At 39.7% G+C, this 141,914-nt stretch overlaps 3 protein-coding genes across 9 annotated transcripts; 2 read left to right on the top strand and 1 right to left on the bottom strand.

The window, feature by feature from the left end:
- Positions 1–25,462: 25,462 nt before the first annotated feature.
- GREP1 (glycine rich extracellular protein 1) lies at positions 25,463–104,341 on the top strand. Of its 6 annotated transcripts, none has more exons than XM_058183896.1 (18): positions 25,463–25,550; positions 58,540–58,596; positions 59,082–59,135; positions 60,433–60,477; positions 62,085–62,141; positions 65,405–65,434; positions 68,719–68,763; positions 71,250–71,282; positions 76,138–76,203; positions 77,644–77,691; positions 79,131–79,205; positions 79,715–79,795; positions 84,036–84,107; positions 84,895–84,948; positions 86,024–86,086; positions 86,908–86,991; positions 89,667–89,720; positions 102,398–104,341. In XM_058183896.1, exons 1-18 carry the CDS (start codon positions 25,478–25,480, stop codon positions 102,421–102,423), a joined length of 1,017 nt encoding a protein of 338 aa, XP_058039879.1. In that variant the 5' UTR covers positions 25,463–25,477; the 3' UTR covers positions 102,424–104,341. The 6 variants fall into 6 exon arrangements, with proteins under 6 accessions (XP_058039879.1, XP_058039884.1, XP_058039883.1 ...); XM_058183898.1 differs by lacking the exon at positions 25,463–25,550 and adding an exon at positions 54,128–54,225; XM_058183899.1 differs by lacking the exon at positions 25,463–25,550 and adding an exon at positions 54,213–54,268.
- Positions 104,342–107,263: 2,922 nt separating this feature from the next.
- Positions 107,264–117,753, top strand: PKMYT1 (protein kinase, membrane associated tyrosine/threonine 1). The gene is made up of 8 exons (XM_058183894.1): positions 107,264–107,439; positions 113,223–113,593; positions 114,125–114,615; positions 114,799–114,905; positions 115,080–115,252; positions 115,692–115,924; positions 116,978–117,076; positions 117,518–117,753. Exons 2-8 carry the CDS (start codon positions 113,225–113,227, stop codon positions 117,750–117,752), a joined length of 1,707 nt encoding a protein of 568 aa, XP_058039877.1. The 5' UTR covers positions 107,264–107,439; positions 113,223–113,224; the 3' UTR covers position 117,753.
- A 2,776-nt stretch (positions 117,754–120,529) lies between these two features.
- PAQR4 (progestin and adipoQ receptor family member 4) lies at positions 120,530–141,600 on the bottom strand. 2 transcript variants are annotated; one of them, XM_058183903.1, is made up of 3 exons: positions 140,900–141,567; positions 124,748–124,966; positions 120,530–123,818 (listed from the first exon to the last, which is right to left on the bottom strand). In XM_058183903.1, the coding sequence occupies exons 1-3, from the start codon at positions 141,063–141,065 to the stop codon at positions 123,385–123,387; spliced, it is 819 nt and encodes a 272-aa protein (XP_058039886.1). In that variant the 5' UTR covers positions 141,066–141,567; the 3' UTR covers positions 120,530–123,384. The 2 variants fall into 2 exon arrangements, with proteins under 2 accessions (XP_058039886.1, XP_058039887.1); XM_058183904.1 differs by lacking the exon at positions 124,748–124,966 and having other exon boundaries at positions 140,900–141,600.
- Between the last annotated feature and the right edge of the window lie 314 nt (positions 141,601–141,914).

Raw genomic sequence — 141,914 nt, 5'->3', positions numbered from 1 at the left:
ACCTACAGATATGCTTATCCATGTTGTGATTAGGGTTACTTTAGCACCCAAACCCAGTTAAAGACTTGTGATTCTGGATGAGTTCTTTAATTTGAGTGTGAAACCAGAATTGCAATTGATCTAAACTTGGTCTGCACAGTATTTCTCAACGTTACCCATTTTAGGATGGATGGACTTCACTTCCCAGAATTCCCCAGTTCAGAATTCTGAGAATTGTGAAGTTCAAGTGTTTGTGTATGTGCACGTGTGTATGCATGTGTGTGTGAGAGGGAAGATGGAAGAAGTATTTATTTTAACTGCTGTTTCCTGCCTCAGGATGCAAAGCTAAGACACTAGAGTGGTTTCAAAATGATGTCACTCCATCCCTGCCATCCCCTTGCTTCTGCCTCCCAGAAATATGCAGAAAGAAGAAAAGGGGACACCAATATGATAAATGGAGATTAAATTATACATACACTTTCCTATTACTGCTAGGTTTTTCAGCATTGCAGCCATTAGTTGTTGGATTCTCCTGCCTAAATTGACTAGAACAGAAACTAGCTTAAAAGTCCATTTCCAGATGTCGACCCCTTTCTGGTAGTGTATCCCTACTCAGGGATTCCTCTGGTTTTTTACCTCTTCTACTTGTGCTGGGAAAGCAAGTGTTAATTGCTTTCCTTTTTGTGGATAGGTCTTTTAGGATATGTAGACTTTAATCCACATCTCCCTCTGTTGACTTCATCTCATACATGAAACTTTTCTATCCAGTGAATCTATTGGTTAAAAAAAGCAGACAAGACTACCATTTTTCTATTCTTCTTGTCCCTTGGGCTTTAAGCAACTGGCAATGTTCTTGGGCTTCGGCTACAAGAAATTGGCAATATTTTTTCAAATGAAAATCCTAGTAACAACTTTTTTGAACAGCCAATTTTATTGAAAGGCACTAAATTTCAGGAGCTGCAACTCATTTTATCAGATGCACTGAGCACTAGACTGAAGTAAGGTTTAAATTTAAATTAATGTCTGGAATTCACTACCTGACTCTGTGGTCTCTTCCCAAAATCCCCAAAACTTTAACCAAAAACTATCTACTATAGACCTCACTCCATTCCTAAGAGTCTTCGGAGAAGGGCGGGATATAAATGTAAAATAAAAAAATAAAAAAGAGGTGTGTAAGGGGCATGCATGAGAGCACAAACGTGCCTACCGTTCCTGTCCTAATGTTCCCTTTGATTGTATCCAATTCGTATAGTTTTTCTTTTTTTATACTTATGCTTATATATATGCTTATATATCGTATAGTTATTTCATGCTTACGCTGACATATACTCAGTGATGGGATTCAGCCAGTTCGCACCACTTCGGTAGAACCGGTTGTTAACTTTGTGAGCAGTTTGGCAAACTGGTTGTTGGAAGAAATTATTAGGGCAGAGAACCGGTTGTTAAATGACTTGAATTCCACCACTGCATATACTATTATGATAAATAAATAAATAAAATAAAATAAAATTGAGATAAGACATGGTGGAGGGGGGAGTGAGGGGACAAGAGGTTAGATGCAGGTTATTTGTAAGACAGAGCACACATATTTATTATTTTATTTATTATTTTTATTTATTTAATTTTTATACCACCCTTCTCTCGAAAGACTCAGGGTGGTTTACAGCCAAAACATAAACATGAACAAAAATTAAAAACATGTTAAAAAACTGATTATAAAATGGCCTAATAAAGTTAAAACTAAGATAAAACCATCATAAAACCCACATTTAAAAATTTCGTCAGGCTAGCCCTGCACAGTGAAATAAAAAGGTCTTGAGCTTGCGTTTAAAAGACCAGAGGTCAGGGAGTTGACGCAGCCCAGGAGGCAACTCATTCCAAAGGGCAGGAGCCCCCACAGAGAAGGCCCTCCCCCTGGGGGCCGCCAGTCGACATTGTTTGACTGACGGCACCCTGAGGAGGCCCTCCCTATGGGAGTGTACAGGCCGATGGGAGGCTATAGGTGGCAGTAGGCAGTCCCATAAGTAACCCGGTCCTGTGCCATGGAGCGCTTTAAAGATGATAACTAACACCTTGAATTGCACCCGAAAGACCACCGGCAACCAGTGCAGACTGCGCAGGAGAGGTGTTATTTGGGAGCATCGTGGTGCCCCTTCTATTACCCGCGCAGCCGCATTCTGGACCAGTTGGAGCCTCCTGATGCTCTTCAAGGGGAGCCCCATGTAGAGAGCATTGCAGTAGTCCAGGCGGGAAGTGACAAGGGCATGAGTGACCGTGTGTAGGGAATCCCGGTCAAGGAAGGGACGCAACTGGCGAATCAGGCGCACGTGATAAAAAGCTCCCTTGGCGACAGCCGTCATATGCTCTTCATATGCTTACGCCAAGTGCCTGATCTTCGGACCTTTCGCCGTGAACTAAAAACATATTTATTTATTCAAGCGGGACTGGCATAATAGTTTTCCTATTTTTAAATTGGGTTTTTACGGTTTTTGGGTTTTTAAATTTTTTAAATTTTAATATCGGCCTTCGTTTGTAATCTGTTCTATTTTAAATTTCGGTTTTAATTGTATATATATTGAGTTTTATCTTGGCTGTACACCGCCCTGAGTCCTTCGGGAGAAGGGCGGTATAAAAATCTAATAAAACTAAACTAAAACTAAAGACAGCCGATCATCCAGGAGAACGCCTAAGTTGTGAATCCTCCCCCTGGGGGCCAATGATTCGCCCCCAACAGTCAGCGATGGAGTAAGCTGGCTGTACCGGGATGCCGGCATCCACAGCCACCCTGTCTTGGACGGATTGAGCTGAGGCTTGTTCTTCCCCATCCATATCTTATGAACTAACACTTATTATGTGTTAAAAACTTTGGGTTTGTTGAAATCTTCTGAGATTGTCTAAAACTTTTGAGTCAGCAGTCTTTTGCTGACTGGTGCTGTTGGTCTCTCATTCCCCCCCCCCCCAAGATTGTCATTGTAAGGTCTGTCACAGAGGTTGAAAAGCTGTGATATTACTTTGTCCTTGTTTTGGCTCCTGATGTCAAACTTGTGTCCATTTATTCTTTTGCAAAAGTGTGTCCCATTTATTGTACATATAATCTGGAGGATTAGAATGGGCAAGAGATGGTAGATATATCACATTAAAAGAAAAGCAGGGGTGAAATCTACTTACCTTTCTTACTGGCTCGGGAGTGCACATGCCACGCCCACATGCTCACTTTGCTCGTGCGTGCATCACATGCCAGGAAGTAAAACCAGGAAGTAATGACACTCGGGTGGGTGGGCAGAGGTTCTCTCCACCATCGCTACTGGATCGCCGAACTACCAGCAACGATTGCTATCAGATCGTCCGATCCAGTAGCATTTCACCCCTGATGTGAAGGCACTTCTCAGCTTATGTATGTGTTGGCGCCTGCACAGGGCTGCTGACAGAACAAAGTAGACATCTGGGTATGTGGCAAATTCCAGTTTCCATGTTAGCGTCACTATTCTGTTGTTTGTCATTCTTTGTGAGAATCTGCTTTGGACTGGACAATGCCAACTGGTGCCTGAAAAAGTGCAGTGTCATTGTCTAATATTGATCGTAGTTTATTAATAATGCATTTGAGTATTTTCAGCGGTGAGCTGGAAGAACCTGCAGTAGGTTTGGCAGAACTCTTGTCCATTTCACCTTGTTAAAATTCACCATTTCATCAATGAACCTGGCAAGGGAGAGAGGAAAGGAAAGGAATGCTAGTGAACATTAAAAAAAAAAACAACCAAGCAGATAAAACTTTTCGTATGTAGCAAAAAAAGTTGACAGAGGTTGCCTCCCCAATGGGTTTTGGGGGTGGGGGGGAAAACAGGATGACACCAAGCACTCCTGTCCTTGCAGGGGCAACTGGTCACTCAGATCAACTCTAATCCTAAATCTCATTGAACACAAAGGGCTTATTTCTGAGTTAAGCATGTACCAGACTGTGTGGTATGTAAACTGTCACGTCCCCGGATATGGCTCTTATAAGGCAAGCCTAAGACAATCAAATAAAGTAATTGGGTAGCCTAACGGGAGTTTTCTATCTCCAGTTCAAAATGAGGCATATTGCCCAAGACTGATAAGATGCTGAGCACACATAACTTTGAAAAGAGTTGATAAGGTGGCAACCGCAGTTGATAAAACAGGAGATTATTGTTTGCCAGGCATAGCTGTAAAAGGAGTTGCCTTCTAATCCCCGGATGGCCTTTTCTTTTTCCTTGTGGAACAAGTGAAAAAAAAAAAAATGGGGCTCCCTACGGTTAACCCATAGTACTCATACTATTCAAAGTGGCATCTGGATTTTTGCACTGGAAAATTCAAGAGCCATCAAAGTAACGGAGGAAATCTCAAGGGAAGAGTTCAATATTTTATTAATTTTATTTATTTATTTTCGTCAAGCATGTAGTTTATGACAGATACAAGTGTAAACATAATTATAAACACATGTAAAGGGTATGAATAAAAGAAAACATTAGGACAGGGACAGTAGGCATACTGGTGCGCTTATGCACGCCCCTTACAGACCTCAGGAATGGGGTGAGGTCTACAGTAGACAGTCTAAGGTAAACGTTTTGGGGATTTGGGAAAGAAATCACAATGTCAGGTGGTGGTGCATTCCAGGCGTTGACAATTCTATTACTGAAGTGGTATTTTCTGCAGTCTAGTTTGGATCGGTTTACCATGATTTTATATCTATTGTATTGTTTTGGTTGTAGCTGAAGTATTCGTTGGCTGGTAGGACATTGTAGCAGATGATTTTATGTACTATGCTTAGATCAGACCAAAAACGACGAAGTTCTAAGTTGTCTAAGCCCACAATTTCAAGCATGAAAGCAATAAATATTTTTGTAACATTTTAAAACCTAAAATCCCTAATTACTATTACCCTCTTTATTATTCGTATCTGTATTCTCTTTGTTCATTAAATTTGAGATAATATACTTGGCTCAATTATTCCAATTATCATTCATTATCACCTTGTGAGATAGATTAGACTAGAGAAAGTGACAACCTGAAGTCTCTTCTGTACTTCATAGCAAAGAAGATGGGATTCCAATTTTGACTTGCCTTCCAAAGCTGACCATAAGTATATATAGCCTTCACAATTTGCTAATTCCCAAAATTCCTTTATCCCAACAATAGCCATACTGCCTGGGAGATTACAGCATAAAGTTATCCAACATTACATCTGGGTAGCACCAGGTTACAGAAGTATTCTAAGCATAAATTACTACTAAAATATACATAAATTACTTGCTCTGTCATTATTCACCCCAGCAAGCTATTCTGCCTTTCTACTGCAAAGTTTTAGAGCACTAACAAAATATCAATTACTTGATTGTCTGGTACTCTATCTTTCACTAGTAAATCCTCTTTTCATCTTGTCTTATCATTTGAAGATGCCCAATTGAAATGCCACTTATAATGGCACTAAAATTGTAATCCTGTGGAAGATCTGGATCAAGGCTTTCTCACCTGCTACCTGTAGTAGGAGAAAAACTGTCATTCCTGAAGATGGAATAGCTTTTTTCCAATGAAGTAGCAGTCTTCCATTGGGCTGGAGTCAAGGGATAAAAATATCTGTGTTTTCTCTACTGAAGTTTAAACATCAATGATTTCTCATCACTATTCACATGCTTATTTTCTCAGTTTAAAAAAAATGCCTTCATCTTAAGCCTTTTGAGAGCTATTAAATACATTCTGCAAATGCACAGGCAATACAGTGCTGTACAGTGCATTGGATTTTATCTCCAAAAGATGTTTTGGAGTGTGTAAGAAAAAAAATCCAGATTTTGGAGATAACACCAAAAGTGCTCTAGGGCTGAGTAGCAATTGCTGGTCAAGGGGAAACAGCAGGAGATTATTGGTGTTTTAATATTCTTCAGGAAGTATCCAGCTGAGCATGGTGTGATCTAGCAAACTAGATGGCTTGCCAGTTTAACCTATGAGAGCTGTTTTATATATATTAGAATAGAGGACATGCCCTCTGATCTGCTAGTTATGCAGGATTCAACCCTAGCTATAGTGTGAAGCAAATGTCACTTTTTATATAGTTTAACTGGGATTGGCATTTTCCAGTAACAAGCCCCTTTTCATGGATCATGGAGCCCCCTCTTGCTGAAAATTAACAGTGCAACTTCTACCATTTTTAGGTAAAAAGTGCAAAAATACCACGTAAACTAAACAGGTTTCATACAATTAAAATGAACAAAGTCCTCAAAAAATAAAAAGCCCACAAAATTTTGCCTATTTTTATTTTATGCATGTTCTTTTTTGCAATCCACACAATTAAAAACTTAAGCTAGCTAATGAAGACGCTGGAAAATATGATGTCTCTTTCAACAAATCTGCTTGTTTTCTCCTCAGCCACTGCTTAAAAATATTTTCAAGGCTATTATTTGCTTCATTTTTCAGACTACTGCATTCTCAACAAATTTTGTCTTTACAGTCATTATATAGTATTTTCCACATGTAGAGACGTTTAAGAATGTGCATGTATTGTAACACTTCACCTTCACACAAACGGCAACACAGACTATATAGTTTATATAACACGTGCAGCTACTATGGAGTAAAATTGTGTATTTTTTGTGGCTTAAATGCTGCAGCAATCTAGCTATTGTGTTTGCATGTTGTGTGAGAGAGAGCATCTTGTTAAGCCATAATAATTCTATTTCATCAAACAAAGCTCATTATACAAACATAGCAATTGTGTTTCTGATTTAAATTCATTAGCATGCTTTTTCATACATTGATATCTTGTGACCGTGTTATCTTCTGCAGCTATTTTGTCTACTGCAGCCATTTTGTGACCATGCCCATAACATGCTCTCAAAATTCCAGATGTTCTCATTATCCCTTTATACAACAGCTGTGCTGTAGTGAGATAAAGTACTGTAGTTTATAAATGCACTGATTTGAGCTAGTATTTGGGCCACTATTTCTTAGTCGAAGCAACCTCACAAAATCGTTTTTATGGGGAACAACTGGAGAATATACTATGTTCATTACCTTGAGGGCCTAGAAATAATGCAGAATATAATATAATATAACAACAGAGTTGGAAGGGACCTTGGAGGCCTTGTAGTCCAACCCACTGCCCAGGCAGGAAAATATAAGTCAAATAATGTTAGATATTGACAGTTTGCATAGTTTTCCCTCTGGTCCGTTGTTTGAGAACGAAAAGTTCTCAAACCTGATTGGCTGAGCCCACTGACGGGTCCCTATTTTGACGACGTGCTGATAACGTCCAGCACGGAGCAACAACTCTTTTCCCACTTAGAGGAGGTGCTCACAAAATTCTGTGACGCAAGGCTCCATGTCAAGGGCCGCAAATGCCAAACTGGAGTCAGGGAAGTAGAATTCTTGGGGTATAAAATCACTGGACAGGGTATTCACCCAACCAAGAGCAAGATCCGAGCTATACAAGAGGTGCCCAGTCCCCAAAATCAGACTGAACTAAAGGCATTCCTGGTGCTGTTGAACTTCTACAGTGTGTTTCTAAAGAACGAGGCTATGGTAGTCGAGCCGCTTCAGAAGCTGCTGTCAAAGCGTACTCCATGGGTCTGGGGGAACAGAGAGGCTGCCCCTTTCCAGGCTGTTAAGCGGTTGCTCTCTGCCAACAGCTTCCTGATCCAGTTTAATGACACCCTGCCTATCATGGTGGTCTGCGATGCTTTCCCCTTCGGGGTCACAGCAGTCCTCAGCCATCGCCTCCCGAACGGTACCAAAGCCCCAGTAACCTATTTCTCCAGGATGCTATCTAGCGCAGAGAGGAACTATAGCCAGCTGAACAGAGAAGTGCTGGCTGCAGTTGCTGGGGTGAAATGGTTCCATGAGTACTTATTTGGGAGGAATTTGAGTACTTATTTGGGAGGGTTGCTGGCTGGGAACTGTCCTATGCCGGTGGCCATGCCACCAAGATTCACACGGTGGGCCCTTTTTCTCTTGGCCTACAGCTACAAACTTTCTCACCAACCAGGACAAACTACGGGACATGCTGACGCCCTCAGCTACTGTCCCTTACCAGAACTATTGGACGATCCTATCCTGGGTGACCCGATCCTACTTATTGACTCATGACATCTGCTGAGGTTGCTAAACTCTCGGCAAAATTCCCCTTGTTCCACACTATTTTGAACTGGGTGTGGAAGGGATGGCCAAAAAGCCCTGTAGGTGCAGAATTTGCACTGTATTTTGCGAAACTAAATGAACTATCTGCTCAGGGAGGGTGTTTGCTATGGGGCGATCGGGTTATTAAACCATCCATCTTACGAGAAGGGGTCTTAAGGGCATTACATGAGGGCCATCCAGGGATTGTCCGGATGAAAGCCCTTACTTGAAGTTTTGTATGGTGGCCCAAGATGGACCAGGAGGTACAGGAGTGGGTAGCTACCTGCCAACCATGTCAGGAGTTACGGCCTGCACCCCCAAAAGCACTAGCCCTAGAGCGGGAATGCCCCCAATCCCCCTGGTCTTGAATCCACATAGATTTTGCAGGGCCCTTTCATGGCCAAACATTCCTAGTCGTGGTTGTTGCTTACTCAAAATGGCTAGAAATTATTCTGATGGACATAACCACTGCCGAAGCAGTGATCAAGGTACTCAGAAAGCTATTCGCCACCCATGGCCTCCCGGAAGTCTTAGTATCAGACAACGGGCTGCAATTCATTGCCACATCACTCAAGGGGTTTTTAGCTTACCAGGGCATTAAGTATGCCCTCCTGGCGCCCTTTCATCTGGCCAGTAATGGTATGGCTAAAAGGATGGTGAGGTCTGCCAAAGAGGCATTAGGGTGACTAGAATCAGGTGATTGGCAAAGCAGGGTGGGCAAATTCCTCCTCTACAAACATATAACCCCCAGCGCCATGACACGAAGGAGCCTGGCCAAACTCCTCATGGGCTGCTGGCTTCGATCAGTCTTAGACCAACTTCACCCAAACTATGCCCCTGAATCAAAGAAGGAACCAACAGGCCACACCAGGTCCTTTAGCATCGGGGACCCAGTGTTCACAAAAAAACTTATGGCTACTAGCCCTGCTAAGCTAAAAACCCCTTGAGTGATGTGGCGGTGAATTGCAGCCCGTTGTCTGACACTAAGACTTCTGGGAGGCCATGGGTGGCGAATAACTTTCTGAGTACCTTGATCACTGCTTCAGCAGTGGTTATGCCCATCAGAATAATTTCTATTGAGCAAATAACAGGGCCAAAATCATATGTGATCGGATTAGATGATGGGCATCTGTGAAGGCTGCACATAGATCAGATACACAGCCACCTCTCCCCTACTGCTAATAAATCAGATAATACTGAACTAAAATCGGGAACCGGAAATCAAGCAAAGTGAACTGGTTCCGGTCGACCACCAGGCCCTGCCCGAAAACTTCCAGGAGTTTCCACGGGCAGACCAAGAGACAGCAGCAGGCACTACCTCTCAGGCCACTGCCGCCACATCTACTGAGCTGCGCAAGTCCACAAGGACCTGCAGATGCCCCACCTACTTACGCGAGAAGGGAGGGGTGTTAGATATTGACAGTTTACATAGTTTTCCCTCTGGTCCGCTGTTTGAGCGGGAAAGGTTCTCAAACCTAATTGGCTGAGCCCTCTGACAGCTTCCTATCAAAGGGCAGGCTGTCAGAGAGGCTAGCTGCTGAATTGTACATAGTTGCTGAATAAAGAGCTGTTGTCTGAAGCCTGTCTCCAGTCTCCTCATTCTCAAATAATACAATACAAATAATACAATAATTTCCAGAAAAAACCTTTAAGACTGGTTATATAAAACATGAATTGAATGCAATTTCAGTGCAAGCAGTCCTTGATTTACAAACACAATTGAGGCCAAAATTTATGTTGCTAAGCAAGACAGTTAAATGAGTTTTGCCCCATTTTATGACCTTTCTTTTCACAGTTGTTAAGTGAATCACTGGAATAGTTAAGTTAGTATAACACAGTTGTAAAGTAAATCTGGCTTCCCCATTGTCTCTGCTTGTCAGGAGGTTGCAAAAGGTGATCACATGAGCCCAGGACACTGCAACTGCCATAAATATAAGTTAAGCGAAAAGCGTTTGAATTTTGATCACATGACCATAGGGATGCTACAATGGTGATAAAGCATTTTTTCAGTGCCATCGTAACTTCGGTCACTAAACAAACTGCTATAAGTTGAGGACTACCTGTATTTTCATCTCACTCTTACTTTTGTAAATTTGCTGGACTATGTTTGAAATTATAACATATAACATTATATTATTATTATTATTATTATTATTAACATTATAACATGTAACACCTCTCCTGCGCAGACTGCACTGGCTGCCTGTGGCCTTCCGGGTGCGCTTCAAGGTTTTGGTAACGATCTTCAAAGCGCTCCATGGCATAGGGCCGGGCTACCTATGGGACCGCCTGCTGCTACCGAATACCTCTCACCGACCCGTGCGCTCTCACAGAGAGGGACTCCTCAGGGTGCCGTCAGCCAGACAATGCCGTCTGGCGACACCCAGGGGAAGGGCCTTCTCTGTGGGGGCACCCACCCTCTGGAACGAACTCCCCCCAGGACTTCGTCAACTTCCGGACCTCCGAACCTTCCGCCGCGAGCTTAAAACATATTTATTCATCTGCGCAGGACTGGACTAGGTTTTAAATTTATATGGGTTTTAACTGGGTTTTATTGTGTATATTGTTATTTTTAACTATTGGGCTATGTTGAATAAGTTTTTTAATCTGATGTTTTATTTTGTATCCTATATGTATTTTTATTTTGCCTGTGAACCGCCCTGAGTCCTTAGGGAGATTGGGCGGTATATAAATATGAATAAATAAATAAATAAATAAATAAATAAATAAATAAATAAATAAATAAATAAATAAATAAATAAATAAATAAATAAATAAATAAATAAATAATCAGAAGAGCAATAAGAATAAAGATCTTCATTAATATTCCCCAAAGTGCTCATGGAAGAGCATAAAGGTTTTCCATCTCTTCACTTGTTCTCACAACAATCCTGTAAGGTAGGTGATCTGGAAAAAACGTGTAGCAGCTCCAATTCATTTCACTTTGGAGCTTAACTGAGAAAATCCAAATTTGGGATTGCTCCTTCTGAGTCCAACACTCCAGCCCAGCTGCTCTGCATAGCATTTTTAAAACCTTGCCAAACCAAGATAGTAGTCCTGAGTGCTCGCCAGGTTGACCAGGGTGACCTGGGTCAGTTCCCACAGGGAAGTTACTTGAAACCACCCCTGGCTGAAAGGGGCGAAAGAAGGAGGCCGCTGAGAGGCAAGGGGTGAAGCTTGCTTTCTAGGTCATTGCTGCGTGCAACTAGTGCCCATGTTCCCGTTTTGCAGAAGATAGGATCGCGTTGCTAAGGGAGACGAACTGGCCCCGAGAACAAAGGCAGGCAGTGAAAGGAGACCAGAGCCAGCTCACCTGGGAGAGATCAAGTGTCTAACCCTCTTGTTTCCCCGCCGCCCAGACTTCGGGGCGCCATCTAGCGGCCAGCAAAGAAAGCGCGCTCCTTCCCAAATTGCCTCTCGCTTCTGCCCCCACCCACCCATTCTCACCCCCCCCACCTACTCGGGAGCGCTGGGTGGCCGGTTTGCCCGGAGCAAAATGATGGTCGTGAGAATTGAGCGCGTGCTTTAAGTGGGAAACACTTTTCACTTTTTAGAACAAAGGCCGCTTGAACTCTTTTGTCCACTTCAAGTGTGAGCTGCCAGACGCAAATGAGCAGGTGTTTCCTCCGCCGCTTCGGTTCTTTTCGCTTTACTTTCCGCTCATCTATTTGTCGCTTCCAGTGGCCTTCTTTGCGGAGATCCGTCCTGCATTCAGACGGGCAAACTCCGGTTTCTGCTTGCCTGCAAAGGCGGGTTGGGAATGACGTATGTTGGCCAACAGGCAACCCGAAGGAACGAGTCTTGCCATTACTTCATGCTGCTCGGAGCTCGCTTTCCTCCGCTACGTTTTCTATTCCGCCCCCCCCCCCCGTTTTTTATTTCGTAATTAGCTGTTTTCCACCCATGTAAGATCCATTAAAGGTAAATTCTTCTAATTTAAAAAAAAAAAAAAGCTCTTACAATACACTAGCTTCTATTGAGATGGTACAACAAAGCTCTACCATTATGGTGCTTTGCAAACTTGGAGCTTTTGCATTTTGACAGCATCTGCTGCGCTCATTCACAAAATGGCTGCCAGGGGACACTTGCTTATTCTAAAAAGTGACTGGCAGTGGTCAGTCACAAAATACATATTAACCAGAAAGTGAATGCAAGATAGACCAGAAATCGATACTTTGTACAAACGGAAGGTTTGCATTCACAACCTAGCACTTTGCTATTTATTCCTTTTTGATTTAGAATCTCTTTCAAAACCATCCAGAGCTTGATAAGCACCAAGAGAAGATACCTGAGAGTGATCTGCTGTTATTGCTTACCTCTGCCCTGTTTATAATTTATGCCAAAGCTAATGACTTTGATTTAAGATGCTGCACATGTGTGTTTTACCCAGGGGATAATGCCAAAACTGGAACAGTCCAGTTAGCGACAAATGAGGAAGATTTAAGAGTTGAAATCCATCGTTGATTAACCCAGTGACACTCAGCAGCCATCAGAACGGAATGGCCTAAACATAAAGCATCAAAGTAAGCCAAGCTAAACAAATTCATTTGTCACGCACGACTAGATAATGGATTATGCAAAAATCACAACACTTAGGAAATAACTCACATTCCAAGGCCAATTCAGGGCAAAAAGTATCACTCTCCAAGGAAGATGTCAGTTACAGCAGAATATTCTAGGATCTGGGCACCTGGACTGGGTTTGAGGTCAGAGGTGAATACTTAGTAGACCTCAGGACACACATTTTTCAAATAAGTATTGCCTATTCGTAACAATCTCCTGTATAAAGTATGCACAGGTTAAATGTGCAGCATGGAGTCCTTAACTCTTTTGAAATGAGGCTCCCCAAATTAATGCTTCTCTGTTTCTTTCTGGATGCTTGAACACAAAAGGGAAACAGGAACAGAAATACTATCAATATTTCCTCTAATTATTTATAAACGAGGATCCAGTTCATCTATAATTACAGGTAGCCCTTGACCCATAACTATAGCTGAGTCTAGAATTACAATCATAAATTGTTGCAGTAATATGCTTAGGGCAGCACCATGTGACCAGACCCAATTTTTTCAGCATTTTTGGTGGCAGTCGTTAAGCAAATCCATTTTATCTAATGGGTATTTTTTGCCAGAAACTCTGGAAAGCAATAAAAAAATGTAAAAAAAAAATCAGTCATATGACAGTGGGACACTGCAACTGGTTAAAAAGATAAGTGGCTTGCCAAGTGCTTGAAATGTCATTAGGATTAGAACCGTGAAAATTGTTGGCCAGTTTACAGATGCTTTACAATCAGTACCATAAAACATTTTAGAATTAAACCAATATAGCTTAGATCTGTTTTGAACTAAAACAGAAAAAGCCGATTAGGTCTTATGGTGAACATTTTATCACATTCTTAAAACTCATAGAAGCCTTACATTTCAGAGGTGAAATGTAAAATTTGTTACTACCGATTCTGTGGGCATAGCTTGGTGATGGTGGTGGTGAGGTAATATGACTGGATGGGCGTGGCCAACTTTTTTTTTAAAAAGCATTTTTTCAGCTGAAGAAAAAATGCTTTTAAAAGTAAAAAAACCCAAAACCTCTGATGATCGCATGGCTCAGCTGGGACGGGGGGAGGGCAGGGATTTTTGCTACTGGTTTTCCGAACCACCACCCACCATCGCTATCGGATCAGGTGATCCGGTCCGAACCAGAAGCATTTCACCCCTGAAGCCTTCCCTTTGCTGGCTGGAGAATTCTGGGAGTTGAAGTCCATGTATCTTACAAATTGCCAATGTTAAGAAACACTAATTTAGACTCTTTAGGTAATCTCAAAACTGTTGTAGAGAATACAGGCACTCTAAATATGCTTAGAAAACCACAAGGCTCTAAGCACTGAAAAGAGATGGGAAAGGTAGAGCACAGAATGGGACTCCAACTCACCACTGCCATTTTGCCATGGCCAATCTGCTGCAAAATAGCTCGCCAGAGCCAACTTGTTACAAGACAATTCACCGCGAGACAATTCCACATGGGGTAACTCTATGTGATAAATGTTATCCACCATTGTTTCATTAACAAAAATGTAATAATTTATCACGCTGAGTTATTCTGCATGGAATTGTCTGTGACAGGTTGTCCCATGGCAAGTTGGCCACAGCAAATTATCCTAGACCGAGCAGAGTAATGGTGGATTCCTACTGCCATTTTTCTCACCCACCAACTTTACCTTCACGCTACAAACAAATTTGCTTGGTATTCAGAAAGCCCCAGAAGGGAGCAATCATGAAGATTTTTGCATAAACAGGAAGGCTGTCAAAGGACCTCCCACATTGATACAAAAGAAGGCAAACCTTCAAGACGTGATGATGGGGCAGTAACTTGGGCTGAGAGCCAGCACAGTTGAGCTGAAGTGGTTGAGAGCTAGACAGATTTTGCAAATGGAAATTTTAGGCACAGCGGCTGATCTGTAAACTCTCAGCTTAGCTAAATAAATAGGGCTATCAATGCTGTCTCTATAGTCTTTTTTAGCTGGAAAGGTAAATTGCATTTTTCCCCGGACCGAAATGTTTGACAACTGGTAAACTAGATTATGTTTGGAATCTTGCTGATATCTGGCAGCAGAGTTTGATAGAAATAAACTTGTTTCAAGTTTCCTTCTCCACTGTTTCTACTCTAGTTCTATTTCTATTTCCCTTCAAATATTTAAGACTGCTAATCAGATTGTTGCTAACATAACTGAAAACAAACAATGGGTTCCAGATTTAGCAATATTTATAACAGGCCCATTGAAATCAATACATTTTAATTTACTCAGGAGTACTTTAATCCTATTGATTACAGTAGGCTTATTCAAACAAAATGTTAAATTTGGAAGCAACCCAAGTGAAAAAGTCACAACAAAAAATCATTTGTGTGCCATAGATTTTTTAAAATTAAACAGGTGAAAAGGTGTCACCAGAAAACCACCTTGAAAAAGGGACATATTTCTCATTTTAATGATTTTTATTGAAACTTTTAAAAAAGAAAATGTAAACTAATCCAAAGTGAGAAAAAAAGAAAGCAAAAAGTACAAAAAAAGAAAAAAAGTTGAAGAAAATGGAAAAAGATACAAAAAAATGACTTTTGATATTCTTCACAACATAAATACAATACAATTATATTTAACAATAATCTAAATTATTGTTAATTTAATCTATCCTTTGTTGTTTAACAAAGATATAAAACACAAGTTCTTTTTTTTTTTTATTTCTACACAAAAGGTCCATAAGAGATTTCTAATCATCAATACAAATACTCCTCAATTTATAACCTCATTTGGGATCAGAATTTCTGATTCTAAGCAAGACAGTTGTTAAGTGAATCATGCCTGATTTCACAACCTTTTTTGCAATAGTTATTAAGTGAATCATGTGGTCAATTAAGTGAATCCGGCTTCTCCCATTGACTTTGCTTGTTGGAAGCTGTTTGGCTAGGTTGCAAATGGCAATCACATCACTCTGCGATGCTGAAACTATTGTAAATATGCTAGTTGCCAACAGCCTGAATTTTAATCACGGGATCATGTGGCAGCTGCAATGCTCATAGTGCAAGGACTGGTCATGATTTAATTTTTTCAGTGTCGTAACTTTGAACTGTCACTAAACGAATGGTTGTAATCAAGGACTACCCGTAGACTGTCTTTAGTCAAAGAATTTATCCATCTTGACACAATAATGACATATTTCTGAATGGAAATCAGCGAGCTTAACACACCAGTTCAGAACACATGATATTCGTTTGTATAAGGAAAGGAACTGACGAGCCCATAAAAGATCAAGATCAATGCCAATAAAAATGGAAAGCCAGTACGTGTTTGGCCAACTGGTTGAACCCAATACCTGTGAGGAGGAAGGTAGTGGCTGTTCCTTGTTCCAGCTGTGATGTAACTAGACAGAGATATAATATTTAGTTTGGGATCCAACCACCTAAAACTTTGTCTTGCCTTTCCCTTCTTTGTGTCTTGGCAAAACTTACGGATCTGAGAACAAGGCACGTCTTGGATTAAATCAGACCCATAAACAAAGAGAAGGAAGAAATAGGGCAAGGAAGGGTTGAGGTGGATGGTTCTGGCAGTTGATCGGCCATTAACGACAATTGTAGGAAACATGTAAAAAAACCTGTTCAGAAGCATTGGCCAAGATGAGCTCATCTGCCCTCCCCATTGGGCCAAGAGTCTAATCCACTGGACAAAAATTTATTCTATGCCTTCCAGTATTTCACAGACAGAAATAGAAAGGTGTTTCTAACGTTTTATTTCTCCCAAAGAGAATCCTTGACGTGCAGGGTGCTTTTGTTTTCCTCCATATTTTGCTATTTAGACAGTTTGTTCTGGGGAGTAAATTAGTTTTAGGTTTAATTTAATTCTGGAATAAGAATTTAAGAGATCTCTTGCTGTGTTTGGGAATGCTACCAATAAGTGTCTATTGGGGGGAGGGGGGAGGATGTTCATAAAAATCAATATGGCAACTGCCACCCTTCAGTCCTGTCCTTTTTTTAAAGTGCGGCTTTGATGGCATTTTAAGATTTTTGACATCCAGTTTACCTCCCAGTTACTGTAACGGAAGTTCCACTGTTAAAACCAGGGGTACAATGAATGAGGCTGGGAGAGGCATATGGACTTTGGCTGGTAGCATAAGTTGTGTGATTCCAGTGATTTGGGTCAACATTTTTGGTTTTCTCTCTCTACTTTTTTAATTTTCGAATTAGTTTTGGAGAGGGATTCAGGGGTAATTTTCCATCTGTACAGCACTCCCAAAATGATTCTTAGTCTGCCCATTTTTGGAAGGGCTTTGCCCATGCTATGGAAAGTCTGCCTTAAACAAATGAAATGGGCCTATCTTGGCTTAAACCCTCCCTCAGTACTAAGAATTTCTTCAGCAGTCTTCCATTTGCTTTTAAAAGCAGGAAAAAGTTTTGTGTTAAAGATAAACTAGTAAAAAATGCCTCTATCTTACAATGAGTTATAAACCGTTCAACAAACATAACACAGCTCAATGGCCCATTCAGTCTTGCAAAAATAAACTGCACACATTTCACATTGGCAAGAATATTAACTACAGTTAGATGTAAAATGTAGACATATGCCCATTATATACAAAACATTAAAATGCACAGTGGTCAGTTAATGAAAGGTCAGTTAACTTTGATCGGCTGCCCACTTTCATCTAGCTGAAATACATTATTTTCCTTATAAAACTGAAGATGGCAAGTACTATGGGTAGGCTAGGGGTGGGTTTCAAAACCCGTTGCTACTGGTTCGCTCATGGGCATGCATGCGTGCAACACTTCTGTGCATGCGCAGAAGCGTACGAGCGGGTGGACGGAGCCTCCCCTGCTATTGGTTTGCCCAATCCGTGGCTGGGATAGGCCTCAATTTAGGCCTGATTGCTTAGCAACTGTTCAAAGTTACGATGGACACTGAAAAGGGACTTACCACCTAGTTTCAAAGTTCTGACATCCCCTCATAGTCATGTGATCAAATTTCAGGCACTCTCCAATCAGCCCACATTGATGGCCATTTGCAGTGTCCCATGATCATGGGATGTGATGTTGTTACCAAAACAGAGCATTTACTTCCAGTTTCCAGCAAAACCTTCCCAAGAACAATAAATTTGCTTAATGACCATGGTGTTCGCTTAACAGCTGCTATGTTCACTTTACAGCCACTGTGTTCACTTAATCGACACCATAAAAAAGATTGTAAAATTGAGTCCAGTCACATGGTGACTCACTTTATGAACATCACAACTTATAATAAAAATTGTGGAGCTCAATTATCATCGTAACTCAATCATATACAGTATATAGCTTAGTATGTAGCTTAGTATCAAAACAATACTACTAATGCAAGAAGTTTAAGCTCAGTGTCTGCTGGTAAATAGTATTAGGTGATGGAAAAAATCTCCACCATAGACCTGGGCAAGAGAGTGCCAATCATAATTGATTATTTTTTATGCTGTAGCTATAAGAAATCAGAGGGCTCATTAACATGATGTGTCCATAGGATGATTCTGTATCTTTTGGGGACAGTGTATTAATATAAGTTAGTACATTTATAGAAAAAGCTTTAATTGTTACAGATGTTAATCTAATGTTGAATTATATACCAGAGGTTGGGAATTTGATTGTCTATCAGGAATTGCAGTTATATTGGTCGTGGACAGGGGTCTGCAACCTTAAACACTCAGCCATTTGGACCCTTTTCTCACAGAAAGGAAAACACCAGGAGCTACAAAACCTGAGTGGCCATGGCCAACTCAACATCACTCCCACCCAGTTACATGACATGGGAAACGGGTTTCTCTCTTTTTTTCTCTCTTTTTGTCTCTTCTCGTCTCTTCTCTCTCTCTCTTTTTCTCTCTCTCTCTCTCTTTTTCTTTCTCTGTGTCTCCTCTCTTTCTCTGTGTCTCATCTCTCTCTCTCTCTCTCTCCCTTTCTCTCTATTTGTCTCCTCTCTCTTTCTCTTTCTCTCTGTGTGTCTCTTCTCTCTCACACTTTCTCTCTGTGTCTCTTCTCTCTCTCTGTGTGTGTGTGTGTGTGTCTTTTCTCTCTCATTCTCTCTGTCTCTTCTCTCTCTCCCTTTCTTTCTCTTTCTCTCTGTGTGTCTCTTTTCTCTCTCTCTCTCTCTTTCTCTGTGTGTCTTTTTTCTGTCTTTCTCTCTCTTTCTCTCCCTGTGTCTCGTCTCTCCCACCTCACCCCACCCTCTCTCTCCCTCTCTTTCAGCCGCAACATCTCCAAAGATGATCAGGTGCAGGGCAACCAAGGTGCGCGCTGGCAACTGCGGAGCCTCCCCATCCATCCAAGGTGTGAACCCTGCGCTTGGCGGCCACAGGCCTCCTGCCACAGGAGGAGGCCAGGAGAAATCTTGAATCTGTGCATCCCGGTCGCTCTGCTGCTGCTGTCACTGCTGCTTCAGAGCCCACTGATGATGGCAGACTAGCAGCATGCCAACAATCAGCTGGGAGGCGGGGCATCACAGCAAGTGACATCCAGAAGCTGAGATCGAGTCAACAGAAGGAGTGCTCGCAAGACAAGCAAGTACAGGGGTGCTTCACTCCCGCTCTGGAATATAGAGCGAGTCTCCATCCCCCTCCATCGCCCTTACCTTCTCAGGCCAGGCGATGAGTGACTGGGAGGTGAGGTAGCGAGGCTAGCCAGTGGTGGGATCACCTGACAGGGAGCCGGAGTAAAGGGGTGAAACAGCCGCATGCAGCTCTAGAGCCACAGGTTGCCAACACCCAGTCATGGAGGAAGGGGGTTCCAAAAAGGATTATATTAAAAAATTAGAAAAGTTACATATTCCAGATGACAAGGAATGGTTGTTGAACATGTATAAGCCACAATATCTGTTTTGAAAAAGCAACCTTTTACCAATCAAAGGATATGTGTTGTTAAGGTAGAGATTCTCTGATATCTTACAATAATAACTTGTATTGATCATACTATACTATGGTAGTAAAATTCAGTGGTAAACCAGGGACTCTGTTGATAATCATAAAATACTAGGATGACCTATGACCTGTTAGATTGCCCTTTGAGACAAAAGACATGCTGTCTGATGTGATCATAATGAACATTAAATTTTAGGCTAGTTGAAAATGACCAATTGTTATTTTTATTTATTATCTTTATTAGGGTGGCCACCCTCTTGTGCCACTGATGGGAAAACATCTGGAGGCAGCCCTCATGAAAAGATGATCCACTACCTAGGACTAATATCTAAATACAAAACTATGCTTATTATTTCAATTGTCCAAAGATAGTTTACCCCTCTGCCAATATTTAAAATATGTAATCAGCAACTTGATTGCTTAATTAACTACACCACTACCCAAATGAACAGGAATGAAATGAGTGCTGGTTTACTAAATGCTAAAACACGGGTGTCAAACTCGCCATGTCACATTGTCATCAAATGATGTTTTGCAATGTTTTTCCCATTCACGGACCTCAGGTGGGCATGGCCTGCATATGATGCATCCGGGCCGTGGGCCACCAGTTTGACCTGTGCTAAAAAATAAATATTCCCTTGTCTCTCCCTGTCTCTGTCTCTGTCTTTCTCTGTGTGTCTCTGTCTGTCTCTCTGTCTCTCTAATATATGGGGGGTAGAGAGAGAGAGGGAGTCAGAGATACAGACTAGATATAGACAGAGAGAGAGAGAGATAATCTGTCTGGCAAGTTATTGATTTGCTGAGTTTGTATGGTGTTCATCTCAGTGGTGAAATCCAATTTTTTTTACTACCGTTTTGTGGGCGTGGTTTGGTGGGCATGATGTGGTGTGGCTTGGTGGCCATGGCAGGGGAAGGATACTACAAAATACCCATTCCCACCCCACGCCAGGGGAAGGATACTGCAAAATACCCATTCCCTCCCCACTCCTGGCGGAAGGATATTGCAAAATCTCCATTCTCACCCCACTCTGGGGCCAGACAAAGGTGGTATTTGCTAGTTCTCTGAACTACTCAAAATTTCTGCTACTGGTTCTTCAGAACCTGTCAGAACCTGCTGGATTTCATCCCTGGTTCATCCCCAAGGTAATATTATAAAATTATAATATAAAAGAACCCCACCCCCAATAAAAATAAACTCATTGGAAGAAAAATAAGAATCTCAGTTTGAGGAAAATAATTGGTTATCTTAGCCAAAATTAGAGATTGTTCCAGGTGTGTTCTAACATTTCAACTTATTTAAAAAGGCTTTGTTAGCTCAAAGGGGAAAAAACACATTTTGTACCTGACGGCTGGCAGATGCAATGATAGTCCCTGTCTTCTCTCTAGTGGTAGAATCTAGTATTGCCTTTTCAGGAATATTGGCTACCCAACTATAAATGGTTTGAGAGATTCAGAAAGAGGCCTTTCTTTAAAAACAATTGTGGGACACGTTCCTGTGAATTAGGGTAGTAGAACTAAAAGAAGGACCTTAATATTTTTCCACTTGTTCGTTTGCTTGACTTAAGCCTCCACTTTCCACATGCCATGAAGGCTATGACATTGCTTCTATAATATAAAATTATCGGTTGTCCTTTCCCCATTTCCCATTTGAAAACAGGAAACTCATCTCATACAAATATTCTTTGCACGAACTCTCCTCTGTCTTATCTGAAGCAAAAAAACACAGTCCACTATCTGCTCTTCCCAACATTGATGCAATATTTTTCCTCTTACTTTCCCTTCCATAAATGATACACTGTTTTACATCACAGTGCTCTGTCTCTTGTCAGATCCATTTCAGTGGGGTTTATCACAATGACTTAAATATAAGATTGTAAATCTTAATTAACCAAAGAAATTAGTGAACTGGTAAAAGTCCAGAGTCATTAAGTAATGTTTCCTCAATCAAGCAATGTCCTAGCCTATCCACACATGGCAGCTGATAGTATTTATTTTCTAGATTATAATTCTGCAATTCCTTCTAAGAAACTCAAAGTATATATGGAGAGACATCTCTTGACATAGGCTGGAAAAATACTGACTGCTCCAAGTGGGCAAATGAGGTTGATATGGAACTTGAATCTGGATCTCACTCAGTTTTCTTAATATCAATATATCTCTTATGAAACCTCTCATGAAACAAATCTAAAATTCTTTAAGACCCTTAGTAATTAATTACAGCATGGAATATTCAAACTCTTTATTCCATTATTCTTATAAATAACACATTGAATCCAAATTAGAAATAATCTAGTTGTTGTTGTTGTTTTAAATTTTATCTATAACACAACATAACAAACACAGAACACATAATGTACATTCCCTTTTTACAACTGTTTCGTAGTGGTGATCTCCTAATGTTTACATTTTCTCCCAATTCCCTTTATATTCTTTATATCCTTCTTGTCCCATTATCCCTTATTACTCTATAATCCCTATCACTTATAAATATTAAATTTATACATTTTTATACACTATCTTACATACATCTTGCGCTTATTGTTTCTCCCTTTTCATCACTATTCATTTTTTCTAATATTAATAGCTTTACTTTTCTAGATTTTTATATATTTATTATTTACATTTTATATTGTACATTCCTAATACATTCTATACCTTCTAGTTTCTCCCCTTTAGTTTCCTCCTTTATTTCTAGATTCAAGCCATTCATACCATTTATTCCAGATTGTATAATAATCTGTCTCTTCTTTCTCTTTAATGTACATCTTTCCCGCTGCCTTGAAAGAGGCGGTGGTGAGACCTCTTCTCAAGAAGCCTTCCCTGGACCCAGCTGTTTTAGGAAATTACCGTCCAGTCTCCAACCTTCGTTTTACGGTGAAGGTTGTAGAGAGTGCGGTGGCATGTCAATTACCCCAGTACCTGGATGAAACTGTCTATCTAGACCCGTTCCAGTCCGGCTTCCGGCCCGGATACAGTACTGAGACAGCTTTGGTCGTGTTGGTGGATGATTTCTGGAGGGCCAGGGATAAGGGTTACTCCTCTGCCCTGGTCCTATTAGACCTCTCAGCGGCTTTCGATACCATCGACCATGGTATCCTGCTGTACCGGTTGGAGGGTTTGGGAGTGGGAGGCACCGTTTATCGGTGGTTCTCCTCCTACCTCTCTGACCGGATGCAGACGGTGTTGACGGGGGGGCAGAGATCGACTCCGAGGTGCCTCATGTGTGGGGTGCCGCAGGGATCGATTCTCTTGCCCCTCCTGTTCAACATCTATATGAAGCCACTGGGCAAGATCATCAGTGGTTTTGGGGTGAGATACCAACTGTACACTGATGATACGCAGCTGTACTTTTCCACCCCAGGCCACCCCAACGAAGCTATCGAAGTGTTGTCCCGGTGTTTGGAAGCCGTATGGGTCTGGATGAGGAGGAACAGACTCAAGCTTAATCCCTCCAAGACGGAGTGGCTGTGGATGCTGGCACCCCGGTACAGTCAGCTGCAGATGCGGCTGTCTGTTGGGGGCGAGTCATTGGCCCCAATGGAAAGAGTACGCAACTTGGGCGTGCTCCTGGATGGGCGGTTGTCCTTTGAAGACCATTTGACGACTGTCTCCAGGAGAGCTTTTTATCAGGTTCGCCAGTTGCGTCCGCCAGTTGCGTCCCTTCCTGGACCGGGATGCCCTATGCATGGTCACTCATGCTCTCGTTACCTCTCGCTTGGACTACTGCAATGCTCTCTACATGGGGCTCCCCTTGAAGAGCACCCGGAGACTCCAGTTAGTCCAGAATGCGGCTGCACGGGTTATTAAGGGAGCAGTTCGGAGCTCCCATGTAACACCTATCCTGCGCAGACTGCACTGGCTACCTGTTGTCTTCCGGGTGCGCTTCAAGGTATTGGTTACTACCTTTAAAGCGCTCCATGGCTTAGGACCGGGATACTTACGGGACCGTCTACTGCCGTCCTCTATCTCCCAATGACCGGTGCGTTCTCACAGAGAGGGACTCCTTAGAATGCCATCAGCCAAACAATGTCGACTGGCAGCCCCCAGGGGAAGGGCCTTCTCTGTGGGGGCTCCTACCCTGTGGAACGAACTTCCCCCGGGACTTCGACAACTATCTGACCTTAGGACCTTTCGCCGCAAACTTAAAACCTATTTATTCCGCCTTTCTGGATTGGCTTGATTTTAAAAAAAATTTAATTTGATTTTATGGGTTTTAAATTTTGTCAGTTTTATAGGGTGTTATTGTATTTTAAATTTGGCCATTTGAATAAGTTTTTTAAGGGTTGTTTTTAGTATTGTATGTATTGTTCCTTTTGTATTTTATTCTGGCTGTATTTTATTCATTATTATTATTATTATTATTATTATTATTATTATTATTATTATTATTATTATTATTTTCTTGTGTTAACTTGTCCATTTCGGCACATTCTAAAACTTTCCCTATCACTTCTTCATCTGTTGGTATCGCTTCCTGTTTCCATTTTTGTGCATAAGTTATTCTTGCAGCTGTTATAATATGTAAAATCAAATATTTTATTTCTTTGATATATGGTCTTGTAAAGATTCCTAATAAAAATGTTTCCGGTTTGCTTTCAACTGGTTGTTATTTTTTCTAGCTATTTTTTAATATTTGCCCAGAATTTTTTTGCCGCCGGACACATCCACCATAAATGGTAATATGTTTCCTGAGAATAATCTAGTTGTTTATTAAGGAATACTGTACACTTAGTGCATTTCAATTGAATCTGAATGTTTTAGTCGTGGCTAAAGGCACCTGGGGCCAAATTGTGAAATCAGGACCTCTTAATTTAATTTTAGGCCATTCAAATCCCTTTGTAACTCAAACAGCTTAACATTTGATTTGCAGTAACCTGTTCAAAAATATTAACATCCCTACTTAACTGTGATTTATTAAAAAAGGATTTTCAGGATTTATAATAACAATTTACTAGAAGTCTGCAGTGCTTTGGTTTTGATCTCCAAAAGAAGCTTCATAGTGGACTTATCTGCATTACCTTAAGCAGCCACATTTTTTGATTTTGGGAAATGCCCAGCTAATTTACGGTGTTACAACAGGTGCTATTTTCATGCACCCCCATGGTTTGAAACATATTTTGGAGACTGTATTCAAAATGCTGTTCTGTTTATGTGAGAGTTACAAAATTCTTCAGCTATGCCAATGCAGAACTTAGTGCTGCATTAAACTTTCAGTGGTTTATATATATTTGAGGAATGAGTGCTTACCACTGTACCTTGCATTTGTACTCCTTCCCCTTCCCCCTTCCTCTTTCCCCTTTACTTCTCATGTGAAATTCCTTTGCTTTGCCTTTCCTAGAAGGAAAACAAAAGAGGAAGGCAAGACATCAAAGAGGAAGGCAAAAAAAACAAAAGTGTTCACACCCTTTCGTGTCACATCAACCCTTTCCTGCCCATGCATATTCTTTTCTTCCTGGCTTGCTCTTCTTGAGCTCAAGGGAAAACAGCTGTGGGGTGGCAAACGGGGTGTAACCATTGTGCAAAGGGAAAACACCGTTCCAGGCAGAAGGCAGCAATTATATCAGCCACTCCCAAGTTCACAAGATCATATATTACTCAACCTAAATATTAACACATCGCATCAGCCAGCGCTCTAGAGTTTAGCCTGGATAGAAGACGACTTCTATAGACAGACAAGCAAGGTTTTGGGCCAAAAAACAGAGCCTCCGTTGGGCCCCCAGGAGGAGGGGAATAGAGATGAAGAATAAGCTGGCTACATTCCTACAACATGTTAAATACAAATTATCCAACCCAGAGGTGAAATGCTCCTGGATTGGACCGGATCACACGATCCGGTAGCAATCGTGGCTGGTAGTTCGGCGATCTGGGTAGCGATGGCAGAGCAAAGCTCCACCCACCCGCCCGGGTGTCATTACTTCCTGGTTTTAACCAGGAAATAATGTGTTTTTTACCTTCTGCACATGCGCAGAAGGTTTTGCACATGTGCAGAAGGTCTGCGCATACATTTGATATGCATCTGGACTGGTAAGGAAGGTAAGTAGATTTCACCCCTGATCCAACCTATTATAATCTATTCTAATATGTTGTGTGAACTCACTTATACTTGCAAGTAATTTGAGACTTGTTTTGCCTCTGCTTATGTTCATACAATGCACTAAATCCATATTGTACACATTATAAAAATCTGATAAATATGAAATGAAATATGTTGGAATGTATCATTCTCTGGCCGCCTTTGTTCATACAGTATTCACCTATGGTGTTGCTAGTCATGGTTTATTGAAATAACTACAGTGACCTTCTTCAGAGGAGACACTAAGTTATTTTATTTATTTTTAATCATGTTTTACATGTTTTAAAGGCCTTTTCGCCATTAAATGTTGCCATTAGCAAGTAAGACAATGTTACAAATTTAATTAATTGCTAATGCTGTAGATGGAGCTGCCCTTGGAGATTATCTGGAAGCTTTAGCTGCTGCAGAATATAGTGGCGGAGACAGTTATGTGTGCCCTTAGAAGGGCACATGTTACATTTCTGCTCTGTGAGCTGCATTAGCTCCAGTTTGCTTTTGCATTCAATTTGAAGTGCTGGTTTTGGCCTGTAGCAATGGCAATAGAACTTAGACTTATGTACTTTACAGTCCTCTCTAAGAAGTTTGCCTGTAAGCCCTTAATAGCATGGAGCTGGATTACTTAATAATAATAATAATAATAATAATTTGTATACCGCCCTTCTCCCAAAGGACTCAGAGCGGTGCATAGCCAAAGTAAAATACAAAACGAACAACACATACATAGATTACATCTACCTATTCCATCAGGTCTAATAGAAGAGATACGTTGCAGGTGCTGTCTGATAAGGAACTACGCCTGGTGAAACCTAGGATATAAGCCCTTTTTACCGTGGTAACCATCCTTTCGAACATCATCCTCCATTGTTTATCACATCTGATGCTCTCTCCTAGCTTTTTAATAATGTTAATTGTATTTCTTGAGATTTTTTTTTTTAAAAAAATGTAGTTTGCACACCATTCAGAGATGCAGTTTATCAGATGAGCAACCATATAAATATGATCAATCAATAAATAAAGGTTGATCTGAGGAAAGAGGGAACTGGCCTAAAATTTTACAGGCTCTTTTTGGATCACTGATCACTTCCTTTATAGTAGCCTCTAACATCTTCCCCCCAATGATTAGGAATTGTAAAAAGGCGATTGCAGCTAATTATATCTATCCAATGAAATTAGAAATGTGCTTACAGAGGCCGGGAAGTTAAAGAAGAGGTTCAGCCAAAAACAAGAGGAGAAAATGTATGATGTAGGGAGTGCTGTAGAAGAGACGTTTTAGGAGACACATTTTGGCAGGGGAAGAAAAGAACTTAGAGGGGGTCAGGAAGCAAACTCCCATCACATTTTTTTTTTCCTGCCAGAAAGCTGCATTTTTATTTTTCCTTTCAAGGTAAATTCCCCTCCAACATTCCTAAAAGCCTAGACAATTCAGAACCTGGAAAGTAGGAACTGCAGCCATGGGATGTGGGGCAAACGAGACATTACACCATTTCTGTACTTGCATGAATAGATTCTAAAAATAATAATAATCAGGGACATATTGGCCTTAAGGAAGGGTTCAAACGAGGACTTTGTAGTAAAAGTGCTGTTAGGGTTTTTTTTTTCTCCTCCCCACTATAACCGTAATCTAGAATCTATTACAAACCATATGTACCAGGAGGAAAAGTCCATCTGAAGTTTGTGGAAGTTTTCAGGCAATTTAACTCCAAACGCTGCACTCTTCTAACTCCCAAGTTAAATCTGATTAGATCTTCTATAAAGGATCTTTTACTTACATGCCGGAATTTTGATCTGAATTCTGTAGCATCTCCTTTAAAACACATGAATTCATTTGACTATAATCTTCAACTGTGAAACTCTATACATCTATAAGAAACTGTCCTTGCCAAAGCCAGGCCATTTGTGCACCTAGCTCAATATTTTCAGCACTGATTAACAGTATCTCTCGGAGTTTTGGGCAGAAATTCTACCAGCTGTAGCTATGTAGAAACTAAGGCCCTGCATGCAAACCCATAAGCCAGGACTTGTTTCATCATGAGAGAGGCAGCAGAGCTAACAAATAGATACAAACATAAAGACAGTCACTAGATGGCAGCAGAGACAGAAAAAGACCCCTCTTTGCTGCCATCTGGCGGTCATTGGAGATTTTCTGGTCTAACTCTGTGGCAGAGGGAATTATGAGGAAATAATGGTTCTTAGAGTAGATTTATAGATGAGGGGTAAAGGAAGATTCATAACTAATATTCTAGCTTTGCCCTCATAGAATTAACATTTGTTTTCAAAGATTCCACCCTGAATCTCTAGTATCCAAGTAGACAAGGAAAAAGAAGGTAGCTAAGTGGAGGTCTAACTTGGAATAAAGTAACAGAACTATTATTTCTTATGAAATAATTCTGAAGAGATGGAACTGACTATCTTTTCATTCATGTAGTAGATGATCAACTGAAATATATATGCTTATGTATAGTATGAATCAGCGGTAAAATCCACTTACTTTCATTACTGGTTCAGGAACAAAAGCACATGGGAGCGCACACATTTGCAGGTGGTAAAAAAAAAAAAGGGATGTAATGACATCCCTGTGGGTTGGCATAGGAGGTTCTGTCCTGCCTTCTTTCCTTTTCCCAAAGACCAATAAGTGGAGAACAATCACAACAGGGAAAGCCTAAACTGGATTTTTTTTCTGTGATAGCCTGGTTTCCAACTTCAAACGTAGACAAATATAAGAGAAACTTAAATGAAAGTTGACTTCTGGTGGACACATCCATGCAGGATAGGGTGTAACATCTAACCTAGATCATAGTTGTAGGATTGACTGTAAATAGTTAGGGTCATCCTGAGGCCGCTATCTACTGAAACCAAATGTATCTATATATCATATCTCACTTAAGATAATTTATTTTATTTATTTATTTTGTCACAACAATATACATAAGCATCACACAAAAATATTATATAGTATATAAACGTATATATGAAGAAATATAAAGAGGCATAAGCATATATATATATATATATATATATATATATATATATATATATATATATATATATATATATATATGTGTGTGTGTTTTTTGAGGTTTTCGCGGGTGTTTGTATGTAGGTCTTCGGTTATTCGGGTTTTCTCCCATGTAAAATTGGAAATGTCGCCAAGACACTTCCAATTTTATGCGGGAGAAAACCGAATAATCAAGACATATTTATATTTATATTTATTTATTTATATATATATGTTATGCCTTGACGTTTAACGAAGTCTCATTCGTCATCTTCAGGCTTCAGCTTCGTTCTTCTGGGAGCAGCGGAGCTGAAGCCTGAAGATGACGAATGGGACTTCGTCGAAACGTCGCCAAGACACTTCCAATTTTACGCGGGAGAAAACCCGAATAACCAAAGATCTACATACAAACACCCACGAAAACCTCAGAAAATATATACATATATATATGTGTGTATATATATATATATATATATGTATATATATATATGTATGTATATATGTATATATATATATATATATATATGTATATATATGTGTGTGTGTGTGTGTGTGTGCGTGTGTGTAGAAAAAAAAGAAAAACAATAGGACAGGAATGGTAGGCACGTTTGTGCTCTTATGCACGCCACTTATGTTCCTCTTAGGAATGGGGTGAGGTCAATAGTAAACAGTTTTTGGTTAAAGCTTTTGGGATTATGGGAAGAGACCACAGAGTCAGGTAAAGTGTTCCAAGCACTGATGATTCTGTTACAGAAGTCATATTTTCAGCAATCTAGATTAAAGCAGTTAACATTAAGTTTAAATCTATTGGTTGTTCTTGTGTTATTGCAATTAAAGCTGAAGTAGTCTTTAATAGGAAGGACATTACAATAGATGATTCTATGAGTTAAACTTAGGTCTTGTCAAAGGCGACGGAGTTCCAAGTTTTCTAAGCCTAGGATTTCAAGTCTGGTGGGATAAGGTATTTTGCTGTTTTCAGAGGAGTGAAGAACTCTTCTTGTAAAATATTTCTGGACACGTTCAATTGTATTGATGTCAGAAATGTGGTGAGGGTTCCAGACAGGCGAGCTGTATTCTAGAATTGGTCTAGCAAATGTTTTGTATGCTCTGGTTAGTAGTGTAGTGTTTTTGGAAAAGAAGCTACGCAAGATTAGGTTTAATGCTTCCCTCCATCCCCAAATGGTGTTTATCTTTTAAAAAATTGCTTCTGTTATTATGGTCTCAGCAGCTATAAAACTTGCACATTTTGAACACAAAGTATTTTGAGGAAAATATTTATTTTTAGGCAAAACAATATGTCTGTATGATAAATTTAAAACTGAACCCCCTTTTGCTATACATGGAAAAGTGTCTACTTATAATTTCCTTCCATTGTTTGGAGGCTATAACTGTGTCCCCAACCAGCATGTCCAGCTGAACTTTTCCACCTCTCCCCAATACTTTTTCCTGATTAAAATCTATCAATTCCTATCAATCTGAATCCTTTGCAGCAGTAGTGGTTTCACATACCTTCGCTACCAGTTTGCTTTGCTCTCGTGCGCAGAGCAACCATGATGACGTCTGGGCGGTTGGGTGGAGCCTCCTGCCGCCATCACTACAAGTTCACCCACAACTACTCTGCAGATCATCTCCATCTGATCTTATTTTGTCATGGGCAAATCTCTTTTCCTGAGCTGTCTTCCATATTCCAATATCACTTTAGAAAGCCAGAGAATTCATATTTATATAGCAGCCACCTTACTTTTTCATAATCTGAATTTATGGACTGGTTTATGGCATTAAGGTAAAGGTACTCCTCGCACATACGTGCTAGTTGTTCCTGACTGTAGGGGACGGTACTCATCTCCGTTTCAAAGCTGAAGAGCAGCACTGTCCAAAGACGTCTCTGTGGTCATGTGGCCGGCATGACTAAATGCCAAAGGCGCACAGAATGCTGTTACCTTCCCACCAAAGGTGATCCCTATTTTTCTACTTGCATTTTTTACGTGCTTTCGAATTGCTAGGTTGGCAGAAGCTAGGAGAAGTAACCGGAGCTCACAACATTACACGGCACTAGGGATTCGAATCGCTGAACTGCCAACCTTTTGATCGACAAGCTGAGCATCTTAGCTACTGAGCCACTGCATCCCTGTTATGACATTAAAGGGACAGCTTAATCACACTTTGCATTTCTTATATGTATAAGGGGTTGTAATCACACAGACATCTGAAATATAGACTCATGTCTGGATTCCTAATTTCTATTTTGTGACAAATGGATTGTGTAAAACAATTGGCCATTATAGGCAGCTGATCTAACTTACCAATGGCTCTGAAAATCATAACTGTGAAGACAAATATTATTTCTCTTGCCCGGAAAAAAATTGTGGCACAGGCTTCACTTTTTCCTCCCATAACAATGCTGCTTAAAAATTTAGAGGACTGATTGAAGTCCCTTCATTTTTTTTAGGTTCCTATTCCCTATACCTTGATGTTTCTAACTAGCTGCTTTATACAGAATACGAAACATGACAGTGTGTATATGTTGACAAATCTACAGTCCTTATTTATGTGGCTCATTGTGCAATCAATAATTTTGCACAAAAAAACCAATAAGATCTCTTTGATGGGACTCATACAATGCATCAAGCCATGATGTAGCTTGTTTGGTTTTGGCTTAGGATATTGGATAAATATTACTATTTGTATGACTTTGTGAAAGCTTAGTTACCAAAAAACAAAGTTAAAAAAATTATGGATCGATATAGAATGTGAACCTGAGTTTTTTATTTTGATCCTCTCTTTTTCTTACTTTTTGTCGCTGTGTGAGGTTCTTGCTTGTTGCAGGGGCTATTTTGGGTGAAGTGCAGCTGTTTTTACATTGTGTATTAGTCAGTTGTATTGTGTTGTGTGTGTGTAAAGTGTGAAAGTTGTTTTTTGGTACCTCTTGTTGTTTTGTGTACTTTGTTTATTATTTTTATTTATTGTTATTGGCCACGCCCACCCAATCACCTGACCAGCAAGCCATGCCTACCAATTAAGCCATGCCCACAGAACCAGTAGGGAAAATTTTTAGATTTCACCCCTGAGTCATATCCAATTTTATGACCTTTTGGCTACAGTTGTCAAGTGAATCATTGTAGTTGTTAAGTGAACTATATAGACATTAAGTAAATCCCACTTTTTTATTTTGCTTGTCGAAGGCTGGCTAGGAAGGTTGCAATTGCGGTAACATGACATTGCAACATCACAAATACATTCTAGCTGCTTGGTGCCTGGTTTTGATCATGTGACTGGAAATACTGCAATGGTCATAAATGTGAGGACCAATCATAAATCACTTTTTTCAGCCCGCTTATAACATTAAACAGTTGCTAAATGAATGGTTGTAAGTCGAGAACTATTGCAATCATTTTAAGATTTGCCAGTGCAAGTTTTATAGCATCGTTTGTTGGAAGAGGAGAGGAGTGGTGTTTTTCCACTTATGGGCAATGCATAAATAGGCACATTATAGAGTAAGAGTTCGGGACCAAAGCCATCCCCCTCAGCATCCCTTCTACTTGAAAGCAGTTCTGCTATTTGGTATTTTCTGCCAACTTGGCACCTTCCAGATGTGATGGGGGTACAAATCCAAGAATTCCCAGCCAGTATAACTGAGGAATTACAGTCTGGGGAAGAGCTGTGCCATGCTCTGGATTTTAAATGCCAACACTATTGGTTGTTGTACTTTCTCCAAGACCAAGCAGTGGTTTCAACAGGAGGCATATCTGAAATCCCAGAAGTTAGTGCTGATGACCAACAAGAAAGAATGCAAGGTGTGCATGTGTGGTTGCATTCATAAAGTCTTGAGTGTGGGGAGGTAGTGCTATTTATTCCCTTGACCCACAGGACAGAACATAAGGACTCATTTAGCAGCACAAACACAACCATGTTTTGTTGAACAATAGAGCCGGTTTATTCCATTGACCTAAAGTTGCCCTTGAAATTTCTCTATTTTTCTCTATTCTTATATTTCTCTAGAATTATTTATTTCTTGATTGAGGTTAGAATATCATTTTTTAATTGAGGTTAGAATGATCACTAAGAAAAAAAGCATCTTCCAGATTTCCTTTGCATGTGTATTGAGCATCTTGGAGAAAGAAACAGAATTGTATGTTGGTCCCATCTATACCTTTCCTGTTTTTCCACCTAGTTCTGTACCTCCATACAAAATTTTAAAGGGGGGGGGGAGATGGGTGTTTTTGAGGAAAACACCCATGGGGAATGTGTAGTTTTTAGAAAGTAGAAGAAGAAATTATAATTCCTAAGTAAAATTCAATAGCACATCTTCCTGCATATATTCAAGCAAATGTGGGAGACAATTTCAAAAGATTAGAATAGATAAATCTATATGGGGCAGCTTTGAAAAAAGAAATTTCAGCAGTTTCAAAATGTTCCTATGGGACAGCCTTCCTCTATTTGTATTGTACTAAAATTCCCATAATTTCCTTTTCAATACTGACTGACAAGCAGGGAGGACTAACATACCATGTTGTAGAAAGTATGTTGGAGAATATAAGTCTAGATCAGTGATAGCTAACCTTTTCCGGACCGAGTGCCCAAAGCACCCGAACCCCTAAAATGCAATGCACACGTGTGCCTCGCACATGCATGCATCCACACACACGTACCCTGCTCTCCCTATGCATGCGTGCCCCCCCACAAGCCCTGTCCCCCATGCATGCACGGCAGAGACCCAAAGACCAGCTGGCTGGCGGGAGGCGCGCATATGCGTGGCGCAGCTGAACTGGGGCGACAGCTCGCATGCCGTCAGAGAGAGCACTGCATGCCACCTCTGGCACGCGTGCCATAAGTTCGCCATAACGGGTCTAGATCAAGGTCAAGAGCTGCTTTATGTTAGCAATAAAGAATTCTCTCCTGGTTGGTTTTATTTATCATCCCATAATCATCTTGTTTGGGACATTTGTCTGGATTGCTGGGTTACGCCCTTTCTTATTTTGTTGCCTTTGATCAAGTGTTCGTGGTTAATTAGCTTTTTCCTATCTCTTGATGTCTACTCATCATGCATTAGTCATTTAGGATCATTTTGATACTGTAGGAAGCCGCCTGCTTTCCCAGATTAAAATATTCTTTATTCTTAATATTAAAAAGAGACAGGATAGAATATTTCCCCAAAGGAGAAATGGAGAAAAATCTTTACAAAGGCAGAAAGCAGCCTCAGTCTTCCTGCCATAGGGAAAAAAGCTTCAAACTAAGAAGCTTAAAGAGGCTGACCTTTAGGAATGCAGATTCAGAAAGATTAGGCCATCCTATTCGTAAACAAAACTTCTTCAGACAGGCTGGAGCTGATGGGATAAAGAATGTACATTCCCCCACCCAAATTCTAAGGACAGGACAGGACCTTTAGTATATAATAGGATTAACCTATCACCATTGAAATAATAACAGGCACAAGGCTGACTACATTCCACAACCCCCTGGAGCATCTCAATCACCAAAGCCCAGAACCCTATAAAGATCCATCCACTCACTGAGCCATTTGGTCAGCCACCTCAGAAACATGCTGCTGTCACTGAAATTTCTAGAAACCAAATAAAAGAGACTTCTTTCCTTGTATTCAGCCTCCATTGATCTTTTTCCTCCTGGCGTAGAACTGAACTGGATTTTTCTTCCAACAGTAGACACCCATACTACTTTACAGAGGACAGTTATAGGCGCTTTCATGGGGGAAATAAAATACAGCGAAAGCCTGTCCCCCTCATTTTTACATGGGTTGCATATCTCTCACTTATAAAAAGGGGGAAGGAAATCAATCATCCAGCCATCTTGACTTGCTTTATCCTTCCTTTGACGATGTTCCTAAACCATTGTCTTATTTGAAGAGTTGGTAGAAGTCAATTCTGCTCTGAAAATTTTCTCAGTTTGAATGACTGTCCAAGTCAAATACACACACACTGACACACAGACACTTTGAAGAAAAGAGATTTTTCAAGATCCCATCAGTATTTGGAATATAAGTAGCATACTGTAGGAATTTAGCACCCACCCCCCTCCTAGAAGAATGAAATATTTTAGAAAATATTTAAAAAGGCAGAATATATTTCCCTGGATGAGAAATGGAGAAACATGTTTTAAAGACAAAGCAGCTCCCTGCAACTTCCTGCCACCCCCCACCTTTGTTAATGGGCCATTAAAGCCTCAACCAAGCTCACTCATTTCTTTGTCAATGGGTCAGAGGTAGAAACTCATTCTCCCCACCTTTGTCAATGGGCCATCATCTGCAACATAATAGAACCCATCTAGCAATAGAAACTCACCACATGGCAAGGCTCAGGCAAGCTTGAGGGACAACCTACAATGTTAGCTAAGACCCCTAAACCACCTGGGAGTTTGGCAACCAATCAGGATACTCTTCCTGTGCCCCAAAAAGTTCAAAGCTCAGAAAAAGCATAAAGCCAAGGAGCACACAGGATCTCAGCCCCTTTTCTGTTCAGGAACTCAAGCCATGTGATCCTGACCACCATTAAACCATCTTTCCAAGCAGTCTCCATGTTTCCAGTGTCTTTGTCCCCACTTGGAACTGAACCCAGATGGATATTTCTTCCAACAATACTTAGCAGGAACAGAAATAACCTGTTGACAGGTTCCACATTATGAAAAGTTTTCATAAAAGCATACCCTGGAGATACTAAGGGTTCCATTCCAACCCAATGTTATAAAGGAAATATTGCAATAAAGCAACTTATACAATTTTTTGGTTTTCCAGTGGATGTGAAAACTACATTGACACTCTGCTGGCTAGTCTATTAATATACCCTGTTTCCCCCCAAATAAGACATCCCCTGATAATAAGCCCAGCAGGCTTTGGAGCGTAGGGCAATAAGGCCAAGCGCTTATTTCAGGGATCAAAAAAATATAAGACAGGGTCTTATTTTCAGGGAAACACAATATAAAAGCATTATGTCTAAAAACACCCCAATGTAGCAGCTTAATTAAAAATACTTTATTGATTAAAAAATGCTAATCTTCATTTAAGCATTCAGTTAGTCATAATCTTTTTTGCTGTAAAAAAAAAGCACAAAAAAGCAAGGTATGCCTGTAGAATCACTATTTCTGAACTTGCAAGTGCATATTTACACAGACTTCTATCCTCCTTTTTCTTCTTTGCGATATATTTTCCTTTCCAAGTTAGGGCATGCTTTTGTTGAATAAGCCCTTGCTATATTTTGCTGGAGCCTCCCAGGATGCCAGGACAAAATGCCTTTCCACTGGCTCACATCAGTTCTTTTTAACTCTCTTTTTAATTTCTTCTCCCTGCATTAAATGTCATATTAAATAAAGGCAAGGTATAAATCTAATAGACAAATATTTCAAGCCCCAAATTTTAACGGACAGCAAGTAGGGAGCTGAGAAAGATGCTCTTTGTGTCTGTTCTCACTGCTCGAAAAGCAAAGAGAGCACACACACTCACTCACACACACACACACACACACACACACACACACACGATCCTAAGTCACAGCATCAACTAACAGGACCAGGACAAGTTGGGAATTGTAACAGCCACCACAATGCCATTACCCGCAAACAGATTCCTTCTCAAACCTGGAAATGCTTAATTTCATTTGCACATTGTAAAGATTGCCTTGTAGTCAATTCTTTTGGTCTCTCCAATAGATTATCTTACTTGATCTTGTTCAGCCTCAAAAGAGCCTTTGTGTCCTCCTCTGAAAGGACCCCACTCTTTTTGCATGCTTGTCCAACCACCTCATTTGTCATGGCCTATGCTTCCTTCCCCAGATTTCCAAACATTTCATCTGTTTGCTACATGCCTTTCCCGGAATGTACCTGCTGTTTGACTTTCCCACGAGAATAGTCAGGTTCTGATGAAGCTTCAGAGGAATTTCGTGTGTTAGGGTGACAACTGATCCCACCCACCTTGATAATTCAAAGTTTTTCTCCCCCAAGCCTGGGCAGAGAAACTGCGGACATGAACACGTATGCACATACACAAATATTTGATAAGCTGAACAAGTAGATTTTATAAGAAGTTTATGGATTCTTTTGAGAAGTATAAAGGATGGGATGGGATGACTCCTTTACTTTGCTTACTTTGTTCTAAAAACATTGGAAGCTAGAGGGATTGATTTCTAGATAATCCATAAAATCCAAGAGCAGCAACCATGATTTGCATTCAGCAAAAGTCACTTCTAAGCACAAAAGTGCCCATTTGGTGGCCCACCAATTCCTTAAAATTCACTAGGGATTCTCTTTATTTTAATTTAAAGAGGACTTTTGAACATTTGTGCTCACTTCAGGAGCAGTAGTTAAAATAGATGCAGGATATCCATTAGTGACCAGATATACAGTGAGGTTGAGAATATTATGAGGCAATAATTAATGCAATAGTCATCCTGGCATGGGATAATGGGAGTTGCAGTCCAACACTTTGAAATGTATTAAGTTGGGGGAGGCTGTTCATTTAAATCATTATATGTAATGCTCTAAAACGTCTTCTTTCTTTATGAATAGATTGCCAGCAGATAAGGTATGAGGTGAAGTTTTCTGGACCAGAGATTTTATTGTGTCAGAGAACCCAGAAACCTTAGCTATCATTTTGCACTTGTCAACACTTCTCAAAATATCTGACAAAAACTGGCTCCCAAGACCTAGGTATTCCCCCCACCACCACCACCAAGCATCTCAGTTTTAATTTACAACATGCAGACATAATTTATTATGTCTGCATTAAAAGAAAAACCTACAATCAATTGCCCAACGCCCAACCCCCCATCACCCAAAACATCCAACCATCCGTCGTACAGAACTTTCAACCAGCCATCATCCAAAACTAGGTGCGCACGCCCCTTAATTCCTCTACATCAATCACTACAGAACTAAAATCCAAACAGCCATCCAAACAACCATCCATCCAAACAACCAAACTACCATCCAACCATCTATACAACCATCTGTTGTACACAACCCCCAACCTACTAACATCCAAAACTAGGTATGCACGCCCCTTACCTCTTCAACACCAATCACTTCAGATCTCAAATGCAAATTGTTAAATGCAAGAAGCATTGTCAACAAATTATCTGAATTTATCCTCTTGTTAAACAATGGCACATTTGATATCATTTTTGTTTGTGAAACATGGCTGAACTCATCCCTTCCTGACTCCATTATCTCAAACAAAGAATATCAAGTCTATCGATCAGATCGTGAAAACCGAAGAGGTGGTGGAGTGGCTATCTTTTACAAAAAGTCACTGAATCTAAAAAATATCCAAGTAACTTTGCAATTTTCCCCGATTAACTGGTTTCTTTGAATATAAATTCTGAAAAAAATCTCTAACCACTTCACATTTCTCTAATTTTTTGTAACATCTTATACCTTTATCATCTATCAAAGCTCCAATTTCTCTCTTCTCTCTTTTATTTTTCGCCATCTTTGCCAATAACTTAGAGTTTCTGTTACTAAATTCAAAAAAAATCCTATTTAAATATCTCAAATTTCTTTTTACCAACTCTGTATCCTCTTCTATCATTTTATTTCTTAACATATTAAGCTCCTCAAGGATTTTTTTCTCTTTAGTAAGCAAAAATTGATTTTCCAATTCTTTAATCTGATTTTATCCTTTCCATTTTAATTTTATAATTTTATATTTCCTACTTGATAATTTAATACTCTCCCCTCTAAACACAGCTTTCATCGCATCCCAAACAATTTCAAATTTAACCTCCCCATTATCATTTAATCTCCAACTCTCCTCCAATTTTTTAAGTATCCATTTTTTATCCTTTTCATTTTTATACAATTTCTCCTCATATCTCCAATAACTTCTTTTTTCTCAAAATTAAAATCTAAATCCACCATAACTTCTGCATGATCAGAATCTTTAAAATTCCACATCTACCTTATCCACATTATTCAACAAATCTTTAGAAAGAAAATATAATCAATTCTAGAATATGTATTATATATCTTAGAGAAAAGTATATACTCTTTCAATTCCTTGACCTCTCTCCACATCCACCACGCCGCTTCGAGCATCCACGTATTTAAAATCCATTTTATTTGCTCCTCCACAACGAGTGGGGTTAGTACTATCTATTTTATCTCTGATTAAATTAAAATCCCCAGCCACAATTACTTTCCTACACTTTCATTCTCCAAAATTTTTGTTATTTTTCAAGATCCCATCAGTATTTGGAATATAAGTAGCATACTGTAGGAATTTAGCACCCACCCTCCTAGAAGAATGAAATATTTTAGAAAATATGTGGTGAAAATTGATCAAACACATAAAGAATTGATGGAAGAAGATATAACACAAGATGAGATTAATGGAGTTATACAAAAAATAAAGTTAGGGAAAGCTCCAGGTGAGGATGGATTACCTGCTGAGTTTTATAAAGAATTTAAAGAATTAATAATACCAAGATTGCAAAAATTATTTAATGGAATATTACATGGTGGAGAAGTACCTTCATCATGGAATAGAACGGTGATATCCCTAATTCCTAAACCAGATAAAGATTTAGAAAGGATTGAGTCCTATCGGCCCATTTCTTTAATTAATCAGGATGCAAAGATATTTACCGCTATTATAAGTAATAGATTAAGTAGATTTATAGATAGATATATAAGTTACAACCAAGTAGGTTTCGTGAAGGGCAGATATATGAGTGATATTGTTAGAAGAGTATTAAATATTATAGATGTAGCTGAACATAATGGTGATAAAATTGGCATAATATCATTGGACATTTTTAAAGCTTTTGATTCTGTACAATGGGAAGCTATTAAAGTAATTGTGGAGGCTTTAGGTTTTGGTAACAAGTTTATACATGTTATTTCAAAATTGTATCAAAAAAGTAGTGCAAGAGTGAAGGTGAATGGAATATTAACGGAAGAGATAAAATTAGAAGCAGGTACGAGACAAGGATGTCCCTTGTCCCCAACATTATTTTTATTGGCTATGGAAATCCTGACAAGAATGATAGAAAAAGATGAAGAATTAGAAGGATATAAGGGATATAAGATAAATTTGTATGCGGATGATACTTTAATTATTTTGAAAAATATAGAGAAAGACCTGAAAAAGATATATAAGCATTTTCCGATAAATAGATGCGAAACTGAATTTGAATATTTAGTATCTCGGATTATGAAAGATGAAATTGGGCTAAAGGGACTTGTTAGCAGGGTTTATAAGATTATAAACTCTGATGAAAAATTACAAAGAGTGATGAGGACAAATTGGGAAAAAGATCTTAATATTGAAGTACCAGAGTCAGATTGGAATGTGAATTGGAATAGTAGAATTATGAGAACCTTATCTATAAGGATTAAAGAGCATAATTATAAAGTTGTTTGGAAATGGTATTTGATTCCAGTAAGATTGTCACAAATGGATAAAAAAATTAGTAAAAAATGTTGGAGATGTGAAAAGGAATTGGGGACTTATGAACATATGTGGTATAAATGTGATAAGGTTAAAAAGTTTTGGCAACAATTGGAGAAAATGATATTTGAAATGATGGGGAAAGTAATAACACTGAGAGTGGAAACTATATTATTGTTGGTAATTAAGAAAATAGAATTAACAAAATATGAAAAAGAATTGATTAGAATTATGATTATAATAGGTAGAATTATAATAGCTAGATATTGGAAACTAGATGTGATTTTTAGAATAGAAGAGTGGAATTCTGAAATGTGGAAATTAGCTCTAAATGATAAAATGACATGTGATATTAAAGTTAGAAGTGGTGTGTATAAAGAAGATATTTTCTGGAAGACTTGGAAACCATTTGTGAACTATGCGCTTGGAACATTGGACGCTTCGGTACCTGTACCTCGAGAACGTGGATTTTGGCAATCATGAGGATATATCCGAAGACCCAAATCTTCCTTTTTTTTAATGTATAGCACAAGGGTGGAAAATGTATTTTCTTTTTTTTGTTTGTTTGTAATGTTAAAAAAATTAATAAAAAAAATAAAAATAAATAAAAAATATCCAAGTAGCACATAAACTTTCTCTCCCTGAAACTATTGTATGCGACCTATCCCTCGACACTACTCTTTGATTCTTACTATGCTACAGAGCCCCTGACCATGACATTATCCATGCAAATATGCTAACCTCAATGCTAACATGGGCTACCTCTTGCCCATATCCTCTCATCTTCCTGGGTGACCTAAATCTACTTCCCATTAACTGGATAATAACTAATGAATGTTCAACTGACCCAATCCATGCTACACTATACAGCGCTGTTACAAACCTAGGTCTTGAACAACTTGTAACTAACAATACAAGACTCAACAACTGCCTTGATCTCATCTTCTGCAACAATTCAAACTCAATTTTTGGACTACAAATTAAAGAACCTTTTTCCAACAGTGACCACTGCATGATTGTTTTTCGTCTCAATATACGTCCATACTTAAATCGTCATAACAACAGTATTCCCAACTACAACTTCAAAAAAGCCAATTACGACCTTATAAACAACGATGTTTCATTTCTGGACTGGCAAAATCTGTTTGCAACCTGCATAACCGCTGAAGACCACTATAGAGTCTTCCTACTTGAAATCAATAGAGTCATTAAACTATATGTTCCACAAATGACTACCATGATCAGGAAAAACAAACTACCCATATCAATAAAAAAGCTTCAATCAAAAAAAAAATCCCTCTGGAAAAGAAACAAAAAAGGCTATGTTGCCAATTTCAAAAACCGCTACAGAAATATATGCAACCAAATAAAAACTGAATGCACAAATTACCACACCAAGCAAGAAGAGAACCTTCTGCGCACTAATTCCAATCGTGCCTTTTATAATTTTGTTAACAATAAACTTAAAGACTCAAGATCCATCCCACCACTAAAAGATTCTAACAACAAAGAATGCAATGACGAAACAGTTAAAGCAAACCTCTTCGACATTTTCTTTGGCTCAGTTTTTGTTAACTCCGATAACACATATCCGACATTCCACAAACGTACCAGCAATGATTATGATTTATTTATTTATTTATTTATTTATTTATTATTCAAATTTATATACTGCCCTATCTCCCGAAGGACTCAGGGCGGTTCACAGGCATATAAAACATCAATGTACAAATTAAAATAATCCTTAAAAAACGTATTCTAACGCCCAAATTATTAAAAAATAGAACTATAAATATAAAATATAAATATTAAAATCAATTTAAAACCCCTCTAAATTTAAAATCTAAGCCAGTCCTGCACAGATGAATAAATGTGTCTTGAGCTCGCGACGGAAGGTTCGAAGGTCAGGAAGTTGACGGAGTCCTGGGGGGAGTTCGTTCCAGAGGGTGGGAGCCCCCACAGAGAAGGCCCTTCCCCTGGGTGTCGCCAGACGACACTGCCTCGCTGACGGCACCCTGAGGAGTCCCTCTCTGTGAGAGCGCACGGGTCGGTGAGAGGTATCTGGTCGCAGTAGGCGGTCCGAGATAACCCGGCCCTATGCCATGGAGCGCTTTAAAGGTGGTCACCAAAACCTGAAGCGCACCGAAGGCCACAGGTAGCCAGTGCAGCCTGCGCAGGATGGGTGTTATGCGGAGCCACGAGGGCTCTCATCACCAGCAGCTGCATTCTGGACTAACTGCAGCCTCCGGATGCCCTTCAAGGGAAGCCCCATGTAGAGAGCGTTGCAGTAATCCAGGCGAGACGTCACAAGAGCGTGAGTGACCGTGCATAGGGCCTCCCAGTCCAGAAAGGGGCGCAATTGGCGCACCAGCCGAACCTGGTAGAACGCTCTCCTGGAGACGGCCGTCAAATGATCTTCTAGAGACAGCCGTTCATCCAGGAGGATGCCTAAGTTCACCCTCTCCATCGGGGCCAATGACTCGCCACCGATGGTCAGCCGCGATTTAGCTGACTGTACCGGGATGCCGGCATCCACAGCCACTCTGTCTTGGAGGATTGAGCTGAGCCTGTTTCTCCCCATCCAGACCGTGACGGCCTCCAGACACCGGGACAGCATGATAGCCGTTGGGGTGGTCCGTGTGGAAAAGTATAGCTGGGTGTCATCCGCGTACAGCTGGTACTCTCACCGAACCCACTGATGATCTCACCCAGCGGCTTCATATAGATGTTGAACAGAAGGCGAGAGGATCGATCCCGCGGCACCCCACAAGTGAGGCGCCTCAGGGCCGACCTCTGCCCCTGTCAATCGACTGCGACGGTCGAGAGATGGAGGAGAACCACCGATAAACGGTGCCTCCCACTCCCAATCCTCCAACCGCGCAGCAGGATACCATGGTCGATGGTATCGAAAGCCGCTGAGAGGTCTAATAGGACCAGGGCAGAGGAACAACCCCTATCCCTGGCCCTCCAGAGATCATCCACCAACGCGACCAAAGCCGTCTCCGTGCTGTAACCGGGCCGGAAACCGGACTGGAACGGGTCTAGATAGACAGTTTCATCCAGGTGCAAGGGAAACTGATATGCCACCATACTCTCAACAACCTTCACCGCGAAGCGAAGGTTGGAGACCGGACGATAATTACCTAAAACAGCCGGGTCCAGGGAAGGCTTCTTGAGGAGGGGCCTCACCACCGCCTCTTTCAAGGCGGCCGGAAAGACACCCTGACTTAACTCATATAGATTTCACAGAAGATAATGTTGGAAAAGCACTTTGCAGACTGAAACCACCTCTATCTATTGGACCTCATGGTCTATGTGCATACTTCTTAAAAACGCTTTCCACTGTTATAGCAGAACCCCTAAGCATAATCTTTGAAAAATCTTTCAGGACCAGCTCCCTTCCCAAACTATAGTCGCTAGCCATGGTCATCCCTATCTTCAAAAAAGGAGCCCCCAGCCTAGTTGAAAATTACAGACCAATTTCTTTATGCTGCATCACCTGCAAAGTAATGGAATCAATCATCAACCAATCCATCACCCTCCACCTTGAAACCAACAACCTATTCTCTAATAAACAATTTGGTTTCAGAAAAAAATTATCCTGTAATTTACAACTTCTTCACTGCAAAAACATATGGACTACAAATCTTAACCGGGGCAAAGCAATAGATGCAATTTACATAGACTTCTGTAAAGCTTTTGACTCAGTGGTGCATGACAAACTTCTTCTAAAACTTAAATCCTATGGCATCTCCGGACCCTTTCATAATTTGATAACAGCTTTTCTGTCTAACAGACAACAAGTGGTCAAAATTGGCAATGCTTTATCAAATCCTGTTCCTATCAAGAGTGGCGTTCCTCAAGGCAGCATCCTTGGATCAACACTCTTTATACTATACATTAATGATCTTTGTGACCATATCTCAAGTAATTGTGTTCTCTCTGCTGATGATGTCAAACTATTCAACACCACAGACAATGCTTCTATCATTCAAAACGACCTTGATCATCTAACTGCTTGGTCTAAAAATTGGCAGCTCCAAATTTCAACCAGCAAATGCTCAGTTTTACATATAGGAAAAAGAACCCAAACACTAAGTACATACTAGATGGACATTACCTTACAGACGACCCCATCCGTTAAAGACCTTGGAGTTTTCATGTCAAATGATCTAAGTGCCAAAGCCCACTGCAACTACATAGCAAAAAAGCTCTAAGAGTTGTAAACCTAATCTTATGTAGCTTCTTTCCAAAACACCACACTACTAACCAGAGCATATAAAACATTTGCTAGACCAATTCTAGAATACAGCTCACCTGTTTGGAACCCTCACCACATCTCTGACATCAACACAATTGAACGTGTCCAGAAATATTTTACAAGAAGAGTTCTCCATTCCTCTGAAAACAACAAAATACCTTATCCCACCAGTCTTGAAATCCTAGGCTTAGAAAACTTGGAACTCCGTCGCCTTCGACAAGACCTAAGTTTAACTCACAGAATCATCTATTGTAATGTCCTTCCTGTCAAAGACTACTTCAGCTTTAATTGCAATAATACTAGAGCAACCAATAGATTTAAACTTAATGTCAACCGCTTTAATCTAGATTGCAGAAAATATGACTTCTGTAACAGAATCATCAGTGCTTGGAATACTTTACCTGACTCTGTGGTCTCTTCCCATAATCCTAAAAGCTTTAACCAAAAACTTTCTACTATTGACCTCACCCCATTCCTAAGAGGACCATAAGGGGCGTGCATAAGCGCACAAACGTGCCTACCGTTCCTGTCCTATTGTTTTTCTTTTCTTCTTCCTATATATATATATATGCTTATACCTCCTATATTTACTCATATATGTGTTTATATACTATATAATCTTTTTGTATGATACCTACATATATTGTTGTGACAAAATAAATAAATAAATAAATAAATGCAAACTGATAAATGCAAGAAGCATTGTAAACAAAATGCCTGAATTTCTCCTCTTGTTAAATACTGGTACACTATATTCGTATGTGAAACATGGCTGAACTCATCCGTCCCAGACTCCATCATTTCAGACAGAGAATATCATGTTTTCCGGTCCGATCGCGAAACCCGCAGAGGAGGTGGAGTGGCTATCTTTTACAAAAAGTCACTGAATCTAAAAAATATTCAAGTTGCACATAAACTCGCTCTTCCAGAAACTATTGTCTGTGAACTGTCCCTTAACATCACATTTCATTTCTTGCTATGCTACAGAGCCCCCGACTACAACATAGCATATGCTAACATGTTAACCACACTACTAACATGGGCTGCCTCTTCCCCTTATCCTCTCACCTTCTGGGGAGACCTCAACCTATCTCTTATTAATTGGACAACAAACGAATATACAACTGAACCCATCCATACTACCCTGTACAATGCTGTTACAAATCTAGGTCTTGATTAACAAGTAACTAACAATACAAGATTCAACAACTGTCTTGACCTCATTTTCTGCAACAATGCAAATTCAATTTATGGACTACAAATAAAAGAACCCTTTTCCAACAGTGACCACAGCATGATAGACTTTTGTCTCAATATACGCCCTTACAATAATCTCCATAATAATGGTATACCAAACTACAATTTCAAAAAAGCCAACTATGATCTTATAGACACCGACTTCTCATCTCTTGACTGGCAAATTCTATTCTCTAATTGTATCACTGCTGAAGATCACTATAGCGTTTTCTTACTTGAAGTCAACAGAGTCATTAAACTATACGTACCACAAACCACCACCAAAATCAGGGAAAACAAACTACCTATTTCAATAAAAAAGCTCCAATCCAAAAAAAAATCCCTCTAGCGAAAAACAAAACTGGCTATGTAGCTAACTTTAAAAATCACTACAAAAATATATGCCACCAAATAAAGACTGAATGCACCGATTATCACATCAAACAAGAAGACCTTCTGCGCACAAAATCCAATCGCGCTTTCTATAATTTTGTAAACAACAAACTTAAAGACTCGAGATCCATCCCATCACTAAAAAGATCTAATGGTAAAGAATGTAATGATGAAACAGTTAAAGCAAACCTCTTTAACACATTCTTCGGCTCAGTCTTTGTTAACAGTAATGGCTCATACCCAAAATTCCCCAGTCGTATGAACAATGATTACAACGATCTAACACAAATAGATTTCACAGAAGATAATGTTGAAAAGGCACTTTGCAGACTGAAACCACCTCTATCTATTGGACCTCATGGTCTATGTGCATACTTCTTAAAAACGCTTTCCACTGTTATAGCAGAACCCCTAAGCATAATCTTTGAAAAATCTTTCAGGACCAGCTCCCTTCCCAAACTATAGTCGCTAGCCATGGTCATCCCTATCTTCAAAAAAGGAGCCCCCAGCCTAGTTGAAAATTACAGACCAATTTCTTTATGCTGCATCACCTGCAAAGTAATGGAATCAATCATCAACCAATCCATCACCCTCCACCTTGAAACCAACAACCTATTCTCTAATAAACAATTTGGTTTCAGAAAAAAATTATCCTGTAATTTACAACTTCTTCACTGCAAAAACATATGGACTACAAATCTTAACCGGGGCAAAGCAATAGATGCAATTTACATAGACTTCTGTAAAGCTTTTGACTCAGTGGTGCATGACAAACTTCTTCTAAAACTTAAATCCTATGGCATCTCCGGACCCTTTCATAATTTGATAACAGCTTTCCTGTCAAACAGATAACAAGTGGTCAAAATAGGCAGTGCCCTATCAAATCCGGCTCCAGTCAATAGCGGTGTCCCCCAAGGCAGCATTCTAGGATCAACACTCTTCATATTATACATTAACAACCTCTGTGACCATATTATAAGTAATTGTGTTCTCTTCGCCGATGATGTTAAACTATTTAACACTACCAACAATACAGCTACCCTTCAAAAAGACCTTGACTTTGTGTCGGAATGGTCAAAAATTTGGCAATTCCAAATCTCAACCAGCAAATGCTCTGTCTTACACATTAGAAAAAAAATCAGAACACTAAATACAAGCTTGATGGACATTACCTTGCAGATGACCTTCACCCCATCAAAGACCTTGGAGTTTTCATATCAAATGATCTAATTGCCAAAGCCCACTGCAACTACATCGCCAAAAAGGCTTTAAGAGTTATAAACTTAATCTTGCTTAGCTTCTTCTCCAGAAAGATTACACTACTAACCAGAGCATATAAAACATTTGCTAGACCAATTCTCGAATACAGCTCGCCCGTCTAGAACCCACACCTCATTTCGGACATTAATACAATTGAGCGTGTCCAGAAATATTTTACAAGAAGAGTTCTCCACTCCTCTGAATACAACAAAATATCTTATGCCACCAGACTTGAAATCCTGGGTTTAAAAAATTTAGAACTCCGCCGCCTTCGACATGACCTGAGTATAACTCATAAACTCATCTGCTACAATGTCCTTCCTGTTGAAGGCTACTTCAGCTTCAATCGCAACAATACACGAGCACACAATATATTTAAACTCAATGTGAACCGCTCCAATCTTGATTGTAGAAAATATGACTTCAGTAACAGAGTTGTTAACGCCTGGAATGCACAACCAGACTCCCAAAATCCCCAAAACTTTAACCAAAGACTATCTACTATTGGCCTCGCTCCATTCCTAAGAGGTCTGTAAGGGGCGTGCATAAGAGCACCAGCGTGCCTACCATTCCTGTCCTAATGTTCCCCTTGATTGTATCCAATTTGTATGGTTATTTCATGCTTATACTTATATATACTGTTGTGTTTGACAAAATAAATAAATAAATAAAAATAAATAAATAAATAAATAAAAAATAAATTCAGAGGTATCAAAGGTTTGTGTTTTCATCTCCTTCAGTTCACTTTCTGCCAATCCTTCTGTATCTTTCCATTCCGGTCCTCAGGTGGACTAGAAATTAGATGATTGATGGTTTCTGGCACTCTTCTCTTTTCAGGATAATCTGTCTTTCAAATCTGTCCTGGAATCACCTCAGTTTTGACACTGGGAGTGGAGATATTTTAAGCAAGATAAATTCTCCACAGCAGTTAACCAGAACAGCAACAGAATATCTGCTGGTAGAAGTAAATGACCAAGAAGCAACAACTGACTGGCTTTCCATTCATTTGAGCAAATAGACTCCAGTACAGTGAGAAGTGCAAAATCAGAGCCAACTGTAACTGAAACTGGGAAGGACAACAGTAAAAACAGAATTGGGAAGTGGAGAACAATAGCAGAGCTGACTAGAAAATTAGAAACAACAGATGTATGATACTTCCTCATGCTAAGCTTAGAGACTTAAACATATTTTATTCTACACTATAAACCAGGAACAACAATCATATGGTGATGTTTTCATTGTTAAAAAATGAATAAGGAATAGAATAAGGAATAGAATAAAACAATAAATAAGGAATAGAATAAAACAGGTATTTTTTAACCTTATGGTAAGCCTGTTTTATTCTATTCCTTATTTAAAAACACACAGGAAATCATGCTGTGGATTTCAACACTTCTAGTCAGGGTAGCAAAAAATAGGATGGGGGCCTCATATGTCCTGGCATCACAATGTCTGCAAACATAGGAATTTATTTTTAGCTCTTCACTGAAAAAGAGGAGAAAAAAGGAATCCAAACCATAGGCATTGACAATGAGAGTATTCTTATGAATATATTTCAGCAGGGGAACATAAAATAAAAATATCCCTGACCCATTTCTCTGCAGTATTCTAGGTCCTGTATCTTTTTTCTATCTTTTTGCTGTATCTTTTTGCTGTTACCCCAAAATGAAGACATTGATGGAGCTCAACTATTTGTAGCCAATCCCTCAAACTCTAATTAGACAAATTGCAGGTGCATTACCGTATATACTCGAATATAAGCCGATCCGAGTATAAGCCGAGGTCCCCAATTTTACCCCAAAAACTGGGGTAAACTGGGGACTCAGATACGAGAAATGAGGCACCTACGGTTGAAACCCTCCTCCCTCAGCTGAGAAGGCTGGCGGCTCCCCCGCCCTCTCACTGCACGGCAGGCTTCCCAGCCGTCAGTAAAATGTGAAAAAGAAGAAAAAAAACCTCAGTATAAGCCATATAGACCGAGTATAAGCCGAGGGCGTTCAACACAAGCGTGCTGAACTCAATATCATATATCTGATAATTATTTCTTCTATACATCCTGCCTTTCCCATGAGGTGGCATTTATTCACTGCTCTTCCTGCCTCCATTTTACCCTGCTCAACATTCCAAAATAGATTAGGCTGAGAGAGAATGAATAAAGTACAGTCATTGAGTGGCCTGCCAAGCTGACTGGGAATTTATAGTACAACATTGAAAATGCTATTCCTCTACAAAATGTCATGACTCAGATGCTGACTCTGAATTTGAAGAAACTATTCTAGCAGAACCTATGGTCACCAGAGTTTGATTAAATACATGTACCATATGAATAGCTGGAGTAGTCAGATAATGATGATGTAATATCATTTACAAGTAAAACATTTTGGTAAATAATCTCCTGAACTTTCAGCTGGAGGCATCTGGAGGCATCTGGAGGCATCTTTGGGTACAAGACCTGGCAGGAAACCTAATGTTCAACAGCCGAGACTGTGTCTATCCCAGACAGTGATTTCTGGAACTTAAACACTGCGAGAGGAGAAGAAGTGGATTTGTTTATGGACCCAACCAACAAACCTTCCAGCCCCAATTTGCCATGTGTGTTTGCGGTAAAGCACCCTATTCTTGTGGCAATTATTCGTACTTCCATACATCAAGATCTTTTGGATCAAAACCCTTGCAGTTGCCCTGAAGATAGAAGAGGTCATGGGCCAAAAATGCACATGCGTTTCCAAGTTAGGAAAGCAGGAAAAGGCTATGTATATGTTGGCCCCCAATTCAATAAGAAGGTCATACTTACACAAGGTGTGTGGGTACACACTGTGGCAGGATGTTTCATGGGTCACAGCTGAGAGTTAGCAAACACCAGAAAGATCCAAAAGGAGCAGAATGGGAAGACAGCCAACTCCAGGTTCCTCTAGCTGAATCTTAAAACCTGAAGACCACTGATATAGCATATCCCAAAGGCATCCCTACCTTTCATACACAAATCAGTGGCATATACATATAGTTGTATAGTTGGCCAGTATTATTCTCCCATGTTGCAGGTAGATGTTTCCAGATCATTAACAACTATTTAGCAAGAACATGACTCATAATGCAACCAAGTGGAAATGACACTCAGAAAAGATCATCAGCTAATATGCTGCTAAGTAATATTAGCCCACATTAAACATTTTTGCAAAGACTGCATCTCCTGAACTTTCAGCTGGAGGCATCTGGAGGCATCTTTGGGTACAAGACCTGGCAGGAAACCTAATGTTCAACAGCCGAGACTGTGTCTATCCCAGACAGTTTAAACACGGGCTAGCGGGGAGAAATGAGGCACCTACGGTTGGAAACCCTCCTCCCTCAGCTGAGAAGGCTGGCGGCTCCCCCGCCCTCTCACTGCACGGCAGGCTTCCCAGCCGTCAGTAAATGTGAAAAAGAAGAAAAAAAACCTCAGTATAAGCCATATAGACCGAGTATAAGCCGAGGGCGTTCAACACAAGCGTGCTGAACTCAATATCATATATCTGATAATTATTTCTTCTATACATCCTGCCTTTCCCATGAGGTGGCATTTATTCACTGCTCTTCCTGCCTCCATTTTACCCTGCTCAACATTCCAAAATAGATTAGGCTGAGAGAGAATGAATAAAGTACAGTCATTGAGTGGCCTGCCAAGCTGACTGGGAATTTATAGTACAACATTGAAAATGCTATTCCTCTACAAAATGTCATGACTCAGATGCTGACTCTGAATTTGAAGAAACTATTTTAGCAGAACCTATGGTCACCAGAGTTTGATTAAATACATGTACCATATGAATAGCTGGAGTAGTCAGATAATGATGATGTAATATCACTAATACCCTGCATTTAGTGAGTAGAGTGAAGACTAGAGCAGAGATAGCGTAGTTTGAGGCTATCCAGACCTAAAATTTCAAGCCTGGTGGGAAAGGGAATTTTATTTTGAGTAGAAGATTTGAGTACTCTGATGATGATGACCTTGATGGAGATATGCAAGCTTTGTTATCAAGGCAACAAGGGGGGAAACATACCTTAAGTCCTTAATCAGCCAGATAATGTTCATGAGTACCTCAGACAGATACCTCACTAATTCATAAGAGTATAAGAAAGGGGAAGAAATACACCACAGTCAGATTGCAAGAGATTCTGTTATTGTAGCCAATTCCCCCCAGAGTATTTTTAGCCTTCCCTTGGAGTTGATTTCTTGGTCTGGTCTACCTAGAACTGATAGGCTACAAAGTTGGGATGTTGCTGCCTTGTAAAATCTATCCAACTTGTTTAATAACTTTTGGGTCCCAGTTGTGTCTTTCTAGAAAGTTGGTTTAGGTTTTTTTCCCAACACAATCTTGTTGAAGAGAAAGAGTATGGGAAGCATTTTTGCTCTTTTTCTTTTTCTTTCTCTCTCTATCTCTGTCTCTCTGTCTTTCTGTCTCTCTTCTCTGTCTGTGTGTCTCTCTCTCTCTTTCTCTCTCTCTCTCCCCCCACTTTCTCTCTCTCCCCCCACTCTCTCTCACTCTCTCTCCCATTCCTCCCCCCTACATCCCCACCCTCACCACCCCCACAAGCATTCCCAGACAGTGATTTCTGGAACTTAAACACTGCGAGAGGAGAAGAAGTGGATTTGTTTATGGACCCAACCAACAAACCTTCCAGCCCCAATTTGCCATGTGTGTTTGCGGTAAAGCACCCTATTCTTGTGGCAATTATTCGTACTTCCATACATCAAGATCTTTTGGATCAAAACCCTTGCAGTTGCCCTGAAGATAGAACAGGTCATGGGCCAAAAATGCACATGCGTTTCCAAGTTAGGAAAGCAGGAAAAGGCTATGTATATGTTGGCCCCCAATTCAATAAGAAGGTCATACTTACACAAGGTGTGTGGGTACACACTGTGGCAGGATGTTTCATGGGTCACAGCTGAGAGTTAGCAAACACCAGAAAGATCCAAAAGGAGCAGAATGGGAAGACAGCCAACTCCAGGTTCCTCTAGCTGAATCTTAAAACCTGAAGACCATTGATATAGCATATCCCAAAGGCATCCCTACCTTTCATACACAAATCAGTGGCATATACATATAGTTGTATAGTTGGCCAGTATTATTCTCCCATGTTGCAGGTAGACGTTTCCAGATCATTAACAACTATTTAGCAAGAACATGACTCATAATGCAACCAAGTGGAAATGACACTCAGAAAAGATCATCAGCTAATATGCTGCTAAGTAATATTAGCCCACATTAAACATTTTTGCAAAGACTGCATCTCCTGAACTTTCAGCTGGAGGCATCTGGAGGCATCTTTGGGTACAAGACCTGGCAGGAAACCTAATGTTCAACAGCCGAGACTGTGTCTATCCCAGACAGTTTAAACACGGGCTAGCGGGGAGAAATGAGGAGGAAGAAAAAAGGGGGAGCTTGGAGGGGGAACATTACACAGCTGGCTGGATACAAAAGTTTATGAAACATCCTGGCGGATATGTAATAAATTCAGGGAGAGAAACCAACCCAAGTATTTATGTTGGATGAGGAAGGCTGGTTTTGCAAATGGTTTTACAGAGTTGTTTTGAAGAAGAAAGAACAGGTAGAGCTCATCCTATATTCCCTTTTTTATAAGCCAAAGAGGGTTTGTGTGCCTTCAGCAGATGCAGCATTCCAAGCATGAAGGTGCATTGCAGGAGGGGAGAGAGTAATTTCCACTTGTTATTGCTTCTGAACTATTGCTCCCACCAACCATAACCATCCCCCTCTCCCTTAAAAGACATCTGTTCCACACAATCTTCCCTGTTTCTGCTAAGCTAGCCTGCTGACTTAGTACGATGGAAGATACAGTCAGTAGTAACAAATAGCCAAATTCTAGCTCAGATGATTTCTGCATATGGAATCAATAAATTTCATTTTCGGAATTTTATAGAATTGTGGCGTGGGAAAGGACCACAAAGATCATGTAATCTACCCCTCAGCATAGTAGAGAAAGCCCACTTAAATCATTCTTGAGAGGTGACTGTTCAGCCTCTTTTTAAAAGCCTCCTGAGATAGAGAACCTATAATCTCCATAGGTAGATGGTTTAGTGGAAATCTTTATCATCAGAAAGTTTTCCTTATATTTAAATCTAGGTAGCTGCAAATTATTACCCTTTATTTCTGATTTTAGTTTCTGTGGCAGTTGAAAATGGTTCCTGACCATCTTTTTTTTTTTTTATCCCTTTATGTTCCTGAACACTTAGTATGTGTCCTCTTAGCCTTCTTTTCTTTAGATTGAATTCATCAAATTCTTTCAGCCTGTCCTTACAGGCCACATGTCAGCTTTGTTATCCATTTCTGAAAATCTATTCTAACCTGTCAGTATCCCTCTGAAAATCTGATATCCAAAAATGTGTAATGCACACTGTTGCAGGTGATAGATAGATAGATAGATAGACAGACAGACAGACAGACAGACAGACAGACAGACATTTTGCTCAGCCTGTTGCAATTGTGATGCATGGTGAATTTATGTATAGATATATAAGGTATTTATATAGTAGATGCTTACAATTAAAAATCCAATTATGATTGAGCCATTACCAAGAAATTACAGTAATTAAAGGCAATGTCTAAAAATTTGTACATCCAAAAGGCATACATTATTTTGCAGACCTGTTCTGCAAAAACAACAACAAAGTCAATATATTTAATGATTCCCAAATATAATGCAAGAGCGATACTCGTATTTCTGGGAGCATGGTCCCTGCAGGTTTTACGGATAGAACTGTCATAGTTTTTGTCTGGTAGCATTTGCAGAAACTGTTGCAGATCTATCTTAGACAGCTGAATAAGGAGGATTGGACTAGTGTAGCCCATAACAGCTTTTGGAATTCTGTTCAAAATCAACTGGGTCCCGTAAAGGAAGGATCATCTGAATAGTGAATGAGGAAGGAAGGTGTGAGGTGGGTGGAGTGAGAAGAGGGGATAAAAGCAGCCATCCTTTTCCCCACTCAACATTGTGTGGCACCCAGAGGCTTTGCAAAGGGACTGCAGCATTTCACAATGGCCAGGTTGAATCTCTGTCTTATGCTTCTGCTCCTGTGTTTGACCAGGTGCAGCCTCCAGGGAGGTAAGTCAGACCGTTATGCGTGAAAAGGGAGTTTACGTAACAGGTAGGAATGAATGGAGAATCTGATCTTTTTTTAAAAAAAAATTATCACAAGTATGGACCCGTTTACATTAGGAAAATAGGACATAATTGGAATTTAAAAGCAAATTTAAAAATATGAATGCAAGAGACACAATGCAACTTAATACACTTAAAAAGAGAATCAGAATTCATGGTTTTCCTATTTTTCCGTATATATATATATATATATATATATATATATATATATATATATATATACATACATACATACATACATACATACATACATACAATATATATATTGTATATATATATAGTTTTGTTATATACAAGGCCTTACTATTTGATTTTTTAAAAAATTCCAATAAAGTATGTCAGCTACATGACATTGCAGTGGGTGAAACTACTACAGACAAAAATCACATGAGATGATATATGCTTCTAACCCATTCATCTGATGTGTTTTTGTCTGCGGTAATTTCACCCACTGCAATGTCATGTAGCTGATATACTTTGTTGGATTTTTTAAAAAAATGAAACAGTAAGGCCTTGTCTATAACAAAACAACATATTTTGGTTAGGGGAACTCAATCAGGCGACTCGAAAGCCTGCAGGAACCTGGTGATTAAAATGAATGGCTTGTCCCTCATTTATCACTGGATTTGCACATGATCAATGCAAGTTTCCTGGTAAATTTCGACCTGTGTTCATTTTCACTAAACGATTCAGGAAAAAGGAAGGCATGGAAGTGGTTAAGGTAACAGATCATCAGTTGGGTGATAAGGGAACAGTTCTTCATAGAGTGTCATGAGGTCAGGGAAAGATAATTTGGGGAGGCAGAATCTGAGGTTCTGTGCAACAAAATGATGCCTTCAAAGACAGCAGAGCAGTTACCCAACGGAAGAAATTAGGTTAATCCACCTTGCCAACAAAAGCCTGGCAGAAGAAGGACTTATTTAAATTTTTATTTGGAATGTAAAATTATCTAAACACAGTGCTAAGTGGACATATAAAGTCTTAATAGAATTTTTTAGCTGTTGCAAAATTTACCAAGGCATGCCATATATTTTGAGCATAGGATTAGTTTCAGCTCAAATCTGCTTATGCCTCCAAATTAAATCTTTCTTATGATTACACATTTTGAGGATTATGCATGCTGTATATTTATTTCCAACGGGGTACAACAGAACAAAGTTCCACAGAGTCTACCTCCAAACTTCATAGTCTTATTTTTATCAGAATGTTCTTTTTAATCAATTCAGTGAAGAAGAAAAGCACCAAGAACCAAAAAGGGAAATCCTCCAATTACTGTATGAAATGATATTTTAAGATGAAACTCAGCCTGTTTCTAGCTAGGCTCTTAAAGAATATTTATAAAGGAAAGGGACTGCTGTTTGCTGTAGGTGCTTTTCATAAAAGAGTTGAAAACAATAGGAAGTTTTGAAGAAGACATAGTTCAAAATGCATTAGGCTTCTTATTAACATATGAAGACAGACAGAGATTGAGTAGAGATTCTCCCCCCACTTTTTTTTCTTTTATGATAAACAAAGTTTTCTATTTGAGTGTATTACACTATTTTCAGCTCTTGTTCTTTATTTTCACATCTTAAAGATAAAATTTTATGTCCACAGAGATTTTGCAGCAGGCAAAAAAGAAATAAAAGTCCTATTTTCATTAGCTGAAGATGACCAAATAAAAACAGCAGATGCTACTGTTACATATTAGAAAAAAATCCAAAATAGCATTATGATAACACTTTTGTTAATGCCAGTTAAATAAAGTTTTTTTAAGGTCCTTTCACTCTAAATCAGGCCAATAGTAAAAGGAATTCAAATGTCAAGGGAAACAAAGGGCATTTGTTGAGAATTTTTTTTAAAAAAAATATTTAGCCTGCAGATTAAAATTTAATAAAGCAATTTTAATCAGCAGATTCTTTCTCTGAATATGTTGAGACTATAATGCCCAAAATATTCAGTAAATATAGTCAACAGCCAACTGTGTTGGTATTTCTGGAAGTTTCATTGCCAGCACATTGGGAAAAGCCCCTATATTTTATTTATCTTGTAGATTCAGTACTGACCCAATTAACATTTTGGCTCAGATTTTGTATTTTACAAGCTTATCCTCTGCTTTGTCATCTTAGAACAGGATCAAACTCAAGGCTGCCCTAGAAACAATGAAGGATCAGCCCATGGTGCTTCTGCCAGTGAAAACGGAGCTCGGGAAGGCTGCGCATGGCCCTCCTAAGCTCCGTTTTCAATGGCAGAGTGCTCAGGCCACCATAGGCACCCCCAACACAAGTGACGTCGAGCTTGTCACGACCCTGGCCAAACATAACCCTGATGCAGCCCTCAATGAAATTGAGTTTGACACCCCTGTTCTAGAAGGCCAAGGATGTGCCTTCAGTACAAATAGCAAGAGATTTCAGGTAGATTTTTTAAAAGCATTTCTTTCACACACAAGATTTTTTAGGAATGGCATAGGGCCTCTAAATCTTGTTGACCAGCCTCTAATCAATGGGAATTAAAGTCCTAAAATATCAAGAAGCTGTCTGGCCTAAAGATGCCAAATTCCTCTAGTTCTCTTGTCCACCTTCTTGCACGCAAAGGCCTCCTTAGTGCCCTCAGTAGGGGGGGAAACACTGAAATGCTCTTGCAAAGCCATCAAGGGATGCAAGCCAACTCCCTATGCCAGGAGACACTGCCGTTCTAGGGTGGCTTAGAAGTTCTAAATGTTTCCCCACAGCGATTAAATAATCCTTTGGCATGAAAGAACTCAGGCTCTGAAAGCAGCTTTGTGCAAAGGCCCAGACTTGACCCCATCAGACTTGTCATGAAAAAAACGATGGATGGTTTCCACCAGATGCAACAGGAAAATTGATCTCTCAGCAACCCAAACGATCAAGTGTTACTTGAAGTGCTACAGCACACACCACCAGTTGAAGGCAAGGGTACATGTGCTGTTCACATCACTTCCAGGGAGCAGGGTCCATGGTCTGGGACAATGGGAATGAGAATTCCACAAAACTGGAGGACTTGAGTAAGAAAGGATGTTGTGTGAGGTTGGAATGATGATTAATTCAGCCATCTGATATACTGCAGAATTACTGAAGTGGGAATTACTAAAATCCTCTATCCAAAAGACATACTGGAACTTAGAACACACACAAAAAGCAGATTAAACTAACCTTACTCGTAGTTCATTGATTTATCTTTCTCTGAATCTAAACTCAAATCTAGGATGAGCTTATGCATTTCTTGATGAGATGCTGTATCTCATCTCCCCCCCCCTCAAAGAAGACAAGGGAGATGGTAGATTGCATATAGTCATTTATATAAACAAAAGCAAATGTATAATTGCTATAATTATTTCTACTTAGAAATTCTTCTGAGATAAGGTTGGGAACAAGAGAATGTGATTGTTCTTTTTCATCTGCTAACCAGATGCTAAAGGTTGATGGCTTCTGCCAATCACTGTTTAAAACTTTTTGACTTTAAATCTGAATAGATCCTTTCAGTTACAAGATATTTTCAACCTGATGGAAATATTTTTAGAACTGCAAATGATAACTGCAGTCTAGAATTTATTTCTAGAACTTTTTAGAACTGCAAATGATAATTGTAATCCAGTTGAATTTAAGGCTAGTTGAACTAAGGCAGAAAGGCTATGATGTACAGGATCTGTTCACACAATCCCCATGACATCATTAAGAGCCCTGGTGACGCAGTGTTAAGAATGCTGTACTGCAAGCTAATTCTGCTGACAGCCGACTGCCAACAATTTGGCAGTTCAATTCTCATTGGTTTAAGATTGACTCAGCTTTCTATCCTTCTAAGGTCGGTGAAATGAGAACTCTGGTTGTTGGGGGCAATATGCTGACTTTGTAAACACTGTAAAATACCAATAAAGTCTATTGCTATTTTTCTCCTTGCACACTTAAGCAAGGCATGAATATCCAATCACTATGAACTGAACTGTAGGTACAAACCAGCTGCTTTGGTTCAGATCATAGCAGTACCAAAAAGAATTTGGCTCCTGGTAATTTCTGTCTACATAATTTTTTTAGGAATATTAAAAAAAGTTTGCCATTTCTTGTCCTACATGATTTTTTTTTCTTTCTTTCAAATTTACTACTTCAACCCTAACAGTTTCTATGCTGCTTAGTTATTTTAGTTACTTTAGATCCGTGAAAACAAGCTAGGTATTGTCACCTAGCTGGGCTAGTCAACAAATTGTGATTTAACCTGCTGTGACTCCAGTCTCATTCTCAATTTTTTCCCAACTTATTTTAGGAGTGAAACCTCAAGTAAGTGGCCATGGAGGAGGTTACTTTTCATCTCTTACAAGAGGTAAGTATTTTGGGCCATTCCCTCTTCTTCAGCCTTCTTAGAAACAGAGTGGGATGTTACTTAATTGATGGAGATCCTTTATTGTCAAAGCCTATTCCAGTGAATAATTTAAAATTTTGTACATAGAAATTGAGCTAATTTCCATGCATTCATAGCACAATGTGGTTTTTTTGGAAGAGGTAATAATCTAGTGCAATCATCCACTATTTGTTTCTTCCTGTTTCAAAGAATTCACTCTATTCAACCAACCTGGTTTATAACTCTACTGAACTCTGAAACTAAACTAAGGAGGAAGGGAGGTCTCTGGGTGGGTCAAAAATGTCCGGAGAGTGGCTATGGGTGCATGATTGACACCACAACCCCCCATTTATATGAATTGTGCACATGACGCATATAAAAAGTGATGGGGGTTCAGTTGCAGCTGCCATCCTTGACCCATGGATGTCCCTGACTCCAGCTTCCCTTGTTTGTATCCTGTCTTTCAGGTGCAGGAGCCCTTCAGCCAGGAGCTGGAATGGGACTGGCTGGAGCCAAAGCTGGTAAGTTGGGTAACAATGGCAAGTTGGGGAAGAAATTCTCTTTACAGGTAGTCATCAACTTACACCAATTCATTTAGTGACCGTTCAAAGTTACAACAAAAATGGTATATGACCCTTTTTCACTCTTTTAATAGTTGTGTGGACACGTGATCAAAATTCAGACATTTTTATGATGGTTGCACTGTCCCAAGATCATGTAACCATCTTTTGTAACCTTCTGACAAGCAAAGTCAGTGGGGAAGCCAGATTCACTTAACAAACATGTAATCAAATTAACAACTGCAGTGATTCATTTAACCTCTGGGGAAAGAAAGGTCATAAAATGGGGCAAAACACACTTAACAAATATACCTGCATTTCAAAAGAGGAATGAAATGAAATTATTATCCCCCTCTGCCTCTCTTATCAGTTCTTATGCAATGTCTCTGATGTAGTATCAAAGATATTTTGCCTCTTGTTGTATAAAGACACTGGGATATTAGGGAACCACAGCTTGAGGTGTTATGTTGCTCTGAAATGTGTTTAGGACAAGGTTCATTTATCAGAGTCATAGATGGGAAGGGGCAGGTTTCAGTGATGGCATGATGATCTTTTAACCACAAATGTTGTCTCTCTCATAAGTCCTAGAATTCTTAGCTTAGTCCCTGCCATTTTATTGACAGCCTTTTTGGAAATTATTTGCCTTCACCTTCTTCCTAGGGCCAAGAGATAGAGAGAGCTGGTTTTGTACCCAAAGCAGTCTCCCAGTTTCTAGCTGTGTCTTTAACCTTTGCCTCAAACTGGTTTTCATATTTGATATTAATTATAATTGTATCTTACAATTCATGATCTATGACTTGTCACTTTGTTGTTTGTATGAACACTGAAAGCTTATGCATAAACTTCTTGTATGTCCAATCACACATAGCCAATAAAGAATTCTCTCCTCTCCTCCCCTCTGCCCTCCCCTCCCCTTCTTTCCCCTCCCTTCCATTCCAGTTCCATTCCATTCAGTTCCATTCCATTCCATATTATCCTACTATTAAGGAGTTGAAAGGATTAAGCAGGGTGATCTCCCCCCAATTATCCCCGTAACAGCACTTTAAATTAAATTGAGACATAGTTTTTTAAGTGATCTGTAGAACCAGTAGGTGTCATAGATGAGGAGGCACAAACCTAGGGTTTTTTTTTCCTGGTTCATATTATATTTAGCATATGGTAAAAGTTAAAAAGCAATATCGGTCATAATTTGTAGTACAGACTAGCCTGTAATTATCCTTCTGTTTACATTTTCCATTTTTGTCTTTTATCAACATAGGAAAATACTCTGCCTTTGGGGCTCAGGGGCTTTCTGCAGGAGTAGGTAAGTTTAGCCAGATAAATGAAATAAATCTAAGAAGTATAACACTTTTGGGGTAGGGTTGGTTTTTTTTTGTTTTTTTGTATTTGTGGGCTAGAGTTTGACTGGAACAGAAACACTTGTATTTGCCGTTTAAAAACTTGAAAGGACTGGAGTCTCCTTTACATTTGGTGACATAGAGTAGAAGGAATTTGTTGACAGAGTCAACTCTTGAATATATGACAAACACCATAGAAGCAGAAACCTAAAAGAGTGATGGAAAATGCTACATTTTCCTGATGTGCCTGAACACTAGTCCTTGACTTCCACTACAATTATAATGGAACTTGCCTATTATAGTTGTGACAATTGTAAAGCAAGTCACCACATGTCCAGACCCATTTTATGACTTTTTCCGCATCACTGGACCCATTTTTATGATCTTTTTCCTGCTGTGGTTGTTAAGCAAATGCAGCTGTCATAAAGTGAACCCATTGTTCACTGTGGGCTCTTTTTGCCAAAACAAGCATTTGAACAAAAACAGCATACAACGTACTCATGTGACTCCAGAACACTGGAGCATGACAATCATACGTGCAGTTGCCAAACATCCAACTTTTGATCACATAAATTGGGGGGGGGGAGGCATGGGCATTCACCGCCCTGAGTCCTTCGGGAGAAGGGCGGTATAAAAATTGAATTAAATAAAATAAAAATAAAATAAAAATTCAGAACTAGGTCACAAGTACCTTTGTGTGTGTGGGGGGGGTCTAATGTAACTTCGAAGAGTCATTAAGCAACTGGTCATAAGTCAAGGACTACCTGTACATGTTAGTTATTTGCAGAGAGATAGTCATGAATTACAATAGTTATGAAGCTTTATGTTCTACTGATGTTAATAGTCAGCAATACACTAATTTCAAGATGGCTGGTACGGCGTTATGCTGATAGATGTGCAAAAGAAGAATGGCTTCTATTGTTATGCAGCACCCTCTACCTTGCAGAAAGGTTTTAAGTCTAGTCCACCTTGGTATTTAGACTGAATGTAGACCCAGGCATTTCTAGCACTCAGGAGTGTGCCAAATTCCCCCCAGAGAGAGTTTGAAGCTAGAAGTTTCCATTTTGATTCATTCTGAGGGTTCTGAGTAACCTAAGAAGGACTGTTTGAGGACAGACCATTTCTACAATGCTTGAAACACTCAGATTAGGTTGGAAGGTCATTTATTGGAAGGCCATTTATGGACCACTTCGAACAGCCCACTGCAATCTTCAAACATTTTGCACATGCCTACCAACAAGTTCAAAATGTGGATTTTAAAGTAATTGTTTCATTTTTTTTCATCCCATTTTTTCCATCAGTTAAAGAGAGACTTGTTCTTTCTTATTCAATACTTTTATCTTAAAAGCAACCCGGCTAGGATTTCTGGACCAGCACAGTTACAATGATTGATAAGCCCATTCTGTTTCTCTGCTGCCGCATTCATCACAACCAATCTAGTCTGAAAGAACTGGTGCAAAATTTGGACTCCTCTGCTTTGCCAATATAAACAAGATGTATGGTTTGAGGAAAATAACCTTAAGTCTGCCTGCAGTCCTTTACAAGTTTTTGCTTTCCTTGTCTATCCTTGCAGGAATTCAAAATGGATTTGGGGCTGGACGAGGTTTTGGGGGCAAACCAGGAAAGCCAGGTGAGCAATGCCTTTGTTGACAGCTGGATTCCAATCTGTCAGTACAAAATCCTATACTGACAATTTGTGTGCTAAATATGCTATGACGCCTACTCAGGATAGACAGAGTAGTTGATTTCTTTTACTCAGCGTAACGAACCCAACTCTGAGCATAGAAAAGGTAAAGGTAAAGATCCCTCCTGTCCAGTCATGTTTGACTCTAGGGGATGATGCTCATCTCTGTTTCTTAGCTGAGGGAGCCAGCATTGTCTGAAGATGCTTCTGTGGTCATGTGCCCAGCCATCAGTGGTGGTATTCAGCTGGTTCTATCCGGTTCGGGAGAATCGGTAGGGGCAACTGCGGGATGCTCCGCCCACCTGCGTGGAGGTCATGACGTCCAATTTTTCCAAGTTTTCGAGGCTCTATGCATGTGTGGAGATGGCTAGTAACAGCATAGCGAGTGCACATTATTATTATTATTATTACTATTACTATTATTATTATTATTATTTAATTTTTATACCGCCCTTCTCCCGAAGGACTCAGGGCGGTTCACAACCAAGTAAAAACCAACAATAAATAAATACGATACAGATAAAACCAATAATTAAAAGACTTATTCAATTTGGCCCCAATTAAAAATACATAAAACCATAAAACCCCATTAAACATTAAAAAAATCAATAATAAACATTCTAAAAAATTCTATGCCAGTCCTGCGCGAAAGAATAGATATATCTTCAGCTCGTGGCGAAAGGTCCGAAGGTCAGGAAGTTGTCGAAGTCCTGGGGGAAGTTCGTTCCAGAGGGTAGGAGCCCCCACAGAAAAGGCCCTTCCCCTGGGGGCCGCCAGTCGACATTGTTTGGCTGACGGCACCCTGAGGAGTCCCTCCCTATGAGAGCGCACGGGTCGGTGGGAGGCAAACGGTAGCAGTAGGCGGTCCCGTAAATAACCCGGTCCTAAGCCATGGAGCACTTTAAAGGTGGTAACCAACACCTTGAAGTGCACCCGGAAGGCCACAGGCAGCCAGTGCAGCTTGCGCAGGAGAGGTGTTATATGGGAGCCACGGGCGGCTCCCTCTATCACCCGCGCAGCCGCATTCTGAACCAACTGGAGCCTGGAGGACTCAGGGCGGTGAACAGGCAAATAAAATACAAACAGAAATATACACCATAATTAAAACAACCCTTTAAAAACTGATTCAAATTAGCCAGAAAATTTAAAATAACATTACACCCCATAAAAATTACAGAATTTAAAACCCACAATTAAAATTTAAAATTTAAAATTTAAAATCAAGCCAGTCTAGCCAAACGGAATAAATAAGTTTTAAGTTCGCGGCGAAAGGTCCCAAGGTCAGTAGTTGTCGAAGCCCAGGGGGAAGCTCGTTCCACAGGGTAGGAGCCCCCACAGAGAAGGCCCTCCCCCTGGGGGCCGCCAGTCGACATTGTTTGGCTGACAGTACCCTGAGGAGTCCCTCTCTGTGGGAACGCACCGGATGATGGGAGATAGAGGCCGGCAGTAGACGGTCCCGTAAGTAGCCCGGTCCTAAGCCATGGAGCGCTTTAAAGATGGTATCCAATACCTTGAAGCGCACCCGGAAAACAACAGGTAGCCAGTGCAGTCTGCGCAGGATAGGTGTTACATGGGAGCTTCGAACCGCTCCCTCAATAACCCGCGCAGCCGCATTCTGGACTAGCTGAAGTCTCCAGGTGCTCTTCAAGGGGAGCCCCATGTAGAGAGCATTGCAGTAGTCCAGACGAGAGGTAACGAGAGCATGAGTGACCGTGCATAGGGCATCCCGGTCCAGGAAGGGACGCAACTGGCGGATCAGGCGAACCTGATAAAAAGCTCTCCTGGAGACGGTCGTCAAATGATCTTCAAAGGACAACCGACCATCCAGGAGCACGCCCAAGTTGCGTACCTTCTCCATTGGGGCCAACGACTCGTCCCCGATAGACAGCCGCATCTGCAGCTGACTGTACCAAGGTGCCGGCATCCACAGCCACTCCGTCTTGGAGGGATTAAGTTTGAGCCTGTTCCTCCCCATCCAGACCCGTACGGCTTCCAAACACCGGGACAGCACTTCGACAGCTTCGCTGGGGTGGCCTGGGGTGGAAAAGTACAGCTGAGTATCATCAGCGTACAGTTGGTATCTCACCCCAAAGCCACTGATGATCTCATCCAGCGGCTTCATATAGATGTTGAACAGGAGGGGTGAGAGAATCGATCCCTGCGGCACCCCACACATGAGGCACCTCAGAGTCGATCTCTGCCCCCCTGTCAATACCGTCTGCATCCGGTTAGAGAGGTAGGAGGAGAACCACCGATAAATGGTGCCTCCCATTCCCAACCCCTCCAACCGGTGCAGCAGGATACCATGGTCGATGGTATCAAAAGCCGCTGAGAGGTCTAATAGGACCAGGGCAGAGGAATAACCCCTATCCCTGGCCCTCCAGAGATCATCCACCAGCGCGACCAAAGCTGTCTCCGTACTGTATCCGGGCCGAAACCAGACTGGAACGGGTCTAGATAGACAGCTTCATCCAGGTACTGGGGTAGCTGACATGCCACCACACTCTCTACAACCTTCGCCGTTAAGCGAAGATTGGAGACTGGCTGATAATTCCCTAAAACAGCTGGGTCCAGGGAAGGCTTCTTGAGGAGAGGTCTCACCACTGCCTCTTTCAAGGCAGCGGGAAAGACCCCCTCCCGCAAAGAAGCATTTATAATCTCCCGGAACCAGCCTCGTGTCACCTCCTGTGTAGCCAGTACCAACCAGGAGGGGCACGGATCCAGTAAACATGTGGTGGCATTCAGCCTACCCAGCAACCTGTCCATGTCCTCGGGAGTCACAGGGTCAAAATCATCCCAAACCACCTCAACAAGACGGGTCTCGGAACTCTCGTCTGGATCTACCCAATTTTGATCCAATCCGTCCCAAAGCTGAATGATTTTATCATATAGATAACCGTTAAACTCCTCGGCACGCCCTTGTAGGGGGTCCTCCCGTCCCTCCTGTTGAAGGAGAGAACAGGTCACCCGAAACAGGGCGGCCGGGCAGTTATCTGCCGACGCAATGAGGGAGGAAACGTAGGAATGTTTCGCATCCCTCAGTGCCACTAGGTAGGTCCTGCTATAGAACCTAACTAGTGTCCGGTCTGCCTCAGAACGGCTGGATCTCCAGACACTCTCTAGGCCTTTTCTGGGTTATTGTTTTTTTCTGAAGTGATTGATGTTACTATCTAATGCTTCTCTATCTGAATCTTTCTATCTCTCCACAGGTTACAGAATGCCAGCTGAATATGGAACTGGTATGATGGGCCTTTCTTGTTCAGTTTCAATGCATGCACTGTTCCATGTTCAAAATAGATATTTAGAGTTCTCCAAGTACAGTAGTCCAACATAAAAACAACCTATTCTGAACATTTCACATTTCAGTCTTCCTAGGTAGATGAGACCAGACAGGAGGCATGACCAGATGATTCTAGTCTACTTTACTGCAAAGGATTATGCTTTATTACTTGCAAATCTTGCAAATTTGAAAGTACAAATCTCTCACCCTTTTTACAGACTGAGAAATGACTGAAGTTCCTTTCTGAGTTTCTTCCTCTGCCCATTATGCAGCTATGCCTTCTCTTATCTAATCACTCCCTAAGCAGTACCTCTTCCCCCACCCTCCCAATGCAATTCCCACATACGACACATATGGTATCACTTTTGGAACATCTAAAGCAGCCAAGGTCACAATGCTCTGTGATGGCACATTCTACACACACCTACTTAAAACTCAACATTGGGAAATGTTGAGTTCAATATCATGGGAAGTCTTCTCTTCACTTAGTTGAAGTTTTCTACCCTCATCCTTGAGTCAACAGAGGAATACCTGCAAGTACAGCTTGCTACCCCACTGTTGATTCCTGTCCTGCTTCAAATGGCTTTGTTTACAGTTACTGAAATCAATTGATTTCTCTTAAAGATAATGAGGGATGAAATGTAACAAGTTTTCTGTACCATAAGACTGTCCTTAGCGGCTGTTCAGATAAGGAGGGAAAACTCCTACTTTAAGACTGGAATGACTTAAGCCTATCTCACTTGTTACAGCAGGATAAAGTAGGAAAAAGATGTTTTTAAGATGTGTTTGTGCTGTAGTTTAATGCATGTGAGACAAAGCCCTTAGAAATTTGTGCCCCAAATGATTGGAGAAATAAGAAAGGCTGTGTCTCCAGACTTGACATGATCCACTGGAAAGAGAAGATTTAAAGCAGATGTTTCCAAAGTGAACTGGAAAAAGCAGGGAGAATCATCATGATAACAGGCCCATCCAGAGAAAGAGCTGCTGGTAGACCAGTTATCTGTTGGACTATGTACACCAGTTTCCCAGCCCTTCTGGGTTGGCAGCCCAGGGCTGCAGGGAAAGGGAAAAGAGGGAATAATTTTGTGGGAGGGGTAGGCGCATGTGCATGAGCACCTGTTGCTCACGTGAGTGGAGTGGAGAGCACCTGTAACGCTGGTGTAAGTGGGGTCGTGAGCCCCTGCGAAGCTCGCACAAGGGGCTGTGCATGTGCTGCATGCATCCATGCATTCACATCAGTCGGCCACTCAGGCAGCTTGGTTGCGAATAGGCTGCAGCTCACAGGTTGGGGACCCCTGCTGTAAACTAAGAAGACTGTTGAAAGAGCAACGTTATTGATGCCTTCTCTAGACCTTTGATGGTGGAAGATAAGACCAAAGAAAATTAATATATATTTGCCTGCCCAAAGATGAGAGATGGTTGGCATTTTAAAACATTATCTTCAAAATCAGAGATTTGCTTGAATGTTATGATATTCCATGCCAGGAGTAATAATAATAATAATAATTTAATTTCTGTACCACTCTTCTCCCGAAGAACTCAGGGCAGTTTACAGCCAGATAAAAACCAACAATAAATAGATACAATACAAATAAAACCAATAATAAAAAACTTATTAAATTTGGCCCCTAGTTAAAATACATTAAAACCATAAAACCCCATTTAAAATTAAAAATAATAATAATAATTCTATGCCAGTCCTGCGCGGAAGGATAAATACGTCTTCAGCTTGCGGCGGAAGGTCCGGAGGTCAGGAAGTTGCCGAAGTCCTGGGGGAAGTTTGTTCCAGAGGGTAGGAGCCCCCACAGAGAAGGCCCTCCCCCTGGGGGCCGCCAGCCGACATTGTTTGGCTGACGGCACCCTGAGGAGGCCCTCCCTATGAGATCGCACAGGTCGGTGGGAGGCAAATGGTGGCAGTAGGTGTTCCCGTAAATAACCCAGTCCGAAGCCATGGAGCGCTTTAAAAGTGGTAACCAACACCTTGAAGTGCACCCGGAAGACCACAGGCAGCCAGTGCAGCTTGCGCAGGATAGGTGTTATATGGGAGCCACAAGTGGCTCCCTCTATCACCCGTGCAGCCGCATTCTGGACCAACTGGAGCCTCCGGGTGCTCTTCAAGGGGAGCCCCATGTAGAGAGCATTGCAGTAGTCCAGGCGAGAAGTGACGAGAGCATGAGTGACTGTGCATAAGGAATCCCGGTCTAGAAAGGGGCGCAACTGGCGAATCAGGTGTACCTGATAAAAAGCTCTCCTGGAGATGGTTGTCAGGTGTTCTTCAAAAGACAATTACCCATCCAGGAGAACGCCTATGTTGCGCACCCTCTCCATTGGGGCCAATGACTCGAATGACATCGGGGCCAATGAGTAGAAGCCGGCTGGCTCTGTTTTTCTAATGGTAAAACAGACCGACCGTGGACGATTTGCTGATCACATATGATTACAGCAGTATTTCTAATGAGAACATGAAGATTTGATGTTGCCTAAACACAGAACTCTGCCCATTTTTATAGATATGGGAAGGAAGCCACCTGATCTGTGTTTTGAAGAAGTACACAATTCCCCTTTTAAAAATATTTGGAAGATTAGATAATTTTGCAGGACTAGTAAATAAAAACTATGTTTGATTAAGTGCAGAGAGACACATCACGAACTATTGCCCAATGATTTGCGAGACAGTTATAGAATATTTCAACCAAACAGGTTGTCTTAAGCAAATGCTTCTACTGTCCGGCATTAAAAAGAAATCTGAAGTACTATGAAACTTGTTTGACTTGGATCTGTCAGAAACGATGTAAGATCTCCTGCTTGGGTGGGGGGTGGACTAGATGACATTCAAAGTCCTTTCCAGCTCTTTTAATCTGTTAAACACAAATTTAGCATAGACTGATAACTGGCTATGAATTTGGGAAGTCATCTGAAGTCTTTAACATTAGGTCGGCATACTTTTCTCAGCCCAGGGCTCTTATCTTTAAGACTTTAAGACTTGTGGATTTCAACTCCCAACTTCGCTGGCTGAGGATTTCTGGGAATTGAAGTCCATAAGTTTTAAAGTTGCGAAGTTTTGAGACCCCTATTCTAGCCTATAAAAAAATCTAGATGGTATTAGATTAAGGAAAACTGATTTATCTAAAAATGCATTGTTCGCTTAGAAGTGAAACATGACCACTGATAATTTAAAAGTTTGAAAAGAAATGAGCATTGTCCAAACTAGGATTTAGCTCATGATCCATCTTTGCTTTCCAGGCTTCAGAGGTGTTGGTTATCCCCATCAAGGTCTCCCCTTGGGAGGTAAGAATCCTGGCTTGGATATTTCTTCTTTGTTTTATGACTCTTCTTCCCAACTGAAGAGGCACTTCTTTTCTAAAATGTTGGGGAAATAAAAATAAGGGAAGATATACGTTAGAGAACACAAAAATCACATGGAATTTTTTTGCAGAATAATGTGGTAACATTAGAACAAGGTACAAATTACTAGAAGAATCATCTCTCACACTAATAAATCCATCTGAATTAAAACAAATGTAAAGTTGGTTGTGACAGTTTAACACCTTAGCATTTTCAAAACTTATATTTAACTATAAAAGTAAAATTTCAGGTTAGCTGAGTAATCTATACAATAAAATTAAACAATCATAGTCAACAACTTTTATTTTAAGAAAGCCCAATCCTCAGATAAGGCAGCAAACCACATATAGTTTTGTGCTCCATTAATAGTTTAAATTGACCTTGGACTGACTAGACGTTTCTATATTTTTTCCCTCTTAACATTTCTGTGCAAAACACATCTTGCTCAAAGTATGTCTTTTACAAGCTTAGAGGCCCACTAGGTGATTTAATTGCATTTCTTGGTTAAAAACAACCTTTTTTTTTTGCCTGTGTTGACTTTCTGGAAACAGATGGGTGCCTCTTTCATTTTAAGATTTTTAGGGATCAAGTCTTGTAATGATTACTTTGCTGATTTTTCTTTCCGTTTATGTGAGATCTTATATCGTTTATTTAATTGATAGCTCCTGTTGGGTCTATTTGAATATTTTGGTTTTCACTCATAACACTTGGCAGCAGTCAGCCTAATTAGCCCATTATTTCTATTTATTGTGGCAGATTCATTTTAAGTGTTTTTCTTATGCAAATCATGTTTCCAGTTTCTTCCTTTGAAGTCTGTGTATGTGAGAGGGTATACATGTATATATATGACGATAATAATGTGACTGTTATTAGTGTGAATGCTCAAAATGTCATTCTTTAGAATTTCAGTTTATTACTAAAAAAAAGATGAACAATGCCAGATTTGCATGTATTATTAATTTTAAAAAAGGAGATCATTGTTGATTTTAGAAAGAGCCTGCATAATCATACTCCACTTTGTATTAAGGCTACAGCTGTGGAGGTGGTCAATAGTATTAAATATCTGGGAGTACAGATAACCAACAATCTGACTTGGTCTCTTCATATGTTACCTTTAGTGAAGCAGGCAAACAGGTGTCTGCATTTCCTGCATTGGATAAAGAGAGCACATCTTTCTCCTTCTGTCCTGGCCACTTTTTACAGAGGCACAATTGAGGGTGTTTTAACAAATATGTCTAGCAAATAGAATAACAGAGTTGGAAGGGACCTTGGAGGTCTTCTAGTCCAAACCCCCTGCTTAGGCATGAAAACCTACACCACTTCACACAAATGGTTATCAATCTCTTCTTAAAAACTTCGTGTTGGAGCATTCACAACTTCTGGAGGCAAGTTGTTCCACTGATTAATTGTTCTAACTGTCAGGAAATTTTTCCTTAATTCTAAGTTGCTTCTTTCCTTGATTAGTTTCCACCCATTGCTTCTTGTCTTATCTTTAGCTGAGGGGTGAAATCCAGCAGGTTCTGACAGGTACAGAACCAGTAGCGGAAATTTTGAGTAGTTCGGAGACCGGCAAATACCACCTCTGGCTGGCCTCAGAGTGGGGTGGGACTAGAGATTTGGCAGTATTCTTCTCCTGCCATGCCCACCAAGACACGCTGACCACAACACGACACGCCTGTCATGGTCCGCCCGCCATGGCACACCCATAGAACTGTTAGTAAAAAAAATTGGATTTCACTGCTGCCTCAGCTGCTTCAAATTGCAACACTGTTTGATTTGCTGGCCCTAGTGCCTCAGATAGAAGATCCATACCAAGAATGGTAAAGACAGCCAAGAAGATTATAGGAAGCTCACTTCCTATTATTCAGGATACTGCTTACAAGCACTGTGCGCTTAGAGCTCGGAGCATTGTTAGAGACCCCACATACCCACTTTATTCTGTTTCTGTTGTTCCCCTCTGAGAAGAGGTTTCAAAAGACTATAGGAGGACTACTAGATTCTGTGACAGCTTTGTTCCTTATGCCATTCATCTTGCAACATGGCAGGATTCTTTTTTTTTTTTGCCAGTATATCTATACATTCGAATTAGACTGATGTTTCTCAGTGTCATATGTGGGTATGTGGGTATATGCATAATACTTATTTTTTCAGAGCTGAATGTAATGAAATTTCATTTTAATGTATGCTGATTGGTGACTTATAAAGTGACAATAAAGTTTCTATTCTGTTCTATTCTATTCTATTATCCCATTCCATTCCCATTCCCATTCCCATTCCCATTCTATTCTACTCTATTCTTGTTTCTGTTCCTGTTCTGTTTTGTTCTGTTCTGTTCTACCCTATCCCTATCCCTTTCCATTCCATTCCATTCAAAAAACTTCATCTGCAGAATATATAAACGTCTGACTTCTCACCCTGTCATCCCACAGGTCTTGGAGCACGAGGCAAGCCTTCCAAACCAGGTAATAGGATCTCAGCTTCCCCAGTAGATTATTTTTGGGACATCTGAAATATATACAAGGTAGTCCTCAACTTGCGACTGCAATTGAGACCAAAATTTTTGTAGCTAATCAAGATGGTTGTTGAGTGAGTCCCACCCAATTTGCTGATTTTTTTTTTGCTATGGTTGTTAAGTGGATCACTGCAGTTAAATGAATTACGTGGTTGTTAAGTGAATCCAGTTTCTCCCATTGACTTTGCTTGTTGAAAGCCAGCTGGGAAAGTCGCCAGTGACATGATCTTAGGACACTGCAACCATCATAAATACACGTGGGTTACCAAGTGCCTGAATTTTGATCACGTGACTCTGGGGTTGCTGCAGTGGTCATAAGTGCAAGAACTGATTGTGAGTAATGTTTTTCAGTGTTGTTGTAACTTCCAGCGGTCACTAAACAAATGGTTGTATGTCGAGAACAACCTGTATGTCAAGCACCAGGGAAATCAGGTGATTCAGGCAGTTCAAATGAATATAAAGATTTATTGTAAGCTTAAGCTCTCTACAGGATTCTGAGCTCCTAATGGTCAAGGGAAATGAGCAGGAATTAAAAAGGCATTCAAGGTGGGCTGAACTTAGATATCTTGTGAGCAAGCAGGGACTCATGACTTATGACACATTTGGCCCCTCCATCAGGCTTAGCCTGGTCATCTCCTATACTATATTACATTCCAACACAAAATGACTAAGCTAACTTGCATACAGCAGCTCACATACTTACATTGGTCAATTTGATGCTGTCTGCTTAAAAGCAAGAGCAAATTTTCATCTTGCATATGGGTTCTATATTGGTTAAGCCTATCCAGAATATTCGAGAGCTATTTTTAGCATTCAGTCTGAAAAACCAGAACCTTCATAGTATTCAGCATGTAAAATTGGGACTCTTTCTTCCCATAATTCTCTTCTAAGCTCTACAGAAGTAGCATCTCCTGTTTTCTTCATCTCTCTCTCTCAGCATCATCTTAAACTTCTTTCAAGGGAATGCCAGAAAGGTGGCAGCAAAATAAGCCTTGTCTTTGCAGGCTCTGGGGCTCTTGGCTCAGACCATCTCCAGAAACTTTTACTGGACTTTGGAGGGATTTTATGGCCTACTTGTAAACCTTGATCCTGTCCATATTGGTATTGAAAGCCTTAGAGTCCATAGATACTCACCCATTGTATTATTTCTTGCAAGACATCCGTTTAGTTCTTATTAGACTATCCAGAAGTGGCAGAAAACTTGGTATTTCAGATTGACATGAGCTTTAATTACCTTTCCATAGGACAAAGTCATCCTTCATTGTTTCCTGCCAATTACAGTTTCTGATTTCCCTTTGCTCTGTGAGGCATTCCTCCTCATCTTTTTCCTAATCCAAAGACCACTTTTAATGGACTTTATCTGGCACTTCATGTTCAGTGGACAATTTATTTTCATCCATCTATCCATCCATCCATCCATCTATTACTGCAACTGCAAAACTCTCAACAATAAATAAAGAAGTTTGTCAAATAAATGAGACAAACAAATAGCATCTACTGCATTTTATTTTATTTTTTTATTTTTTTTGCTGAATGGTTTCCTTTAAGAAAGATCTGCAATTATGGACTATGGAAAGGCATTCATATACCATCCTAATCACTTCCAGTGGGTCACAGTAACAATTACACTTCATTATGATTTGGCCGGAAATCCACATCTTATTAGAGTTCAGAGTCATTCCATGAGAGCCATACCTCAGCCTCAGCAGGTGCCTTTTCTCTTTGTTGTATTTTTTATCTTATAGGCCACCATGTGGTTGCACTTTTCCAGTTCATCAGACATTAGAAATTGCACCTTTGGTCTCAGTAAGCTTTTGGCTGATGGAGAAGAGTGCAAAAGTTGGCTTGAGACTCAACATTAAGAAAACTAAGATCATGGCATCTGGTCCTCTCAATTCCTGGCACATAGATGGGGAAAAAATGGAGGTAGTGTCAGATTTTATTTTCCTGGGCTCCAAGATCATCGCAGATGGGGACTGCAGCCAAGATATTAAAAGATGCTTGTTCCTGGGGAGGAAAGCTATGGCAAATCTAGACAGCGTACTAAAAAGCAGAGACATCACCCTGCCAACAAAAATCCATATAGTCAAGGTTATGGTTTTCCCTGTTGCAATGTATGGCTGTGAAAGTTGGACCATAAGGAAGGCTGAGCGCCAAAAAATTGAGGCCTTTGAACTCTGGTGCTGGAGAAGACTCCTGCGAGTCCCTTGGACTGCAAGGTGATCAAACCGGTCAGTCCTAGAGGAGATCAACTCTGAATGCTCTTTAGAAAGCCAGATCCTGAAGATGAAACTGAAATACTTTGGCCACCTCATGAGAAGGAAGGACTCATTGGAGAATAGCCTCATGCTGGGAAAGATTGAGGGGAAAAGAAGAAAGGGGCGACAGAATGAGGTGGCTGGATGGAGTCACTGAAGCAGTAGGCGTGAGCTTAAATGGACTCCAGAGGATGGTAAGGATAGGAAGGCCTGGAGGAATGTTGTCCATGAGGTCGCGATGCGTTGGACATGACTTCACAACTAACAACAACAACAAAGCTTTTGGCAAGCTAGTCTTATTCTTCTTTGATCTTTTGTCTATTTTCAAGTATGGTTACATATGACTCTCATGTATGTGTTGAATCACAACCTTCAGGATGAAGAAGAACCAGTTACTCACTCGTAACTATGATTCTTCAAGGAGACATTTATGAACAGAACAGAATAACAGAATTGGAAGGGATCTTGGAGGTCTTGTAGTCCAATCTCCTCTTCACGCAGGAAACCCTCTACCATTTCAGACAAATCATTGTCCAACCTCTTCTTAAAAACTTCCAGCATTGGAATATTCACAACTTCTGGAGGCAAGTCGTTCCACTGATTAATTGTTCTGTCAGCTAATTTCTCCTTGGTTCTTTGTTAAAGGCCAAAAAAAATGCTTTTAAAAGAAAAGCCTCTGACAATCAGGCAACTCAGCTGGGATCATCAGAGCCTTTTAAAAGCATTTTTACCACCTCTTCGGCCGAAGAGGTTGTTGAAAAAATGCTTTTAAAAGTAAAAAAAAAAAGTCGGCCATGCCACCCAGTCACATTACACCCCCCACACACACCAAGCCATGACCACAGAACCAGTAGTAACAAATTTTACATTTCATCACTGCCAGAGACTATAGTTGTATAAGTAAGCTGTTCTTTCTAGTTTAGGATTTTCATCTGCTACGTTTGAGTCTTTCATTTCATAATATCCCCTCTAAGCCACTTTTTTGCAATCTGACTTTCCATTTATTTATTTGTTATTTGTTTGTTTATTTATTGGCTGCCCATATTACCACGGGGCAGCTTACAATCTTAAAAAGATAAAAACTATACAAAACCTAAAAGACATAAATAAAATACTGTAAAGATCCAATTATTGTGACCCAATTAAAAGATGGGGAGGGAGGGAGGGAGTAGGGTGAGAAGGGGGGGAGGTGGGATTTGTTAATCTGTTTTCTAATTTTTACTTTTGATGCATCTCTGCAAAGATCTTCCCAAAGAAGGATTATTTTTTTCCTTCTGCGTCACATATCTCCACAGAGATTCAGCATTTCCTTCTCCTATAAACCTGAACTTTCCAAACATGAACATAATTAATAAGTATATAATGTCTTTAAATGTCATATTTAAATAGGTGATCAGAAGCTTCACTCCTTGATCATGCTTTGATGGAATTTTGAAACTTTGCAGAAAACAGCAAAAAATGCCCATTAGACATGCTGGTTTCACCTAATGACCACATGGTTCACTTAAAGGCTACATGAGTTGCTTAATGACCACAATGACTCACCTTGTGACTGTTGTAAAAATGGTTTTAATAATCACAACAACTTACAACTAAAATTCTGGACTCAGCTGTGGTCATAAGTCAAGGACTATCTGTATGGTATCAACAACAGAGAAACCCATAATGCAGTGTTCTTGAGCTTGAAATGCTAATATATCCATGTTCATCAGATATCTGGTGTCATAAAGACAAGGGATCCTGGGAAATCACATATTATATATTAAACTTTCTAGCATAACAGTATAATACATTGCTGTTGCATTACTCAAGGGATTAAAGGGAGCAAAGGATTGCTTTTAGGGATTGGTTCAGCCAGATCTTCACATTGTTACTAGTGCCAGGGAAATGAAGAACAAAGGTGGCACAAGGCAGGATCAGAGAAGATTATCAAGGGAAGCATTCAGAACATTCTTAGCTTCTGATTACCGCGAGCAAGTTACAAACAGGGCTCATTTCTGAACACAGCTTGATAACCTAGGAATTACCCCACAGGGGGCTTAGCTGCAAAACTATGGCTACAGAGTCACTGAGTTTTCTAAAGATTTATCTCTCTAAAGGTTTAGGCTCAATTTTCTTTTTTAAAACATACCTTTTAGCTATTCTCTGTCCCTCTTTATCTGAACAAGAAAGATATTTTACACATCTTCAGAAGTAATTATTTCCAGTTTTCCATGTCAACCCTGCTGTCTGAGCTTTAAGCAAATGATAAGGAAAAATAGCAGCAGCACTTAAACTTATATACCACTTCACAGTGCTTTACAGTCCTGTCTAAGTGGTTTATAGAGTCAGCGTATTGCTCCCAACAATCTGGGTCCTCATTTTACTGACCTCAGAAGGATGGAAGGCTGAGTCAACCTTGAGCCGGTGAGTCAGCAGAATTAGCCTGCAATATTGCATTCTAACCACTGCACTACCACTGCTTTTAGGAGCCCTCTTTCCTAGAAGGGGGAAAGAATGCCTCTCCCTACTTGTGTCTTGGTTTTTACAGTGTGTTTTCTTCAACAGGATATATGGTCGGTGTTGGAGCTGGAAGCTTCCCAAGCAATGGGATGCAGAATGGATATGGCAATGGTAAGAAAGCTACACATGTTGTCACACAGGATTGTGACGTGTAGGTACTATGCAAATAGATTCCTTCATAGAGTCGTGCTAATGATACTCTGTTGTTCGTGGACTTGCATGCAAAAATTCAGCACGTGCCAACTTCTAGTCAAGGAACACCTGGTAGGAGGTGGGTCGGAGTGACTATTACTAGTGGGGCAATAAATGTGTTATAAATCAGCTTTTTTGTACATACTATCATGTACATATTTTCCTTTCAGTTTCCTCTTTGTTTCCATTTCTGACATCTTCTTTTGGGATGCTTGTGACACAGGTAGTCCTTGACTAATGTCCATAATTAGGACCAGAATTTCCATTGTAAATCATTGCGATCCCATTGGACTCAGATTTACCACCATTTTTAAGGGAATTGTAAATAAGAGAATGTGATAATAAATGAATTGTGGGGAGAATGTTGTAACAAAGGAATGGAAAACATAAAGAAAGGATGAAGATAGGAGAAATAGTAATAATAATAAGTCTCTGAAGAAACATCTAGATGACACGTTGAACGACTGATGTATTATGTATTTGTGTATAAACACCACAATTGTAAGCAGAGGTGGGTTTCAGCAGGTTCTCACCAGTTCTGGAGAATCAGTAGCGGAAATTTTGAATAGTTCGGAGAACTGGTCGTAAAAATTCTGACTGGCCCCGGTCCATCTATTCTCTGCCTCCCAAGTCCCGGCGGATCAGGAAGAAATGGGGATTTTGCAGTAACCTTCCCCTGGATTGGGGAGGGAATGGAGATTTTACGGTATCTTTCGCCTGCCACACCCACCAAGCCATGCCCACCAAGCCACACCCACAAAACTGGTAGTAAAAAATTTTGAAACCATTCTTCCAAATGGGTGTTTTTTTGCCATAAATCAACACTGCAGGATGCGGCAGTCAGTCGTAAATGTGAGTCAGTCGCCAAACACCTGAGTTGCAGTTATGTGAACATTGGGGTGCGTGACAGTCATAAGTGCAAGGATCAGTTATAAGAGTGAAGACTGGATATTTTTCAGCAGCAGCATAACTTTGAATAGTCACTAAACAATTGGTTGTAAATTAAGGATTACCTGTCTACAAGTTTTTCACAAGCTAATCCAAGTTTTTCACAAAGCAGATAAAAATCATGGCTGCATATCTATTTCATGCAAATTGTTCCCGGTTTTCCCTGGTATCACTAATTCAGAAACATAGACAGCTGCATAAATGAAGCAGCCCAAAAACATTTGCACATCACTTACTGCAATAAATGGGTATGTCCAGAATGTGGAGCTGTTGACCAATGTATTAAAAAAATCAAAGCTGTCCTCTTTATCTGAATTCAGCTGCTTTAAAATACACAACAGATAATTCAAGATTGATGGCTTGAGTTTCTAGCTGGCTAGAAAGATCTTATCTCTTTTTTTACTTTTTCAGGCTATGGAGCTGGAGGCAATGGATTCCCTCTTGCTGGAGCTCAGCCAGGTGGAAATGAGGATGGGTGGCATTAATTTCTCACATTTGTTTTTCTCCTTTCCTCCAAAGAATTTAGAGAACCGTTTTAACATAACAACTGATAAGGGAGGGTAAACTAACCAGACAGCAATCTGCTTAAGCCTTCTGGTCAAGTTGATGGCAAAGGCCATATTTGAATATTGGTTGCTCATGTTCAAATTCAGCAGCTGCCACAGCTGCACCATATTCATAATGATGGGGAAATTCACTTGGGACTGAGATAGTATGAAGAAACCAAAGAGTAAGAAGAAGTGGGCTACAGAAGTTATTATTGTCAGGGATCTCTAGCTCAGTGTGAGAGCTTATTTGGATTATTATTGTGTGCTTCAGCCAAGAAAGCGTGACAGTTAGGGAGCAAGTCATTTGAGCTGGTGAAAGTGTAAGGAACATTAGTTGAAGATCCAATGCAATTTAAGTGAGATCCAGACAAATATACCAATTCTCTTCAGTGCAGTTCAAGGTTCATGGCAATGGAGTATGGCCCAGTCGCTTAAACTGCTATAAGTATAGAACAAAGTAGTTTCCCATATTGTCTTACAATTCTTTCAATTGTAGTTCCAGCCCATGTAGAAGGAAGAAGGTAGGGATATGTAATATTCAGCTAAAAGAGATGGCCTACTGAGTTGCAAGGTTTTCTCTTTCCAGTGAGATTTATAATTAGAAAGACCAGCATTTTGCAAGAGCAAATATGTTGATTTCACACATTATGCTAAGCCATAATTCCTTTCAATCATGGTTTTTGAACAAGCCACACTGGCCATAAACCACTGATTCCAACTTCTGTGGCTTTTACCTAAGACTAAGCTATTAACTCTGATCTGCATAGTGGAATAAAATCTACAGGGACTCGTTTATCGTTACTCTCACAACTAGTATTCCCACTTTCTCCTACCATTTGTAACTGTGGATTTGGGGAGTGAAGACTTTCTTCAGTTTGAAGAAAGTAGATTTTAGGAAATATGCATATTTATAAGAAATTAATCACAATCGATCTTGAATAATTGAATTAGTGCTGAGATGCAGTAGCTAACCATCACTTTTGTACAAATTCAGCCCGTGTGATTTGTTTAAAGTCATGGTGATGCAGTGGTTAGAATGTAGTACTACAGGCTAATTCTGTTGACTGCCGACTGCTATCAGTTCAGCAGTTCAAGTCTCACCGGCTCAGAGTTGACTCACCCTTTCATCCTTCCAAGGTTGGTAAAATGAGGATTCAGATTGTTGGGGCAATATGTTGACTCTGTAAACTGCTTAGAGAGGGCTGTAAAGCACTGTGAAGCAGTATAGAAGTCCAAGTGCTATTGCTATTAAATTCCAGGATGTTATGCAAATCCCAAAAAATACGTTACAAACCATAGTGATTATGTTGGCTTAAGTGAACACAATCTTTAGGCTTGTTTCATTCACAGGTGCCCAGATTCCATATGGCGGTCAGCTGGGTGGTCCAGTTGCTGCTGCTGCTGCTGCCTCCACCAAGTATGGAGGTGAGTCTCCAAGCTATGACAGAATGAAGAGCAGTATTCCTCCGCCACTCACTGGCAATGCAACAAATCTTTGGGCAGCTTGAAGTTAGCTAAGTGAACTTTGCCAAGTGATTAGCAAGCTCTGAGTACCAAAGATATGACCTTAGAATGGCTTGAGCAGAACTACGTTGGCCATTGTTCTGGTTTTACGAAGCCTTCTATCATGGCTTCCTCGAAAAACAATCATATCCTTAAGGAAGGCAAAGAGAATGTTTTGTGGAAGAACCACACCTCTCAAAATTCTTTCTTAAGAGTGATGTCCTTCCAAAGTACTGGACAGAAAGTCACTGTGGATGATGGAACTTCTGTTCTATTAGCAAAGTACCACATTGGGGAAAGCTGTCTTAGAGCTTCAGGTCCTTTGAGAGAAGGAATGCCTGTTCCATTTAATTGGAACTAAAGGTGTAGTCATGTGAGGGAAGGGATTGTCTCTGTTCCAGTTAATCTTTGGACTGCCATCTCTATTACAGGGGCTGGGCAACTTCCATACAGAGGACAACCACAGCAACCAGAAGCTACCGGCCTGGGAGATTATAGTGCTGGCAGATATGGTGTGTGTAAAGCAGAATCAACTGTATGGAATTATTTATACACTATACAAGAATAGAAAAATAACATAGATTTAAATCTAATGCTAACTAACTCAAGATTTAGTTTTTTTAAACATCCCAATTTTTAAGACTTGTTAGAAAGGTGTTCTGCCTGTAAAGAGATTAGAAAATTTGTAGCAAAGAGATTTCTTCTCCACTAGGTAACGCTTTTAAGAACTGAAATGATTATCTATATCCATATATGACATGTCCAAATAGAATAGAATAGAATTTTATTGGCCAAGTGTGATTGGACACACAAGGAATTTGTCTTGGTGCATATGCTCTCAGTGTACATAAAAGAAAAGCTACCTTCATCAAGGTACAACACTTACAACACAATGATAGTCCTAGGGTACAGATTTAACACTTAATGATACAATACTTAATGATAGTCATAGGCTACAATTAAGCAATCAGGAAACAATATCAGTATAAATCGTAAGGATATAAGCAACAAAGTTACAGTAATAAGTGGAAGGAGATGGGTGATGGGAATGATGAGAAGATTAATAGTAGTGCATATTTAGTAAATAATTTGACAGCGTTGAGGGGATTATTTGTTTAACAGAGTGATGGCGTTCTGGAAAAAACTATTCTTGTGTCTAGTTGTTCTGGTGTGCAGTGCTCTATAGCGTCGTTTTGAGGGTAGGAGTTGAACAGTTTATGTCCAGTATGTGAGGGATCTATAAATATTTTCACAGCCCTCTTTTTGATTCGTGCAGTATACAGGTCCTCAATGGAAGGCAGGTTGGTAGCCATTGTTTTTTCTGCAGTTCTAATTATCCTCTGAAGTCTGTGTCTGTCTTGTTGGGTTGCAGAACCAAACCAGACAGTTATAGAGGTGCAGATGACAGACTCAATAATTCCTCTGTAGAACTGGATCAGCAGATCCTTGGGCAGTTTGAGCTTTCTGAGTTGGTGCAGAAAGAGCATTCTTTGTTGTCCTTGTTTGATGACGTTTTTGATGTTTATTTATTTATTTATTTATTTTTATAATTTAATTTCTATACCGCCCTTCTCCCGAAGGACTCAGGGCGGTTTAGAGCCATATTAAAACACCAAATACAAATAACAATTTTAAAGTGAATTAAAACCAAATATTTAATAGGCCAGATCAATTAAAACGGTCAAAGACCGACATAAAACCCATTTAAAATTACAATTAAAATTATACTTAGGCTGGTCCGGCACGATGAAATAATAAAGTCTTCAGTTCACGTTTGAAGGTCCGGAGGTCGGGGAGTTGGCGTAACCCTGGAGGAAGCTCATTCCAGAGGGCCAATGCTGCCACAGAGAAGGCCCTCCCCCTGGGGGCCTCCAACCGACATTGTTTGGTCGACGGCACCCTGAGGAGGCCCACTCTGTGGGAGCGCACTGGTCGTTGGGAGGCTATCGGTGGCAGAAGGTGGTCTCGTAAATAACCCGGTCCTAAGCCATGGAGTGCTTTAAAGGTGGTAACCAACACCTTGAATTGTACCCAGAAGGCTACCGGCAGCCAGTGCAGGCCGTGCAGGATAGGTGTTATATGGGAGCAACGCGGTGCTCCCTCTATCACCCGCGCAGCCGCATTCTGGACTAGCTGGAGCCTCCTGGTGCTCTTCAAGGGGAGCCCTATGTAGAGAGCATTGCAATAGTCCAGGCGGGAAGTAACAAGGGCGTGAGTGACCGTGCGTAAGGAGTCCCGGTCAAGGAAGGGGCGCAACTGGCGAATCAGGCGAACCTGATAAAATGCTCCCCTGGCGACGGCCGTCAAATGTTCCTCTAAAGACAGCCAATCATCCAGGAGAATGCCCAAGTTGCACACCCTTCCCCTGGGGGTCAATACTTTAACCCCAACAGTCAGCGATGGCGTAAGCTGACTGTACCGGGACACCGGAACCCACAGCCACTCTGTCTTGGAGGGGTTGAGCTGGAGCCTGTTCCTCCCCATCCAGACCCACATGGCTTCAAGACACCGGCCCATCACCTCGACGGCTTCGTTGGGGTGGTTCGGGGTGGAAATGTACAGCTGAGTATCGTCAGCGTACAGATGATATTCCACCCCAAAACCACAGATAACCTCCCCCAGCGGCTTCATGTAGATGTTGAACAGGAGAGGTGAAAGAACCGACCCCTGTGGCACCCCACAAGTGAGGCACCTTGAGGTCGATCTCTGCCCCCCTGCCAACACCATCTGCAAACGGTCAGAGAAATAGGAGGAGAACCACCGATAGACGGTGCCCCCCACCCCCAATCCCTCCAACCGCCGCAGCAGGATACCATGGTTGATGGTATCAAAAGCTGCCGAGAGATCTAAAAGGACCAGGACAGAGGAACATCCCCTGTCCCGAGCCCTCCAGAAGTCATCCACCAAAGCGACCAAAGCCGTCTCCGTGCTGTATCCAGGTCTGAAACCGGACTGGAACGAGTCCAGATAGACAGTTTCCTCCAGGTATTGGGGAAGCTGATATGCCACCACATTCTCAACAACCTTCGCCAAAAATCGAATGTTGGAGACTGGACGATAGTTCGCCAATACAGCTGGGTCCAGGGAAGGTTTCTTGAGGAGGGGCCTCACCACCGCCTCTTTCAAGGCAGTGGGGAAAATGCCCCCCAACAAAGAAGTGTTGGTAACTCCCAGGAGCCAGCCTCGTGTAACCTCTCATATGGCCAGTACCAACCAGGAGGGACACGGGTCCAATAAACATGTGGTGGGATTCAGCCTACCCAACAACCTGTCCATGTCATCGGGAGTCACAGGATCAAACTCAGCCCAGGTAATATCCTCAAGACCCGTCCCCAATGTTAGTTGTCCATTTTAGATCTTGTGATATGGTAGAACCTAGAAATTTGAAGGTTTCTACTGTTGATACTATGTTGTCTTGTATTGTGAGAGTGGAAGTATGAAAGGGTTTCTCCTAAAGTCTACCACCATTTCTATGTTTTTTTTATTAGAAAAGTTTTACAAAAATTTTAACAAACATTTCCCCCCCTCCTCCCTCTCCCCTCCCCCCTCTCCCTTCTCCCCTCCCATTCACCCTTCCCCCCACCCCCACCCCGGAACTTCCCAGAGGAAAATACAGGGTATTACATCTAACAATCATAAGCTAGAATACACTAATTAATCATAAACTCCCATCCCCCCTTTGGAACCTTAACTCCTCTTTTCTATAAAAAAACAAAAAAAAATTACTAATATAATACATTCCCTTTATCATTCATAGACTAATTGATACTTCTCGATCCGATATTTGTTTTGAATATAGTCAATCCACCTTCTCCATTCCAATATATATCTTTCTTGTGAATAGTCTTTCAAATATGCTAAGATTTTTGCCATTTCTGCTATATTTGATACTTTTAATGTCCATTTTTCAATTGTAGGCAAATACTCCTTCTTCCAATACTGCGCGACCAGTAGTCTTGCTGGTGATATTAAGTTTAAAATCAATTTAGTCTCTATTACTGTATAGTCCATAATTATGCCCAATAGAAACAACTGTGGAGTAAACTTTATCTTCTTTTTCAAAATATTTTGCATAATCCACCAAATTTTTATCCAAAATGCTTTGATTTTTTTACAAATCCACCATATTGATAATAACTAGCATCATCACAATCACATCTCCAACATTTAGCTTGCATATTCGGATACATACATGCCAATTTTTTAGATCTAAATGCCATCTATAAAACATCTTATAAAAATTTTCTCTTAAACTCTGTTCTTGTGTAAATTTAACATTTCTAACCCAAATTTTTTCCCACGTTTCCATCATTATAGGTTGCTGGATATTTTGTGCCCATTTTATCATACAATCCTTAACTAATTCCGTTTCTGAATCTACGGTTTTGAATGTGTTCAGTTCCAGATTGTTCCGGTCGTACCATGAGGCTAGTTGTTCAAGCACCCGTCTGTATGTGGATTCATCATTGTCTCGAATGAGACCGATTAAATAAGTCATATATGCAAGTAGAGTTATACGTCATCATCGTTTCACCCTTATGTGTTGGGGAAGAAGTCCAACACATAAGGGTGAAACAATTATACCAATTGAATTCCTCTTCTGGTCAAAGAAAACAACAATAGAGTGGCATTGCTAGAAGATGCATTAAAAAGTTGTCTTCTTGGAAAGCTGAAATTCAGGAGTAGAGTGCCTGGTGCAGAACATTCATTTCTTTGTAAACCACATCTCTTGCACTGACTATTTCCTTCTAGGAGACCCTAGCCAGCTGCCTTATGGTGCTCAACCTGCTGGTCTTGGAGTGGAAGGTAAAGCAGGACCATTTGGTAAGACTATTATGGAACTTTTTTATAGTTGTTTTGTAATAGCTTTCCAGAGTTCTAAATTATCTTTGATGGATCACCTTCCCCTTGCTATACATTTTATTTCAGAGGCCTGAATCAACTTACGGTTTAATGCTTTCAATATAGCATAGTGGGACATAACAATTTCCTTTTCTATACCGGTAAAATTGGTTAGTACAAGAATGATCAGGGTCACATGTCACGCACGTCCCAGTGTCTCCCCCAACAATAACTTCATCTTTCTTTTCTTCTTCTTCTTTCTACTTTCCAAAATTAAATAAGGGAATGGGAACAGTAGGTTTTAGGAGGTGAACTGCTCCTTAAATTCCTCCAAAACACATGAAATGAGTCTCCAGATGACAATCTGACAGCAGATTTAAAGAGCCCCCCTTAAATAGGAGTAATTTGTCTCTCAGGGGCTCCTTTTCTCATCTGCTTTGTTTAAAAAACAAGAAAAAATTTAGCATATGATTTCTTGTAATATTCCCAAAAGTTGGGAGATTGTGTTGCAGCCTCCTTCTCCTTTCTTCCAGGATCAGGCCATATGATTACTCCTTGCCAATATGGGCTTTGGAAGGAGGAAGCTCCACTTCCTACTTAGAAAGATAATGCTGCAGGCCAAGTCTACTACGTTGCGAAGAACCTTTGTAGATCTGACACCAACCTCAAAATCCCTAGATTACATCTGGAGATCCTGTGTAATACGAGAATTTCTTGTATCTGTGGAATTAAAAATTCACTTTCCTGCTTTTTGGTCTCTTTCACCCAGGTGGGCCACAAGTAGGATATGAATCCCAGCCTGCCCAGGCGATGGGGTTGAATGGTAAGAAATTGAACCTTCTACAAGTTAGGATGGAAATAGGAATTTAGCAATAGTTTATTGTGAAAAGGCAAAAGTATTCATTATTCATGTCTTCCTGAGAATCTCAAAGTGTGAGTGACCAAGTTAAAAACACTTAGCATATGATTGACATAATAAAGAAGCACCAATTTTACTCCTGCATCTTTCTCTTTCTTTTCTTTCATGTCCCAGGGCAACATTCTCAAATTTCTGAGGAGCTGTTAGGCTAGCCTGTTAAAACAAGCCCAGAAAGAGAGATTATTCTGCTTTAAATGAATGATGTATTATACTAAGATATGGTTCAATTATGTATTCTTGAATAAACTGCAATCATCTAAGCTTACACACCACACTGCTATAAATCTTGATTTTCAAACCAAAGTGGTTGAGTATATTAAGCCAGGGGGAAATCCCTAGCTGACAGAATGTAACTTCTGTCTGCAGATGTGCAACTTTTGACATCACCTTTGTTAAAATACAATTTAAATAGTAAAATGGTTAAGCTTAATGTACCCATTTTCTTTCAAAAGAAATAAACTCTCCCACTCAAAAGAACTGCAAATCATCTTTCCCCCATATCTTCTTCAATGCAGATCCTGAAAATCAGAAATAAACTAGATAAAGTCATTTATGTCATAAAGCTACATAAAGCTTCCATTCTGCACACAATTGTGTCATATCTTTAGATGACTAGTTGCTGTTGACAGAACAACTGGACCACTCAGACAGGACAGTCTGTTCAGTGCTCTTTAAGTGTTGTATTAGATATGGAAATATACTATATTGCCTAAATTGGATATGGTTGAAAATAGTTCACAGATTGCCAGCAGAGTATCCCAGGAGACTGAAATATACTTTCATTGGTTTTCAATGATCCTATTTTAGATGGAAAACATAAGTTCTGTATAGATGATTGAAGGTCATCATTGGTAACCAGTGGTCAACAATACTTCCTAGATTCCCATTCCATTTTACAGGAGGGACACATAGTGACAGGGCATTTGATGTGATTTTCTATATTGCACATTTTTCCTTTCTGTTTCTTCATCCTTTGCAGGAAATGGAAACGGACTAGGATATTTGAACAGTAGAGATCTTCAAGCTAACGGACTGGGGGCAGGTAAGGTTAAGTGTGAGCCTTCACTCCACCCCCAGAAAAGACTCTTAAGTCTTTATCCTGCTGCTAGTTATGTAATTAGCATTAGAGTGTTCTGACAGTCCTAATCTTAATCTTCTCCCTTTGTCACATGATACTAGCTTTATCCCCACCCTAACCCATGATTTAAGCAGTCTTATGTTGATTTTAACACTAACTCTGCTAAAGCCAACACAGAACCATGATGGGCAATGGGCGTTTTCTCTACTACCCATCCCCTCCTTTTAGATGAGTGTATTTATTTGACCAGAACAGCTTTGATCAATAGATCCTGGAAAACGTCCCTTTACTTTAGGTGGGATACTATTAGCTCTTTCATCAGCCAATCAGGAAATATCCTCACTACTACCGGTATCAATAAGGACATTTCAGTAGCCAATCAGTGGTAGTGAGAACCAAAATAGCACATCAGTATCTCATCAGGACATTGATATAAAAAGAGCATTGGCTAAGCTAAGTTAAGGAGCTGTGGTGGTGCATTACCGATGGTTAAAATGCAGCAGGCTAATTCTGCAGACTGCTGGCTGCCTGCAATTTGGCAGTTTGATCCTGACTGGCTCAAGGTTGACTCAGCCTTCCATCCTTCTGAGGTGGGTAAAATGAGAACCCAGATTGTTGGGGGCAATATGCTGACTCTGTAAAACACTTAGAGAGGGCTGGAAAGCACTGTGAAGTGGTATATAAATGCTATTGCTATCACCAGGGAGGAAAGGCTCATAGTACCATCAAAGATTATCTTGACTCTTCGTTGTGCTTAAATTTTGCCTCTTTTTTTAATCTGGCAGCTGCATATGGTCCTCTTGCTGCAGGGCAAGCCCCAGGAGGGTACGGCAGTCTGCTAGGCCCTGGACAGCCACTAGGAGGATATCGTAAGTGGTACCACAGTTCTGTTTTCCTGTCTTTTTTACTTGTTTGCTAATATCCTAAAACTGGTTGGCCTAAAATAAAGAACTTCCAGAGTTTTGGAATGAGAAACTATTTTTCAAACTATGTGTCTGGGTAATTCTGGAGTCTTCCAATATAAGAACCTTAAGGACTGTATTCTTCAACATTTTTATATCTAACTGCTTGAAGTGAAAATAATCACCAAGCAATTTAATAAAATGAATTCATAATAATCAATAAGATTGTATTAAACAAAGCATTGTTCTTTAAAGTGTTAGTGTAATAACAAAGAAAGCTTTATGGTGATCAGTAGGAATTCCCTTTGGAGAAAGCAAGTTGCCACTTAAATAGAAGCATACTAAGTATTTACTCAGTGGTACTTCCTAATCTAAGGACTGTTGTTGAGAAGGCTTGTTACCTTCAGCATTTTGGACTCCTCTTAGTGCTTATTTGAGTTCATAATCTATCTTAAGGCATCAGGCTAGAGACCAGGAGACTGAGTTTTAATCTGGCTTGAGGAATGAAAGCCAGCTGGGTGACTTTGGGCCAGTCACTCTCTCTTAGCCCAACTCACTTCACAGGATTATGATTGTAGGAAAATGTAGGAAGAAGGAGTATTGTGTACAGTATGTTCACCCCTCTGAAATAACTTCTAAAGTAATAAAGATGGAATAATTAAACCCTACAGATTTAGGCATGTCTAAATAAGTCCCACTCTGTCCATCAGCACTCTGCAACCAACTATATAGCCAGTGAAACAGTGAAAATCAGTTCATCATGTTCTTATTTGCCACCACCACCCCTTTAAAATATAAGAATATTTATTCAGAAACAATCAATTTACAAACACTTTCAAGTAGAGCCCTAAATAGAACACTTCATAATTAGCTCATTTGGATGTCACCGAAGCATGAGTGATAGGACCCCAATTTGATGGTACACAAGCTACCATTAAAAGCACTTCAAATGTCTGTAACTGGGAAAGAGTTGAAAATGTACTTGGCATGTCATTGGGAGATCTATATGGCCAAAATATTTAACTCTATTTACCAGGAGTGAATTCCAGATTCTTGAGAACCGGTAGCAGAAATTTTGAGTGGTTTGGAGAACTGGCAAATACCACCTCTGGCTGGCCCCAGGAATGCGGAGGGAATGGGGATTTTGCAGTATCCTTCCTCTGCCATGCCCACCAAGCCACGTCCACCAAGCCATGCCACGCCCACCAAGCCACACCCACAGAACAGTAGTAAAAAAAAATTGGATTTCACCACTGCTATTTACATCTTGTGTGCTCCTGAATATGGGCCAAATATCTCTGCTTTTTTGGAAGGCAAATCCATACAGAACAGCTTTCTAAAGGAAGGTTCTCTTCCCTGAAGGTTTTCCTACTACTATGCTGCCTTCCAAAAAAAATATTATTACACCTTACAAGCAGCTTTAGATATATGTATCCTTTTCCCCCCTTTCAGGTATTATTTTTAACTGAACAAAAATATGATTTCAAGAATCACAGTGACTTAGCCCTACCCTTAGCACAGCAGAACAACCATCTTAAACTCAGAATAGAATAGAATAGAATAGAATAGAATAGAATAGAATAGAATAGAATAGAATAGAATAGAATAGAATGCAGTGATTCACTTAACAACTATAGCAAGATTGGTTGTAAAATGGAGCAAAACTCACTTAAAAACTGTATTGCTTAGTAATGGAAATTTTGGGCTCAATTGTAGTCATAAGTCAAGGACTACCTGTATAACAGGATATCAAGGGCATTTCTAAATAGCACTGTTTTCCATTCTACATTCCCACCAAATTGCTTTGAACCTGGCTGTGCAAATTGACTTTATAAATTCAGACTTTGGAATGCATGAGTCAACCAGGGCCCTGCCCCAATTCACTGTGGGTCCTGGAACTCCCTACATCATTTCTATTGCACTAAAAACCATATTGTGATGGTGAGAAAATAGCACATAATTCCCCCAGCATTTGTCTCTATGGGTGCACATTCGTACAGATATATCTGTAGGGAAAGGAAATAATGGCTTCTGATAGGCAGCATGAACATATGAATAGCATGAAGTTTACCTATGGGATAGAAGAAAGACCAGCCTGAAGCAACAAAATCTCTTAATCTTTCCACACACAAGAGAAAAAAAAATGCTATCTCCATTCAATGCTTCCAGGACATGTTTATGCTATGATGATTTATGCAATGATGATTCCAGGACATGTTTATGCTATGACATTCAATGCTTCCAGGACATGTTTATGCTATGATTGGATATGCTATGATTGGGCGTGCATAAGAGCACAAATGTGGCTACTGTTCCTGTCCTACTGTTTCCTTTCGTTATATCTAATTTATATAGTTATTACATGCTTATACTCATATATATACTTATATGTTGTATAGTTACTTCATGCTTATGCTTATGTATGCTGTTATGACAAATAAAAATAAATAAATTAATAAAACATTGGGAAAGTATGATTAAGTTATCTGGATTAATCTTTTGGAGTGCTGATGTTTGAACATAGATATGAAACAGTTCACATTGAAGTTTGCTAAATAATAAACTTATTGCTTAGAATTACATAAAGAAATATTGTCAATCAAGAATATGATTCTTGGGGGGTTTTTTTTCTTTGGGTTTAGGAGGGAAGGAATCAAAGTACGGCATGAATGGCTACATGGGAAATGGCTATAGAGGTAAGATTTAAGAAGATAAAATTCATATATTTCCTATTACGTTGATTTTCTGTTCTTTCTCATACCCACCATCAGCCATGTTTTCTTTTCTTTTTTTCTTTTTATTTTTTTATTGTTTTGGTCACAACAGTATACACAAACAATTGTCATAGATAAAACAACATATCTTGAAGAAAATATATATATATATATATATATATATATATATATATATATATATATATATATATATATATATATATAAATATATATATATATATTTGTTTTCTGAGGTTTTCACGGTGTTTGTATATAGGTCTTTGGTTGTTCGGTTTTCTCCGTGTAAAATTGGAAGTGTCTTGGCGACGCTTCGAAGTCTCATTCGTCATCTTCAGGCTTCAGCCGTGCTTCTGGGAGCAATGTGTGATCGCAGCTGTTTCTTCCTTTTAACTGCTAGTGGGGGTTTGAACTGATTGGGTGGGAGCTTGGCTGTGCTCTGATTGGATGGGGGTTTTTCTGTGCTCTGATTGGCTGGGGGTGTGTCCTGTGTTGGTGGGGGCTTGGTTGTGCTCAGTCTAGTCTGTGCTGCAGGGGAATTTGAGCTGGTGAGCTGCATAGCTGTTGTTTGGCTTTGTGGTCGTGCTACATCTTCATAGTGGGTGTCAGTCTGCTGCATGAATGGATTGGAGGGGTTTGAAATGGCCAATGTTGCAGCTGCGGTCTGGCTTCTGGTCCTTGGTCGTGCTTTATGATCAGTGTGGGTTTGGGTCTGCTTTCTGGGTGGATGTGCGGTGGTGACATCCTGTGTGGACCTTGTGAGTGTGGTTCTGGTGTCATTCCTCGTGTTAGGGACTCGTTTGTCAATCAGGGCGGGTTTCCAAATGGCTGGTAGGCGGGAGGTGTCATCTCGTTTGTTCATGCTGTGTGGGCGTTTTTCTATCTCAATGGCTTCTCTGATTATTCTGTTGTTAAAGTGTTCAGTTTTGGCGATAGTTCTGGTCTTTTTAAAGTCAATATCATGTCCTGTGACTTTAAAGTGTTGGACCAGGGAAGAAGTTGGTTCCTCTTTTTTGAATGAGTTCTTGTGTTCTTCAATGCGTGCACTTATTCTTCTGTTGGTTTGTCCAATGTATGTGATGGGGCAGGCGGTGCATGGGATTTCATATACTCCTTGATTTTCTAACTCAATTTTGTCTTTGGGGTTTCTTAGGATGGTGGATATTTTCTGTTTGTGCAGAATGCTGTCTTGATGTTGTGTTTGTGGAGGATCTTGCTGATTCTGTCTGTGGTGCCTTTTATATATGGGAGGAGGGCTGTGCCATTTTCTTGTTCTCTGTCTTGGATTTTAGTGGGGGTTCTTTTGGATTAGCTTGGTAATCTTATTTCTTTGGAATCCATTGGATGTTAGTACGTTAGTGAGAGTGTCTAGTTCGGTTTTAGGTGTTGTTCATCAGCTAAGCATTTTGTTCTGGAGATGAGTGTCTTGGCTACGGAGTTGATCTGTGCTGGGTGGTGGTGTGAGAGTGCAGATAGCGGTTTGTGTGTGTTTTCTTCTGGTAGATGGTGTGTCCTAGGAGCCATTGGGTTTTCTGTAGACTAAGACATCCAGGAAGGAAGTTGGTTATTAACTTCTGTTTCCATGGTGAACTGTATTTTGGGGTGTAGGCTATTGAGGTGTGTGAGGAAGTTGTCAAGTTTTTCTTTCCTGTGTGGCCAGATTATGAAGGTATCGTCTACATATCTGAGCCAGAGTTTGGGTTTGTGATCAGATTTTTCTAGAGCTTGGGTTTCAAAGTGTTCCATGTAGAGGTTGGCAATGACAGGTGAGAGGGGTGATCCCATGGGTGCTCCTTCTACTTGTTTGTATTTTTGTCCATTATAGATGAAGTATGTGTTGGATAGGCAGTGGTTGGTCAGATCTAGGATGTGCTTGGGGGGGTTATATTTGTTTTGGATAGCTGTCAAGGCTTCTTTGATTGGCACTTGGGTGAAGAGGGATATGACATCAAAGCTCACGAGTAGGTCGCTGGGCTGTAAGTTTTGTTTCTTTATGATCTCTATGAACTGGAATGAGTTTTTTACGTGTGAGGTGATGGATTCTGCATAGGGCTGTAGTTGTTTGGCGAGAAATTTGGCTAGGTTTTGTAGAGGTGAGCCTATGGAGCTGACTATGGGTCTGAGTGGGGTTCCTTCTTTGTGTATCTTGGGTAGGCCATAGAGCTTAGGGCATCTGGATGATTTCTCTCTGGGAATGATTCTTTGTTGGATTTCTTCGCTGATGGGGGAGGCTTTTATTTTGGATCTAGTGGTTTTCTAGGTAGGTGGTGGGGTCTGTGTTTAGGGCTTGTATGCAGGGTCTTGGAGTAGGTTGGTTAATTTGGTTTGGTAGTCAGATGTGTTCATAACCACCGTGGCGTTGCCCTTGTCTGCTGGTAGGATTATTATGCTGGTATCTTTTTTCAGGTTAAGTAGTGCTGTCTGTTCCTCTTTGGGTAAGTTGTTTTTGGGTGGCTTGCTGGTGCAGAGGATGTTGGAGATCTCGAGTCTGATTTTGTTAGCGTCATCGGGGTTGATTTTGGTCAGGCTGGTTTCAACTCCGCATATAATGGTTTCGGTGGGGATGTATTTGGGAGTGACTGCAAAGTTGAATCCTTTGGAAAGGACATCGGTTTCAGCTTTGGTGAGGATCCTATCTGAGATATTATGCACTGTTTGTTTCATGTGTTGCTGTGAGGGTGGAGGGGTTTGTTTCTGGCGTTCTTGTTGTCTTCGGAGTTTGTTGGTGTGCGTGTCTGTCTTGAGGGTGGTCTGTGTTTCGGCTCTCCAGACGGCAAGTTGTTTGGATTTGTCCCAAAGTGCAGGGTGCATCTTGTTGCTGAGTTTGAGGTGAAGTGTGAGGAGATCTTTGTTGATTTGATCTAGGAGGAATCTTTTTGTGTGAAGTTCATTTCTGATTAAGGCCAATTCTGTTCTTTTTAGGATGCGTTTGGTGGCTGCAGAGTTGGAGTGGAATTTCAATTGGAAGCATTTGGGGATTAAATTTTGATCATGGCAGTTTCAGAGGAATGCGAGGTCACATAAAATGGAAGCTCTTTGGACTTCTAGTTTTCATAGGTCCTGGTCAGATGGTGGATTTCCTCCCGTAGAGGTGCAATATTTGTTTTCTGAGGTTTTCACGGTGTTTGTATATAGGTCTTTGGTTGTTCGGGTTTTCTCCGTGTAAAATTGGAAGTGTCTTGGCGGCGTTTTGTGAAGTCTCATTCGTCATCTTCAGGCTTCAGCTTCGTGCTTCTGGGAGCAATGTGTGATCGCAGCTGTTTCTTCCTTTTAACTGCTAGTGGGGGTTTGAACTGATTGGGTGGGAGCTTGGCTGTGCTCTGATTGGATGGGGGTTTTTCTGTGCTCTGATTGGCTGGGGGTGTGTCCTGTGTTGGTGGGGGCTTGGTTGTGCTCAGTCTAGTCTGTGCTGCAGGGGGATTTGAGCTGGTGAGCTGCATAGCTGTTGTTTGGCTTTGTGGTCGTGCTACATCTTCATAGTGGGTGTCAGTCTGCTGCATGAATGGATTGGAGGGGTTTGAAATGGCCAATGTTGCAGCTGCGGTCTGGCTTCTGGTCCTTGGTCGTGCTTTATGATCAGTGTGGGTTTGGGTCTGCTTTCTGGGTGGATGTGCGGTGGTGACATCCTGTGTGGACCTTGTGAGTGTGGGTCTGGTGTCATTCCTCGTGTTAGGGACTCGTTTGTCAATCAGGGCGGGTTTCCAAATGGCTGGTAGGCGGGAGGTGTCATCTCGTTTGTTCATGCTGTGTGGGCGTTTTTCTATCTCAATGGCTTCTCTGATTATTCTGTTGTTAAAGTGTTCAGTTTTGGCGATAGTTCTGGTCTTTTAAAGTCAATATCATGTCCTGTGACTTTAAAGTGTTGGACCAGGGAAGAAGTTGGTTCCTCTTTTTGAATGAGTTCTTGTGTTCTTCAATGCGTGCACTTATTCTTCTGTTGGTTTGTCCAATGTATGTGGTGGGGCAGGCGGGGCATGGGATTTCATATACTCCTTGATTTTCTAACTCAATTTTGTCTTTGGGGTTTCTTAGGATGGTGGATATTTTTCTGTTTGTGCAGAATGCTGTCTTGATGTTGTGTTTGTGGAGGATCTTGCTGATTCTGTCTGTGGTGCCTTTTATATATGGGAGGAGGGCTGTGCCGTTTTCTTGTTCTCTGTCTTGGATTTTAGTGGGGGGTTCTTTTTGGATTAGCTTGGTAATCTTATTTCTTTGGAATCCATTGGATGTTAGTACGTTAGTGAGAGTGTCTAGTTCGGGTTTTAGGTGTTGTTCATCAGCTAAGCATTTTGTTCTGGAGATGAGTGTCTTGGCTACGGAGTTGATCTGTGCTGGGTGGTGGTGTGAGAGTGCGTGCAGATAGCGGTTTGTGTGTGTTTTCTTCTGGTAGATGGTGTGTCCTAGGGAGCCATTGGGTTTTCTGTAGACTAAGACATCCAGGAAGGGAAGTTGGTTATTAACTTCTGCTTCCATGGTGAACTGTATTTTGGGGTGTAGGCTATTGAGGTGTGTGAGGAAGTTGTCAAGTTTTTCTTTCCCGTGTGGCCAGATTATGAAGGTGTCGTCTACATATCTGAGCCAGAGTTTGGGTTTGTGATCAGATTTTTCTAGAGCCTGGGTTTCAAAGTGTTCCATGTAGAGATTGGCAATGACAGGTGAGAAGGTGATCCCATGGGTGCTCCTTCTACTTGTTTGTATTTTTGTCCATTATAGATGAAGTATGTGTTGGATAGGCAGTGGTTGGTCAGATCTAGGATGTGCTTGGGGGTTATATTTGTTTTGGATAGCTGTCAAGGCTTCTTTGATTGGCACTTGGGTGAAGAGGATATGACATCAAAGCTCACGAGTAGGTCGCTGGGCTGTAAGTTTTGTTTCTTTATGATCTCTATGAACTGGAATGAGTTTTTACGTGTGAGGTGATGGATTCTGCATAGGGCTGTAGTTGTTTGGCGAGAAATTTGGCTAGGTTTTGTAGAGGTGAGCCTATGGAGCTGACTATGGGTCTGAGTGGGGTTCCTTCTTTGTGTATCTTGGGGAGGCCATAGAGCTTAGGGCATCTGGATGATTTCTCTCTGGGAATGATTCTTTGTTGGATTTCTTCGCTGATGGGGGAGGCTTTTATTTTGGATCTAGTGGTTTTTTCTAGGTAGGTGGTGGGGTCTGTGTTTAGGGGCTTGTATGCAGGGTCTTGGAGTAGGTTGGTTAATTTGGTTTGGTAGTCACCACACTCACAAGGTCCACACAGGATGTCACCACCGCACATCCACCCAGAAAGCAGACCCAAACCCACACTGATCATAAAGCACGACCAAGGACCAGAAACCAGACCGCAGCTGCAACATTGGCCATTTCAAACCCCTCCAATCCATTCATGCAGCAGACTGACACCCACTATGAAGATGTAGCACGACCACAAAGCCAAACAAAAGCTATGCAGCTCACCAGCTCAAATCCCCCTGCAGCACAGACTAGACTGAGCACAACCAAGCCCCCACCAACACAGGACACACCCCCAGCCAATCAGAGCACAGAAAAACCCCCATCCAATCAGAGCACAGCCAAGCTCCCACCCAATCAGTTCAAACCCCCACTAGCAGTTAAAAGGAAGAAACAGCTGCGATCACACATTGCTCCCAGAAGCACGAAGCTGAAGCCTGAAGATGACGAATGAGACTTCGAAACGTCGCCAAGACACTTCCAATTTTACACGGAAAAACCAACAACCAAAGACCTATATACAAACACCCGTGAAAACCTCAGAAAATATATAAATATATATATATATATATATATATATATATATATATATATATATATATATATATATATATATATATATATATATATATATAAAAAAATATGCATCAACTATATTAATTTCATATATTGAAGGGAACAATAGGACAGGAATGGTAGGCACTTTTGTGCTCTTATGCACGCCCCTTATAGTCCTCTTAGGAATGAGGTGAGGTCAATAGTAGACAGTTTTTTGTTGAAGATTTTGGGATTTTGAGTAGAGACTATGGAGTCAGGTAATGAGTTCCAAGCATTAACAACTCTGTTACAGAAGTCATATTTTCTGCAATCAAGTTTGAAGCGGTTGACATTTAGCTTGAATCTATTTTTTGCTCTTGTAATATTGCAATTGAAGCTGAAGTAGTCTTTTATAGGAATGATATTGCAATAGATGTTTTTGTGTGTTAAACACAGATCATGTCGAAGTCAACAAAGTTGTAAATTTTCTAATCCCAGGATTTCAAGCCTGGTGGTATAAGGTATTTTGTTGTTTTCGGAGGAGTGAAGAACTCTTCTAGTAAAATATTTCTGGACTCGTTCTATTGTATTTATGTCAGAGATGTGGTATAGGTTCCAGACGGATGAGCTGTATTCAAGAATAGGTCTGCAAATGTTTTGTATGCTCTAGTTACTAGTGTAGAGTTTTTAGAAAAGAAGCTGTGTAAAATTAGATTTACGACTCTTAGGGCCTTTTTTGCTATGTAGTTGCAGTGGGATTTGGCATTAAGGTCATTTGATATGAGAACTCCAAGATCTTTGACAGGGTGGGGGTTGTCAGTTAGGTAATGTCCATCAAGTTTGTACTTGATGTCAGAGTTCTTTTTTCCAATATGTAAGACTGAGCATTTGCTGGTTGAGATTTGGAGTTGCCAAGTTTTAGACCAATCGGAAATTAAATCGAGGTCTTCTTGAAGGGTAGAAGTATTATTAGTGGTATTAAATAGTTTGACATCGTCAACAAAGAGAACACAATAACTTGAGATGAGGTCACAGAGATCATTTATGTATAGTATGAAGAGTGTTGGTCCAAGAACACTACCTTGGGGAACGCCACTTTTGACAGGAACAGGATTTGATATAGCGTTGCCAATTTTGACCACTTGTTGTCTGTTTGATAGGAAGGCATTTATCCAATTGTGAAGAGGTCCCGAAATGCTGTAGGATTTTAGTTTGAGGAGTAGTTTATCATGTACTACTGAATCAAAAGCTTTGCAGAAGTCTATGTAGATTGCATCTATTGCTTTTCCTTGATCAAGGTTGGTAGTCCATATGTTTTTGCAGTGGAGAAGTTGAAGGTTACAAGACAATTTTTTTCTGAAACCAAATTGTTTATTAGAAATAAGGTTGTTTGTTTCGAGATGGAGTGTAATGGATTGGTTTATGATGGATTCCATTACATTGCATGAAACACAACATAGAGAGATAGGTCTGTAATTTTCAACAAGGCTTGGATTTCCTTTTTTGAAGATAGGGATGACTGTGGCTAGAGACCAGAGTTTTGGAAGGGAACAAGTTTTGAAGACTTTATTAAAGATTATGCTTAGGGGTTCAGCTATATTCATTGAAAGTTTTTTTAAAAAGTATGCACATAGTCCATCTGGTCCAATAGATAATGATGGTTTTAGGTTGCGAAGGGCTTTTTCAACATTATCTTCTGTGAAGTCTATATGTGTTAGGTCGTTGTTATCTTCTGTGGAATCTATATGTGTTAAGTCGTTGTTAACATTTTTGGTACGATTGAGGAATGTTGGATATGAGCCATCACTGTTTACAAAGACTGAGCCGAAGAATGTGTTAAAGAGGTTTGCTTTAACTATTTCGTCAGTACATTCTTTGCCGTTAGGTTCTTTTAGTGGTGGAATGCATCTTGTTTCTTTAAGTTTATTGTTCACAAAATTATAAAAAGCACGACTGGAATTGGTGCGTAGAAGGTCTTCTTCTTGTTTAGTGTGGTAAGTGTTACATTCTGTTTTTATTTGGTTGCAAATATTTTTGTAGCGGTTTTTGAAGTTTGCTACATAACCCCTTTTTTTTTTTCCCAGGGGGATTTTTTTTGGATTGCAGCTTTTTTATTGATATAGGAAATTTGCTTTTCCTTTTGATTTTGATGATGATTTGTGGTACATATAGTTTGATGATTTTATTGATTTCAAGTAGGAATACTTTATAGTGGTCTTCTGTAGTGATACAGGTTGAGAATAGATTTTGCCAGTCAAGAAATGAGAGATCATTGTTTATAAGGTCATAGTTGGCTTTTTTAAAATTGTAGTTTGGAGTACTATTGTTGAGACAATTTATGCGAGGGTGTGTGTTTAGATAAAAGTCTATCACTGTTGGAAAAGGGTTCTTTTACTTGTAGTCCATAAATTGAGTTTGCATTATTACAAAAGATGAGGTCGAGGCAGTTCATGAGTCTAGTATTGTTAGTTACTAGTTGTTCAAGGCCTAGGTTTGTAACTGCGTTGTATAGTGTAGTATGGATTGGTTCGGTCGTACATTCATTTGTTATCCAGTTTATAGAAGGTAGGTTTAGGTCTCCCAGAAAGATGAGAGGATATGGGCAAGAGGTAGCCCATGTTAGTAGTGAGGTTAACATATTTGCATGAGCGATGTCGTAGTCAGGGGCTCTGTAGCATAGTATGAATCTTAGTGTGGTATTGGTGGACAGGTCACATACAATAGTTTCAGGTAGCGAGAGTTTATGTACAACTTGAATATTTTTTAAGTTCAGTGATTTTTTGTAAAAAATAGCTACTCCACCATCTCTGCGGTGATCACGATCTGATCGAAGGACTTGGTATTCTTTGTCTGAAATAATGGAGTCAGTGAAGGATGAGTTTAGCCATGTTTCACAAACAAATATGATGTCAAATGTACCATTGTTTAATAAGAGGATAAATTCAGGTAATATGTTTACAATACTTCTTGCATTTAATAATTTACATTTGAGACCTGTAGAATTAAGTGTAGGAGAGGTAAGGGGCGTGCATACCTAGTTTTGATTGGTAGTTGATTGAGGGTTTTTTGTAACAGGTGGTAGATGATAGGTTGGTTGAGTAATGAGTGGATGATCGTTGGATGATTGGAGTTTTTGAATGGGTGGTTGAGGATTTGAAGGTTGATCAACGGGTGAATGGGTGTTTTGATTTATAGATGGATGGATGCCTTGTTTGGTGGACGGTTGAATGTTTTGATTGGAGTGAGATTGGGTGATGGGTTGGGTGATGGGTCGGGGGATGGGGTTTTGATTGAAGGATTTTCTTTTTATGCAGTCTGCACAGTAGTCAATATAAAGGTTGGTTTCTCCTTCTAGTCGTCATTTGAGCTCGGAACGAAGTTTACGGGATCTAATACGTTGTAGGAATGATAAGTCTGGTCTAGCTCTAAGTTTGTTGTAGCTGAGGTTGTTTTTGGCTATTGTGTTTATAGTATAAATGAGATTTCTTTTGCTGGTTTCATTTTTACATATGATTCTACAGAATTTGGGTGCTATTGAACCATCGTTGTATTTGAATTCAGGTCCATCTCTGGAGACTTCGAATATTTCACTAGGGTCAAAGGATGTTAATTTGTAATTTGAAATGATGTTTCGTATTTTATCAATATCTGGTTCATTTGTAATATCTAGGCCAAATAATATAGCATTTTGACATTTTTTCTCTTTCTCCATTGTATCTTTTACTAGCATTTCTATGTTGTTAGGGTGATTGGTAGATGTTTGTGATTTAGTTTGTGTACAAGGCAATGTTTGTTGAGTTGGGAGATGTTTTTAGTCAGTTGTGGTTTCATTTATTTTAGTTGTAATTTTATTTTCAAGGTTAGCTATTATTTTATTTTCAAGGTTTGAGAAACGTGCATCAAGTTGTGCATCCAGGTTTGTGAAATGTGCATCCAGGTTTGTGAAACGTGCATCAAGTTGTGCATCCAGGTGTGCTAGTAATTTTTTTTCTAAGTTTGTTTGAATGTTGTTAATGATGTTTTTTTCAATGTTTGATATAATAGAGTTAGTGATAGTTTTTTCTAGGTTAGCTTGAATGGATTCGATGATATTTTGTTGAGATTTTGTAAATGTGTCTATGTTTGGTGAATTATCTGAAATGGGATTTTTGCAGTTATGACATAAGTTTGTTTCATATTGGTCATTATTTGCAGTTGCGTCTATTGATAGGGAGTGTTTTGGATTTTTATTGGAATTTCTGCCTGGTATGATTGATATTCAGTTAATATTTTACAGTTGATTTTGCTGTAATTATATTAATGTTAATAGGTGTTCAATCTTTCCACAAGGTGGCAGTGTTGTAAAGATGGACAATTGGTGGATGTAGGAATCAAATTTAGTGAGGTAGAATTTCTCTATTGCTCTATATACTTTAATTTTTCTCTTTCACAGGCTTTCTACTTTAATCTTTCTTTTCCATACCTTTTCACTTTAAGATAACACTTTTTAAGGATGTGAGGTTTGAGTTCGTGGGGATGTTGATGATGGAGGCAGCATGGTTGATAGTGATGGCGAATGTTGGAGTTAGTAGAGAAGAAAGTGGTGGGAAGATGAAGATGGATGAAAGCAGTGATAACGGTGATGGTAGATGCTGGAGGTAGTAGAGGAGGAGTTTGTGGGGGGATGGAGATAATTTTAAAAGACTCACCCTGGCAATCTGCTCTGTTTAGTTGAGATTCTCTTTGGCGGGAATTTCAAAAATTCAATCTCAGCAGCACTTTGGTGGAGGTTAGCGGTGGAGAATGTAGCCGGTAGCCGTTTAAAGCGGCTGCCCCGATCTTTAGGCAGTGAATCTTTGCTTTATTTCAGTGGGCGCGTGCTCGTCCCAGCGGCTCATTTCTATAGAAATGATAGATAGATAGATCCTCATTTCTAGGATATAGGTAAAATTAAAAGTCCCACACCATCATCAAGTTATATTTAAAACTTTGCTAGGTTCCCAAGTCATAATGTGGTTTGTTCGTTTAGCTTGTGGGTGAACCCAGCTGTTGTGATTTGCAAAACATATGTGAAACTAGCTTGTGATCAACAAACCATGGTTTAAAAAAACCATAACCAGTGTATTATGTTAAACCAGTCACTGTCTTTCTTGAAGGCTCTGGGATTTCAGTTTAGGTGAAAAGTATTAAGGATTGCTAATAGAAACCCGTTATATATTTCAGCATCATTTAAAGAAAATGATGACGAATATATTATTGTGTGTTTAAAACAATACTATATTCGTGCTTTTGACTATTTTGATTTATTTAAAAAAACTCTACTGGATTATGGGAATAAATGCAAGGAAGGTGAATAATTTTTTTATTTTTTTTTATTTTTATTCAAAAAGTTTTACAAAATTTTTTTCCCCCTTTCCCCCCTCCTCTCCCCTCCCTTCACAACCCCCCTCCCCCCCCGACTTCCCGGAACGGGCACAAGGTATAGTTAAAAATAAAACAAACATATGCTAAAAAATTTTCATCCCAACTTAATTATACCCCTACAATCATCAATTCCTAACTTCCCCCAAAAACAATCAAGAATAATACATCATAATCATTCAAAAACAGTCTGATAACTCTTAGTCTGATATCTACGTTGAATATAGTCAATCCATTTTTTCCATTCCTTTAAGTATCTTTCTTGCGTATTGTCTTTCAAAAAGGCTGATATCTTCGCCATCTCAGCCAAATTGGCAACCTTCAATATCCATTCTTCTATTGTAGGTACTTCTTTTTTCTTCCAGTATTGTCCTATTAGTAATCTTGCTGCTGTTATTAGGTTTAAAATCAATTTAGTCTCAATTACTGTACAATCCGTAATAATTCCCAACAAGAAAAATTGCAGGAACTTTATCTTCTTTTTCAAAACATTTTGTAAAATCCACCAAATTTTTATCCAAAAGGCCTTTATGTCCTTACAAGTCCACCAAATGTGAAAATATGTAGCGTCATCACAATTACATCTCCAACATTTTGCTTGCATATCTGGATACATACGATAATTTTTAGGATCTAGATGCCATCTATAAAACATTTTATAAAAATTTTCCTCAGATTCTGTGCCTGCGTGAATTTAACATTTCTAACCCAAATTTTTCCCAAGTTTCCAATAATATTGGCTCCTGAAAATTTTGTGCCCACTTTATCATACAATCCTTTACCAAGTCCCTTTCAGAATCTATTTCAAGTAACACATTATACAATCTCTTTATATGCTCCTGAGACTGATTTCTAATTTGCTTTACCAAATTTCCCTGATTCTGCTCTATACCAATTTTCTGATCCCCTTCCATCTAGCACGTAGTTGCTCATATTGAAACCAAGTATAATTTTTCCCTTCCTCTCTTAATACTTGCAGAGATTTTAACTGCAAATTACCTCTTTCAGTATACAAAAGATCTTTATATGTAATCATTTCCTGATTCTGTTCTATGTTTATATTTTCTATTGTATGTCTAGGACTTGCCCATATAGGAACCTTATAATTTAGTTTATAAGAGTATTTTTTCCAAACACGCAGAAGGGCATTTCTTAGCACATGATTTTTAAAGGCCTTATCCACTTTTTTGTCATAAATTAAATATGCATGCCATCCATATAACAAATCATAATCTTCTATATTCAAAATTCTGTCCTCTGTTAAGTTAAACCAATCACTTATTGCAGAGAGAGCAGCGGAAGGTGAATAATTTTGAATGTTGGGAAAATAGTAGTAGCTTCCTAGCTAATTATGTGGGGAATAGGACAGACATTTCCAAAATCTTATCATGCTGTCCCACAGTCAGTCTCTGAAAAAAAACATTATTTTCTAAAGTTGGAAAATAAAATAATGGCTGCCTTTGTCATTTGTCTTTACTTTTTCCTAGGTCGCTGCTCTTCTGGAAAATGCTGAAAGACAATACTGCTCTGCAGAACTTCCTACAGCAAGATCTGACATCTAGGCAATCTTTGGTGCTAAGTTTAAAGACCAACAACTGCGTTCCCAATATAAATGGCTGTGTCTTTTTCCTTCTGTATGTTTTATTTTGTCATTAGAAATGTTTCATTTTTTTAAAAAAAAAGTGTGAAAAACATTGCATGTTAGTTTTTAAAGCTTTGGTCAACAATATTTTCTGAGGACTAATATTATGTTTGCAACATATTACATAAAGTTTGAGAAGTTAGAAACTGCTCCCCCCCACCTCCCCCAAGACATACCCTGTGAATTCCACAGATTAGGAGGCATTCTAGAGATGTTTTTCATCTAATTATGTGTCTGGAGGCCCAGACATCAATCAATGTCTTTTTACATCAGAATAAATCCACCATTCTCAATGTCTTGCATACTTGCGGTGTCCTTGTTCACAAAAACAAACTGCATATTTGTGTATATTTTTTAAAAATCCCACTGAATATCTTCCATTGCTACGGGTTCCATAAACTAAGTACATTATGCAGCATTTTGATCCTTTTCTCATGCTAAAATTGATACTATGGAATCTAGAAATTGATTTAAAAAATAAGTTGAAAATATGGATGAATGTTGGCATCTTCAGATCAATTATTGGATGATAAATCGTTATTTCTTACACTACGGATAAATATTATTTGCTTACATTAAAGGATAAATATTTATATCTATTGCCATCATAATTTGAACTATTAGCATTTTCAGCTTCAGAATTACTTAAATGATTAGAAAAGATTATTAAATCTTATAAGATAAATAAGCCCATAATTAGTCTTTATACATACTGTTTATTAAACAATCATTTTGATATGCACATTTTAAAAAGGAATTGGAAACTCCTATTTTATCTAGTAGAAAAATAGGGACCATCTTTGTGGGAAGGTAATAGTGTTCCATGCGCCTTTGGTGTTGAGTCATGCTGGCCACACGACCACATGGCCACATGACCACTTCAGACAGTGCTGGCTCTTCGGCTTTGAAACAGAGATGAGCACCGCCCCTAGAGTCGGAAACGACTAGCACGTATGTGCGAGGGGAACCTTTACCTTTTTATTTTATCTAAACAATAGGAAACCATCTTAACCTTTATATCAAAAATGTCAATATGGTCGATCTAATTTATAAAATATTTACAGAAACATTCCGTACTTATTTACCCCACTGCATTTGTACAGAAAAGGAATAGATAATAAGTAATTTCATTATGGTAGAGACGAAATGCTTCATTAAAACAGGTTTTTCCAATGTTCTAAAATGTTTATAGCCTAGGAATATGTCATCACACATGAATTTGTGTCAGAGACAGAATTTAATACTTCCATACAACTGTATTCTTTTGATCAATATACTTATTATATGGCAATAGATGGCTGGACAACATATCTCATGCCTTTCTTATTGCAGAGACATAATTCAACATTGGAAAGATACATTTAAATATACATTTATACACACACACACACAATTTATATTGTTATATATTAACTCAGTTTACTACTAGGCAGTCACCACACACAAAAGGAAACATTTTGTAAACAATGGACAATTAACATAACAACTAAGATAATTCTGCAAAAGAACAATCTACAAAAATACAATTTTGAAGTGTAATACGGGTAGTATAGTAAATGTTTTCAGCTATGCTAGTCCACTAGGTCTAGGTTGCAAACTTTTAATGTTTTTCAAAAGTTTTAAAGGAGAGTTTTATGATATCAAACACCGGTAGAGTAAATTGGAGGATATTGTAAAATATTCTGATTGTTCTGAAATATCATTTCAGATTTTTTTTTCTGAATTACTAGTATAAGACAGAATCTTACTAGTTTAACTTCCAAAATAAATGTTCAGATCATTGTACAAAATAAAGCGATTTCTGAAAAGCAAAAAATAGATGACAAAAAAAGCAGGTCTTAATTGTCTAATCTGGGACAAATGGTGTTTACATTATATCATACAGTATTATTATATATATTTATAACTCAAAAGAACCTTATATAATGTTTCTGCCTAGTTTCCAAACAACAAACCTGTGAGGTGGATTGGGATGAGACAGAGAGTGACTAACCCAAAATCACCCAGCTAGATTTCATGCTGAAGAGAGAATTTGAGCTCACTATTTCTAATCCAGCACTTTAACAAGTACACTGAAGTTGTTCTTTCAAACTTCAGATAATTTGAAAACTATGTTAAAACTTAGTGCTTATATCCTATGCTCTAAAATACATTAATGTTTTTTGCCCTTTTGTTCAACCGTGTCTGATTCTCAGAGACTACTTGGACAAATCTCTGCAGTTTTCTTGGCAAAGTTTTTCACAAATGGTTTGCCATTGCCTCCTTCCTATGGTTGAGGAAAAAAATGACTGACCCAAGTCAACCAGCTGGCTATGTACTCAAGACATCTCCAAGTTTCTACCCTAATGCCATAACCTGGCATTAGCTAGTTATATGCCATAACCTGGCATATCAAACTGGTTCTCAAGCTGGTCCCAACTATTTAAGTTTTCAATTGCTCTATTTCTTTTTCATCCACATAAACTGTTACCAATCTAAGACATATACTGCAGATAATATATTTTAGAAATAAATACCTTCAATTTTAAAAATTGATAGTACAATCCTAAATCCCATTGATACAAATGGATCTCTTTTTTCAAGACATTTCATGGCACCATGACATAAATATTGCAGAGACTTAGATTTTTTTTTCTCATGGTATTAGTATTTTTTACTGACGAAATAAGGCTCTACTGAAATGAATAGAGAGCCTAACACACCATTATTAAAACAGAGCCAAGAAGTCAAAATGTTTTATTAGTTTCACCACAGACAACTGAGCATGGCAAATATTTGCCTTTTAACTGCTGTATTTATGCAAAACACCTCTCAGCTCTTTGCCACCATCCTGTGATAGTCCTGAGTTTTGCAGCAGACGATAAAAACAATATCAATATTTATTTTATTTTATTTATTTGTCAATCATATATAACAGGTAAAAATATAAACATAATTTGGATTCATGAAAAGAGTAAATAAAAAAGGAATTATTATTATTATTATTATTATTATTATTATTATTATTATTATTATTATTTAATAATAGCAATAATAAAAGTTTTGGAACACAATACCCTGGATATCACGATTGTGGAAAAGAAAAAAGTGTGGATAGTCGTCATTGCTATACCTGGTGACAGCAGAATCGATGAGAAACAACTTGAAAAAGTCACCAGATATCCAGATTTGAGAATCAAATTGCAGAGACTCTGGCATAAACCAGTGCAGGTGGTTCCAGTGGTACTCGGCACACTGGGAGCTGTGCCTAAAGACCTAGGCAAGCACTTAAAAGCAATTGGCGCTGACAAGATCACCATTGGTCAGCTGCAGAAGGCCACCTTACTGGGATCTGCTCGCATAATTCACCAATACATCACGCTGTCCTAAACGCTTGGGAAGTGTTCGACTAGTGATCTGTGATATAAAATCCAGCACAGTTATCTCGTTTGCTGTGTGTACTGTCATTTTGTGTAAATAATAATAATAATAATAATAATAATAATAATAATAATAATAATAATAATAATAATAATAAAAACAGCTGGATGACAGATTAAATAGATGGAATACCAAAGCTTTGCATGGACAGCACTTGAAAAACACTGAAGGAAAATGTGATGACAACTTGACATGGGCATGGCTTAAGATGGGAACCATCAAGAAAGAAACAGAAGGTTTAATACTTGCTGCTCAAGAACAAGAACTACAAACTAATGCCATGAAAACAAAGATACAAAAATCCACCGACAATCCAAACTGCTGACTTTGCAACAATAAAGTCGAAACTGTTTCACATTTAATATGTGAATGCAGCAAAATCACACAAACTGATTACAAAATTAGACACAACTGAGTTGCTAAATTAATCCACTGGTCATTATGCAAAAAATACAACTTGCCTGTATCCAAAAAGTCATGGGAACATAAAGTGGAAAAAGTTATAGAAAATGAGAAGGTGAAGATCTTGTGGGACTTTCGAATACAGACGTATCATTACTTGGAACACAACATGCCAGATATCACAGTTGTCAAAAACCGAAACGTACAATTTATTGACATTGCGGTACCAGGAGATGCCAGGGTCGAAGAAAAAAAAACTGGAAAAAATCATGAAATATTGCAACCTGGTCATCGAAACTACACAGCTATGGATGAAACATGTAACAGTGATACCCATTGTCATCGGGGCACTTGCTACCATGTCCAAGAATTTTATAAGATACATCAACAAATTGCAGCTTCCAGTAATAACACCAGCAGAACTGCAAAAAACTGCACTACTTGGGACATCATATATCTTAATAAGGTACTGGGTTGATACCTAGGATAATGGCAGCAACCCGTATCAGCCATCAGCACCTGTCAATGGTATTTGTGATGCCTTTTTGAATGTTCAGTTGACTGAGTTTCATGTTTAATAAATAAAGATAAATAATAATAATAATAGTAATAATAACAAAACAACAACAACAATCTTTTAAGAAAATGGGTGAGACAAACGAAACAAGGGATAGGCGAATCTGAGGACCACGGGCAGGTGCCATTATAAAAGAGGGGTTCGGTTGCCAAGCTCACGGAGAACGAGTCTCTTTGGTGTTTGTTTTTTTTCTTTTCCCGTTTTTGGCGTGCAGGAGTCTGCGCATGCGCGTATGCGTCGCGATTATGACGTAGACGGAAATGGGCGAGGCCGTTTGGAATTTTAGCGCGAGCGCGGAGCGTTGGGTTCCCTTCTCCGAAGCTTGGCGCGCTCCTGAGAGGAGGGAGAGGAGGAGGAGGAGGAGGAGGTGGGGGGCACTGAGGAAAAAAAAAACCCGGGATTGCTGAGTCTGGGAGCTCACGGAGAATCCGAACTTTTCTTCTTTCGCGACTCCGAGGGGATTGGGACGGAGGAAGAGTTTAAGAGAGGTAGGAAAATCCCCGAACTTTTTCCGAGAGGAAAGGGAGGTGGTTGGTGGAACCGACTACGCTATGGAGGAAAGGGTGCGAACACCCCGCCAGATGCTCTTTGAAGAAGGTATAGTCGGTCGCTGTGGTTGTGAAGGGGAGTGAAGCAGGTTGGCGAAGGGTGGTGCTGTGATTAAATTGGGACGATCCTGCTGCTTCAAATTTTAGGCTTCTTTGTTAGCCTTTTAAAGACGATATTAATACATTTGGATGTGTGTGTGTGTGTGAATATGTATGTATGTGTATATGTATGTGTACGTGTATGTGCACGTGTGTATACATAAATACATACATACAAATTACAAACTTCTAAAAATACGAGTTTCAGGTATATTTTTTATTTTTATATATATATATATGCAGAGGTATATCTAAAGGCAGAGATCTCTGTATTGGTAGTTTAATATTCTGACGATGTCAGCAGATGGCTGATGAAAGCTTAGTAGAATAAAATTTTAATTATTTCAGTTCTGGAGCTCGTAGAATGTCTGTTTTTTTGTTTTTATACATATATAAAAGTGACAATAATGGTTACTTTATTTTATTGAACGTGACAGTCTGGGCCTCTTCAATGTGTAAGAAAATATGCTTTTTCTTTCAGCCAAGGTAATTTCTTTTCATATGGGAGAACTTGCCTTTTCAGCAACCACAAATAGGAAGTATATTCTCAAAGTCCTTGAATACACTTGCAACTTTCAAAGAAAGATATTAATGTAACCATAAATTTGTCACTTGTGAAATGTTATCTAGAATCAATGTTTTCCATTGTTCAAACTTCCCATGCAATCAATCTATTTTACTGACTGATCATTTACTTACTGACTTATCACATATACTGAACGTATGTATTATTTATTTCTGTACTCTATAAAAAGACTTGCTGCCACCCCACTCCCCCAAGTAAAGGTGTTTTCTCTTCCAAATTCAGGGTATTGGACTTCAGCTCCATGCACAATTGGTTTTGTGAATTTGAGGCAACCCCCTGCTTCAAATCTCCTCTTGGCCAAGGAAACCCATAAGTTGTTTTGGGCCAATAATTGCCTCATTCCAACCTTTCTCGGGGGTTTTGTGAGGTAAATTTTTTTGGAAGTAATAGTGGTGTACCCCTTGAACTCATAGAGGAGAAAAAGGACAAAATAAATGAGACATCCTACCTATGTAAATAATGCCATTCTAATAAGATGTGTGTCCAGTTCCCATTGTCTCTTTCAAGTACAGCCACAATCAGGTTGGTACCAGATGGCAGGAACAGGCTCCAGATGATAGGAACTTGCTCCAGCTTTAGGAATTCAATTTATAAGTTATATTATTTATGTTTTCCCATGTGTGTTAGACCTTTTAATTCGGTGTCATTCAGACAGCTGGATGTCACCTTTCACTATTCTCAGTTAATTGCCAAATGGCTAGGTTGAAGTGATGTTTGTCCAATACTTCAACAAAAGGAGGTTAGACTGTTGGAAGTTACTATTGGGATATTGTACCTAATAGAATTTCTTATGTTTTAGCAGATGGCAGCATTTGCTTGACTTTGTGAAGGCTTGGAAGCTGATCTGCGGTTGTTCTAGTATTTGTATGGAAAGCTACTAGATAGTAGTAGAGTTGTTGGTTAAATTGGAAAATCATTCTTGAAAGAGGCAATGGCCAACCACTTTGGAACTATTACTAAAAGTTCTAAATGGATTCATGTTCTGTAGTCATCAAGAGTTAAGCTCAACTAAAGGGTAACTTTATTTTTGTGTAGTGGCCCAAATTGTAAGTGCAATTATCTTCCCAAAGAGATTTATAATCTAGATCTAGAATAATAGGAATATTAGAGGAAGAGAAGGCAAATTAAGAATGACTAGTGGAAAATAGACATATTTCAGTTTTGGTTATTTTAATCACATTAGAGGTTGGGATTAAAGGAGATTAAGATTTTATGGAACATAGCTTTGAGAAGGGACTTGCAGAAAAAGGTGACTCAATAAAGATTCACATAATACATTGTGCCATGGATTAGCCAATCATATTTTAATCAAGACAATATTTTAGTTTTGATAGTGTTGTGCAAACCCATAACACAATTTGCATTTGTTAAGTAAATCAAAATTAACCATGGGACAGTATGTTGTGTTAATATAACAAGAGGCATTGGGAAGAATTAATTCTTAAGTATATTAGCATTAACATTAATGGGTAGAATCAAGAGAAAGCAGAACAGTTTCAAAAGTTTAGGACTAATGTATTAGGATTGGAGAAACAAATGTTCCTTTTTCACTTGATGTGTTATCAATGAAAAAGTGGACTCTTTCTCTGGGGGTGTGTTGGATAAAATGTTTGGGTTTTTTTTCAAGGGGAATAAATTTATTGAATGAATGATTTCCTCATTGTCTTTATTTAACTCTTTAAAAAATTAGAGTACACATTGGAATTCAGTTTTATATGCATTAGAATTTTGTAAAATAATTCAGACTTTAAAAATTTACCCATGGTCATAGAGTAAGTTGATGTTCTGAAAAAATCTATAGGCCACATCCCATAAGTAAATTAGTCATGTGGGCTAGAGTGGTGGTCTCCAACCTTTCCAGCTTGGCAGACAGGTGGTGGCAGCAGTGAGGGAGAGGGGATGGTTTCATGCACGCATATCCTGCTTTCATAAATGCAGCTTCACATGCACATATTCACCCATCACTTCCACAACCCAGTTCCAAAAGGGCCAAAGACCAGGTGTTGGGGACCCCTGGGCTATGGTACAAAGAAAGCCATAGAATTAACTTTAGTATAGGTATAATCCAATGACCATTGCATTTTTGTTACCCAATAAACCTTACCCTCTAATATTGTAATGGTATGTGGGAAAGACCCTGGATAAAGGGCAGAGCAAGAAGCTCTGAAGAGAGCCCTCCCTAGCTTCTTTGGTTATAAAGACAGTGGGAGATTTATACTTTCAGACTTGCAAGATTTTGTTAATACAATACAATACCTTGCAATAAAGTAGAATTGGTTTACTGTATCTGGTCATGTTTCCTGTCTGGTCTACCTGGAAAAGTGGACAAATATTTTTGGAAGATTTTCATCACAGTGTCTTGGCATAAGTTGGCAGGACAGGAAGTCCATGGATCAGGAAAGGAACTTTGGAGACAGGCATTGCTGCACTAAATGTGTGATTTTGTTATATTCTTCTCAGTGCTGAGACCCTCCTGTCCACACCTGATAAGAAATAGTCAGAAAAACTGGCTTTGCAGATAATCACAGTACATATTAGAATAGACAAATACCAGTATTTCTTTTATTTTTAAAAAAATATCTACAGTGTATACAAATTCACTTCCATGAATCAATTATTTGGACATGGATAAAACTATCCATCTGTCAATGAGACAGAGAAGCATATCAAAGAAACAGTTGTCATTTTAGAAGTCCAAGAAGCTGTTTAGATAAGCGCAAGAATGACATGAATGAAACTAAGGAGAAAATTAAATGTGAAGAAGGAGTCGAGAGTGAAATCAAAATATACCCCCAATTTAAAGTTGGTTTACATAAGCTCTGGTTTTGGATATTTACCCCCAAAATATTTCAAGTATTTCTACTGTCTTTTCCTCTTAGTATGAGGTTGAAGGAAAAACAGTAGAACAGCATCAGAAATGGCAGAGTAAATGAAGAATTGCTGGAAGAGGAGAAATTTAGAGCATGGTGATTGGTCAGGGAGTGGCTAGCTAAAAGTTACTTCAGTGATGAAATAACTTGAAATGGTCTTTGAACAAATAAAAGTTAAGAGAGAGCTACCTATATTATGGCCATTCTTTTGGTTGTAGGGTTTTTTAGTTTAAAAAGAAGAGAAGGAGTAGTAGTATACTATAGCGTGGAAAATCTCTAGCCAGACCCATTGTGTCTACATGAACTAATAACAGGCTGGAGTACAAGCAACAGGATTAGTACAGAATATTTTTAAGGGAGAATTTAATTCTGACCCTCTACTTCAGATTTGTAGTTCTGTTACAAAAGTATTCCTATACCTCTTTTAATGCCTGTAACAGCCTTGTAAATTTTTATTTTACTCCAGGTGGAGTTCAGTGATCACTCTATTATCTAAAAATGTTTGTTGGACCATTTTTATAATATTTTATAAAATATTTTGGTCACACCTGCTAGAATATTTTGGTGAGATTTGCTCCATTGTATATAGAACAGAATCAGTTTCATAATCACATTTGAAGTCCTACTCTTAGTCTGATGTTCTGAGCGCTATAGAAATGTAGTTTGTATCTTTTAAATAAAACATTACACACCGTTATGGTTGCCATGTTGGATAAGAGAACATATAGTGCACTTTGTAACATTTATCCTTAAGTAAAAGTAAAGCTAAAAAAGTCCCTGCGGATTTTACTCTACTAGACATTGCCAACTATAGGGGGGTGCTTATCTCCATTTCCAGACCATTGAACCAACACTGTCCGAAGACATTTCCACAGTCGTGGCCCAGCATGACATCACGGAGCATTGTTACCTTCCTACCAGAGTGGTACCTATTTATTTCACATTTGATGCTTTTAAACTGCTGGGGCAAGGACGAATTTATCCCATCTCCTGGCTTTCAGGTCTCGAACCTGGGCTGTTGGCTTTCCAGCTAATAAGTCCAGTGTCTCAACCATGCTGCCCGTTACCCTTAAGTAATCTCCATTATTTTCAGTACAATTTATTGCCAAAAAGCATATATGATTACTTCTTTATTTTTAAGTACCTTATGATGGATTATGTAAGCAAGAAATGGAATAAATCAATACTTTGAAACGTTTATATTCTCCAACTTGTGTTCCATTTATTGCTTGTTCAATTTATATTTCTGCTGACAGTTGTACTTTGAGTGCCTCTAGAAACTAACAAATCATATTTGTCAGTTTCATTTGAATGTCATGTGTCTTATCAGGAATCACTAAGAAACTTCATGGCTGCTATCGATGGATCCTGGACACTTGCCGCATAGATGAAATCCATCTTACCTGAATACTCTTCCAATGGCCAGGGTTTAGAGATAGCAGACCACAGGGTATTGATTTTCTCAGATGGAAATCTAGTGCTAATTGAAAAGCATGAATGTTACTAAAGCTGTTAGTTGATAAGCGTTTTTTAAAGGACAAAATAAAGAGAATCTTACTGCAAAAAGAACTGAAAACATTGAAATTATTAATATCAAATTAAAGATTGTTTCCAAAATTGTAAGCTAGAAATAAAGACTATAATAGCAGTAGAAGTTTGGACTATAATAGCAGTAGAAGTCTCTGTAATATTTCTAAATATGCTACTAGTTAACTTTATTTCTTCTATTTAGCCATTTAAGTGCATCTAACTAAGGAAGAAATAAACAAAGCAGACAGATGCATAGCTAATATGCTTTATAGGTTTGGCTATTTATATTAGCTGTATGAATTTCATAGTTTTGTTACATTCATACAAGTTAAGGTGAAAATGTAAGGATGCTTATTACATTTTATTGGGTTTTTGTTATGGTCACTGGCTGTAACAGTGTATCTTTCTAATATGCTATTACGTTGTGTGCAAAAAATGGTTTAAATTCAATATATGTCATGATCTATATTATTCCAGTTAGGTTAAATATGAGGAATAGTTTGTGACCATGTTTATATTCAGTTTTTATGACTGATGAACCTGAAGGAAAAGCCTAGTACCAAAACTTGATGCTTTCTGGGTTAGACTATAAAGGAAGGTATTGGCATAATCTTACTGATTGCACTTCCTACTTTCAGACATGCCGGTAGCTCTTGACTGTTCAGGTGCTGAGTCTCAATTGAGCCATATTCCTCTGCCAGTGCCTGCCTTCTTCAAGGAAGCAGAATGCAGTTTTTCCGTCAAAAAGACCCGCCAACCACTCAGCTATACCCTTCCTCCACGGCCACGCCACAAGAGCACATTAACTGTGAGCCGAATTTTCTCTGACCGCCGTGTGCAGCCTTGGACCAAGCTCCAGCCACGTAGTGTTTCCTTCCATGGCTTGAACAAGCAGGAATCACCTCTACCTAGTCATCTGTATGATGCCTCTAAAAAAGAGTTGTTTTTCAGGCAATGTTTTCAGAAACTCAGCTGTTTGGGACGAGGATCTTTTGGGGAAGTATATAAGGTAAGGGGTCATCAAGTAATGTAGTGGCTGATAAGATTACAGAAATTAATGGAGACTATATTAATGGATTGTAGTTGGAACAGCTAAATGGAAATTCCACATTCTGCAGGCCTATGTGGTGACTTGAAGAAAAGTATTGGGATCATATTCCACTTGCAAACCTCTTTGAAGCATGTGGCAGACAAACCGAAGAAAGAAATTGAACTTTTGTTTAGGCAACAGATAATTTCCTATATTTAAGTGTAACTTGTGTAATTGTTTAAAAGTACCTCTTGGAGAAATTTTTGCATTTCCGATGACAGTATTTTAAATATTCGTGATTTAATTTTGGCTGCCTTAGTAATTAGAACAAATATAACATTTATTTGCAGTCTAATTACATGATACAAACACTACTTCTTGTCAGAGAAACTTAATATTCTTGGCAAAAATAGTACTACTCCTCATTTGAATGCTGGGATTATCAAGTAGGATTCTTAATTTAAAGCATTTCTGTGGACTGGCCAGGTTCCTCACTCTTCTCTCTTATAGGTACGGTCTCGTGAAGATGGTCAGTTGTATGCAGTGAAGCGTTCTGTGGAGCCTTTCCGGGGTGAGGGTGACAGGCAACGCAAATTGGCTGAGGTGCGCAAGCATGAGCGTGTGGGGCATCATCCCAACTGTGTGAGCTTTGTACAGGCTTGGGAGGAGCGTGGTCAACTCTACATCCAGACAGAGTTATGCCCAGGCACCCTGTTGCAGTACTGTGAGGAATATGGCCCTCTGTCCGAATGGCAAGTTCAGACCTTTCTGTGGGATATGCTTCAAGGACTGCGCCATTTACATGGTCGCAACCTTCTACACATGGATATCAAGCCAGCTAACATCTTTCTATCATCTACCAATGTCTGCAAGTTGGGTGACTTTGGCCTAATGCTGGAGCTGGACTCGGGGGATCTGAAAGATGCTCAAGAAGGGGATCCACGCTACATGGCCCCAGAACTGCTCCGTGGAGAATATACCAAGGCTGCTGATGTCTTCAGGTGCGGGATGTGATGAGAAGAAGGGAGCTAGATTTTCTGGCCACTCGTTAGGAATGGCCACTCTTGTGTAGTGTTTGCATCTTTGCCTCAAATGTTGCTAACCATGGGTATTAAAAATCAGTGATATGGTATAATAGTGTTGCCTGCTTTAGTTGTTCGATCTATGTCTTTCTGTCTTCCCAGTCTTGGCATAACTATCCTAGAAATTGCCTGTAATATGGAGCTCCCCAATGGAGGTAAAGGCTGGCAGCAACTTCGACAGGGTTATTTGCCCCCAGAATTCACTGCAGGTGAGCAGCAGCAAAGGGGACATCTCTGTGTGTAATATCTACAGTGCAATAATTCTGCTGGCAATCTTAAGAAGCTGGCAAACTAAAAAGCAGAATGATCAAGTGAAGAAGCTGCTGAAAAGAAAAATACAGTATGCCACACAATAAGTCACTGAATCTTTCTATCTACTTCAGGTCTCTCGGTTGAGCTGCAAAAACTTCTAGTTGCCATGTTGGAACCCAATCATCTTCTCCGGCCCTCAGTGGAGATGTTGCTTAATTCTAGTCTCATGCAGAAAACAGAGAGGTGGCGAAAACTTGTGTTGTTAGCACACTCTGGAATCCAGCAGGGTGTCTCTGTGTATAAGGTAAGCATGAATTTAGCCAGATATTGTTATGTTCCAAATTCTACAGCAACCTTTAACCATATACTTTGGTAACTTCTCATTTTTATGTATGTTTGCTTCAAAATTGGTTAAACAACCTTTTTAAAATAAATACTCCATAGGGCTGCCAGAACACGCTTTTTCTTATAACTATAATCATGACTTCTATACTTGTTATTTTACCTGTAATTGAATGAAACTGATCTGATTCTATTTCTCCTTGAATTCTTGGATTTCTTTGGTACTCATTAGTACAAAATTCACTGATATATCAAATGTTTATTATCATTTAATGCTAGAACACTTTCTAGATTCAGTTTTAGTATCAAATTTAGGAGATTCTGTATTTCATGGTTGTTTTCTGCATAGTGTGTCTGCTGATCTCTCTCAGAGTTTAATTTTTTCCTTTTGCTCATTCCAGACTCTCCTCAGGTTCATGCAATGGCTTTGGGGAGCTCTGTGTGGTCCAGCTCAATGGTTGCTCTTTTGGCATAAGACTGTTCCAGTCACACCACCACATTCACCCTTTCTTCTTCCCCTTGAAAACAGCAATCTCTCCAGTGACTGGGGTGAAGAAGAGGATATACTTGAGCTTTCAGAGATAAGTAACCGACATAATCACACTTGCCCTGTGGAGCTGCAATCCTTGGATAAGTAAGTTAGAGAGAAACAGGCATATTATCTTTTCTACCTATCTCAAAATGTGGCAGAAGTAGAAAGTGAACATGAACAAGTGGCCTGCATCAGAATATATTAAAAATAGTGGTAGACAAATCTTACTGTTTTAAAGTCAATGAAGTGCTTGCCTAATTTGAAAAACAAAAAAGCTCAAATCTCAAAAATCCATTGGAAAAAATCCTTTTTGATACTGGAATTGATGAATTAGTAACATTCACTCATCCTTTTTAGAACTTAATTCCCTAACACTTCAATTGCATGCAGTAACCTTATCTCGGTTTTAGCAATCTCTGAAACCCAAATAGAGGACAGTGATTAGGCTTATTAAAAGCACTTGAAGAAGCATTTTGTAAAGAGATCAACCCAATTTACTGCTTGGAGCATAACTGACAATGAAGGAAGAGCTTCAAATTGATAGCACCAAGTCTTTGAGAGAGAAACTGCCTACTATTCGAAATAGTAGTATCCTCCAATGCTTTTTGTATTTGTCATAATGATTCTCCAAAACAGCAATCCAAGCCTGAAGGCAACTTACGATATTAGTAAACTTACCCAATTCTGCTTTTCATATGAGAATGTATTGCTCTTCTGATATTTTCTCTAATTATTAGGAAATGTTTTTAGCTTATGAAATGCTGTCAATTATTGTCTAAGTATTAAACAAATCATTGAAAATACTCATTCAGCTTTTCAACAAAATTTCATCTTTTTTAATTGCTAAGGATAGCCAACTGCCTTATCAAAAAATAATTATCCCTATAATTCAAATTATTTCTGGCTAAGAATTCACCTTTTGGGGGGAAATGATTTGCTTTTTTCTTGAAGGACAGAACAGGCCTTTTATACACCTACAGCTTGTATGATGAATGAAAGGGAGAAGAGGAGCAAATGACTAACACAGCCTATTTGTTCAAACATGTTGTGCATCATTTATTATATGTTGGTCTGAATTCTCCACCCATTCTCCAACATATCTTTGTCAGTTCTGCTAAGCCTGGTAGTAAAACCTCCTATTTACTTTTCTTCCAGACAACCTGGTTCCCCTCTGCTTACCATATGCCCATGTGCAGGCAGCACCTCCACACCACAGCATCCCTCACCCCAACAGACTGGTTGCAGGAAAAGCAGGTAAGATGTTATTGAAACAATTACTGTATTTGTTTTCATGTATGTATAACCAGATATAATCTGGTTTTGTTTTGATTTACAGGATTTTGCAAATGTAATATTCAGTAAAATCCTATTACTTAAACCCAGGCTTATTGTTTCTAAAACCAGTCAGTAACTAAACTTCTGGAGACTTTTGCAGTCACCTGCAAACTGAAGATACAAAATAATATTCAGAATGCTTGATGACTTAGCCAGGCAGCTACTGTAGTACTGGCCTGATACTTTAGTTACATGTTTTCAGCTCTTCAGTAAAAGATAAAAGTATGGTATTTTGAAGCTTAAGACTTTCTCAAGACTCATACTGTGGAGAGGCCAAATGCTTTATTTCTTTCTTGCCAAGTTGTGACATTTCCATAATTTCTTCCTTTTTAACTTTTTTTTGTTTTTTATCATTCACAGGTCTTTTACACTCCAGGGAAGTCCCAACCTTAGCTGCATTAGTCTGAACTCCCCATGCAGCAGCCCCACTTCATCAAACATGTTACCTGCAAATACATTACAGCACACACCGACTTATGATGAAACAGAAGATGAATGGGAATCGGTTTTACCTCAGAGCTCCACTTTTGAGCCAAAAAATTTGCTAAGCTTATTTGAGGATTATCTGGCAACTAAAGAAAAATGTCAGAGCTGATGGGGGAATTATATTTATTTCCTGGCTTGCTTAGGCCTTTTTTTTGGAACCTTTTTTTTTAGCATGTTAGAGGTCAGTATGCTCAGAGGTACCAAGTTTTGACCAAGTTCAGACTAGCAAAGGAACGGCAAGTTTTTACAGATGCTTTGCTGTGTGTATATTTTATCTACTTGAGTTATATATGACTGTTTTTATACATTCTTGCCTTTTATGTTTTAAGAATATTTTTGCTGGCAATCAGTAGAAAGCATACCATAATCTGTCACCATTTAATGGAAAAGGCATCCTACTTTCATACAAATTTGAGAATTGAATACCTTCTATATGAATTTCTTTTTTAAGCTTTGTCCTCTTCTATTTATGTCCCAAAGATTTGTTGTCATTTGTGGAATTGGACTTACTTTCATTCTGGGGATTTACAAATAATGTAGCTGTAAGTCGTGATATTAAAAGCATTCAGAATTTCCACTAACTGGTCTGTTTCCTTTTTAAAAAACATGACTATAAAGTAAAACTTCATTAAGAAAAAAAAAGACTTAAAGGAGATGTTATTTAAAACCTAGTCTAATAGATGATGAGGGAAGCTATTTGAGTTTCTTGTTTAATGGAAAGAAACCTTGAAAATATAAACCTTCAGATAAGTGACTGTAAATTGTGCACATTAGTATTAGCTGCTCATATTTATTGTCTCTTATTTTCAGGATTTTCCAATCAGATTATATGAGATGCCCTATTCTTACTAGGTAGAGATAAAAGTGACTGGTGATTGATTAATATGTGCTTTTCTGGAAGCTTATTCATTCTACTTTAAGTAGGATGCATGTATTCTCATTCTAGAATATCCAGCTGGGGGCCTACTGATGAATGTATGCGCATCATTCAGTTAGTAAAAAAGAATCTGTACAGTATCAGCATGAAATTTGCCACCAGTTCACCAATTCCTGTCCCACTCCTGTGGCATCTGTTCTGCCTCATAGAATGAGACTGCTTTGATTTTATGTATGCAATACCTCACAACCAAAGCAACTGATATTTCTGGCTATAATTTCTCTTCTGCATATCTGCTAGTAGGAAAAATAGCAGCCAACCAAGGCACTACAGGAAGAAGTAGGAAATGGGGAGGGTCAATCTGGTTGCAGGCAGTGTTTCTCATCTGTAGGCTGACTCTATTGTATTATGTTGTAACCCAAACTGAAGTTAAAAAGTTACTGCAAAAGCTGACATTTTTCTTTGCTTCCTTTCTCTTAAATAGGCAATATATGTGAATTTCCAGATTGCCCTATGCTATTTAACCAGCAAAGGGGCAAAAAGTACATTGATGCCATCATTCTTTATTATATGATTTCAGCCTGGCGCTAACTTGGTAAAAATAATAACGTTAAATCATTGATAGCTGAGCAGTCTAGTCTAGTCTAGTCCTACATAATTCTGACAAACCATCAGCACAGTGCTGTTGTATCCTGCTTTTTATAGAAATAACAGAATGGAAGCGGGCAAGGTTGAAAAGAAAAGAAGGAACAGGACATGCCCAAATAGCATGAAATAGGCAATAAGCATCTTGTGGTTTCCATCAGTAATGACAACCTGATTGTAACCTGTAAAACAATAGGTGACAATGTATAATAGATTTTATACTTTGTGGCTGCTATTGGGAAATCTCTTGTTGTTTTTTACATAGACAAAAAGAATGTGTCCATTTATCAGAATATTTAACAGGTGTAGTTTTCCAGTGCCAATCTTAAATTTCAGTAGCAAGATTTCCATGATACAAGATTTAAGGCAAAAATACCTTAAATACCAGTCATAATCCTTTCAACCAATATGATTTTGTTAAACTGTGTTATGTTAGTCTATTTTTACCTGACGAAGAGATCTTAGAAATTCCAAAACTAGCATCTCATTTTCTAAAATTTAAGTTGATCTTATAAAGTTCCTTCTAAATTTTTTTCTTTTAGCCAATATTATTGCTTCATAGCTAATTTAATTCTTATTCTCTTTAGCCTGGATTAGTGATATCTAACCTTTTCCCGATCAAGTGGCCAAAGCACATTGGCCACGAATGCACATGCGTGCCCGAACCTACAAAGTGCAATGCAAGTGCATGCGCCCTGCACATCAACTTCACCCTCCCCCCCCGCGCATGTGCACCTGCTCATGTGCCTTGCACATGCTCAGCTGAGCTTGGCTGACAGCTCATGTGCCCACAGAGAGGCACTGCATGCCACCTCTGGCACACGTGCCATAGGTTCGCCATCAGGCCTAGATTGTAAGAGGAATGAGGTGTTAAATTTTTGACCAGGTATTGAATTCCAGAATCTGAAATTCAATTCAAATGTATGTAGATACTTTTAAAATCTAAAGATATGTAATTCTAGTTGAAAACCCGAAGTAAAAAATTTAAAACATCAAGTGAATACAGGGTACAAAGTTTCAGCTAAATATGATGAAACTTCTAGAACATAGTTGTTTAACTGAAAACTAAATTTTCAATAAGCAAGTTATTAGCACTGAGCTGATCTATGTTTCGCTAAACATGTTTTGTAGTTAAATTTTTATAAAACATGCAGTTGTTTTATAAAAATATAGAGAAAGCTTATAGTACCGGTAGTAGAATCTTCAACCGTAGTTATGATTTCCAGAAGAAACATGTCCTTTACTTGTAAAAGATTCCAATTAGTTCCCACCAGCATGGTAGTTTTAGTGGAACCACAATTTAAGATCATAGATCTTGCTCTTAGCAGCAAGTCATTCAAATGTAGGAAACACAATAAAAGACGTCAATGTGAAAGTATTTTAAGACTCCATTTCCACTGCTTCAGAATGAAAATTGATGAATACCCGAATAGACATAATGAAGGAGCCATCTCGCATTAGGGATAGTATAACCACCATAAGCTGGAAGAATTAAAAAGATTTGAAGTTCATTTCAGCCCCATTTTAAACATTTTTATCAAAAGCCCAAATCTGCCACTTGCCCAACTTTTTTTTCAGCCTTTTTAAAAAAGTTCTGGATCTTAAATATTTAAAATTCCCGTCTCTCCCTCCCTCCCATATGAAGTGCATTTTTTGGATGTGGTGCCTTGCTCTTTTATTTTAAAGATATGTGACGCTTCAACTTCAGAAGCTGTGAACATCAGCAATGTTCATCTACCCTGAGATAACAAGAGACAAGACTTTGTTAGCAGCAAATTAAACCCACTTCCAAAATGTAGCCGTATGACACAAAATTCACATTCTAACATGGAAGGTTTAGGTCACTGTTTCCCTTTTCATAACATAGATCTACTTGCAACCCAGAACAAAGAAATTGTTTAACCTTCACTCTATTCCTTCAAGGATTTGATTGACTCACTTTTCAGCTTGTTAAGTTACATCAGACACTTTCATGTTTCATCCTAGTTACCTTTTTGAAAAAGGATACATCCAAACTAACATATTGTATAGATTAATGTTAGGTTTGTTTTTTCCTGATTCTTTTAAAAATCAAAATTGGTCTCCACATCTACATGGTTGTTTTTCAGTCTGGCTGGTTTTAACAAGGCGGATTTTACAGGTGCTGCAGGAGAACAATTTTTGATCTTTAAAGGAATCAGAAATGATTTATTTTAGTTGATATGTTAGTCACAGTATCATCCTCTTCCCTTTCCAAATTTCTTTCCTTGGAGAAACCAGTTTCCATTACCATTTATATTCTTAGAAAGATACAAGTAGATTTTTTGTCTTATTTGACCATAAATTAAACTAAAATCCAAGTGGGTTGGCTTACTATACATCGGAAACTAGTTTTCAGTAAAGGTCACATAAAATACTTTAACCATTTTCTTAAATATTCTGTGCCTCGCTCACTAAAACAATATGAAGTAACTTGTGCTGCATAGAAAATAGAGAATTCCCCCATTTCAAGTAGAACCCCTACACATAGCTTTTTAAAAGCCAAATTACAGTGATCTACATAAATGCAAAATATAAAGGGCTACCAAATATTGAATGGGTTGCTTGATTTAGGTGTATTTTGAGGCTAAACCAAAAAAAACCCTGATTTTAAGATCTGCCATAAAACACTAAAACAAATTCCACTTGAAAATCCATTTTACATTGAAAGTAGCATTATGCACAATTATTTGAGTGTTCAGATGTGGAAGATCATCAGGGCCTGTAAGATCTCACATACTTTATCCCTATTTAGACAATAATCTTACATGCATCAGGATCTAATATAGTTCAGGCTAAGGACTATGAAATTTAGGCACCTAAAAGAAATGCTAGCTCTCCCAGTTCCTAATTTTAAGCCAAGAGATTGTAAAATATTTGCTACAATGCTGTTTTGATCCTCAACCTGCCACTCCTGATTATGTTCTCAAAAATTCTGACATGGACCAACAGTTAAAAATTTAATTCTTCAGATGAAGAATCAATCTCAGGATTCTATTTGTATCAAAAATAAATCAAATTAAAAAGCAAAATCTTCAGAATGGACCAATTCAAGAAGCCATTGAAAGAAGGGAACCAAAATCTAGAAGCTGTAGTTAATGGACCAGTCAGGACAGTAACAAAGGGGAAAAGATAGCAGCGCTTACCCATTACTGGATTACTGCAATTGCAGCAGCCATATCAATGGAGTAGAAAGAGTTCTTCCAAATTCATACAAAACTATAAAGCTTTGAAAAGCATTGCTCTGGTCAGGGTAAAATTGGAATGTGGTAGCAGAAAAAAGAATTCCAGTCTGACCATAAACATTGTACACTCTGCCAAGAGAGAGAGATAGGAAACTGAGGTATGCTGCAAAAGAGTCATGGCCCTAAAGTTGATGACATTAGCCAGAAATTGAAATCAGGACTCTTCAACTTCAACCCAAATCCAGTTTCAAGGCTCCTGATTATCCTTCTGATAGGTAAAGAAAAACTAAACTATGCAGCAGAGTTTAATATTCTGGTGTCTGACAAGCCCTTTTAAAAATCAGAAAGTATTGCATGGTGTCCGAAAGACACCTGGATAAAAAGTATTTAAGTAACTGCCTCTAAAAATGCTTTGCACTCAGCTCCAACATCTTCTACTAAGAACATCTCTCTTTTCCCAGTGCCCATTTCATTTTCAATGCAAATTTTAAAAAAAAGAGAAACAACTGATCAGGTTCTTCCTACTATCATCAAAGCTACCTCAAGAACAGCTCTGATAACAAAAAGTCCTACAGCAAACAAAAGTAAGAGTTGGAGATGGGATGGGAATCTTCACTAGTACAGTGGATTATTTATCTGATTCAATCTTATTAGTGATCAAGATTGTTTTTAACCAAATTATGTTTCCCTCTTGCAATTTGGAAGAATAGTTGAACTGCACAAATTGATCTAAGAACCTCAAGTGGTGGAAATTCATTACTTTAGACTCAGAAGTATACAAATCCTAAACAAATTGATCCATGAATAATCAACCAATAGGAAACTACTGTATTAACCCCATAGGGAAAAAAAATGCAGCCTCTTAAATAAATCGCATCCAGAAGATGTCCTTTCTTATGTACTTCAGCCCTTGTAGAAGATCTTGAACAATGAGAACAGTGGTTCACACCTTATACGTCACCCACTTCTCAGTCAGCAGATTTTCTGTGGAAGGGGTGAATCCAAACATATTGTGGTCATTCCTTTGGACAGGCATAGTTGGCAATCCAATGAAGATCAGCCACTACTCCCCAGTGAAGATAGAGTATACTGACCACCACCAGCACGTGCATAATCTGATGGCTGTTGAACCAATAGTCAAAACAGCCTGGCTTCCAGCGCTCAGGCACTCGCGAGATGTTGATGACGCCCCCAAGAAAGGCCAGACCGTCCATAATGAGGTATGAACGCAGAGAGGTGGGATGGCCAGTGCCTAATCCCACCCACCGCAAATAGAAGAAGAAGAAGCGGAACAGAGCCTGCCAGGCAAAGGCTCGTAAGCGCCGGACACTGGAACGAGCAGTCACTGCACAAAAGATACCATAGCTTGACAAGCCTGTGTAGGCCAGCAGGGCAATAGAACGAAGAAGTGGGGAGCAGGCCAACGTGCAGTAGATGATCGGTAGAGCACCTGTGTGGAAAGAGACAGTCAGTCCACCAAGAAATTAAAGATAAAAACAATGGCAATCAGCTTACATGGCCAGTCACTACATGTTGTCTCCAACCACAATAGAGCATGGAATTTTAAAAGTCATTGTGGCCTAAATAAATTGACCAGATTCAATTTTATAATCTTTTTACAGCAATTATAAAGGAAATCAGTGTAGAAGTTAAGCGAATCACTTGGTTGAGCCACATGGTCATTAAACAAATCCAGCATATCCAATGGAAATTGTTTGCTGTTTTCTGCTAGAAAATGGCCAAAAAGTTGCAAATTGTGATTACATGACTGCAGGATTTTGCAACCAGTCACAAATGCTTGGTTGCCAAGTGCCTGAAATGTGATCATATGATCTCAGAAGAATGTGTGCAGGAGGTATAAATTTGATAATGGGTCAAAACATTTTTTTAAGTCTATTGTAAACAGTTGTTAAGCAAGGACTACATGTAGCACTCTTGAAATATTTCAGCTGTCCTTCAGATTCTCCCAGAACAAACAGTCTTGTATTTACAACAATGAAAAGCCTCCTTTTCCCCAAATAATCTTTACAATGCAAGGATCATTCACGGATAATATGTTTTTCATTGTTTTAAATTCAGTTTCTTTTAAGTCAGCATGAGTATTTTGTTTCCAAGCAGAACCAGAACTGCTCAACCCCCCTACCTCTTCATTCTTAAGCTCTTACCCAAGATGGCTTTTGCCATCACATAAAGATTGGCTCTTCAGTACCCAAAGCCAACACAATTTGGCTCATATGTCCTCTATGCAACTTGCTCCCAGCTCAAAAAATACCGCTTTCAGCCCTCCTGTGTTCTCAGTACGCATTGCAACTTTGTCCCTTTTTTGCTGTTCCAATCTAGTAAGTCATCCATGGATAACAAGGGAGCATTTTAACTCACCCAAAGTGTTGACCATGCATACCCCACACATATCCAGGGTGAGCAAGGTATGGTAAACAGCAGGGCCTCCCTCATGATTCATGAAGAGATGGTAAAGCACGCTGCCCAGCTGTGGAAAAATGCAAGCCAAATAGTGCACAACTCCCAGCCATGATTCTGAAAGTCGTGCCCATGGAATGGTCAGCGGCAGCACGAAGAGAAACCCCAGCAGAGGGATACCTGAAAGAAGAGGAAAGAGGAAGAACTGAGAGAAAGGATTATTACTCAGACTCCAAATAGGGATAGTATCAGAGATCCCTGCCCTTTTTTGCAATCCTATCAGCATTTCCTGCATCTTATTCCATCCATAATGTATGTTTGACCCAAGCAGCATCTTTTGTTCATCAGCTGTCACAGAGCAACGATGAAAGAAATTTCATAGACTCAGAAATTACACCAAAGCATTTTTGTGGAGGGAGATTCTTCCTATTTTTAAAAGCCCTCATTTTTAGAGATAACTTTTGCTTTAGTACAACTTTCCTATTCCTTCCACAGCTTGGTGACTTCTTAATGTGTTGGGTTTGCATGAAAGTTGGGAATTCTGGGATTTGAAATCCCAGCATATCTGAAAAATATCAGACTTGGGGAAGCTGGTTTATTGATTTCCTCTTTTTACTTCAGGTGAGGAAACCTTCAGCAACATTCAAAAATGTTAGGGGACGGGGGATGAAAGACATAGCATCCTTGTCCCAGTCATTTTTTGTGAATGATATACTGGAGATTTGTCCAAAAAAAAAGCACAAGTACAAAGAGAAAAGGTTAGAATTAAAAACCACTTGTAGATCTCCAAGTTTGTGATTTTTCTTAATCTACACTATTAAAACTTTTTCTTTGGTTCTCTGAGCAGAGAGGTACCGATGTACCATTATATCTCAGTGTTTCTCAACATCGGCAAGTTTAAGATGCATGGACTTCAACTCCCAGAATTCCACAGCCATATTTGCAGCTTAAACTTGCCGATGTTGAGAAACGCTGTCATATCTCTTTGGGGTTTTACATGATTTCCAAACCTCTTTTTGGGGAGAGGGAACACCATAAATTGTCTACTTATGATAATTGAGCCCAGCATTTCTGTTGCTAACCAAGACAGTTGCTATTGTGGTCCATTTTACGACCTTTCTTGCCACAGTTGTTAAGTGAATCGCTGCAGTTGTTAAGTTAGTAATACGGTTGTAAACTGAATCTGGTCCCCCAGTGACCTTGCTTGTCAGAAAGTCACAAAAGGTGAACATATGACCCCAGGACACTGCAACAGTCATAAATAAATGCCAGTTGCCAAGTGTCCGAATTTTGATCATGTGACCACAGGGATTCTGCAAGGGTCGTAAGTGAAAAACAATCATAACTCATCTTTTTTCCGTGCCACTGTAACTTTGATCACTAAACAAATGGTTGTAAGTCGAGGATTTACTCTGTGCACTAGCTATCCAGGTTCTGGCATATAGTGGTTGTAGGGAAGGATCTCTGGAAGTGCTATCAGAATGGCATATGCAGTCTACTTTCTTTTAAACTCTCAGAGCAGAGAAATACAGACATATAGAATTTTACATGACTTCCCCATTCTGAAACCACTTCCCCATATTCCTTCCTGCAATGACCAAGCGCTGGCAACTGAATAGCTACTAAAGTTAATGCACTGTACTAACTTGCACTAAGATGCAAATGTCCACAAGTTGAATTTGAATCCTACAGAATAGCATCTTCTTACCTCAATAAGGACAGAACTGTTCCCACAGTGCTTTTTGCTGTCCAACGTAACTAGTAAAACTCATGTGGCATTCTTTGATATTTTTTTTCCTTCAAAGAAAACAACTCACAAATATGAGGATATCTTCACACTTATTTGATACCAACTCGTCATTCTCAAGCTATCTGTCATCCAGGCCTGATGATTCCTAAAAATTATTCTGAGGAAAAAACATGGTAAATTCCTATTACTATATTCTGGAGTAGATTTCCTTTTCACACCAAACCCAATGAATTTCATTCATTTCTGATTTGCACATGTATATGCTTGACCTTATCCTCTTTTGTCTCATCTTGTTTCCCCAGAGGTTGCAGCTTTACACAAACAGATTAGGTCTCCTTGAGCCCAATTACTGTGCTAATTGAGGCTGCCTGAAGCCAGATCTCAATTAGGAAGATGATAAACACCCCCCACCAAACCTAAAAGTTCATTAAGGGCCAGCAATTCTACTTGTGTCAGGCAGGCCCAAGAGAAGATTCTACAAGTGATGGAGTCAACAAATAAAACTCAGGAGGCCTGCTACTAGACTAGAGGTAGTGTCACAAACTTAGGCATCGTGGCTAGCATGCAGAAAGCTTATGGCTAAACGTGTTTTGCTAATAGGATTTCTGTGCCTTTAACAACAGTATGAAAAACAGTGTTAATTGGTATTTTATCCTAACCATTGCAAAAAAAAAAAAAAAAAAGAACGAACGAAAGAAAAAGATGTATTTCTTTCAGCTTTGTCTGACATATAACAAGAACACTGGGTAGTAGTCAGGAGATAAAAATAGGAAAAAAGGATAGGAGTTGATTTATTTAACTTACATGCTGCCCATCTTGCCATAAGCAATTCTAGGCAGTTTATAGTCATTCAATTAAAATGCAGTCTAATAAATAAATAGATAAATAAATAAATAAGGATCTTAAATTTAAATTTAAAATTCAGTTAAAGTAAAATTGACCAAGACGGAGAGGCAAGAATCAAAGGGGTGGGGGGAGTTATATTTAGGAAGAACACCTTGAATCTCTTAAAACAGGGTTGTCAAACTCAAGACCCGGGAGAGGGGGGGCGAATCCAGCTCATTGGGTGCCTATGGGGCCACCCCAGGGGTGAAATGTAAAATTTGTTACTACCGGTTCTGTGGGTGTGGCTGGTGGAGTGGGTAATGTGACTGGGTGGGCGTGGCCAACTTTAAAAAAAAAAAACTTTTAAAAGCATTTTTTTTGCAACCTCTTCAGCCAAAGAGGTTGTACAAAAAATGCTTTTCAAGGGTTCTGACGATCCCAGCGGAGTTACCTGATCACCAGAACCTTTTAAAAGCATTTTTACAGCCTCTTTGGCAGAAGAGGTTATAGAAAAAATACTTTTAAAGGGTTCTGACAATCCCAGCTGAGCTGCGTGATCATCAAAAGCTTTTTTTTTTTAACTTTTAAAAGCATTTTTTTTGGCCAAAGAAAAAATGCTTTTAAAAGTAAAAAAAAAAACACCTCTGATGATCACGCGATTCAGCTAGGCATGGGAGGGGGGGCAGGGATTTTTGCTACCGGTTCTCCAAACCACCTGCCGCAATCACTACTGGATTGAGCAATCCGGTCCGAACCGGGAGCATTTCACCCCTGGGCCACCCTGTAAACAGCGAAGGACTGGCCTGCGGTGTCTCTGCCAATGAAAACAGTTTGGAAGGGCTGCGCGCAGTCCTCCCAAGCTCCATTTTTACTGGCAGAGGGTTGCAGGAGGCCATCGCAGCAAAAAACGGAGTTGAGGAGCCCATTTTCCCTGGCAGAGCACTTGGCCCACCATAGGCGCCCCTGACACTAGTGATGTTGAGCTGGCCATGCCCACCTTGGCCACACCCACCCCAGGCCCCTGAGGTCAAACAACCCTGATGTGGCCCTGATTGAGTGGCCAAGAGTGCTACTTCCATCATGAAAGGCTCAGCAAGAACTGACAACCTTGGTAGAGCAGGTTACTTTATCTTGATAATGCAAAGAGAAATCTCCGCTTTTTAAATCTGGCCAAAGCTACATCCAGAAAAGGACAGGCAAAGTTTTACTACAAGCCCTCCTTTAAATTCAACACTGTTTAAACCAATGGTTCTCAGCCTGTGGTCTACTGACACCTCAAGGGCTGCAATGTCATCAGAGGGGCTTGAAGAAATGTTATGATTTAAATCCTGGCGCCTGTGGCAATGATGAAATCCAATTTTTTTTACTATAAGTTCTGTGGCGTGGCTTGCTGGGCGTGGCTTGGTGGGTGTGGCTGGGGAAGGATACTGCAAAATTTCCATTCCATCCCCATTCTTGGATAAGGATATTGAAAAATCCCCATTTCCTCCCCACTCCTGGGGGAAGGATATTGCAAAATCTCCATTCCCACCCCACTCACTCTGGGGCCAGCCAGAGGTGATATTTACCGGTTCTCCGAACTACTCAAAATTTCCGCTACCGGTTCTCCAGAACCTGTCAGAACCTGCTGGATTTCACGCCTGGTCTGTGGCCTTCATCCATACAAAAAGTATTCAAAGGGGGTCTGTGGTGAAGAAAAGATTGAGAACTACTGGTCTAAACTAACAGTTCCCCAAACCTGGGGTCTCCTACAACTCCCATAATATAGTTCTGACAGTCAGAACTACAGGCAACCACGTCTTCCAGGTAAAGAAAAATTGACATAACTTTTCCTGCCTGACCTAAACACTGGAATTTCAATATTTTACATCCAAAGATATACAGTTGGTTCTCGACTTGCAACAATTCATTTAGTGATCATTCGAAGTTATAATGGCACTGAAAAAAGGCGAGTTATGACCGTTTTTCACACTTACGACCGTTGCAGTATCCCCATGGTCATGTGATCAAAATTCAAACACTTAGCAACTGGCTCATATTTATGATAGTTGCAATGTCCTAGGATCATGTCATTCCGTTTTACAACCTTCTGATAAGCAAAGTCAATGGAGAAGCCACATTCACTTCACAACCACGTTGCTAACTTAAAAACCCACATTAATTCACATAAAAACTCTGGCAAGAAAGTAAATAAAATAAAACTCACTTAACAAACATCTCACTTAGCAACAGAAATTTTGGGCTCAATTGTAGTCATAAGTCGAGGACTACCTGTATCTTCCTACCATACTATGTCTTTAAGAATGTTCCCACTGATAGGGAGGATTGTGGGCTTGGAATCTAAAACTCTGCATTTAAGGATCAAAGAAATGATGATGATCATAAAACCAAGCCACTGAAGCCAATACCAGGTATTTCAGTGAAGAGATACCTCAGTGTTTTTTCACCTTAGTTCTCACTGGTCCCTAGAAATTCCATCGGATGGGATGACAGCCTCAAGGACAACAGGGATGGTGCGTCAGCAGAAAAATTGCAACTGTAAATTTTGCTGACAGAAGAAATTTGGTACCCAAGCTCTAACTGTACAGCAGCAAATGCCTCCAAAATGCAGCCAAACCAATTAAACAAGCTATGCAACTCAGTTTTTGGAGGAGGAGGTTTTTATTTTAGAAGAAAATATATCAAGTTGCTGTCATTTCTGTCATAAACCCACCCTCAATCTACCGAGCAACCTGATTTCTAACCTAGAGAAGAAAGGTAACAAAACCTGAATTCAAACACCCAAACTTTCAAGTGCTAAGAAACTTGAAAGCAACTGAAAATAGCTTTTAGAAATTGGGCGGGGAAATTAGGTTTAAAAATTGGGTGGGTCTGTGCAGGGTAATAGTTGAAATTGTATGCGAATGTCTTAACTACACCACAGATTTAGGCTGAGGATGCAAAATTTACTGCACTTAAATGGAAAGGTGCTAGCTCAGGGGTGTCAAACTCACAGCCCGCGGGCCAGATGCATCGCATGCTGGCCCCGCTCCCACCCAGTTTAGCGAAGGGGGAGAAACAGCGAGTTTGACACCCCTGTTCTAGCTCTTTGCTTTAGTCTGACATTTCAATGCTATACCAGAAGCGGGAGAGGCAAGTATGCAAATCCACAGTTAGCCATAAAGCAGTGATGGCCTTGGGAAGTCATCGTGTATTAGGCTTTCATGCACGATCTCTCTCTTGAGGGGCACAAGGTATATATAAATCTAACAACCTGAAGAATTATATAGAATGTTAGACGCTAGGAAGCAAGTGGCCTTCATCCAATATCCAGGCTCAAGAAAAGGCAGCTAACTGGAGTTTTCCAATTGTATCTTATCTTTCCATTCAGTGCCTCTCTTGACATTTCTCTTTCTTATTGCACACATCCTGACTTTTTTTTAAAATTTATTTACATTTATATCCCGCTCTTCTCCCAAGACTCAGGGCGGCTTACATTGTGTAAGGCAATAGTTTCATCCTATTTGTATATTTATACACAAAGTCAACTTACTGCCCCCCCACCAACAATCTGGGTCCTCATTTTACCTACCTTATAAAGGATGGAAGGCTGAGTCAACCTTGGGCCTGGTGGGACTCGAGCCTGCAGTAATTGCAGGCAGCTGTGTTTAATAACAGGCTATCTTACAGCCTGAGCCACACCGCGGCCCTTTGCTTGCTTCCCTCATGGTTGCGTCACTGATGGGACTTTGAACTCAGAGGCATCATGGCAATATAATACTAATCAATAATAATGATACTCCCCAAGCCATACAGTTTTGGGCAAGGGAAAATACGCTGCATCATATTGCACCACTGCATCTGAGATTCCCTGGAAGTGGGATAGGGGGATTCCCTTGCTTTCCACCCACTGTCACCCTCTCTCATGAATCAATACACACTTCCTTTGCTCTTTACACCAAATCTTTTCCCAGCTACAAGACAAGCCTCACTTATTTCTATGGGTTGTCATTTATATATGCAACACATGCAGCACAGAACAACACGCTGAGCATGCTTGCTGAGGTGTATGGGGCATATATAAGTCATTTTAAAGGTTCTTTAGGGGCTAAACAAAAAGCTAACCACTCTCTCATGAGCACTAAAAGAGAGTAAAACTTCCATCCTTCCTCCAGAGAACTTGTAAGCAAAATTAGATTTCCCTCAGTTGCTCAGCCTGCAGTCAAAAACAGTGTGGCTGTGCCACAACGGAATTTGAGTGCAGACTGAGCAACTGAGGGTTATGTGCAGGATACACAGGACCGTTACAAGCTGATGATGATCTGGATTCTCATCGAAGGAACAGCAGAAAGAAGAGACAATGATGAAAGCAACAATAAACGGGCTATGTGTGAATATAAATGCACATGTACATATACAGTACATGCATACATAAACATGTGCAAAAGGCGTTATGCAAAGCCAACAATTTTGTGCTTAAACACCCAGAACACCTTTGCAAGAGTTCATATCGGCTTCTCCTTGCCACCTACACGGTCAGCTGCTAAAGTGTAAACTACTCAGATCAGAAACTACTATTTCAGCATAACTCGGATAGGATGTATCTTCCTTCCCACGGGACCTGTGAAATGGGTCCTCTGGCTGGAAAGAAGCAGGAGGGAGGGAGAGAGGAAGGAAGAGAGAAAAGAGCTGAGCCTATAATAGGATCACCATTAGCTATTTGGAAAGAAGGAGATAGGAAGATAAATAGAAGGTGTATAATTGTTTTGTATCTTTGGAGTATTTCAAGATGAGCTCAGGAAAAGAGTGCAGGGCTTAGTGTTAAACTTTCCATCTGACAGGACAAAGTTAAGAGTACGGTAATTATGGTTCCAAAGTCACAAAGAATTGAAAATAATTGACATAATTTGGGATTCTCAAAAGATTTAGAGTCTTGACAATGTAATCTGATGAGCTGTTTCTGCAAGCTGCAAAAAGCTGGGTAACGAAAAATGAATCTCTGTCCCCAGTTTAATTATTTTTTTAAAGGATATTGCACAAAATCTACACTGAATAAATCTATCAATGGTTTTAGCTAACCCAAGACTGGTGTCCTCCAAAACCACAATTTGTAAGGGAATTCCAATGCAACAGATCTGGAGCACCCTAAACAGCTTATTACAAACCAAGATATTTACACAGCTTCAAATAGGAATGGATATCTTTTCCTTCCACTCGCTTTTTTCAAGCCAACTCCTTGAAGATCCACTGTCCCAGGCAAATTGCAGAATTTTGGCTGGGACAGATAATTCAAAACAAGATTATTCAGAGTCTTTTTTTTGCAGTCTCCTATTTCTGGTGACCAGTGGGTAACTTTTCCCTGGAAGGCCTTCTCTGTGACAGCACCACAATTGTGAAACTCCATTTATAAGCATATTTGCCTGGGACAATCGCATTTCAGATATCAGGCGCAGTTTATCCTGTTCTCTTCAGCCTTAAGCAGCAATTAATATTGATTTTTTTTCTTTTTTTTTAGCTACTGTTGACCCATTTACTGTATTTGTTCTTAGAATGTATTATTTAATTTTCTAGGCTGAGTGAATCCATCTTATTCAATTGGGATGTTTTTTAAATGTTTGTGAGCCATCAAAAGGCAAATTTAAAACTTCTAAATAATAATGAATTCAGGTTTTACTACTCCTGTCCCACCCTCATGAAGTCCTGGCTGAATCCCAAGCCGTCTGCCTCAGTTTTCTATTTGTCAAAGGAGAGTCAAAACTCTCTTCACTACGCAAAGGATTCAGAATTGCAGCAAACAGCAATGGATGTATTGGTTCTCTCACCCTATTTGGACAAAATCCTCCAAGCCAAAAGGAAGGAAGGATGAACACATAGAATCTTATTTTAGCCACGTGCAAGCATTTAAGAGAAGGAAAAGTCCAGGTCAATGTCCTCTTCCTACCTCATGGCCACACAATGTCACTTAATTTCTCTAAGCGTGGACTTATCAAATCATGAGGCATATCCAGCCTCCGATCTCTGACTTCAAAAATCAGCATGAGGTCATTGAAAAACTGACATAGTTAGTATGGATAGATCACGGGTGGGGAACTATGGCCCTTTTATGGACTTCAATTCTCAGAATTCCTGAGCCAGCCATGCTGCGATAGATGAATGTTTATAGAATTAGACCCTGCAGCCTCCTTGCTCTATAGAATCTTTACACCAATCTTCCCAAAGTTGGATGTCCCCCAGATGTGTGCATTTCCATTCCCAGAATTCTTAGCAATGCTATACTGCCTGTGGAATTCTGGGTTGTAGCCCACTCATCCAAACAGAGCCCAGGATAAGCAATCTTCCTCTAGTTTGACCAGGGATTTTGCTGTTCCCAACTAAAGAAGCAAAGGATTAATTCTGGGTATTTTAATCTGAGAAATATGCTCTGGCACTTTCGGTTTTGGGTTTACTGGAACAGCTACCTGTTAAGGTGGTTACTGGGTATATTATGTAACCAGTGATGGGATTCAAATAATTTAACAACCGGTTCTCTGCCCTAATGATTTCTTCCAACAACCAGTTTGCCAAACTGCTCAGAAAGTTAACAACCGTTTCTCCCGAAGTGGTGCGAACTGGCTGAATCCCACCACTGTATGTAACTAACTTCAAATTATACAAGTCACATCATCTGCCACACACACATACATCCTAGCCCATATCTGTACTACAGTTCTTTGTTTCATAAATCTTAGAAGTTAAAGCTTTTAGCAAAACAAGAGAGTCAAGACCAGTAGTATCTATGACTTTTTGCTGAAGAGTCTGCACCATATAACACCTCCTATGGCTATCATACAGTATGTATGTTCGTGTATACTGCACGAATCAAGAAGAGGGCCGTGAAAATATTTGCAGATCCCTCGCATCCTGGACATAAACTGTTTCAACTCCTATCCTCAAAACGACGCTATAGAGCACTGCACACCAGAACAACTAGACACAAGAACAGTTTTTTCCCAAAGGCCATCACTCTGCTAAACAAATAATTCCCTCAACACTGTCAGACTATTTACTGAATCTGCACTACTATTAATCGTTTCATAGTTCCCATCGCCAATCTCTTTCCACTTATGACTGTATGACTATAACTTGTTGCTGGCAATCCTTATGATTTATATTGATATATTGATCATCAATTGTGTTGTAAATGTTGTACCTTGATGAACGTATCTTTTCTTTTATGTACACTGAGAGCATATGCACCAAGACAAATTCCTTGTGTGTCCAATCACACTTGGCCAATAAAAAAAAATTCTATTCTATTCTAGTCTGTGAAAATTAGAATGACCTTTAGACAAGAGTAAAGTGATACAAAAGTGCTGCGTCTTTGCCGTCAATGGGATTTTTGCAGCTCAAATATGGTAATCATATCCTGCCCTTATCCTTCAGTATTGGGTAAAGAATATGAAATACTTAAACAAGGTTTCTTCTCCAATCCAGAAACAGGCCCTGCTATGTTTATAAACTGTAATTCCTTCTCACCTCCCAGCAGGACTCCTCAATTCTGTAAGAGATGAAAGCTAAGCTAGGCTGAACTGGAAAGAAAGCTCCCCTTGGACAGATTAAACTCCTTTATGTTGAGCTGTACAACAAGCCAATTAGATGACTTGATAGCTGGAACAAGAAGGGTCCAGAGGTCATCTAGTCCAATCTGCTCCTTGGGGTAGGATCTACAGTCAGCATAGGAGAAGAAGAAAAAAACCCAAATCAAAATAAACCACAATGACCTAAGAATAGCATGGCTTATTCAACTGCCAGTGGCTTTATAAAGCATCAAACAGAATCTACTCCTGCTCATTATGTGGTATTCTTTAACCCTGAAATTACAGTTGTGCAAGGCACAGTGCTGGTCAAAATCAAAAGTCCTCCCCAAGCAATGGGTAATAGTTAGAAGAACTAGTAAAATCCCCACATGCAAAAGTAGTGTAGCTTAGAGAATCACCAAAAGACAAATAATAGATGAGTAACACTTACATGTTCTACCGCTAAGCTTCTCAGAAGTTTTGGGTTAGTCATCACTAGAAAAAGAATGTTAGATCAGATCAACGCTTACCTTGTCCTGTTTTTACCCCACCCTTGTTTCTTCCTTTTGCATTCCTGGGCCACAACCCTAAGAAGTGACGTTGCCAAATCAACCCCAGGCACCTGGTACAGGACACTCCCTGGAGATCTCCACCCCGGTAATGCTAAAATAATCAATAGCGTCCATAAGTCAATTTTCCTGGGAAGTGAATACAGGCAAGCTCCCAAACACAAACACTTGACTCAACAGCTGTCATGGCTCAGGGATCTATCTGAACCTTAGCTTTTTTGCTAGACAAATTAGAATTGCAAAACAAGTTGTTGCAATTAACTTGCAGTTTCTGGATTTCTACCATAGCATTGCCATTGTTCCTTCCTATCTCTCTCCCCTCTCCTGCTTCTTTACGATCATCTTCCCTAACTTGAGACACTCCACCCGTGAGGGACTACAAGTCCCAGAACTCTCAGCCTCCTTTTGGCCATGCTGGCTGAAATTCCAAAATTTAGGTCACACCCCAAGCAATCCGGAGATGCAAATTGTTTCTAAAGTATGGAATAAACCGGATGAGAAGGCTGCACGTCCACTATTATCCACCATGCCTGAGAGCTCCCCCTTCCCAGAATCCTTTGCAATATACAGATTCCTTAGCAGACGGACTGGCGTTACCTTGACAAAGAAAACAATGTAGAAGGAAGTCTCTCCATTTAGAAACTTGGACTCTAATGAGCTAAGCCAGAGCAGGGTTTTTTTCTTCTTATTAGAGGGAAGAAAACTAAATGTTTGTCTTCTCTGTGGGACAGTGATTCATTAAACAACATGCATCAACACACCCACCCTCAGGGCTCCATATCTCCAGAACAGAGTTTCTCAACCTTAGCTGCTTTAAGAGGGATGGACTTCAGCTCCCATCTTGGAGTTGAAGTCCACCCCTCTTAAAGCAGCCAAGGTTGAGAAATACTGCTCCCAAGAACACTGCTCAGGGTATTTTCTGAGAACTTTGGAAGTTGCTACATATATTGTTCAAAGTCATCTATCCAGCAAATGCTTACTGCTGTGTTCTACCCATGCCATTCAACACGCTCAGGCAACTTACAACTGCTTCTCTGTTCTCTTGTTATTCCCTGCCCTCATTTGACATCAATGGACTGAGAACAATGCCTTTTCTCATTACGATGCTCTAGTTGACCGGCTGAGGAACATCAAGGAAAAGCATCAAGGAAAAACATCAAGCAGGACACTTTTAGAGCAATTGATATGCCATTTAAAAAAAAAACAAACTTCAGGCTAACCAGCTTCCTACATTCTGGTTTGGTGAACATTTCTGATGACCAAGATACACTTGAAAAATGCACTTTGGGATTGGTGGGGAGGATAGCATAGACTTGAGTAAATTGAAATAGGTCCATTTAAACAAAGTGTATATAGGAAAGAAAGGAACACTCTGGAAACAGTTTCAAGGAGGATTCAGCCTCAACCCACAGATTCTTGCTTGGTACAAAATAATATGCACCATCTAGGTTGTAGATGTGATAGAAGGAGAGCTGGTTAGTCTACAGTGGCCATAAAATCAGAAGCTTGGCAGAACACACATTTTTAAGCACATATTGCAGCTCACAAGTGCTTATGCCTCTTAGTCTATTTTGTAAGGTGGAAAAGGTCCTATCACATTCTTGATTTCTTTGACACAAGGAAAGCTTTTGCAACCCCAATCTTGTAAAACACTTAAGAGGAATTGTGGTGGCCACAGACAACAAACATCTCTTCTTCTTGTTGTTGTTAGTCGCAAAGTCATGTCCGACCCATCGCGACCTTAAGGACAACATTCCTATGGCATTTCTATCCTCTACCATCCCCCAAAGTCCATTTAATCTCACACCAATTGCTTCAGTGACTCCATCCACCCAACTCATTCTCTGTCATCCCCTTCTTCTTTTGCCCTCAATTGTTCCCAGCATTAGGTTCTTCTCCAATGAGTCCTTCCTTCTCATTAGATGGCCAAAGTATTTGAGTTTCATCTTCAGGATCTGGCCTTCTAAAGAGCAGTCAAAGTTGATCTCCACTTAAAACCATCTCTTAATCCATGACAAATAACTCTCAATTAATATAACAAACAAATGAATCCATACTATCCTTAAAAAAAATGAGAATTTCTAAGCCAACTTTTCCTAAAGTGGCATTGTCTAAATCAATGTATTTCAACCTTAGCAACTTTAAGATATGTAGACTTAAAATCCCAGAATTGAAGCCCACCCACCTTAAAGCTTCTGAGGTTGAGAAATACTGTTTTGCTCCACGTGATCTGGTAGGATGAGGAGCATAAAGGAACTATAGTCTCCATGTTGGAAGGAAGCCAGAATGAGGAAAGCTATTCACACAAAAAAACTGTTTAAGAAAGGAAGCGTTCTACTTCCTTCTTTCCCCACAACAAGCAATAATAAGCAGCAGTTTTGCACAACTTCTTTGGGCACCTTGGTTGATTAGGCGTAAGAGGTCAAGAAGGGCTGCCTTTATTGGTCAACTGACAAGAACAGCTAGCAAAAGGAAATTTGAAAGGTCCTAAGAAAATTTGTGACAACTAGTCTTATTCCCTTTTCACTCCTTTATTATTCCAGACTAGTGCACTTGCCCACAGCTTTTCTTATTTTCTCACAGGAAATAATGAAACAACAAAAAACGCATTCATTTCCTATATAATCTTAGCTCACTGGCTGCTGTTTAAAGAAGGCTGCAAAAGTTCAGTTCTTGAAGGCACCTGTCTTCATTTATTTTATTTTATTTCATATTATTTTATTCATTGATTAGATTTCTGTCCAAAAAATATATCTAATTCCCTGCCTTTTCCCAAGGAATTTAGGGTAGATATACAAACATCGAATGTTTCTCATTACAGACCATGGCAAACACGTTGGGCTGAGAGTAAATGACCAATTTTAAGTAATCTGGGGAGCTTTTGTCTTTGAAGACAACTAGAACCCAACCTCACAATTCCAACAGTTTAAATACTGCCCAGTATAAATGTGGTATATTGACAGTCTGCCTCTTTTCCATAACGAAAAGCAAAATCACATATTCGGGATCCCCAAACAATTCCTAAAGGATGGTGGCTGCATCCATTAGGAATATAGGTATTATTTCTTTACATGCTCAAGTTAAAAGCTAGATTTTGAAATTGGATCACAACTTTTGTAGTAAGAAGGGCCAAGAATTTGAGGATAATATGAGAATGCATCTAAAAATAGCTTCCACAAATCATTTAAGATACATTGATTTTAGTTTTTATAGAATTAGCTGTAGACTTCTGCCTGCATGGTTTTTTTTCTAACCTTTTTAAAAATGAAAGGCCATTCAGCGTATTTTGGATGCAGCAAACAAAATCTGAATATACGTTGCTTCCTTAAACAATAAAGTCCAATAATTTGGTAAATCATTCTACTAAAGTTGGGGGAGGGGGAAAGGTTACATAAATTACATTAAAAATATGTATAATTTATGTAACTATGTAGTTAAATACATTCAAACATACACCCTCTTCCCAATTGGTTCATAAAGGCCTTACAGTACAATATATATTTTCAGGAACAGGTATCAGCATTTCCTTGAATACAGCATTTGATTAAGCCCTAGTATAAATTATATGTTGCAAACCATGGCTTTCCTTCAACAGAAAATTAATGCAATAGAATAATTAAAATACAAGCAATGCTTCAAATATCACCACAGCCAAGTACTCACAACAGTTTTCATAAACATCAGGAATATGGGGATGAAGCTAGTTTACAAAGATGTTATAAGAATTAATGAAACTTCCACAGCATCCTTTGAATTCTCAAAAAATGAGAAAGAATGTTTTAGATACTATTTTTCTTCCAATCAACAACCCAAAACGGATTTCCTTAATTTGTGATCCACCAACACAAATCTATATTCATGAGGATCCCTGCTTTTATGACTGCAAGCTGGCAGCAAGTTCAGGAAAGCTACCAAAGCAGTGATACAAATGATCCTGCTACTCAAGTAAAGGAGCAGGAGAGCTCTGTGTAGTAGATCTGCTTCATCAATTTGAAATAAATGAAATAAGCCTATTTCCATTTGCACTTTTTTTCCTCTCCATATATTTTAATTGCAACATTTTTTGCTTATATCAGATTGCAAAGTGGTGCAGACTATTGAATATATGTCATGTTTTGCAAAGTCAGAATTTTTCATTGGCAGTCGTTATTTATTTATCTGACTTTCCGAGCATAGCTAGGCAAGGCCAAGTTTGCTTCAGTATCATAAACATGTCACAAAACAATTCACATAGCTATGTAGTATGGGGGGGGGGAATGATGAGGACTAGTCACTTTCTTTGTTTCCTTGAACCTAGGGGAATTTTAATGCAACCCATTCCTATTCACTTTTTGATAAATGGGCAAACAGCAACCCTCTAAATACTGCTTAAGAACAACTCCTATCATTGATCAGAGTTGTGGTTTAGCAACATTTAAATTCTCACTTAGGGTCTTTTGTCAGGGATGAAAACTACAGAATTAAGTCCAGGACAGGATACATACTAAAATGCCAGACCAAGGGTCAAGAAGGAACAAGAGGTGATGATGAATCCACACAAAGATGCCAGGGATTGAACCCTAGACCTTAAGCATACAAAGTGCAAACTTGGTCCTTCAGTTTGCTCACTGAAGCCCATGGAATCCAAACTAAGGCTCCCATAGCAAACTTGCTGGGAGAAGGCAAGGCACTGCTACAATCAAACAACTCTATGGCCATGCTTTCCTGCACAACTTTGCCCCAAGTATGGCAAACTTGCCTTTTTGCCATCTTGTAGGAATAATCCCTCACTTGTCAGCAAGTGGGTGGGGGGGACACAATCCAAAGTTGAAAAAAGTCTGGATAAAAACATATCTGGGTGCAAAGAAGAGGGAGGGAGGTACCTCAACTCCTGAAGGTGGGCTGGCTGGCAATTGGAGTTGTTATGTGTCTGAGGATGCGGTGCAGGAAAGCTAAGCCGGCAGGCTAAGTGATGCCACGGGTATTACTCCTGGGCTGTCAAATACCCTATAGCGAGGTTCAATATTTAAATGGGCTGAACTATAGATTTAGGACTGGGGGAAAAGCAGAAGGGGTCGGTTGCAAGTCTTTTGCCGGTGGGAAATAACATATCCAGGCCTTAAAAGAATGGGATCGGGATACTGGCTCTGTGGGATGACCGGCGTCCGAAAAATCACTGCTGCCACTTATTTTCTCATCCTGTGAAATACGGGAGCCATGCAAGGACACGGAACCGGCTAAAGCTGCGGGTCGGGCGGGGAAGCCTCCCTATGCCCAACGCAATTCCCGACTTATCAGGATGGGCAGAAGCGCGGATGGCGGCCAGGGAAATCGCGGGGACCGGCCCTGCGAGGAAGGCACGGAGATCGGAGGGCATCGGAGCCCGGAAGCGGAGGGATGAGAAGGTAGGAGAAGCAAGCATGGGGGTTCGGAGGACAATCTGCTGCATCCTCACCGTGGGTATAGATGTTGCCCAGCTCGTTGTGCAAGTAGAAGAGGCTGCGGAGACAGCCGGACCCGGAGCTAACTGGCCGGTAGCCTGTTAGCACGAAGCGGTTGAATTGCAAATGAGGGGGGGAGCTGGCCCAGTCCAGGAGCCGGGCTCCCCCCAGGAAAGCCATGGCCGGGCTCCCCCCCCAGGGTCAGCTACTATCCGGGTTCTGCATCCTTCTAGCTCTGCTTCCTCCTGCTTCTGCCGTTGCTGATGGGGCCGCTGCAGGCGGGGACTCTTCCTTGGGCTTTCCCCCCTCTCCTTTTTCCCCTCCGCAGCCTGAGCTGACAATTCTGCCCCGCCTTCCGACCTCATTAACATAATAGATGCGGGTGTCGCCCGCCACCTTTGCCCGCGCGTCTTGCAGGCAGCGCGCCCCGCCCTTCTTCGTTTGCATCTTCTTATGCAAGCCGCGCCCACTGTCCCTCGCCTCGTTTGCATAATCTCTGCACCGCAGTTCGGTACGCACGGTCGTCCAAACCAGGATTCTCTGCGTTGCGTAATACTATAGGATGTAGGGATGCAAACCACACCTATTCTATTTTGAGAGCCTATCAACTGTCCAGGGGAAAACTATAGCATTCTATTATTAGCATAACCGAAGGCCCTCCTCGCATCGGTGCCCGCTGCTAATAAGCGTCAGCTTTTTGCATAAGGATTGAGACACGCCCTCGGTCTCCTCCCTAGGAGGACTGTGATTGGGTAGCGCGGCGCGCGCGGAAGATAGCCCGAAACAGGCAAAAGACGCCCTCCAAAGGCTGAAGGGTGTGTAAGGTTAACCGTTAACGCCACATGAGTCTCAATCCTAACTAATCGGAAACTACTGTACGCTAGTCTGTTAAGCGTAAACGCCTCAGCAGTCTTACATCTTGGAGGAAGACTATTTTATAGGGTCTTAATAATTATTATTTCATATCATATTTCTATTACAGTATAGAATATACAGGTGGTCCTCCACTTACACCACAATTAGACCCAA

The sequence above is a fragment of the Ahaetulla prasina genome, chromosome 4 (assembly GCF_028640845.1).
Source record: "Ahaetulla prasina isolate Xishuangbanna chromosome 4, ASM2864084v1, whole genome shotgun sequence".
NCBI classification, from domain to species: Eukaryota; Metazoa; Chordata; class Lepidosauria; order Squamata; family Colubridae; genus Ahaetulla; species Ahaetulla prasina.
The sequence above is the reverse complement of the archived record's forward strand: the minus strand, read 5'-3'. Positions and strand labels throughout refer to the sequence as shown.

Excerpts from the sequence above, each read along its gene's own strand:
- GREP1 (XM_058183896.1), top strand. The coding sequence starts at position 25,478 with ATGCGCAGAAGGTTTTGCACATGTGCAGAAGGTCTGCGCATACATTTG. Across the intron at positions 25,551-58,539 it reads CATCTGGACTGGTAAGGAAG|GAGTGAAACCTCAAGTAAGT; the intron begins GTAAGTAGATTT and ends AACTTATTTTAG. Across the intron at positions 62,142-65,404 it reads GGGCAAACCAGGAAAGCCAG|GTTACAGAATGCCAGCTGAA; the intron begins GTGAGCAATGCC and ends ATCTCTCCACAG.
- PKMYT1 (XM_058183894.1), top strand. The coding sequence starts at position 113,225 with ATGCCGGTAGCTCTTGACTGTTCAGGTGCTGAGTCTCAATTGAGCCAT. Across the intron at positions 114,616-114,798 it reads AAGGCTGCTGATGTCTTCAG|TCTTGGCATAACTATCCTAG; the intron begins GTGCGGGATGTG and ends CTGTCTTCCCAG. Across the intron at positions 114,906-115,079 it reads GCCCCCAGAATTCACTGCAG|GTCTCTCGGTTGAGCTGCAA; the intron begins GTGAGCAGCAGC and ends TATCTACTTCAG.
- PAQR4 (XM_058183903.1), bottom strand. The coding sequence starts at position 141,065 with ATGGCTTTCCTGGGGGGAGCCCGGCTCCTGGACTGGGCCAGCTCCCCC. Across the intron at positions 124,967-140,899 it reads GGGCAACATCTATACCCACG|GTATCCCTCTGCTGGGGTTT; the intron begins GTGAGGATGCAG and ends CTCTTCTTTCAG. Across the intron at positions 123,819-124,747 it reads ATGCATGGTCAACACTTTGG|GTGCTCTACCGATCATCTAC; the intron begins GTGAGTTAAAAT and ends CTTTCCACACAG.